The 137,642-nt window shown below is 42.8% G+C and overlaps 44 protein-coding genes across 44 annotated transcripts; 17 read left to right on the top strand and 27 right to left on the bottom strand.

Annotated features, from left to right (window-relative positions):
* Nucleotides 1-786: 786 nt before the first annotated feature.
* On the top strand, nt 787-4,131 carry EAF01_001750 (uncharacterized protein). Its single transcript, XM_038910000.1, has 4 exons — nt 787-1,996; nt 2,134-2,463; nt 2,518-2,784; nt 2,831-4,131. Exons 2-4 carry the CDS (start codon nt 2,149-2,151, stop codon nt 3,860-3,862), a joined length of 1,614 nt encoding a protein of 537 aa, XP_038774812.1. The 5' UTR covers nt 787-1,996; nt 2,134-2,148; the 3' UTR covers nt 3,863-4,131.
* A 1,678-nt stretch (nt 4,132-5,809) lies between these two features.
* Nucleotides 5,810-6,916, bottom strand: EAF01_001749 (uncharacterized protein; the record flags this gene model as incomplete). The annotated part of the gene is made up of 3 exons (XM_038909999.1): nt 5,810-5,923; nt 5,973-6,281; nt 6,332-6,916. The coding sequence occupies 3 exons, from the start codon at nt 6,914-6,916 to the stop codon at nt 5,810-5,812; spliced, it is 1,008 nt and encodes a 335-aa protein (XP_038774811.1).
* Nucleotides 6,917-7,369: 453 nt separating this feature from the next.
* Nucleotides 7,370-11,071, top strand: EAF01_001748 (uncharacterized protein; the record flags this gene model as incomplete). Its single annotated transcript, XM_038909998.1, has 4 exons — nt 7,370-7,513; nt 7,571-7,876; nt 7,931-8,372; nt 8,427-11,071. The coding sequence occupies 4 exons, from the start codon at nt 7,370-7,372 to the stop codon at nt 11,069-11,071; spliced, it is 3,537 nt and encodes a 1,178-aa protein (XP_038774810.1).
* Nucleotides 11,072-11,650: 579 nt separating this feature from the next.
* EAF01_001747 (uncharacterized protein) lies at nt 11,651-12,102 on the bottom strand (the record flags this gene model as incomplete). Its single annotated transcript, XM_038909997.1, has 2 exons — nt 11,651-11,806; nt 11,866-12,102. 2 exons carry the CDS (start codon nt 12,100-12,102, stop codon nt 11,651-11,653), a joined length of 393 nt encoding a protein of 130 aa, XP_038774809.1.
* A 2,218-nt stretch (nt 12,103-14,320) lies between these two features.
* On the top strand, nt 14,321-16,572 carry EAF01_001746 (uncharacterized protein; the record flags this gene model as incomplete). Its single annotated transcript, XM_038909996.1, has 2 exons — nt 14,321-16,034; nt 16,091-16,572. 2 exons carry the CDS (start codon nt 14,321-14,323, stop codon nt 16,570-16,572), a joined length of 2,196 nt encoding a protein of 731 aa, XP_038774808.1.
* Nucleotides 16,573-18,387: 1,815 nt separating this feature from the next.
* Nucleotides 18,388-19,916, bottom strand: EAF01_001745 (uncharacterized protein; the record flags this gene model as incomplete). Its single annotated transcript, XM_038909995.1, has 4 exons — nt 18,388-19,256; nt 19,359-19,584; nt 19,693-19,835; nt 19,914-19,916. 4 exons carry the CDS (start codon nt 19,914-19,916, stop codon nt 19,245-19,247), a joined length of 384 nt encoding a protein of 127 aa, XP_038774807.1. The 3' UTR covers nt 18,388-19,244.
* Nucleotides 19,917-23,968: 4,052 nt separating this feature from the next.
* Nucleotides 23,969-24,742, bottom strand: EAF01_001744 (uncharacterized protein; the record flags this gene model as incomplete). The annotated part of the gene is made up of 3 exons (XM_038909994.1): nt 23,969-24,416; nt 24,520-24,660; nt 24,729-24,742. The coding sequence occupies 3 exons, from the start codon at nt 24,740-24,742 to the stop codon at nt 23,969-23,971; spliced, it is 603 nt and encodes a 200-aa protein (XP_038774806.1).
* A 386-nt stretch (nt 24,743-25,128) lies between these two features.
* EAF01_001743 (uncharacterized protein) lies at nt 25,129-25,501 on the bottom strand (the record flags this gene model as incomplete). The annotated part of the gene is made up of 3 exons (XM_038909993.1): nt 25,129-25,183; nt 25,243-25,325; nt 25,391-25,501. The coding sequence occupies 3 exons, from the start codon at nt 25,499-25,501 to the stop codon at nt 25,129-25,131; spliced, it is 249 nt and encodes an 82-aa protein (XP_038774805.1).
* Nucleotides 25,502-27,396: 1,895 nt separating this feature from the next.
* On the top strand, nt 27,397-28,350 carry EAF01_001742 (uncharacterized protein; the record flags this gene model as incomplete). The annotated part of the gene is made up of 1 exon (XM_038909992.1): nt 27,397-28,350. The coding sequence occupies one exon, from the start codon at nt 27,397-27,399 to the stop codon at nt 27,994-27,996; it is 600 nt and encodes a 199-aa protein (XP_038774804.1). The 3' UTR covers nt 27,997-28,350.
* Nucleotides 28,351-29,109: 759 nt separating this feature from the next.
* Nucleotides 29,110-29,789, top strand: EAF01_001741 (uncharacterized protein; the record flags this gene model as incomplete). The annotated part of the gene is made up of 2 exons (XM_038909991.1): nt 29,110-29,177; nt 29,330-29,789. 2 exons carry the CDS (start codon nt 29,110-29,112, stop codon nt 29,787-29,789), a joined length of 528 nt encoding a protein of 175 aa, XP_038774803.1.
* A 1,202-nt stretch (nt 29,790-30,991) lies between these two features.
* On the top strand, nt 30,992-32,803 carry EAF01_001740 (uncharacterized protein; the record flags this gene model as incomplete). The annotated part of the gene is made up of 1 exon (XM_038909990.1): nt 30,992-32,803. One exon carries the CDS (start codon nt 30,992-30,994, stop codon nt 32,801-32,803), a length of 1,812 nt encoding a protein of 603 aa, XP_038774802.1.
* A 2,622-nt stretch (nt 32,804-35,425) lies between these two features.
* EAF01_001739 (uncharacterized protein) lies at nt 35,426-36,817 on the bottom strand (the record flags this gene model as incomplete). Its single annotated transcript, XM_038909989.1, has 1 exon — nt 35,426-36,817. The coding sequence occupies one exon, from the start codon at nt 36,815-36,817 to the stop codon at nt 35,426-35,428; it is 1,392 nt and encodes a 463-aa protein (XP_038774801.1).
* A 602-nt stretch (nt 36,818-37,419) lies between these two features.
* EAF01_001738 (uncharacterized protein) lies at nt 37,420-38,472 on the bottom strand (the record flags this gene model as incomplete). Its single annotated transcript, XM_038909988.1, has 2 exons — nt 37,420-38,301; nt 38,425-38,472. 2 exons carry the CDS (start codon nt 38,470-38,472, stop codon nt 37,420-37,422), a joined length of 930 nt encoding a protein of 309 aa, XP_038774800.1.
* A 296-nt stretch (nt 38,473-38,768) lies between these two features.
* Nucleotides 38,769-40,150, top strand: EAF01_001737 (uncharacterized protein). The gene is made up of 3 exons (XM_038909987.1): nt 38,769-39,153; nt 39,433-39,657; nt 39,855-40,150. Exons 1-2 carry the CDS (start codon nt 38,834-38,836, stop codon nt 39,647-39,649), a joined length of 537 nt encoding a protein of 178 aa, XP_038774799.1. The 5' UTR covers nt 38,769-38,833; the 3' UTR covers nt 39,650-39,657; nt 39,855-40,150.
* A 768-nt stretch (nt 40,151-40,918) lies between these two features.
* Nucleotides 40,919-41,901, bottom strand: EAF01_001736 (uncharacterized protein; the record flags this gene model as incomplete). The annotated part of the gene is made up of 5 exons (XM_038909986.1): nt 40,919-41,209; nt 41,264-41,455; nt 41,526-41,531; nt 41,588-41,666; nt 41,867-41,901. 5 exons carry the CDS (start codon nt 41,899-41,901, stop codon nt 40,919-40,921), a joined length of 603 nt encoding a protein of 200 aa, XP_038774798.1.
* A 3,485-nt stretch (nt 41,902-45,386) lies between these two features.
* EAF01_001735 (uncharacterized protein) lies at nt 45,387-49,955 on the top strand. Its single transcript, XM_038909985.1, has 3 exons — nt 45,387-45,643; nt 45,735-47,276; nt 47,329-49,955. Exons 2-3 carry the CDS (start codon nt 45,783-45,785, stop codon nt 49,495-49,497), a joined length of 3,663 nt encoding a protein of 1,220 aa, XP_038774797.1. The 5' UTR covers nt 45,387-45,643; nt 45,735-45,782; the 3' UTR covers nt 49,498-49,955.
* A 3,180-nt stretch (nt 49,956-53,135) lies between these two features.
* EAF01_001734 (uncharacterized protein) lies at nt 53,136-55,179 on the top strand (the record flags this gene model as incomplete). Its single annotated transcript, XM_038909984.1, has 3 exons — nt 53,136-53,800; nt 53,874-54,336; nt 54,387-55,179. Exons 1-3 carry the CDS (start codon nt 53,578-53,580, stop codon nt 55,177-55,179), a joined length of 1,479 nt encoding a protein of 492 aa, XP_038774796.1. The 5' UTR covers nt 53,136-53,577.
* Nucleotides 55,180-55,826: 647 nt separating this feature from the next.
* Nucleotides 55,827-56,926, bottom strand: EAF01_001733 (uncharacterized protein; the record flags this gene model as incomplete). Its single annotated transcript, XM_038909983.1, has 3 exons — nt 55,827-56,228; nt 56,284-56,718; nt 56,795-56,926. The coding sequence occupies 3 exons, from the start codon at nt 56,924-56,926 to the stop codon at nt 55,827-55,829; spliced, it is 969 nt and encodes a 322-aa protein (XP_038774795.1).
* A 532-nt stretch (nt 56,927-57,458) lies between these two features.
* On the bottom strand, nt 57,459-58,352 carry EAF01_001732 (uncharacterized protein; the record flags this gene model as incomplete). The annotated part of the gene is made up of 1 exon (XM_038909982.1): nt 57,459-58,352. One exon carries the CDS (start codon nt 58,350-58,352, stop codon nt 57,459-57,461), a length of 894 nt encoding a protein of 297 aa, XP_038774794.1.
* Nucleotides 58,353-58,837: 485 nt separating this feature from the next.
* EAF01_001731 (uncharacterized protein) lies at nt 58,838-61,126 on the bottom strand. Its single transcript, XM_038909981.1, has 2 exons — nt 59,966-61,126; nt 58,838-59,909 (listed from the first exon to the last, which is right to left on the bottom strand). Exons 1-2 carry the CDS (start codon nt 60,821-60,823, stop codon nt 59,298-59,300), a joined length of 1,470 nt encoding a protein of 489 aa, XP_038774793.1. The 5' UTR covers nt 60,824-61,126; the 3' UTR covers nt 58,838-59,297.
* A 165-nt stretch (nt 61,127-61,291) lies between these two features.
* On the bottom strand, nt 61,292-62,907 carry EAF01_001730 (uncharacterized protein; the record flags this gene model as incomplete). The annotated part of the gene is made up of 5 exons (XM_038909980.1): nt 61,292-61,858; nt 61,908-62,412; nt 62,469-62,595; nt 62,643-62,674; nt 62,725-62,907. The coding sequence occupies 5 exons, from the start codon at nt 62,905-62,907 to the stop codon at nt 61,353-61,355; spliced, it is 1,353 nt and encodes a 450-aa protein (XP_038774792.1). The 3' UTR covers nt 61,292-61,352.
* A 273-nt stretch (nt 62,908-63,180) lies between these two features.
* Nucleotides 63,181-64,688, bottom strand: EAF01_001729 (uncharacterized protein; the record flags this gene model as incomplete). Its single annotated transcript, XM_038909979.1, has 2 exons — nt 63,181-64,446; nt 64,494-64,688. 2 exons carry the CDS (start codon nt 64,686-64,688, stop codon nt 63,181-63,183), a joined length of 1,461 nt encoding a protein of 486 aa, XP_038774791.1.
* A 273-nt stretch (nt 64,689-64,961) lies between these two features.
* Nucleotides 64,962-66,364, top strand: EAF01_001728 (uncharacterized protein; the record flags this gene model as incomplete). The annotated part of the gene is made up of 2 exons (XM_038909978.1): nt 64,962-65,399; nt 65,453-66,364. The coding sequence occupies 2 exons, from the start codon at nt 64,962-64,964 to the stop codon at nt 66,362-66,364; spliced, it is 1,350 nt and encodes a 449-aa protein (XP_038774790.1).
* A 1,297-nt stretch (nt 66,365-67,661) lies between these two features.
* Nucleotides 67,662-68,261, top strand: EAF01_001727 (uncharacterized protein; the record flags this gene model as incomplete). The annotated part of the gene is made up of 1 exon (XM_038909977.1): nt 67,662-68,261. The coding sequence occupies one exon, from the start codon at nt 67,662-67,664 to the stop codon at nt 68,259-68,261; it is 600 nt and encodes a 199-aa protein (XP_038774789.1).
* Nucleotides 68,262-69,289: 1,028 nt separating this feature from the next.
* Nucleotides 69,290-71,713, bottom strand: EAF01_001726 (uncharacterized protein; the record flags this gene model as incomplete). Its single annotated transcript, XM_038909976.1, has 1 exon — nt 69,290-71,713. One exon carries the CDS (start codon nt 71,711-71,713, stop codon nt 69,290-69,292), a length of 2,424 nt encoding a protein of 807 aa, XP_038774788.1.
* Nucleotides 71,714-72,381: 668 nt separating this feature from the next.
* Nucleotides 72,382-74,388, bottom strand: EAF01_001725 (uncharacterized protein; the record flags this gene model as incomplete). Its single annotated transcript, XM_038909975.1, has 1 exon — nt 72,382-74,388. One exon carries the CDS (start codon nt 74,386-74,388, stop codon nt 72,382-72,384), a length of 2,007 nt encoding a protein of 668 aa, XP_038774787.1.
* A 608-nt stretch (nt 74,389-74,996) lies between these two features.
* Nucleotides 74,997-75,962, top strand: EAF01_001724 (uncharacterized protein; the record flags this gene model as incomplete). Its single annotated transcript, XM_038909974.1, has 3 exons — nt 74,997-75,190; nt 75,248-75,494; nt 75,558-75,962. 3 exons carry the CDS (start codon nt 74,997-74,999, stop codon nt 75,960-75,962), a joined length of 846 nt encoding a protein of 281 aa, XP_038774786.1.
* Nucleotides 75,963-77,122: 1,160 nt separating this feature from the next.
* On the top strand, nt 77,123-78,729 carry EAF01_001723 (uncharacterized protein; the record flags this gene model as incomplete). The annotated part of the gene is made up of 5 exons (XM_038909973.1): nt 77,123-77,230; nt 77,287-77,397; nt 77,451-77,753; nt 77,808-78,277; nt 78,335-78,729. The coding sequence occupies 5 exons, from the start codon at nt 77,123-77,125 to the stop codon at nt 78,423-78,425; spliced, it is 1,083 nt and encodes a 360-aa protein (XP_038774785.1). The 3' UTR covers nt 78,426-78,729.
* A 1,225-nt stretch (nt 78,730-79,954) lies between these two features.
* EAF01_001722 (uncharacterized protein) lies at nt 79,955-81,223 on the top strand (the record flags this gene model as incomplete). Its single annotated transcript, XM_038909972.1, has 2 exons — nt 79,955-80,346; nt 80,398-81,223. The coding sequence occupies 2 exons, from the start codon at nt 79,955-79,957 to the stop codon at nt 81,221-81,223; spliced, it is 1,218 nt and encodes a 405-aa protein (XP_038774784.1).
* Nucleotides 81,224-87,429: 6,206 nt separating this feature from the next.
* EAF01_001721 (uncharacterized protein) lies at nt 87,430-88,329 on the bottom strand (the record flags this gene model as incomplete). Its single annotated transcript, XM_038909971.1, has 4 exons — nt 87,430-87,477; nt 87,524-87,764; nt 87,849-87,923; nt 88,214-88,329. 4 exons carry the CDS (start codon nt 88,327-88,329, stop codon nt 87,430-87,432), a joined length of 480 nt encoding a protein of 159 aa, XP_038774783.1.
* A 562-nt stretch (nt 88,330-88,891) lies between these two features.
* EAF01_001719 (uncharacterized protein) lies at nt 88,892-89,865 on the top strand (the record flags this gene model as incomplete). Its single annotated transcript, XM_038909969.1, has 3 exons — nt 88,892-88,945; nt 89,035-89,418; nt 89,477-89,865. The coding sequence occupies 3 exons, from the start codon at nt 88,892-88,894 to the stop codon at nt 89,603-89,605; spliced, it is 567 nt and encodes a 188-aa protein (XP_038774781.1). The 3' UTR covers nt 89,606-89,865.
* EAF01_001720 (uncharacterized protein) lies at nt 89,635-89,817 on the bottom strand (the record flags this gene model as incomplete). The annotated part of the gene is made up of 1 exon (XM_038909970.1): nt 89,635-89,817. The coding sequence occupies one exon, from the start codon at nt 89,815-89,817 to the stop codon at nt 89,635-89,637; it is 183 nt and encodes a 60-aa protein (XP_038774782.1).
* A 627-nt stretch (nt 89,866-90,492) lies between the features above and the next one.
* EAF01_001718 (uncharacterized protein) lies at nt 90,493-93,951 on the bottom strand (the record flags this gene model as incomplete). The annotated part of the gene is made up of 5 exons (XM_038909968.1): nt 90,493-91,235; nt 91,291-92,658; nt 92,710-93,326; nt 93,383-93,648; nt 93,709-93,951. 5 exons carry the CDS (start codon nt 93,949-93,951, stop codon nt 90,493-90,495), a joined length of 3,237 nt encoding a protein of 1,078 aa, XP_038774780.1.
* Nucleotides 93,952-96,069: 2,118 nt separating this feature from the next.
* On the bottom strand, nt 96,070-99,177 carry EAF01_001717 (uncharacterized protein). The gene is made up of 5 exons (XM_038909967.1): nt 98,767-99,177; nt 98,535-98,642; nt 98,410-98,477; nt 96,668-98,359; nt 96,070-96,593 (listed from the first exon to the last, which is right to left on the bottom strand). The coding sequence occupies exons 1-5, from the start codon at nt 98,937-98,939 to the stop codon at nt 96,535-96,537; spliced, it is 2,100 nt and encodes a 699-aa protein (XP_038774779.1). The 5' UTR covers nt 98,940-99,177; the 3' UTR covers nt 96,070-96,534.
* Nucleotides 99,178-99,665: 488 nt separating this feature from the next.
* On the bottom strand, nt 99,666-101,637 carry EAF01_001716 (uncharacterized protein; the record flags this gene model as incomplete). The annotated part of the gene is made up of 4 exons (XM_038909966.1): nt 99,666-99,875; nt 99,978-101,115; nt 101,165-101,207; nt 101,571-101,637. 4 exons carry the CDS (start codon nt 101,635-101,637, stop codon nt 99,666-99,668), a joined length of 1,458 nt encoding a protein of 485 aa, XP_038774778.1.
* A 1,528-nt stretch (nt 101,638-103,165) lies between these two features.
* Nucleotides 103,166-104,734, bottom strand: EAF01_001715 (uncharacterized protein; the record flags this gene model as incomplete). The annotated part of the gene is made up of 1 exon (XM_038909965.1): nt 103,166-104,734. The coding sequence occupies one exon, from the start codon at nt 104,732-104,734 to the stop codon at nt 103,166-103,168; it is 1,569 nt and encodes a 522-aa protein (XP_038774777.1).
* A 1,706-nt stretch (nt 104,735-106,440) lies between these two features.
* Nucleotides 106,441-108,033, bottom strand: EAF01_001714 (uncharacterized protein; the record flags this gene model as incomplete). The annotated part of the gene is made up of 1 exon (XM_038909964.1): nt 106,441-108,033. One exon carries the CDS (start codon nt 108,031-108,033, stop codon nt 106,441-106,443), a length of 1,593 nt encoding a protein of 530 aa, XP_038774776.1.
* Nucleotides 108,034-109,240: 1,207 nt separating this feature from the next.
* On the top strand, nt 109,241-110,850 carry EAF01_001713 (uncharacterized protein; the record flags this gene model as incomplete). Its single annotated transcript, XM_038909963.1, has 2 exons — nt 109,241-110,080; nt 110,155-110,850. The coding sequence occupies 2 exons, from the start codon at nt 109,241-109,243 to the stop codon at nt 110,848-110,850; spliced, it is 1,536 nt and encodes a 511-aa protein (XP_038774775.1).
* Nucleotides 110,851-111,268: 418 nt separating this feature from the next.
* EAF01_001712 (uncharacterized protein) lies at nt 111,269-113,358 on the bottom strand (the record flags this gene model as incomplete). Its single annotated transcript, XM_038909962.1, has 7 exons — nt 111,269-111,318; nt 111,412-111,719; nt 111,790-112,025; nt 112,090-112,186; nt 112,284-112,319; nt 112,491-113,174; nt 113,234-113,358. 7 exons carry the CDS (start codon nt 113,356-113,358, stop codon nt 111,269-111,271), a joined length of 1,536 nt encoding a protein of 511 aa, XP_038774774.1.
* A 760-nt stretch (nt 113,359-114,118) lies between these two features.
* On the top strand, nt 114,119-115,126 carry EAF01_001711 (uncharacterized protein; the record flags this gene model as incomplete). Its single annotated transcript, XM_038909961.1, has 1 exon — nt 114,119-115,126. The coding sequence occupies one exon, from the start codon at nt 114,119-114,121 to the stop codon at nt 115,124-115,126; it is 1,008 nt and encodes a 335-aa protein (XP_038774773.1).
* Nucleotides 115,127-115,473: 347 nt separating this feature from the next.
* Nucleotides 115,474-117,015, bottom strand: EAF01_001710 (uncharacterized protein; the record flags this gene model as incomplete). Its single annotated transcript, XM_038909960.1, has 1 exon — nt 115,474-117,015. The coding sequence occupies one exon, from the start codon at nt 117,013-117,015 to the stop codon at nt 115,474-115,476; it is 1,542 nt and encodes a 513-aa protein (XP_038774772.1).
* A 2,783-nt stretch (nt 117,016-119,798) lies between these two features.
* EAF01_001709 (uncharacterized protein) lies at nt 119,799-120,078 on the bottom strand (the record flags this gene model as incomplete). The annotated part of the gene is made up of 2 exons (XM_038909959.1): nt 119,799-119,935; nt 119,964-120,078. 2 exons carry the CDS (start codon nt 120,076-120,078, stop codon nt 119,799-119,801), a joined length of 252 nt encoding a protein of 83 aa, XP_038774771.1.
* A 6,257-nt stretch (nt 120,079-126,335) lies between these two features.
* Nucleotides 126,336-127,795, bottom strand: EAF01_001708 (uncharacterized protein; the record flags this gene model as incomplete). The annotated part of the gene is made up of 2 exons (XM_038909958.1): nt 126,336-126,997; nt 127,066-127,795. The coding sequence occupies 2 exons, from the start codon at nt 127,793-127,795 to the stop codon at nt 126,336-126,338; spliced, it is 1,392 nt and encodes a 463-aa protein (XP_038774770.1).
* Nucleotides 127,796-129,794: 1,999 nt separating this feature from the next.
* Nucleotides 129,795-129,983, bottom strand: EAF01_001707 (uncharacterized protein; the record flags this gene model as incomplete). The annotated part of the gene is made up of 1 exon (XM_038909957.1): nt 129,795-129,983. The coding sequence occupies one exon, from the start codon at nt 129,981-129,983 to the stop codon at nt 129,795-129,797; it is 189 nt and encodes a 62-aa protein (XP_038774769.1).
* Nucleotides 129,984-137,642: the final 7,659 nt, after the last annotated feature.

Here is a 137,642-nt window from a genome sequence, read left to right as displayed (position 1 = left end):
TCGCAATCATAGCGGCATAGCCTCACTGGAGGTGCGCCGAATCGACTCCACATTCCTCGCTAGATGATTGATAGGAAAATTTGGTATGGGCAATTGATGAGTTCCAAGCCTGTGATCATGCAGAGCTCTGAATAGCCAAAAGAATAGTTCAAGTGAACTTTCATACTGTGCTTTTGACTGAATATGATTGATCGAGGTGCTGTGGAACATCTGAACGCTTGCTTAAGCAATGGATAGATTTCTGAAAAGCACTAGCTGGTGGCAAGAAATCCGAGTAATATAGCAATATCAAGTGATATTGAGAATAGCAAAAGAAAAGCAGAAGGTGCATTAGGGAGGATGAAGGGACGGACAGGTTGACTGCTGGAAGTTCAGTATACTGCACTATACTGCTGTACCTATCCGGAATGATTTGAAAAATAATCTGCCACAAAGTATGCCTAGTACTAATAGTTAAAGCATGAAAGCGATAGACAAGGACTTTCTCAACTGCCCGTCGCCTCAACACTCCAATTAATCAGTTTTTCCTTTCAATATACTGTGTCCTGTATCGGATTTCAACAATTGGTGCATTCCCAATGGCAAATCCATAGTTTTGCCCGTTACCCGTGGTGAAGACCAAATGAAGCGAAGGCGAACAAAATTTCACAACCGTGTTCGGAGCCACCGATATTGCTAAGCTGAATGTGGAGAAGAGGCATCAATCACGTGAAACGATGACGAAATAGCCACAGTTTATCTCGACATTTCCATAGAGTGGATCATCCATCATCCATCATCCATCACCCTCTCACGCCTCTCTTCCTTCTTTTCCTCCTTTCTCATAAGTCATCGGCCAACCAGGATTTGGATCCGAGCCAGGTTTTACACTTACAGTTACAATTACAATATGATAGATTGATTTGTTTGGAGGATTACTCCGGAAAGATATGGGGGGGGGTTTTCATATACTGTTCCCCGTCTATGCATTCTTCTAGGATCGTAACGAGGATTTCTTACAGATATCAAGTTAGTATGATGAATAAAAAAGAAAAGGCTGACAGTATTGCATGAGAGAGAGATTCTTGGAAATGTGGTGTGAGAATTGCCAATATCTCTCTCTGACTTGCGCGGGAGGTGATAGTTCCAGATATGCCTAGGAAAGTCATCGGAGCTTATCTCATTTTTTATTATTTTGGAGGCTGATGCGGGGCAATGAGCCATGGGCAATGGGCACTGATAATTGACATCGTACCGCATATCTATGGTGGACCATTGCACCGTGCGGTATATGAACTCCATTTGAATCCGAACTGCTCCTCGGCAATGAAGCTAGCTGTTGGATATGTTCGAAACTCCATCTTACCAATAGAAAGCATTGTCAAACACAACGAGACCCTGGTGTTTGAATATGATTCCAATGACTCGCAGATGTCAACAGCTACGGAGACTTAGAATTATTTCAATTTCAAGATACAGTACTAAGAAACCCATTCGTACAACATCTCCACCCCTCGCAACTCATAACAAGGAATATTTGGAAGGATTAGTATGCAAGTCAGATATTTAAATTTCACTCTTCCCTTCATCCAATCCCCCTTCGTCCCATTCCAAGGTTATGTGGACATCCTGAACTATTAAGTGTGTCTTTTCGCTGCACACTAAATTAGTGTCTTCTGGGGATGCTTGTAGTTCAATAAGTCTTTATCAAAGTAGAAAACTCCCCTCTAGCCTCGAGCTATCAGGAACCATCTTCTTAGTTTTTCGCACATTGATATGGATTCGAAAGCGTAATTCACTTATCCCTTTTCTTATTAATCATAAGATTCCCATTCATCTTTTATACATCTCACACGACCAAGAACTTCAAATACTCAACAATCCATATACAAGAGATAGCACTTCGCTGCTGTACTCATCAATCTGATCACTACAATTAAGATCAATCAATACCGCCATTAATGTGGTTTGCGCGGATTCTTACACTTCACCCAATTCACTATTCACCAATAGTTCAGTAAGTACTCATTCCTCCTCATCATCATCATGGCGTGATACTCGCGAAAGTGTACATCTATTGCGCCATCAACTCTCCTTTGTTATTAATTTTCTGTTGTAAATTTATAAGAATATGGTTCTGACTTCATCAAATAGTTTCCCATCGAGAAAATGGCGATAAATCAAGAATCCCCAGTCATGTCTTCAGGAAACAATTCAAATAACGATGTCGACGACAAATCCAGAGCAGAATATCTTAGCGAAGATCAAACTTCTACCACGGAATACAAGAAAGTCAGTTGGCGCAGTACATGGGGATTTGGTCCCGTAACCATTGGTCCAAGAATAGGTCCAGTGTTGCCACATCTTCGTCTAGATGCCGATGCATCAAGTCTCAGCGGGGACAGTGGAAAGGACCTTTTGAGCCAACAGATTGAAGCCGAAGCAGGTTCTGCTATTAAATATCGTAGTTGCACTTGGCAAAAGGTAATTCAGAATGTTCTCGATTGCAATCTTCGTATGAATGCTAACTCGTAAGAGACTGCGGCTCTTCTATTTTCAGAATATATCTGTTTGGCAATCATGTCCTTTCCATGGTCCTACTCAGTTTTAGGACTTGTACCAGGTCTTATTTTGACTGCGGTTATCGCATTCCTGGTTCTCTACACGTCCCTCGTTTTATGGGAATTTTGTATGCGTCACCCTGAACTTAGAGATGTTTGTGATGTTGGACAAATGCTTTTCGGTGGAAGATGGGCATGGCATGCTACTGCAATCATGTTTCTTCTGAATAATACCTTTATTCAGGTATGAATCATCAAACCCCCTTCCTCACAATTTCTAATATAATCAGGGTCTTCATGTTTTGACCACTGCAAAATACTTGAATACCATCACCAATCACAGTCAATGTACAGTAGTATTCGCCGTTGTTGCAGCTGTAATTTGTTGGGTTTGTTCAGTTCCAAGAACCTTCAGCGCTCTATCTTGGTTGGCCACATTATCCGCAATTTTCACCTTCATCTCCGTTATGCTCGCTACAATCTTTGCTGGAATCGAACCTCATCCTCTGGGCTACAATCCCGATCCTAACTCCATCATCGCAGCCACTGGTCTTGCTGGAGGTGCCCCTACCGTTACTGCAGTAATGCTTAAGGGTACAACGTTTGTAAATGGTTTCAATGCCTTCCTCAATATCTCCTACACATTCATTGGTCAAATTACCATTCCTTCCTTCATGGCCGAGATGAAAAATCCTGCCGATTTTCCCAAAGCTCTTTGGGCCGTTACCATTGCCGAAATTATTGTTTTCAGTTTGGTCGGTTCAATCATTTACGCTTTTACTGGAAATCAATACATGACAGCACCAGCGTTTGGATCTCTAGGAAAGAAATTATACGTCGATATCTCCTTCTCTTTCATGATTCCAACACTTATTTTCCTCGGTGTTCTCTATGCGTCCGTCTCTGGCCGCTTCATTATCAACCGCGTCTTCCATAACAACAAGAGACATCTTCGTGAGAATACCACGAAAGGCTGGGTAGTCTGGATTGCTATCTTGGCTGCAACTTGGGTTGGTGCCTTCATCATTGCCGAAGTTATTCCCTTCTTTTCGGATCTTCTATCTCTGATGTCTTCCCTGTTTGATTCCTTTTTTGGATTTATTTTCTGGGGTGTAGCATATATTAGAATGAGACGTGTAGATCACGGAGCGGGATGGATCGGCAAGACGAGTAAGGTTGGATTGAGTTTCAATATTTTGATTATATTGATTGGGTTGTTGTTTTTGACTGCAGGAACTTATACGAGTGTTCAGAGTATTGTGGATGGGTATAATGCTGGAACATTTGGGGGTGCGTTTACTTGTGCTAGTAATGGTATTTAAGTAATAGATAGAGGATACAAATTAGATTTGGGAATGAAGATGATCTGTTTTGTTCGAAAGGTGTTGGATAGATGAGGTGTGGTGTGGCGATACTGGTATGTGGGGGATAATATATGCGCATACGTGCGCTTTGGGGGAAACTGGTGGCGGAGTTTGGGAGTCTTACAAACCAATGGATACATAATGGTTTTGGTTCTGTGCTTTGGTCCATAGTACAATCGAGGACTTCCCCTTGAAGAGGAAACATAGTAATAAAAGTGTGATATATTTAATGATTAGTATTTGAATGAAGGAATATGGTGAGCTTTTGTATATTATACTCCTACTCAACAGGGGATTGATACAGTTTCCTTGATGTGGTGGAGTGGAGGTTTGGGTTGGCTTGTTCCGGGGAAGCGAGTGGAGATGAGAATTCGAAGACATGTTGGGCAGTGTGCAGGAGGATACTGAGATTTCTTTTGTTGGTGATTATTTGTTGCTGACTAAATGGGGGATCGGGGATGTATTGTTGTTTAGGAAGGAATTTCGAAGGAGTGATGGGGAATAGAAGGCCAAGGTAAGGAAAGGAGAGGAAAGGAGAGGAAGGTTTCAGATGAATTTAAAGAGGTGGGATGGAGATGATTTTGAGCAGAAGAGAGGGAGCTGTGGGAAAGAAAGGAGGAAGAAACAGACAAGGGGGACATCCTGCTCTGGATATTGCGTATAGGTATGAGTATATGTACAGGTAAGAGGTATAAGTAGTGGTGATACTTTTCGTTCTGGGGACAGAGGGTGGGAATGCATGATGTGGATGAATAACATAGGGATAACTCGAAGAATGACTCGTTAGGGAAAACACGAGGAATACTTGGGCTTGTCTAGATAGGTTTGGATGAGAGGTGAGTTGTTGATAGCATGACTAGGTACCTATGGGCACATCATCATCAACGGGGGTGTTATTAGTTTTTGACTGGGTATGAATTGGTTTGGTCTAAGGGAACAAGATGAGAATGACGATTCGTGGTGATGAGTTATAAATTCGTCGGTGTATTCTATTCAAGAGGGAATTGGGCATGGAAGCGGGAGATTATTCCTGAATTCGCATCGCAGTATGAGGACCGAGTAACTAGACCGAAAAGGAAGAGGTGGTGAAATGAACTGTAAGATGAGTTAAGGTCATACAGTATATTACAATCAAGCGCAATGGTTCGAGGACTCGGCAGTGATCAAGTGAGGAATGTTTACGAGATGCTAGCATGGCGAAAAGGATTCGGAGGAAGTAGATGGATGGCATAGTAATGGTAGTAGGAGAGGAGCCGGTAATCTTATATGAATACGATGTAGTTCTAAAGAGGTGAAGGCAAAGGTAAAAGGGTAGGGGAAGATATCGCAAAGTAAACTCAGATGCAAGGGGACTCATGCACGAGAGCTCCATTATTCGCTTAGAATGCGGGGGTGATACGATGAGATGAGTGGGATGAGGGGTTTGAGGCTGAATATGGAGGGGTAAATGGGTCTGCTGGACTCTTGGAGGGGGGGAACAAAGTGGAATATTTGAGAGTGTATGGATGTGATTTTCATTCATGTTTTATACGTGAAACATACAAAAATTTGTTACGTGGAATAACCCTAAATTGGAATGGGTATCTGATCCTCATCGTGAACTCGCCATTCTTCCATGTAACACCTTTAGAATCGTAAATTCGTCGTTCTTTTTGTCATCACTAGCGTTCAAAGCATAGGATATCTGCAGACAAGAATAATGAAAGTAGGGACAAAAATCATTCTTAAGCATGAACACTTCAACTTTCGCATTCAAATTTGGTACAAGAAAGTATCGACTCCATATTCTCGACGCAAGCTTTCTCAAATAACAGCTTCATGGCAGATGATTTAAACCATGGCTTAATTGTCAAGAACGTAAGTCAAAGCGAGAGAGAAATCCGAGGCTGAAAAGCTACAGGGTCTCTATGCTTGAGCTTGAGCCTGAGCCTTGAGAGCAACCTTGGGGTCCTCTCCGTAAACTGTTCTGTACTCTTGGACGTATCGCTCTTGATCTGCTACAGCAGCATCCTCAAAAGGCTATTGACGTGTTAGGGGGATATAAAATGAGTGGAATATTGTAGCTCACCTTGCGTTGCTCAGGCGACAAAGACTTGAATTCTTGTGTCATCCGCTTTGAGGATTCAGCAATACTGAGACTAGCAAATTCACCTGATGAATATCTCTCTTTCATGAAAATTAACATAGGTGAGATAACTCCCTTTACCAGTCGATCATCTTTAATGATTCTTGGGCTAGCAGGTCTGTTGGTCAATCTTCGAATGTGATGACGTGCATAATTCGCCGTGCGAATCTCCGCTGGCGTGTGACTCTCAACCCAATTCTTGTAGTTGCGTGAATTGACAGCCTTGTTCTCCTTCGCAATCTGTTGAAGTCGCTGTAATATGATTAGCATGACTTTACCAAGAGGTATCATAAATTATTTACCTCCAATTCTGCTGGCGATGCCGATTTGTATTTCTCTGATGCTTCCTTGGCCGCATCAACGGCAGAAGTTCCTTTCTTGACCAACTCAATAAGCAACACGCTATAGGCAGTATCAGGAACCTGTTTTGGAGCTTCTTTAAGGAACGCAATATCCTTCAATCCCTTCAACTTCAATCTTAACTTTTGTGAGTCGGTCAATTGCTTCTTAGGCTTTAGTCCTGGTTTCTTCGTAACTGTTTTTTTTGCTGGCTTCTTTGCTGGCTTTTTGACTGGCTTCGCAGTTTTTTTGGCGGTCGTCTTGGTAGACTTTTTGACGGCAGGCTTAGCATCAGTGGTAGATTTCTTCGCCGGTGCCTTTTTCGCAACTGGCTTCTTCTCTATGACAGTTTTGGTTTGGGTAGCTTTTGTCGCAGTAGCATACAGTCGGCGAGCCAAGAAAGAAGCTGAGGAAGCTTTCAAGGTAGGTTCGACATTGTGTTGACCTTCAACGCGTTGTGACTGGCGGACGGTAGCAAGAAGTCGGTTTGTTGATAAATTGGATCTGCCGATTCTTTTGAAAGCTGCGCGACCAAAGTTGGACAACATGATGACTTAAGAGAGTGACCAGATGTCTCACGAGTGAGGTGATTGGAGTGTACGGAGGAAAGGTTCTGATGATAATGGTGTAGACGAAATATCACGATTGAAGTCATCCAGCTACTTCTTTCTATTCGTCTAAACACTCTAGGGCCCGTACAGCTTCGAAAGCCCGTGCGCGTCAATGGTACGGCAGACTGAACAGACCAAAGTATCCTTAAATATCTTTTGGCAAGGGCAGATTGTTAACGAGATCAAATACGGAGTAAATTCTTGGAAACAGTAATCACGACCATTCTACAATAAATAAACGTCAAGTATTGTTAACCTCAAGTCTTCTTGATCTATTTAGTCTGAAATTATAGACTGAAACTTGGACGGAATAAATCTATTTCCTATCATTTCATCGTTGCCTAAAAGTATTTCTTCCCATCGAAATACCATCCATTACTTGGGCACAGAATGGCTCGGCACAGGGATTCTCGCTCACCATCGCCAACAGGAAGCCACCACTCATCGAGACGAAGCCGAAGGGATGATAATGGCCGACGCGATCGAGATAGAAGAGATGATGTTAGAGGACAGAGGCGTTCTCGAAGTCCTGACGTGAGAATTCTTACCTTTAGACCCGCGCCTCAATCACAAGATACTAACGAACATCAGTGTCGCGAACGTGATCGGGATATGACTCGTAGAAGAGATCGTTCAGTAGGGAGACTAAATGATGATTACCATAGATCAGGTCGTCGTGATAGATCTCGAGATCGCAGGAGCTATGCTGATAGGGAACGATCACCGGATAGGAGACGACGTAGAAGTCGAGAACGAGATTACCGTGACAGGCGAGACGATTCTTATGATGATAGGGCACGAAGACGCCGCGAGGATTCTACTGACTCATGGTCCCGTAGCAGAGGAGACGAAAACCGCGGACAAACTCCCAGATCAGATGCTGGTGCAAAAGCTAATGTGAGTAATTCTTACCTATATTACAAAATTTCAATTACTCATTTGTCGTCATAGGCTCCGAAAGCATCAACACCCGCAGCGCAAACCGAGGAACAGAAGAAGGCAGAACGTCTAGCAAAATTGGAAGCATGGAAGAAGAAGATGGCCGAAGACAAAGAGCGTAAGGAGAAAGAGTTGGCAGCAGGTGGGACTCGGAAGTTACTTGATGCTATAGATCAAAAGGCCAATGGATCTCCATCCCTAACCTCGCCAAATTCTCCCGCAACTCCTGCAACTCCTGCGACACCAGGCGATCTCGCACCTCCAACGAATTATGCTGGGAAATTTGATCCGAAGGCAATAGCTAAAAAGGCAGTGGCTAGCTCGAGTAGTGCAACTACTCTTGGGAAAGATTTACCATTAAAGGAATTGTCTCAAGCGTCCGCCACCTTAACTTCTACGGTCAAAGGATTACAAGCTGACAAAAAGCCAACAGCTTTCAGCAGCACCTCAAAAGGTAAGCAAAAATACTCCTCTTACATGATGATCTAGCTAATTGGTTCAATTATAGTATCTGCGTTACCTAAGACGAGGGGAAACCTCAGTGTTTTTGGACTTGGAGCAAAAGTTACCGACAATGAAAAGACATCTCAGAAACGTGCCTTGGATTTTGATGAAGATGAAGGGTCAAGAAAGAAATTAGAAAAGCTACCAACCCTACCAATGGCAAACTCCGAGGAAGATGATGCTGCGCTCGCTAACGGTGTTGAGGAACAAGATGATGACGATGATGCTGATTTGGAAGCTGCCGGTACGGAGGAAGAGGCGGCAGCTGCTGCTAGAGCTGCGGCGGAAAAGCGGGAAGAAAGATTACAAGAAGCCGAAGCTCAACCGCATACACATGGCGATGTCCAAATGGAAGAAGCCCCTCAACCCGATCCTACCGCTATGGATGAAGACGAAGAAATTGACCCATTGGATGCTTTTATGGAAGAAATGGGAGATCCTTTCTCATTGCCGAAAAACAATGCAACTTTTATCAAAGATAATATCAAGAGTCAACCACAAGAACCGGAACCTTTGTTCGGAGACGATGATGTGGACCTAAAAGCCTTGGATGCGGATCCTGATGAAATTCTTGCAATTGCAAATAAAGCAAGGAAGAAGAAGGACATTCCAACTATCAACTATAGTGCTTTGGATCTTCCACCATTCCGAAAAAACTTTTACACCGAACCAACAGAACTTGCAGAGATGACGGAAGCTGAAATTGCTGATTTACGACTCGAACTCGATGGCATTAAAGTAGCCAGTAAGGATGTTCCCAAGCCTGTACAAAAGTGGTCTCAATGCGGTCTTGACGTCAAGTCTCTGGACGTTATAACAAAACTAGGTTATGAAAGACCTACATCAATTCAAATGCAAGCCATTCCTGCAATTATGTCTGGCCGAGATGTCATTGGAGTGGCCAAGACGGGATCGGGTAAAACCATCGCTTTCTTGCTACCCATGTTCCGTCATATTCGAGATCAACGACCGTTGAAAGGTTCTGATGGGCCTATTGGTCTAATCATGACTCCTACGCGAGAATTGGCAACACAAATTCATAAAGAATGTAAACCTTTCTTGAAAGCAATGGGACTTCGTGCGGTTTGCGCTTACGGAGGTGCTATTATCAAAGACCAAATCGCTGATCTCAAAAGGGGCGCGGAAATAATTGTTTGTACCCCTGGAAGAATGATCGAACTATTGGCAGCAAATTCCGGTAGAGTTACGAATTTGCAACGTGTCACATATGTCGTTCTAGATGAAGCTGACCGCATGTTTGACATGGGCTTTGAACCCCAAGTTATGAAAGTTTTTAACAATATTCGCCCTAATAGACAAACCATTCTTTTTTCAGCTACCATGCCTCGAATTATGGATGCACTGGCTAAGAAGACACTTCAATCACCAGTAGAGATTGTTGTTGGTGGAAGAAGTGTCGTTGCACCTGAAATCACACAAATCGTCGAAGTGCGAGAAGAAAAAGAGAAGTTTCACAGACTTTTGGAACTTCTTGGAGAACTTTACAATACAGATGAAGATGCTCGAACACTAATCTTTGTTGATCGACAAGAGAAAGCTGATGACTTGTTGAAGGACTTGATGAGAAAAGGTTATCCTTGTATGTCTATTCATGGTGGAAAGGATCAAGTTGATCGCGATTCTACAATTGATGATTTCAAGGCTGGTGTGGTTCCTATTATGATTGCTACATCAGTAGCTGCTCGCGGTCTTGACGTCAAGCAACTTAAGCTCGTTGTCAATTTCGATGCACCCAATCATTTAGAAGACTATGTCCACAGAGCTGGCCGAACTGGTAGAGCTGGTAACACTGGAACTGCTGTCACTTTCATAACAGAAGAGCAAGAACAGTATTCGGTAGGTATCGCGAAAGCTCTTGAACAATCTGGACAGGAGGTACCCGATAGGCTTAATGAAATGAGGAAATCATACAAGGATAAAGTCAAAAGTGGTGCTAAAAAGGAGAGTTCAGGATTCGGTGGGAAAGGTCTCGAACGTTTTGATGCTGAGCGCGAAGCTACTAAAGCTCGTGAACGTAAGATACACAAAATTAATGGGGAGGATGACGAGGAAGAGAAAGAAGAGAAGGATGATGAAGTCCTTCTCAAAGCTGCATCAGTCGTTCAACCTGCTGCTTCTACTGCGCCTCCAAAGTTGCTTGGTGTGCCTAAAGGTATCGATCTCGACGGTGATATCAAAGTTCACCGCACTGAACCCGCAGCTACTACTGGCTCCAAACTCGATAAAGTTACATCAGCTATTGATGCCATTAATGCACGTCTTAATAAAACTGGACAACTTCGTTCTGGTGTTCCAATCGACAATAAAGGACCTGACGCAGGCGCTTTCCATGCAACATTGGAAATTAATGATTTCCCACAGAAAGCTAGATGGGCAGTTACGAATCGAACTAATGTGGCGAAGATTTTGGAAGCAACTGGTACTAGTATTACGACTAAAGGAAGCTTTTATCCGGCTGGGAAAGAAGTTCAGGCAGATCCCAAATTGTATATCTTGGTTGAGGGAGATACAGAGGTGGTGGTGACAAATGCTATGAGGGAGTTGATGAGGTTGTTGAAAGAGGGTACGATGGCGGCGGCGGATGCAGAGGGCAGAGCACCGGTTGGTGGAAGATACACTGTTACTTAGGCGGAGCCTGGGATGGAAAACTGGTTGGAATGGAAGTGTTTATATATGTGGATTGGGAGTGGGTAGTCACTTGGGTGTAATGCAAATATGACAACCATTCTATCAGTACATACATCTGTTTCTTTGTGCTTGATTCTAGTATTGAGAAATGGCTGAAGTGTTGAAGTATTGAATACTTATTTTCTAAATGCGCTTCACGTAATATCCTATTCCAAGACGTCGCTGTTGCTTCTCCATCCTGATCATCCCCCTTTTCCTTCTTCTTTCTACTATCAACTCCTCTATTCGTGCAAGTCGTGAAGTTCAGAATTATGTGTCCAAGAAAATTTAGCCGGTACTCCTAATCTATCCAATATGGAGCCCGCAAAGAAGCATGAAGAAAAGATGGGATATATCCAAATGGGCACCTATCCATTATCCAAACTCCTCTACCCAGTCCCTTTAAAAAAAATCAAATAACTCCACTTCTCCGAGTGAAAAAGTCCCGCATCTCAATTCTCCTGCGTCATCTATTGCCGTTCTGCTCTTTTTCTTACGCCATATGATTCAATCCCGTTTGGTGTTCAATGGCTGGGTTGTCTAATTAAAAGCTCTAGCTTCGGCGGCGGCATCTGCATCCCTCGCTTGTCTTTCTGCTGTACTTGCATTTTTACGTGTTGTTTCGAGGGTTTGGGATTGTTCTTCTTGAAGTTTCTTTCCCAGTGCGCCTTTGGGTTTTTTGGACGAGAGACGTGCCTATTTGGAAGAAGGGGATTGGGTTAGCTTGGCGCGGATTGGGGAGTGAGAGAACTAACCTCGGCGGCTTCGGCAGCTTTCCTCCTGGCATCTTCTTGTGCGCCTGATGATTCAGAGCCGAGAGTTCGGGCGGGACCACCGACGGTATAGGTACGGGGAACGGTGGAGGCGGCAGCGGAGACGGAGGGAGGGAGTGTAGATTTTGAGGGGGCGGGTTTGGGGGGTGCGGAGGAGAGAGTGCGGCCGGGTTGGTCGAAGGGGGAGGGGTCGGAAGAGGTACTGCAGCAACTGCCCATTTTTGTGGGGATGGGGTGTAGAGATGGGGAAACTGGGATGCGGTGAATGAGGGATTCAATCGTTTGATAGGTATGACCGAAGTATGAACGGAGGAGTTCTCGAATGATCTACAGGTATCGAAAAGGGTGTGAATATCCTAGACTGCGATTGCGATTGAGAGGCAATGGAGGTGGATGGGTGAGAGGGTACACTGGACAAAACACTAATTCATCGGGGTCTTCGAAAATAGTATCGCGATTGGAATGGTACAAAATAGCTCCGTAATTGTAGAACTTGGGGGATTGCTGTCGGCAGTGCGAATGTGCGAGATTATGATAGCGATAGGGATTGCGATGAAGTGGAAGTGGAAGTGAAGGTCGGTTGAAAAGAGGATGGTCCAAGTAATCTAATAATTCTGATCTTCGGTAACGATCTGAAGAATGCGAGAGATTTGGTGAGGGTTCGGATTCGTAGAAAGGTTTCTCGTAGCTGTAGTCTGATGATGACAATGATGGTGTTTGGTTTTGTGCTCTCTCCAAATCAGAATAACAATCTCTGTCGCATTCAAAGATAGTCTCGGTATCAATATCAACGTTGCAACCTCGCGATGGGAAACTCGTCGTCGAAATATGTTTGCGCGAAGTAGTTCTGGTAAGGGGAGGATGTGGGACGGGTGGAATTATGGGTTGTGATGGGATGGTGTGGAGGAGAGGTATGTGATATTGGAGAAAGTTGAATCGTGGAGTGCGGGTGAAGAGATGAAGTTCGAAGGTCATGATATAGTACCACCAGGGCCAAGAGTGAGGCTGTGTTGTCATTGGATGCAGGTGAGATGATGGGGAACCTTGGAATTGGTTGGGGGATTGACATGGTTGTGGGTATGAAAATTGATTGACAGGTGAAGGGAAGAGAGAAGTGGTTATGGAATTATTCGAGACAAAGAATATCATATTATGCCCTGTCGATGGATGAGAATGTTTGAGAAGCTTCATATGTATGTTCTACCTAAGTATCTACCTGTCTACCTAGTAAGTGTCTACCTATCTACCTATCTACCTGTCTACCTATCTACCTATCTACCTAGGTATATATCTACGTAGTATATATCTACTACGTAGATATTACAATGTATTCCATCTTACACCTCTCTCGTCCATTCATGATATTTCTCTGGACCACCAGGTGGACTTTTCCATTGCTTATGAGGTTACCAAGGTTCTAGCAGGAGGACTCGAAGCTAGAAGAGGAAGCCTTATGTAATAGATCTTATCGATAAGAAAAGAAAAGACTAGAAACGGATGGGAAGCGTAAGGCGGGGAACATTCATTGATCCAATCAAGATTTCTCATTGGTTGGAAATTATCCTTATCATAAAATGAACCCAATCAGGATTTATGATTGGCCCGAAATAATGCTGATCATAAATCGAACCCAATCCAGATTCATTATTAGTCATTGAGAAATCTGTATGGCCCGAAACAAAACGTGATGACGCTCAATAGGTTATAAAAGGTTATCGACATCAAAATACCAACCAAATACACCGAGGGACTTGAAGGGTCTCGTCTCTCTCATACCTCTCTAGTAATGATCATTCTTCTCTTCCTCTTCCATCGATCCATCACATGTTTTGTATTTGACATATAATTTGATTTGATTTGATTTGATTTGATTTGACTTGATTTGATTTCATTCATGAGCAATAAAGAATAACCCCAAATAACAAAAAAGAGAAAGATCTTTCCAAAACACCTTGTTGGATACTTTTCCACCTTTACCTTCACCTTCCATTTACCTCCCAGCGATTGCACCACACACGCACACACGTACACACGCACACACCCACACACCCACGCACATTCACACTCTCGTATACCCTTTTTGGATTTGCTTTGCTTCGAACCCAAATTCTCCCTTTTCATCGGGTCCATCATACATCATACATCATACCTCACACCTCACACCAAATACCGCATTCTACCCCACGGTAAATCTTTCCATTTACCTCATCTGCCTGATTGAATTCCGCTTTTCTTCAACATTTGGATAGCAAAGGTTCGCAGGTTGGCTCAAACGACGCTTCGAGATTCCAACCACATGCTCTATATCTCTTGATTCTTGCTATTGGGGCAATACTTCGACTCTTCTTTCCTTCTTTTCTTCGTCGTGCACACTCTACCAGCACCAGCACCAGCACACAACTCACATGCAAAGCAAGTATCCGTAAGGCTTGCAACCATGGAGCAATCTCCTCCAGATCAAGATGCTGCCCTAAAGCAATTCCAAAACATGTCGTATAACGAGTACGGCCAACAATATTTCCCCATGCAGCCACCTGGTGCGACAAGCTTTCCTCTAGATCCACATTACGCCGCATCGATGTCAACTCCTGCTCAATCATATAACAATGGCGGAATGGCTCAAGATGAGGTGTGGAAAACTCTGGATTTCGCGCAGCAGTTGAAATTACCATCGCAATCATATCAACCATACATTTACCATCAAACAATGGATCTTGCGCAACCATTTTCTTCTCTGCAGGATATACATCAAGGATATTCGAATTTGAGATCCGGCGCACACTCGCTTCCAAATTATACAGAGCAGTCACCTAGAAAGCGACAGAGAGTTAATGAAGCGCCTACTACAAATCACTTCGCGCATACAATACCAAAAGCACCTGAAGTCGATACAACGAGCGAGTGTTGTAGTTCTTGTCCAAGTGGTCCGCTGTGTGCCGAATCAAATTGTGGTGAAAATGATGTTGTTGTTGCTTGCACCTCTCAGGAGTGCGAACAACCCGTCTGCACTTCCCCAGAGTGTGAACAGCCTGTCTATACAGAGCCTTGTGCAAAAGATGGTGCCCTCAGCAGAAGATGTTCAGTTGTTGGAGATAATGTACCTTCTGGTAGAATGTATCAAAGTTGGGATAACTTTCCTGCAATCATGCCAACAGAACAGCAACGACCATCCAGACTTCAATCTTTTGCACCATCGACATCACAAAACAATCAAGCTCCGCAAGAGATCTCACCTTCTCCTGTACCAACTACACCATCTCTAGTCATGAATCCGGAAACACCTTACTCAGATATGACATCCTTACAAACACCTGGACTTCCTATGCAGCAGCTCACAGATAATATGTCTGGTTCATCGCTCAATGGTACTGGAATGCGTTTTGGTGATGGATTGGAGATGTTCAGTTGTAACTGGTTGGACTGTGGACAGCCAATGCATGATCAATTTGAATGGCATAGACATTTTCACCAGGAACATATTGATCCGCAATTTACATTCAATTGTCCAATGCCTTCTACATCTTGTCAAGCACCACTCAACTCGAATCCTTTAGATCACTTACAGATAAATCATGGCTTTACATTCGAGGAGAGTATCAACGGATTTCAATGTCCTGCTCCAGGATGTCCTGCCGAAGAGATGTATTGTGATCCTTCAATGCTTCACAATCACATTGATCAAATGCACGCCATACCTCTACAAGGACAACTACAGTGTCAAGTTGATTCTTGCAACACTTCATATCAAGATCCATTTCAATTCTTCAATCATTTGAACCATGATCACAATTTACCAATTCCAATGACTCCCGTTGAAGAGATTGATCTTTCAAGTATACCTGTGTCAGTGGCGGCAAAAGCGGAAGAAAAGACGAAAGGAGAGATTGCTTTGGTAGCCAAGAACAATGAACCAGAAGTACCTAATCATTTATCTTGCAAGTGGGCAGCCGATGGTCAGCCTTGCGGTCAAGTATTTACTTCCGAAAATGATCTTCAAACTCATGTCAAGGAAGTCCACTTATCTATCTTGAACAAGACTTCCGGTTACTTTTGTAAATGGCAAGGTTGTTCTCGAAAAGCAAAGATGGGTGATAAGGAAGGATTCTCTCAGAGAGGAAAACTTGAAAGACATATGGCAAGTCATACTGGATGTAAGTTATTTCGTGATACTTCTCTTGCCTGTAGAATACTGACCAAATTGATATAGTCAAAGAATGTACGTGCGATTTCCCTGGATGCGGAAAAACATTTGCTGCAGCACAATCACTAAAACAACACTACCGCCTCCACACGGGTGAAAAGCCATGGAAATGTCGATATTGCCCTAAATCCTTTCCTCAACAAAGCGCATGCACAGTCCACGAGCGTATACATACCCATGAAAAACCACTCGAATGTTCTATTTGCAAAAAGACTTTTAGCGAATCATCAAATTTGGCAAAACATAGAAAGACACATGGGGAGAGAGGTCATTATGAGTGTCCAGATTGTCCAAAGACTTTCCATCGGTTGGATCAGTTGAAGAGACATGCGGAGATGCATGAGAGGAAGAAGAAGAAGGCTGGAGAGGGAAGCAGTGGAGGCGGTGGGGATGGAGAGGAGGGAAAGAGTGAGGTCACAGAGAGTTTGGCAGGGGATAGTTTTGATGGACGTAGTATGAGGGGTATGGAGCAAGATGATAGGGATTAAAGATGGGTTGGGATCAGTGGGTGAGGGAAGGGAAGGGAAATATGAATCGGAGCTTTTGTGGTGATTACTGTAATGATTTTACGAAAAACAAAGATCATGACTTACGAATCATGAGTCATGGGACATGGGGCAGGGTGGGATTTGATACTAGCGAGCGAGAAGATACGATAGATTATCATGCCAGCGATGCATATAACGCGAAGTAAATATGGGTGGACATCAGAGTTTGAGAATACCTAGTACATAAATGCGAATGCGAATGGTTGGCTGGAAATTAAGGAAAATCAAGCGTTTACCTGGATAGATGGATGACGAATGGATCATATGAATGGTAGCAAAGGAACATGGAACAGTGGGTGGGAGAGAGGAACGGGGTGAGAAAATCAGGGAATGGAGAATGGGGATTAAGCATGGGAGGAGATACCAAAAAGTCTTTAGTAAATAAGGAGATACCTACCCGGCAGGCTGGTAGTTAGTGATTGATACCTTATTTGAATTTCAATAATGAATGTCATTATGAATTGAGATTGAGGCTGAGATGAATGGGTTGTGAAGTTTGAGTTGAAGAGGGAGAAAGGGAGAGGATATCTTGGGAGTGTGGAAGTAGATAGATTATTTGGTGAGATTACGTTTGATATAGCGAGTCATATGGAAGCGGGGCATGGGTCTATGTATGTTTTGAGATTCTATAAACCGCTATTGGGAATTCTAACATGCTATGGTATGCTATGGGGATATAAAATCAACATCCTGTTCTGTCCTATCCTATTTTGTTTCATCCCCTCTCTTTACATTTGATCGTTCATTCATCCGCCATCCACATGATGTTTCACTATCTCCATATCCAAGAGAATCCACAGTCTATGCCTCAATATACAACACAATTAGCTCAATCTGATGTTGTCTTACTTATGTACTTGCTTGCTTGCTTGCTTGCCCATCTACCCACCTCACTATACAGTACCAAGTGGTTTAGCCAGAGTCCTCATCTCAACCTCTCATTGATATCCAATTGATATCTCATCTATTATAATATGCAAAATCTGCAAAATCTGCAAAATCTCCAGATGTCGAAACTACCTGGCAATATCGAAACTACAATATCGGAACGAGCAGCACTGACAGCAGCAGCACGAGCAGCATCACTCACCATCAGTATCACTCCCAACAACCGTATCACTGTATTACCCGGTCTGCAGAATCACATCACAACAGAACGTGCGTCACAACATGCATCACGATATCACAACACAGAGACAATATCCACACAATATATCACAATACATCACAATATATCACAATATACATCAAGAAACACCAAATCACAATATGCATGTAATATAGAAAATCTACCTTTCATGTATGATGCTGTGAGTGCGACAGGGATTGCGACTGCAACTATGTCTATAATTGCGACTGTGAAGTTATTTCGTGATGAATAGGGATTGAGATAGAGATTTGGGATTCAAATGAGAGAGGTGAGAGACGCGGCACAGCACTTGAACTACAGAAAAGCAGGAAACTCTTCACCCACAATGTAAGGAGGGGAGATTTGAGAGTGCGTAAGTTGAGAGTGAACATGAGAATAAGTACGAGGATGAGAAAGAGTATGAGGATGAGGATAAGTTTGAAAACGAGAGAGGGTATGAGGATGAGAATGAGTACGAATATAGGAAATAGCAATGTTCGATTCATTGGCGAACATGTAGTGGACGATTAGTAACGGGGTAGGGAAGAGGATAGACATCCGGGGATTTTGAGGTGTTTTTGTTTTTCAGAAATTAGAAAGTATCAAGTAAAGGATGCGGTGGAGTGGGTATTGGTAAATAGAGATCTATGTGCATATTGTTTAATCCTTCGATATGCATGTATCTGTAAGTACAAGAAGACAATGCAGATAAGTGGTAGGGATAGTAAAGGGAACTGGAGTTGCAACTTAAAAGAGCTTTCTGGTCACTGAAAATGTTCGTGTAAGCTCAATGAGAATGCTGAGGATGGAGAATGCTGAGGATGGAGAATGCATGTATATTTGGAACTGGAGTACGAGCCGTGAATGGGAATTGGGGTATTGAAATGGATATGGGTGGTCTGGAACACTGTGATATATGATATTTAGGTAGTGCATTTGGCCTTAGGTAGAATCAATAGGCAGATGCTGGATTTGAGTGCAAGGGTAAAAATGAAATGATACCGCTTTCATTATGACAACATAATCTGGCAAAGTGTACTGGGGAAAATCAGCAGAGAATGGCATCATCGCGTCCATTGCTTCATGGGGATCTTCAGGTTGCGGTAGTATGTGCCAACCAGTACCAAAATTTCAAGCACGAGCCACAGCATATTGTGAAGTGTAACAGCTTGTTCGAAATCACTGCTGCAAACGTTCGTAGCTCTCCCCAATGTCGACGTTCGCAAGTTCCTGGGTATAATGGCCATAGAAGTCTCGAACCCTCCTTCGATTTCGGAACCATGCGTAACCGCTCGCACAAAATATCACACCAAATCCAAAGGACCCATTTGTTGTTTTGCTCAAGTCGTTTGATTTATTGGAAAAGGCTTTTTTACTAGCCATGCTATTTTCGTTGATACACCGTGACCCGTGCGAAAACAAACCAGGCAAAAGGCACCATGCCAGCCATCCTCACAATCATAAACACCTACGTCCAGAAAATCTAAGCCTCCGCCTATTATAAAGTTAGCATCGTATCCAAAAACCTTTCAATACCTCTCCATCATCTTCAAGCTCTAGGAAAAGATATTGACCCAAGGCCAGCGGAATCGCATACCTTGACAGCGAACTTTCTTTGTGGGAAGTGCATCGATCTCTTCTTGGTCTTCTCCAACTGCAACTCCTTCTCGTGCTTGCTGAGACGTCTACGGATGGCACGAGTTTGCTTGGCTCGGAGATCGAGAGGGAGGTACTTCTTTCCCTTGTAGAAGAGACGGAGTTGTGCGCGTTGGTTGGCGTTAATGACTGTGAGGACCTTGGCAATTGACTTTCGGACGTCGTGGCTATAAGGAAGATTTGATTAGTATCCATCTTAGTGATCTTGTATCTCGCAAATTCTCATCCAGATTTCGGCACGTCGAAAGAGTAACGATTGTAATTAAAGTACGCACATCTTAGTGAGCTTAGCAGCAGATCCTCCAGCAATCTTCTGAGTTCTTAATTGACCAAGCTCAGTCTTCAACTCTCCGAGTTGCTTTGCGAGGTCCGCCTTGTTCTTGGACCAAAGTTGGCCAGTCTTTACTTTTCCGGACGACTAATCGCGATGATCCGTTAGCCATCTTTCTTCCATAAATTGAAACGTCAACATCTCCCCAAAGAATTGGTCGCATACCATTTTGAGTAAGGGTCGGGTGGTTGTCGATTGTGGTTGTCGGGCGTCTCGTCGTCGTGAAAATATCGAAGTTGCTGCAGAGGCCGTGGAAACAAAAGTTAGGGTTTACCGAGCCCACAAACTGAATTTTTCAAATTTTTGGTTGACCAATCAAAGTAAAGTCACATGACTATAATATTCCTTGCCGGCGTTTAAGGTTTAAGAACATCGAATTGTGAATGTCAAAGAAATATAAAATTCACTCCCACTTCATTTATTGAAGAAAGCTTTTGAACCTTTTGATTTCAAGGTATCGCTACATCAGCGATGTCAACTTACTATGCTTTAGGAGCGAGTATGTGCATTTCTCTACGAGCTTCTCGAATGTCTTTCGGCGCAAAACCCAAGCTCTTCCCATCTGCTGTTCATTATTACAATCATAGGTAGGTGCAAGTCGTAAGTATCAATTTCAACCGGTCGAAGAAGCTTTGCGTTCTACCCTGGAGAGTAGCAGTCTGGCAAAATTGATGTACCTATCTTGTCGTCTAGGCAGATCTTCCCTGGAAAGATTTGTTCTCGTGGATTTCAGATCGAAGCTTTGGCTTATGAGAAGTATCCATCAGATACAACATGTTTGAATCATACATTGCCATCATAGAATTGGTCCGCATCTCTCTTGGAACACGGAATCAAATATCATCATCACGACCAATACAACTACCATAAAGCTATCACGTCACTTCGAAACTGGACCTACATCGAAGTCGAAATCCATGAAGTTCTAAAGGGTGATTGCCGCTACCAGTGTTGTGAAATTTTGATTTCGATTGGACATGGTGTGTTGGGATTCGTGATCGATGTTCTTGCCTCGACTTTAGGTGACAATGTCAGATAGGTTTTGTCAGTGCCAATGGGTCGTACAATCAGGAGTATCACAATGCAGCAATGGGTGTCGGTAACCTTAGAGCTGGATCAACAACTCTTTTATCCGAATCTAGAATATGAATTTGGAGGTCATTTCCGATGGTCGGAATCAGATTTGCTACGATGCTGGTTTTCATTTATGATACCTTCCATCCCTTGGAGGGATAACATCCTGAGTCTCTAAAACCAACAGGAAATTCACATAATCCCCTATCTTTTCGGGATAAGATCGATCTCTATTTTGATTTCCACAGTTCGCTCAAGTGTGGCGAAGGGACTGGGTTATGCGACAGCTCCATCACGGAGATCTGATGGATTGAGGTTCACAATCTTGTTCGTCATTTTGAATATAAAAGATTGACGTATTTTTGTGCTTTGCCAGTCAAATGGCTTGCCATTTACAATGATTCGAATTCTCATAACCGAATTTCAAGTTGGATTCCGCGATCATTAGTGGCTTGATTTGTCCAAACTCGATATAATCGATCTCAATATGTGGTTTTCCAGAACCATCTGTAAATCAACCCATTCAATTATTCTCCGCTCCTCTTTCCTTGGCAGTATTCTCATCGTTCTTCAAGTTATACTTCAAAACGGCAAGGAGTAAGGACCTATTTCTCTCCTTCCCTTATTTAGCATTCGAAGCTGGCAAATGAATCATCACTCCCAAGCTTCTAGTGCAGGTCTCGTGATAACCATTTGCATAATGTCTCTTCAATTGAAAAGTTTCAAACCTACCATAATCGAAGACGTAAATGTTTGCAACTTACTGAACTCTGGAGAGCGTATTGGAGTTACTGGGAATATAGGTTGTAAAATTAGAGGAATTGGGCTTAGAGGTGGAATTCTGGACGTGTAAGGGAGGGGCTGCGCGTTAATCACATATGGGTTTTACTCATGTTGGCCACGAGTGATCATGGACATTCTGCGCTGCTACTGGTATCATTTGAAGTAGGGGGGACACTTTCGCTGGGTAGTAATGTGCTACATCGTTATACCTGCGTGAAGGCCCTTCTACTTGGAAGCCAATGACTAACATGAGAGAGTTGCTGAAAGGGTTGCACAATCTTCTTTAGTGTGGAATAAGTAGTTTTAATGGCACGTATATGGTTTCGTATCTCTCCCCCAACTTCAGATTATCATCTCACGTTTCTAAACCGGTACAAGCCTCGCTTTTATGGCAGTATAAACATAAATCAACGGTCAGCAATAGCCCCAAACGACAGTAAAAATAGCCACAAATGCGATGACAACAAGGGAAAGTGCCGTCATCATTTTGCACTGATACTTTTTCATCAGTATAGTATACCACTTCCAACTCACAACCACAACCACAACAGACAACAAAACAACAAAGCACAAATCCTATTTGCGAATGGGTAACATAGATATTCAGCAGCTTCCAAGTAGGTTATGTCTGTTGTTTATATATCCCATCGAAAGCGTGGTGACGTTCACTAAAGCGACTCTGCGAGGAGGGTACCCAGTTAAGTGAATGCCCTCCGCAAAAAGCGGTTTCGACATCGCAGGAATTAGCTTGAGGGTTTTAGGTATAGTCAAGATTTGTATAGTGCAAGAAAATAAATTGCTTTAAAAGGATCCAGAAGAAACTGTCTAGATCTTCAAAATATTCCCTCGAGTGGAGATAACACTCACTACACATGCTTCATATTAGTCATGATCCCGTTGTCTGGAACCACCCAGGGTGTTCAAAGTCACTCCTGGATGAGAAATCTTGTGGGGGCCAAGAGTTCGCTGGATTCGAAATTCATCGATTTTCCAACTAGGCTCTACCACTGTCAAAAGGTTCGAGGCGAAAATGAAAGAGAAAATGTCGATGGTGAAAATTGCCGTTGTCATTCGCAATACTACGACTATCAAACAGAGTCCACCTCATCCGGGACTGTACGAATCAACCTTCAAGAAGGAAAATCAGAGCACAGAATCTCAAGCTACAACAATTGCCCCCGTTCCTCCCGCATTCCTTCCATCAGCGACGCGAAACAGCATACTACTAGTAAACTCGAACCAACCCAGAAATTACTCTTTAAATATGCCACTCCAAGAATTTTCGGATGACAAAGTCTACCCGCCCTCTCCCAGCTCCTTACACTTAAGTCTCTCATCGTCGATTTCTATATCCCCCGCCTAATCAATACCTATTTGATAAATTTCGCCCAGCTACGACCTATGGGAAAAAGCTTCTTGCGCAGAGATTCGAGGATTATCATGGATTCTCAAGTCACTACGATAGATTGTTTACGCAGTCTCTTCTAACTCTCTCGTTCTTATTCGAGTAGAGAGATCGGAGCTAAACTTTACCAGATCTCACACCCGATACATATCATCTGTCACTCCGCGAAACTCAACATTCAAACATCACAATGACAGCGAAAACCAGACGATATTCTAAAAGACAACAACACCACGCCACACACAAATCAAATCGACAAAAACCATTGCTTCAAGACTTGAAATTCGAGGGAATTTGGCCCAAGGCTCTGTGATAAATTGTTCTCCTCAATCGGGATTCGGCGATATCCTAACAGGATTTATGAGATCAAGAAGTGTGTGTTTCTTGTGTTTGAGTTCCGTTATGGTTTTCTAGATTTACGCATATTTTATATCTCCCCCTTGAATACTCGCCCGTGAAAATCATACAAGACGAAAGACACAGCTGCGAGAGATATTCTTCGGATCTCTTATCTGAAAAGACCTCTCAATGGTAATTCAACAACTGATTAGCTTTTAGCTGAACTACTAGATAGCTTGACGCCCCGCTTGAAACATTGATGATGTCATTGTGAGACTAGAGCATTCGTTTGAAAAATCATAGCTGTTGCGAGGGTATGAAATGAGATGAATGAATGGAAACAACATTAGTTTAAGCAAGAAAAGCCAATATTCGAACAGCAATGGATAGAAAAGATGACGAGATGAGCCTTTATCATATTGCAACTTGGCTGCGGTACCAAACATTTCCGAGTTCAATATTAACCATATAAAGAGATACTCTTATAAAGCAATGCAAAGGTATATTCTATTAGTAAAATCGCTACCCAATTCAACCTTGGTATGATGTTTCGTAGAATCCGCAACTAGATTGAAAAAGTCGTTTTATATACTGATCAATTTACTCCACCGCCACCAATTCAGTCGGTACTTAACCTCCATAATCCATCTCCCAAATAATGTGCATCTTCCACTACGGGACCCTTTCCCTTCTCCTTGACATCCTTCGTTCCCATGCTCAAAAGTCCCACCGCACAAGCCTCCTCCTTGCCTTCTGCACAAATAACTACTGGTTCACCAGTTTCCAATTCTCTTCCTCCATACCACCCTTCTCCCTCGCCAGTCTCTCCATATACACCCTCTTCTTCCTTATCTCCATTAGGTAATCTGCCGCCTGTAGATGTGAGACCTGGAGCCATTAGGGTAGCTCCCGAAAGTACAAATCGAATAGCACCGCGATCGATACGCAGACTTGGGAAGCAGGTAGGGAATCGGTGAACGAGTTTGAGATGGGGTAGGAGAGCATCGGTCATGTGCTGGAAGAATAGAGGTGTAGGGCCAATTAAGTAGAGAGTTACTCTATCTGGACTATATTCCCAATGTTAGTTTTAGTTTTCTTGTTGAACCGACATGCGATGAAGGGGTGTGCTGTAAGGAAGATAGAAGAGCAAGGAGGGTAACAAGAGCTTACATTTTCATAGCATCCAGCTGCTCTTTCTTTGGTATTATCTCATCGATATGAGGGGCTAATAACGGATATGTGTTGACGAGTTGAGTTCTGATAGCGCGTTGAACAGAGGACTTAACCTTGCTTTTTGAGCCGGGAGATATACTGTAGAAACACTATGATTAGCATTTATAGATCATTGGACTCGCATAAGTAGGATCGATATATCTTACTCTTTCTTAAACATCTTGAATATGATTCTGGTAGTTTTGTGATGGTTGTGACGAGGGGAAGATTTGTTTAAGACGTGCATGTGGAGAATATGCCCCGCGATACGGCAATCAAGTGAGACCTAAAACGCACGGACTAAAGAGGAGGGGTAAGTTGGAGGCTGAGGAGGGGTCTACGAATTACGAATTACAAGATACCTAGGATGATCAGACGATCACAACATGAGGTTATTCAGACATCAAGCACGCAAGTGAGGTAGGTACCGCATTCAAGCGTGGTTTTGTACAACATATTTACGTATTCTCATACAAGTTCATTACATTTCACCAAGTCAAATACATCCTAAAGACTCGAAACACTCGAGAGGCTCTCCCCAAATCATTAAGCTTTTCCTCCATCTTTCTATTGGTGGTTGACATGGGAAACAGTTCCATCTTCATTCAGATGGATATTGAGTCTACATGGGGAGTTAGTCATGGAGATTCTGGAAACTAAGTCCTGGTTGCCAGTGCTCACCTGTTCTCCTTGAAATCCTTGGTAACCATCGAACCAGGCTCGATGATTCTATGCTCTTGAGGAAGATCTTGCTTTGCGAATGTCTATTGATGAGTGGAATGTTAGTAGAGCATGTGGTTATTGTGTGACTATAAAACGACCAACATACAGTCTCATCACTGGAGTCGCCGATCTTCTTTCCAGCCAATTTACTCATCCACACTTGGTTCTTGTCATCGCCACCGGCAGCACTGTTGGTAACTGGATCGACGAGAGGCATCTTGGAATATGGTTTTGATGAGAAGTGTTTGATTTTTGATATTGGGAATATTACTTGAAAGTTTCTTCTTGGATGAGATTGGAAGTGTTTGATAATGATCATGAATAGAACAGCGGAAGATAAGGGTCTTTATGTTCGATGAACTTCCAACCGAGCCTTCCTTCTTCTTGTAACCCATTCCCTAAACAAGGCTGCGGCGCTTCTTCTCACCTGCTGAATTCAGATGGATACGTCATTGCCAAGTCATCATGTGATTGTATCAACACGTGATATGATACTTTCAGTTCAAGTTTTCGATTTGCAAACTTTCTTCCCTTTTCCTTTTCATTTCTTCATCCATTTTTTTCACCCAGGAGGAGAATCCATTCTTATCATAGATCCGTCCCATTTTTATTTATACCTTTTACTTTGAATTAACTCGATTCATTTTCTTCACCAAGTTTTTGGTCCCGCAAGATTATTTCTCAGGGCAATCTTGAGTACCATAGCGGTTATATCTACTGCCACAGCACTGGATGGCCCTTTAACATGGCATCAATAGTCAGTTCGGTACATTTTGGTCGTGGAGACCCAATTAACGCATCGACCCGACGGTACCAGGGACTTAGCACTGAGAGTTCAGGAGTGAGGACCAGTTTACAACAACCATTATTACTTTACCCATTACTCAAAACGCATTAGAAGTCCTTAGTTGCTCCCAATCTTCAAACGTCCGACAGGTCCGACTGGATCTATATGATGAATCTGATTTACTTCTACTGGCTGACTCGTCACCAAATGCGCAGTGAGTTGGGGGCTGCGACTGGTGGAGCGACTTTATATCCATTATATATGCTAACTTTAACTAACTTTTCACATCAATTACGCTATCCTGTACGCGTCCTCCCCAATCTTCATCCATTTTTCTTTAAAACATAAGAATCTTTACATCCCGAAATATTACCCGTGCAATATACCCGAGCAACGAGTAATAATAAGTATTAGCTCGGTTTGTTTGCTTCTGTCACAAGTGCACCGTTATGTATCCGTTACGCAGTCATCCGGTACAGTTGTACCATTGTTTTCATGTACAAGGGGGGAAAGGGAACAGCGCGTTATTGTCGGCTGCAAAATCCTTCCAATACCCCATGCCAGGCTCTTGTTATGGGTTGATTGTTGCCGCTGTAACACGTTGCGCAAATGACCCAGATACTGCTTTTGACGTTATCTTGGAGAGATGTTGAAGAACCTCAAGCATTCATCTCCCCCCATGGGTAGCTCCGAATGCTTACTTACAAGGCTGACCCTTTGATGCCCCCAATATTGACGTTTGATTTGTTTAACGTAAGTTTAATTGACAGGGGAAATGATGCTACGCCTCTCATAATATCAGTCTACCAGTGGGTGTACGGACTGACGGGACAATACAAAAGATTGACTCGTAAATATATCTTGATACATCCATTCGTATATCTCAAGAATTCCTAGGATCATTCATTAGGAATGGAACGATCAGAATGTGAACTTTGATATTAAACAATTGAAGAATGAATTTATTGAAAATTTTGTAAGTTGAGAAGTGTCCCGTCAATCCATGCACTCACTGGTGGTCCAGCCTTGAAGCTTCAAAGCTACACCTCGCCGCCTCGGGGCTTAAAATAAGTTGACGATAATCAAGGAAAATTGTTCGTTGCCCAGCTTTGAAACCCCTTGATAAGCATTTTTTTACACTTATCTAGTGCTTATATTCCCCTCCATCTTGATATTCACTCTTGTAGTTTATTCTGATCAAATTCTTATTCAGTCCTTGATTCTTCCATCTCTGCTATTACTCGATATCAATTGAGAAAACTGCAATATTTTCCCTCCCGACTACCCCGAGAAGCTCTTCTATTATCTCTTGACAAGATTCAAACATGCGTGCAATTTTACTTTCCTTATTGGCGTCTTCAACAGCCATTGTCTCCGCCTACCATTCTTTAATATCAGATGGATGTATACAAGGAAATTTCCATGATCTTGTGATCAGAAACTCCTGTGGAGATGATTTATCAATTGTCAAATGCCTTGCAGAAGATGTTGATTTAAGACACTTGGATCAAATTGAACAATGTTTCATAGCTGGTGGATGCGATGCGATTGATTCTACTGTGTCAGCAGCATGGTTTTCATACGAATGTAATGATCTTCAAGGATCGATTGAAGAGTTCAAAAAAGAGGATTTAAGAAAGAGAGCCACCGAGACAAGTTCAACTGCTGAAAGTACAACGGAATCTACTACGACAACAGCTTCATCTTCGAGTTCGCGTTCTGCCAGTACAACCGCCGCGACTACCACAATCTCCGCATCTACAACCGCTTCGACTTCAGCATCTTCTTCGAGCTCTGCGGCTTCATCCACGACTGCTACAACTGCAACTGCAAGCGCCACTACCTCTACCACCGCAAGTACAACTTCTTCCTCGACATCCGGTACAACTAACAGCGCGACAAGTAGTGGAACTGGAACCTCTTAAAGCACACTAGTCTGTTCCACAACCTCCTATTATTCCACGAGTGTATGTTCTTACGGAACAGGTGCTTCCACTGGTGTTACCATTGGATGTGCCACTACTTCTGCCGCAACGACAACTTGCGCAGCAGGAGTACTGTGTACAACTGCATCATCAGGAGAAGATGTCTGTATGGAAATTGACAATTCGCTTACGTCATCCGGCTTAGCAGTTACAATCTTTTGCGCAGTTTCAATTGGTGCTTTCGTTATTGGACTTATAGTAATTGGATGCAAAGATCTTCAAGCCGCCAATCAAATTCGAGCGGCCCGTTTGGCACAACTGGATGCAGAAAGCAAAGAGGCAATACAATCATAACCAAAAGAGATCCAGGTCGGTCCGACAACCAGATACTTTTGGACACTCTGAGGCTGATTTACCTTTGATTACGGAGCCTAGCCATAAGCAACCTTCTTCGAATGGAACTCATCACAACGCTTAGATGGGAGCTTGAGTCCGACATAAAAATGCTGAGTAATGGGATTAGATGAGGGCGCATGAGAATGGAGTTTGGGGAGTTTGATGTGAATCGGATTTAAGGATCTGTATTTAATATGCTTCTGGCGTTGATATATATACTATACCCTTATTTTGATGATTTGCCATGTCTATTTCTATACATAGTTGCGTGATAACGTGCATTTTACTTTTGATGTTTCTACCATTTCGACATGATTTCCATGACAATTATTCCATGATGTAGCCGAGCGGATTGGAGTGGTGTGATAGAAATACTTTCCTCTAGCATTTGCTAAAAGTAGCAATGTAAAAAGCCAAGGAATTCTATGATGTCAAGGCACATAAGTCATATGATATGCTCGATTCATCTCATTGATCTCGTCCCGCTACAACTATGTTTTACTCCAGTTACCAAATTATACCAAACGTATATGAATACCTTCTAATTCTATAAGTCAAACATAATACATGATTTTTATGATTCAGATTCTGAATAATAAGTGACTGCTTTTATTAATAATGTTAAGCAAAATGCCTCTATCATCAACAATGATATGGAAGTAGACCAGAGATTAGGTATCTCGGGACCTCGAGTGAGAAATCCGAATGTGAGATGGAATGGGTGAGAGTGGGAGAGTATTGTTGCTGAGACAGGCGAGGAGAGGCAGGTATGAGGCTGGAAATTTGTAAGTAGTGTTATCTGAAGCAATTAGCTTCTAGTTATTGGAGGCTCAGATTCCAAGGCTTTCTAGTATAGCATGAACCAACTAGTGGCCTGGTATGAGATTGTAGTACTTGAGGTGTTTGGATGATGATTTCTTTTATTGATTAATGAAAGACAGCTTTCAAAGCCTCCCAAACGAGCGGAAGAGAAAGATGATGTTGCGAAGAAAAGTTCTGAGCCGTCTTCTGCGGAAAAACTGCTACCTCGTCGACCAACAGAGAAACTGGGTGGTGATAACGATAAACGTGAAGGTACTGGCAAGAGTGGTCAACGTGCACCTCCTCGCAACGATGATAGAGGTAAGAGACGTGATCCTCCTAGAAGTGATGAATGTATACCTCCTAAGAATGGTGAAAATGGAAAGAAGCGTGAGAAATTTGAGCCTCCTAGAAGTAGTGAGAGCGAAAACCACGAGAAGCGTGTACCTATCGAGAGTGGTGAGCGCAAGAAGGAGTATGAGAAGTCCAAACCTTCTAGTAAGGATGTTGAATGTGGGAAGGGGCTTGAGCAACTTGAACCCCCTAGGAGTGGCGAGCATGAGAAACGTGATTCTTCTCGTAAAGATTCAAGATAGAGGGACATAAACCTCCTCGCAAAGATGATAGAAGTAGAAGACTTGATCCTCCTAGCAAAGATGATAGAAGTGAGAGGCGCGATCCTTGCAAGAACGGTGAGATTGATAGTAGATCTTCCTCGCTTGAGACCCAACCAGCAAATTGAAAGTTCAATAAACACATCTAGGCAAGATCTGACTCCGGCCGTCACTAAAAAACCCAGTCGCAAACCCCATAAGCCTCAAAGATGGACAAGCCTTGGATGAAGTAGAAGCACAGGTGTTATGGTACGAAAACAGAAAAAATAGTACACGCCGATAATGTCACTGATACGAACATTGCAGTAAAGTCAAGACTCCCAACAGCCCGGATTGCAGTTGACAAATCAATAGCTTTCGATTTTGAATGTCATTAGAATTCCCGGAAGATTTACGAAACCACTCATAATTTCCTCGTCCGGAATATTGGAAATTCCGAGTAAATATATCTCTTGAGATTCTTAATCGCGATCTTCTTGCGGGTATTCCTCAACCTGGGGAAGTGAGAGTTGGGTTTTGGGAAAATATGATTGTAATGGAATAGGGCCGACACAGTGAAAGATTATATGCCTGGTACAGACAGAAGGGACACGAAAATGAAGGTTCCGATAATTGGTCAAATCAAAATGCTAAGAAAATGGCTTCTCACGTGATCATGAGGTAGGTAGGTACTAAACGATTGAAGATTCTAGGTTGCTATTTGAACTCATGTATTTCTTTAATTATTGGATGATATTGAATCAAGAATCATAGTACATACCACTATGTTTATATATCAAGTCAATCAATTTCAACCTTGTACAGATGCATGCGATACTACCGCAATGTGAATTAAAGCTAAGTCGAACAAGATGTATCACTACATTAACTCTCATGCCTATATGACAGACAGTTCATCTGAGAATAATCAGGCGCATAAACCCGTATATTATCCCAATCACAGCCGTATAAAATGACATGTCTTTTCCACTCTATGGGGAGCCAAGAGCAAGAATGTAGTTTATAGGCTGAGAATCTGGACACGGCTCAGCCGCACTGTGGTGGCATTGTGGCTTTTTATTATTATTATTTAGCCCCTTCTCTCACAATGAGGCTCTCATAGGTTTTTATAAGCACGCATTAATTTAGTTAACTACTAGATCTCCAGTCTCTTCTCCTCAGAAAATTCCTCGCCAACAGCGATCATGGATGCACAAACTCCATTTCACAGTCATACGGCTCCGTCTTCATTCCAACCTACAGAGGAATTTCAAAATATCTCCCCTCATTCAAACCATGATAATGATGGCGAAGCGGAATACTTTCTGGCTACCGCTGAACCACCGCAACCCGAAAAGGCATCTGCAATAATCCACCAGAGGCATTCCCGTGACTCAAATGGAGCATTCGAGTTGGAGAACCATAAGAGCCATCACTGGTGGAGGCCGATTGCTTTGATGATTATGTGGTTACTTCTGGGCTCCTCAGTAGGCCTTGGACATCACTTTGCGTATCAAAGTCTTGACCAACAACCGCAAACCGTGTTCTCTCAATCTTGGGCACACAATCTCGGCTCCGCCGCAGCTTTTTTGGTAAAGACTTCCTTCACACTTACCATCTTATTAGCCCTGCAAGAAGTACTTTGGTTCAGTTTCCGCAGAAGAGATATCAAAATATCATTACTAGACAAACTATTCACTCTTTCAAGCAACCCCTTTAGCTTTGTCCCTAGTGCATTTGTAAATGCACCGCTAGCCATTACTCTAGCTGGTTTTGCTTGGACCATCCCGATATCTGCCATACTATCTCCCGGTAGTTTGGTTGTAGGACCAATGGTTACTTTCAACGATAGCATCTGTATCGTGCCGACTTTCGCTGCATCTTCGCCCAATATAAGCTTCTATCAGATGATACCCCATGGTTCCGGTATCCAAGGGCCTAATACCGGTATTCAAAAATTAGCCAGCCAGATCTTTGCTCAAGGAATTATTCTAGATCCTAAATCGCCTTGTGGAAGTAACTGTTCATTTCAACATTCCTTCTATGGCCCTGCCTTACAGTGTGTCAACACCTCCAACCCGTCATATCTGAATGAGCAAGTGGCTAGCTACCTTTACTATAACGCCACAGACTTGACAACCTTCAATGAGGATGAGGATTCGCTCATCGAGTTGTCAATTACGTACAGAAATAACACGAAAGCAGAAGTCCAAAGCGATCTTAACTATGTATCAATCCTTTGCACCGCCTACAATGCAACATATGAACTTTCTATTAATTATACAAATGGATTGCCAAAGTTTTCCCCAAGTCTCACCTATCACGAACAGCTCCAAAATCTAAATATGACAGAGTATGTTTCCCCAGGAAATTACCCATGGCATTTAAACTCTGCAACACTAGTTCGCGAAGTCTACGACAAGCATCTTAATGGTACATGGGCACAGTCACCCACAACACAGTATTCAACACCTCAGACAAACATAGGAAACACGATACTTGTTGGAAACACTGTCAATGCCAACAGCGGAGCGATCTCATCTCTCTGGTTCGTGAATCGAGACCTTGTTACTGGCATTCCAGAGCTTCTCACCAATTTAACCATCTCGACACTTGCGTTTAGTCCTGAAAGTACAAGTACAAGCTGTTCATCTTCGAAAGAAACACTAGTGTATTACTACAACCCAAATCTGCTATTGATTCCTTATTCTATCGCTTTTTGTCTTGGTCTTGTCTCATTTCTAACAGGCGTTTTTGTGCTTATGCAAACGGGTATTCGTACCGGAGATATCTTTTCTCAGATACTTGTTACGACGAGAAATCCATTTTTGGACGAAATCGCAAGAGGTCATTCGTTAAGTAGTGCGGATGCGGATGTTATGAAGGATTATAAACTTAGACTGGGTAAATTAAAACGTCCTCATGGAGAGAATGGCGATTATAGTGATGGGGATGATGGAAGAGGGGCTGAGCATGCGGCGTTCGGGCTTGCGAAACAGGTGGATAGTCTATGCTAGAATTGTTGAGACAATTTGGAAGATCCAGAAAGATTTTGTGTTTTCTTTTGCAGCAGTACAAAACTGATTATTGAATCTGCCTTGAAGATCCCATTCTTTCATATGAGCGGGTAACACAAATAACAGGACGAGTGCTTAATCGAGTAGATCAAAGTGTTTCGGCCTTATGCAAATCATTCGCGGCATGTAAAAGGGCAGATCTGTCATCATACCGGAGAAATTGAAGGATTGGCAGATCGATTTTAAATTAACATACTGTCAATTCTTGCCTGAACGTGTTTCCAAGCATTGTCGCTTAATTTTATTGTTACCCCTTAATCAAATATGCCGAAATCCCTCATTATCATCGTGTCTCACTAAAAAACTATTATGATTTGACTTCAAAACTACAAGGACATGTTTCTTCATCGAGTGCACTCTTACACCTTGATCAGCATATTATTCCACTTTTCTCTATTTCACAAACTCCGATTCTTTGGAGGTTATCGATTGCAGGCTTGCCAGTTTTGATAAGATTATATCATTCGAAATTTATCGAAATTCATAGAATGTTAGTGAGATTCTATGAATTGCCAACTTAAAAAAGATGGAAAGAAAATTCAATCCATCGACTTTTAGCATAATATGCACCAGAGACCCCTCGGCCTACTGAGCTAGTATTAGATCCCCACAGTGAGTGACAATTCAGAAAGTAGAACTTTGAAGAGAATGCCCAACAACTCTATGATTCATTCACACTACGTAGGACGCTATGAGTACGTGTCCATATACTTGGAGATAAAATGCAATTAAGCAGTGATTTTCAAACCCACAAATTAATATAGCTTGTGATTTTACTCCTAGACCGAGCCGACGGGCGCAATTTGCAAAGCATTCACCATAGGGGCCTAGAAGTTTCGTCTAGAATTATTGCAACAAGAAAGAGATATTATATAAGCTGCTCCATGATCTCAAAAACAAGACAATGAATACGAAAATCTGCAACTTATATGGCAAGGGAGCTAGATTCAGCAAGGCAAAATCGCATAGATTACGATGGGCGCAGTCTTGTAAATATATGTTTGTAGCATCGAACGAGAAAGAAATAAACACTATTGGAGAGTTACGATGTCACTATTTCGAATTTTTGTCACTGTTTATTGACTAGCGCTGTCAATGTGACTCTGATTTAAGAGCTGTCACCACTTTTGCCGAGTTTACTCTATTAAACTCCACCATCCTGCCAAATATCCTCCCTTCCCACCTTATTGAGAAAAGAACCCTTGCCGATTCACATTATCAAAATCTCAACAGGAGCGATATTGTAGATGATTTGGCCTGTAAGCGGTCATAAAAAGGGCCGAAGAAACATCAGGAGCATAGGGAAATGGCACAAAGTCTGCTAGAAATAATCTGAAAACGAGAAAAGTTTTCAGTGGGGCTCATGATTCACTCCGCATGATGCGAACGTTGGTACTTGGGGTTCTTCAACAGACTTGTATAGGGAATCGAGTGATCTTTGCATATATTTGCTAGTCTTTTGATCTGTGAATGGCTAAGACTTAAACTATCGTGATAGTGATGAGATGAGATGTAGAAAGACATACAATACGAACAGAGAGATTAGGTCACCCTGTAGAAGCTTGGAAGACAGCGAGTATCGCTTGTGTATAAAATGACCACAAGTACTTCCACTGTTCGATGAACTCACCAGCAATCTTCAAGACGCACACATAATTGTTATACTGGCGGAAGGAGGATGAGACTGAAATACTGGTGGTAAAGCCGGAAACATGAGCTCCACCTGACATGAGTTTGGTTTGCATATTTTTCTGGGGACCTTTACCACTGACAATTTAGAATTTTACTCTTCGGTGAAAATGGGGTTGGAAATGGTGATCAGTAGCTGTCATCTTGCCATGCCCGTTGCCATCTGGGGCAGAACAGCGCTACCTTCATTCCAATTTCGATGGCCGATAATTCAAGTATTCGACTTTCAAACGAGGTACTTGGATCTTTAGTTTGGAATGTAACTTTAAGAATATAGGAGATGGAAGACTTCTTCAACAAGCGACTTGAAGTTGATCCTACGATCCTTAAGGGTTAAGGATCATACCGTATTTTGAGTGCACTACACCAAAAGAAACTCCGATTAGGGCACTGTGTCTCTGTTCAAATGTGAAGAGATCATAACCTGAATAGAGGCCAATTGAAAGTAGTAAAGTTCATCGCATGAAAGCATCTAGAAAATATGCCAAAGTAATTGATTCATATAACTCGAAGGGATACAGTTTAATTGCAGTATATTCGCTCCCAAGGCTTCACATATCAATCTAAGAGCATGGGAAGGTATTCAACTAGAAACGCTTTAACTATAGGTTTCCACCGAAATAGTAAATCTTCAATAGAACACTACTGACGTATAGGTAGGCATTATCAGGTGATGTACTTCTGAACCATTTAAATGTTATCTATGTGAGCTATCTGGGAAATGCCAAACGGATATCAATTTAATACCTCATGTCAATCCCAAAGGTCAAACAGAAACCCTCCTTTCTGATTTTTGTTCTTTCAGGTTTGGATTACCAAAGTCTACCACGAAAGCTTTTTATGATAGCGGATGTCCCACCGAGAAAAGTTGTGCTAATTTTGGATAGTATTAGACTCCCTTTCGCATTCTTTTTGTGACCCAGATTCAGACTTCGACCTGATTGAATGGTCTAGAGGGCTGACGGAGGTGAGGACGTCAACAATTTCTTCAGCGATAGAGGCGTCTAGGGGTGAACTTGGCGATAAAGGACGCTCTGGATCTGGATCTCGATCCGATCCTGAATTTGGTATGGACCTTTCGGAAAAGTTTGCTACGTGCTGATTCAAGATGCTTTGGTCCGGTACATCCTGGCCATCGTTTTCATTGGAGGAGTGTCTCGGATATGATTCCACAATTCCATCCTGCTTACTTACACCAAAAATCTCCTTCATCTGCCTCATTTTATCCTCTTTTTTCTCTGTCAGTAACGAATTCGCAACTGCTTCCTTGATGGCATCCTTATCTATACACCCTGTCTCAACCAAGCTCCACGGCAGCCACGCACATGCCGCTCTAGCCAATTTCTTGCTCGGTTGACCCCCAACCACAATCGTTCCTACACCCTTCCGAGAAAGGCGTTTCACCAAATCCCCAAAATCAGTATCATCCGATATCAGTATCAACCAGTCGTACAAAGTTGCCTTCTTCTGTCGCATCTCATTTGAATATGCTACGATTGCTTTATCCGTAGCCTGCGAACTCGATTTAACGAGATTTACCACGACTCCTGCGCGCCGAAGCTCAGTATCAAGTTTATACCGATCAACAGGCCTAGTGATTCCCACGGCCGCCTCATGATACTTAGCGTTCTTCTCCTTAGATAGTTCTCTCGCCAGAAACCGAGCCTTCTTTTTACCCTTAAGCTGCGCTGCCCCATTTAATATCTTTACTCTTTTCTTTTCATGGTTTTTGAAATGATTCACCAATTCCACTTGGGTTTTCTTTTTATTGCCACAGATACCACACACGTAAGGCTCATCAGGGTTTATCTTATACTTTCTGTGCAACTTATGCTCCAGTGCGTAATACTCTTTCAGTTCTTTTCTTGATTCTATAACCGAAGGAGGGACAAATGACATTCCAATTCGATTTGCGAAGGCGGAAATATTAATGACGTTGCCGAAGCGGGAGGCAAATACACGGAGATTTTGCGCTGCTTCGTACGGGTTGATTGAATCCATCGGTCGCTTATTGTCCAGGTCCCATAGGACAATTACTTTTTGTTGGGAAGATTGAGAGAGTCCTTTTTGTTTTTGAATATCATTCAACGCTGATAAAGCCGTGCCCGGCTCCCCAGGTGTGATGGAAGATGCTGGATGAGTGGAGTGAAAGTGCCGTGCAGGTTTGATGAAATCTTGAAAGCGGGGGTATAAAAAAGTTAGGAATGGTTTATGTGGGAGACACTTCGAGGCAAGAAGATGTCTTGACTTGATCGGGAGCCTCATAGTTAATATCCCGAGTACCCGTTGTGACTTTATCAGAGTAATGTACTTCCTGTTTTTGTGAAATAGAAGAAGCTTGTGACGTACAGTCTCGGAGAACTGTATTTCCACAAAAGCTTTCACCCACTGTGGCAGTGTTAGGTCTATGAATGAGGTTCACCAGGTCTAAATCAGTGATGTGAACTCGAAAAGATGAGGATTCACTCCTGTGAGTGATCTGTGCGCACGAAACCACGTGATGTATCTCACACATCATTGGAGGTCAGCTAGCTAGTCACTCGACCATTATTAAATTGTGTTTTTATCGAAGGATTTGACAGTGTTAAGACGGGTGTATTCTATTACGTAGAATCAAGAAAGACATACACAGGAATGTAGTAAGATACCGATGTCGACCAAACTCGGAAGATATGATTTCATGATAGAAATAGAATAGGTCTAGTTTCTCTATTGGTCATGCTGGCCAGGAATCAGACATCAACCATTGGTCTCTTTGAGCCATAATTTATGTCGCAGGAAACTTTTGTTTAGAACAGCGGAATATGGTATGAACATATAATTTGGGATCCCGATGAGTGCTTGCCTCCATTGCTTCCTGACTCACATTATATATGAGGCTGCGAAGACAACCCATTCAAGTAACCCAACACTCTGTTTACCAACTCTGGTACAGCTTCGGGACTCTTGGTCAAGTTATGCGAAGCGCCAGGGATAACAGCTGAATTCTCCTCATCGACTTTTCCATCTCCTTTCTTCACAAACCCGATCCATCGTTTTACAAGTGCCTCTTTGTCGATATACTTCGGAACGTATTCATCGTTCCCAGAGAACAAGATTAACAATGGACTTCTAGCCGGCAAACTTCCAAAGGTCTTCTTCAGTTGCTCGTCTGTGAGATCAGAGCTAAAGTAGTCATCATCTCCATCATGATTTGGACTTGCTAGGGAGAGCCATCTCCTCGCAGACACAGGTGACCCAAAGAATCCTTCCGTGGCTTTAGAGGGTAAGATTTCCTCACCATCTCCAGCTTCAACCATCTTCTGTGCTAAAGAGATACCATTCTTCAAGACATCTGCATCAAGTTCCTCTCCTAAAGCTTCACGATCGCTTGCTGGGGCTTGGATGATCCCTCCATCAATAGGAGCATTTGCTTCATGTCCGGGCCCTGTTAGGTATTCCATGACATCTTGACAACCAGTAGAGTGACCCATCAAGATGATCTTGCCTGATTTGATTGATCGGAAATAGGAAACACATTTAGATAATTCCTGGGCATCTTTTTTGAGGGAGGAGACACCCCATCCGATGTATGCAGAACTTAGCAGAACTTGAGCAAGACACCAATCTCCTGGTAAGGCATTTGCGATTGATGATGGGTACGGCACGGTAAGTAAGCCATCAGATAGACCACCAATAAAGATAATGATGTTTGGTGGTGCTACTTTCGTAGCTTTGGGTGTGTGTTCGAAAGCAGTCAGTTTAGGTGTCTATATACTATTAGTAAAAGCATTGTTATGCGGAAGTCTAATCGTTTGACATAAGCTAGCGATAACCCTCAAGAAAAACTATTGATTCGTTTATATATCAGAATGAATCGTGTGGGTACATACAAATAAATGCGTAACACCTTGCCTCTGCGCTGGGACTGTGAAAGGCATACTGATGTATATATATTTTTAGATTTACTTTGCTTTTGGGGACATGGAAACAATCAAACTCCGCAAAAATAGTGATTGTAAGACTGTAAAACTTTACTGTGCCACGTTCATCAGAAATATAATTGTTAGCTAGGTAGTTGACACCGGCCAGCTCAAACTGGATAGATGGTTGATATCCATTGCGCACTATTGCTTTGTCGTCAACCCTAATATCACGTGCACTACATACAGGGGTATAACTTTACCTGGACGAAATTTATTTCTAACTTCCAAGCCTCTTTCTTTCTATTTAATCTACAACAACAAGCTTCTTTACCACAATTAATCACCCTCCCCCTTTACAATAACTACAATCTTCAAAATGCCACCTCATCTTCCAACCCCATCACCTCTCTTCCGCCTCCTCACTCCACTCCTCCAATCTTTCAGGGCTACCTTCCCCTCATCAACCTCAACAACACCCCTCAGAACCTTCACCAGCACCCCATCCATGCACAAAAAGAATCCTAATAGCAAAACCGATCCACGAGTAACCCTCATCCGCTACCATCTTCAACATCCCAAGACACCCCGCCCACTGCGGTTCTCACGCATGCGTGCGCTGAGGCATTGGACAATTCATCGTGCATGGATGATATTAAGGCGAAAGCAAAGGATTGAGGAGGAGGGCGAATTACACAGGTTTGTTTCCCCACTTCCACCTCGCTTTGATTCGTTATGAGAATCTACTGCATTTCAATTCTTGTTTTTTCAAATTCGAAAATTCGAAAACTTATTCAATATGATGAAATATTCCGGATGTTAAACACATTATACTCCGAGAGCGCAAAACCCATGTGGAGATTTCCGTTGCCTTCCTTCTGATTGTCTATTCCCCATTCAAGCCTTTTGAGGCCCGTCTTAAACTTACATATTTTTCCCTTCCTCACCTCTCCAAGAGACTAACATCCACCCCCTCAGACTTCACCAATCAATGTACAACGCAATGGAAGACCTTCGTCTTCTCGACGGCTCCGGCCAGAAAGAAGCCGGTAGATTATATCGCGTCGCTCTCGAAAAGAAAGGAATTTTCGGAAAAGACGGAGTCCCGATTGAGTACGCGAGAGCACAAACCGACACACCAGCGAAAGAACCATGGAATCATAGATGGACCACAGATAAAACTACTATACGGTGATTGCAAATGTAAGACTAGGAGCACCCTCATTTAATTTGTTTGTTTTCGTTTTGGTGGAGAGTAACATGATGATATACCTTATTCACAGACCTGTTCTGTAATCTTTTATGTGGACAAAAAAAGTACCAACTGCTGTCTGATTTCTCTCTCTTCTACTGTTGTATTTCGGAATTGGGAGCGAAGAAATTGACTAACCATTTACTAGGGTCATGTACCGCGGTACATTGAACAATTTTGAAAGATGAATACTGTGAAGTAACCGTATGTTACTTGTATCTATTATGACGGCCAACTTTAATGACATGGGATGAAATATGCTTCGGAATAAAGACCCCGAACATTTCCCAGAACCTCCGTCCCAAGGGACTGGCGTTGTGGCACTAGATTAGACGATGCAGAATTAGGCAAAATAAATGCTGCGAAAGACGGAACAAGACGCCGCCTATAAAGTCTGTACGAAGTTACGGAAAGAAGGTCAATTCAGATAGTAACCGGGTGATACCCCACAAGTCCGCATCAAACGGTACTTGATATGTAATTCTATGTACAATGTCGATGTCTTTCCATCTCCATCTCTCCATTTCTCAAATATGCATCAAGTCCCCATGCAATCAATATCCATGTTAAATCCATCCATGACCATAACCCCCTTAACTATAACCATTAAAACCCAACGCTAATCTGCAATACAAGCAAGTGCACCAACGCATCACCTTCCACATCACTGTAGGATTATCTCTTCTGCTTTTCCTTCCAATCCGAATATCGAGTCAACCTCCCTCTTGCCCCTTTCCAAGGCTCTCCCCATGGCTTCCAGGGATGTGTAAAATGAAATCCCGATTAATAAAGGGTAAATAGTGAACTCAAACAGGTACAAAGCTAACGGAAACCAGGCTGAAAATCCTCGAGCTGATTTCGACAAAGGGCTGAACTGCAAGTCAGACCATGTGTTTCCGATCAGTCATTACTAAGTAGCTTTATCCAGCCTTGCCACATCGAACATTTTATTACCAGCTAGGCTCGTCCCTACTGACAGATATACAAACGCCCGTTGGTTTTCCAGTGTCGTTGAAATATCCAGATATAGTAGGTAGAATTGCCCGTGATAGTGCTACGGAGTAGATAACTTCGGACTCGTTCGTGCATTAGTAATGGTTGTGGAGATTTTGCCATTTTCGACGCGTTCCAGATATATCCTTTCGATTCTTTTCGTCTTGGTTCAACGTACCCACCGCCCCCCCTCTTTTTCCAAACTCCATTCATCATCTTTTATAGTATAACACAGCATCCATTACTTTCTCCTTTTTCGAACGTCAAAAGTGCGGCTCTGGTGGCTGCTTCGAAGACATCATCCACTCCGTCACCGGTCAACGATGAGCACTCCAAGTATTTCCTTGCGCCAATGGCCTTTGCAATATCATCTGCTTCTTTCGTTCCCACAAATTCAAGAGACTTCTTTCGCATCTCCTCTCTGGCCACAGGATCCTCTCGTAAGTCCTTCTTGAGCCCAACAAGTATTATCGGGACCCCTGGGCACCGCTCGTTCGCCTCTTCGACCCACTAGCCAAGACATTAGTACTTTGTATCAATTATTTCTAGAGATTGGAATCCTACTTTGTGTTTGACGTTATCTAAAGAATCCGGAGTGTCGATTGAAAATCCTATTAGAATAACGTGGGCTTTCGAATATGCCAAAGGGCGCAATCTCTCGTAGTCTTCTTGTCCTGCCGTATCCCATAATGCCAATTGTACAGATTTTCCATCAACTCTGCAATCCGTCACATAATTCTCGAAAACTGTTGGTACCTAAAATTAGATAAGATGTCAGCACAATTGAAAAAGGCAAATGCGCCAAATTGCTACCAAAAAAACGTACGTAATGCTAGAAATAATGTTAGTGATCATTTAACAAAACATCGATCTCAGGGGACGACTTACTGTCGGAAAATAACCAAGTGTGAATACACTAAGTAATGACGTTTTTCCGCAAGCACCATCTCCAATTATGACCAATTTCCTGCATGAATATTAATATCAAGTCTTTCAATGGCCTGCTACTTCGTCACAACAGACGCTATCGAGACGACGCTAAAAAACACTAAGAGAGGTTCGTTGCTTTGGTGATCCCAAGAGATAACGAGGCTGAGTAGAAAAACGAGTCGCCCAATGCTCACTGCAACGGCAATTTTTCGTCAAAATATGGAAAAGTCCACGTACCTTCGCATAACATTCTGTGCCGGTTGTTGAGCCATTGTCGCTGGATCGGATGGTGTTGTAGGTATCGGATTGTTGTTGTCTATCGAGAGAAAAGGATATCGCGCAGATTAATTGAGGAGAAGACCATGCAACTTTGAGGCGAAGAAACAATCGCAAAGGGGTCGAAGGCAATTTCGTGAGGATTTTCGAGTGGATTCGAATAAATATTATCGATACGAGGGATTGTCAAAGAAATCGAAATTCTCAGAGCATTCAATTTGGAGATGCCCGAATATAAGTGGTTTCGCCGTGGGATGAGTGGACCGATTGTTTGAAATGAGCTAAGACAATGGGAATGGACCCAGGTCGTGAATGATTGAATGAAGCCTTAATAATTGTATCGTAACGGATTGAAGAAACACAATGAGTATGAGAAGAAGGGAGATGAATCGATTCCGAGGAAGAATTGAAGTTATACGAGGTCTTGAGTTGGTATCTCCTTTTTAATTGTTGCAGGTAAAGTTTAAGGAAGAACTGGGCTCTGGGGTGGAGATTTCCGAAGCGTGAGAAGGCTGAGTCGTCGAACCGTGCACCTTTTTTTAGAGCTCTGGATTAGGTTTAGGAGAATCTGTAAAGATCTACACGAGGATCGAGGGCGCGGTTTATCAAGATATCAAGATATCAAGATGTGTTTGGGATGGAAACTTTTAGATCATGGAAGGAGAAGAAGGATGAAGAGGAGAAGAAAAAGCTTCCAATCGTTGGCATGTTATCAAGCGAGATGCAGACAAACGGGTGATGGAGCTGAAGGGCAGCTGGAGTTAGTTGGGCGAAAGGCGGGTTGAAGAGAGAAAAAAGCAATTCACAAACCTTTTAAGAATCCATGCATGTGAATGATACCCGCAGGAATGGTGATGATTAACCTTAATGCAGATGATTTAGTGGATTCAAAGGTACTCTCTCTCTCTCTCTCTCTCTCTCTCTCTCTATCTCTGTATGGTATGATTGAGATGGAAATCAGAGAGGCACAGCAAGGAGTCAGATAGGGTGAATAAGAGACGCCTCAGACTCAGACTCAGACTCAGACTCAGATGAGGAAAATAAGGAAAGGGATATACTACTAAGGTACCCGATACTTTGTGACAACCAAACTAGAAGATGTCGATGTAGATGAAGATGCAGGTCAGAATGAAGGGAGACAGAGTTTCCTTGTAAGTACTCTGTACGTTTATGATATCTAGTACTTGATTTTCATAAACTGTTTTATATATCTAATAACATAGTTTATTAGTGAACAAGTTATATCAGTGAATGGGTTACTTTATTTTATATACAAAATTCATCTGTATATAACCGTGCATTTTCTTTATATAATAATATAATTTAAAGAAGTTTGAAAATATTGAAATTTAATTATATAAATATTATAAGAATCTAATTATTTATTAAAAAATTAAATTATTATAATAGTTATTATAAAAATAACTTTTTTGTAACGAAATGTTACGATGGGTAACAGAATGCCATGTGACCAGTGTCACGTAATGGAGTTCTCAGGAGCCAGGGCTCCAAGAAGGTCCTTGGGAGCCAGGATTCCAAGAAACTTCAAATCAATATTAAAGAACGAAGATCTATATAAGGAATGGGATTTCATTATAATATAGAGCTTTATACTTAAGAGAATAATTATTAGTTTTATTACTATAGTTATAAGAATTGTAATTAGTTATAATCTTATTGAATTCCTATTTGAAGTTTAGTTTAAACTATCTCGAGAGATCTCTAGCTACTTCTACATGACCCTAGAGGCAGCTCCCGTAACACGAAAATCATAACAGTTTCTACTTTTTTTAGAATATAATAAAAATATTTATAAAAAAAACTAGATTTATAAAAAGCTAATTTTTTATTGTTATTGAAAATTCTTTTCTTTTTTTCAAAATAATAATTAATTATTAAAACAAGAATATTAAAAAAGGTCTAATTTTGATGTATTTTCAAGTGATCTGTTCACTGATATAACCCGCTCATTGATAAACCACGTTATGCATTTGCTGAAAGTTCGAGGTTCCAATCAGTTCTAGAACTTTGGAGTAGAGTAAGTACTTACGCAGGTCATTGTAATGCTATGTAATCAATCCACTTAACGGATATGAAGAATCGAGATGTACGTCGGTATTACTTTAAGAGAACTAGAATACTTTTAGGTAACTTGTACTGTGCCTCCCTGCCTTCGAGCGCAGCGAGCTAATGGGGGTTTGGGGGCCTGCTCCTATAAGAATCAACACTCTAATATCTATACAATACCATGAAATTTGGGAGGGCTAATTCCTGGAATAAACAAAGGTTGGAGCGGCAGCAAACCTCTTCTGCACATATTTGAGTTTATATCTAGGTCGGTGGCTATATCTACTTCTCCCTCGAGTAAAGCGAGGCTCCCCTTTAATAGCAAAATTGTGTAGATACTGAGTACCTAGCTGGGGATACTCAGTCAATTCAGCCGTGAATCGAATAGTTAATGGTCTTTTTATTTTCGGCACGAAAGCGATAGAAACCCTATCAAGAATGACCGGTCCGCTGACATGTTCCTTCGGTGGGCTCGGGGGGCCACCGTGGAGACAGCTTAATAATTATCGGGCCATCCAAAGCAAACGTCCCGCCCTGACCGGAGTATACTTCGATAGGGATCAGATTGCTCCGTAGAATTCGACTGAAAATCAGCCTGGCTATACTCGTAAAAGAGAGCCAATTACTGCTGTGACTACAATGAGAGTAAAGGTGGCTTCAAGCAACGCAAATATTTATTGATGACCTTCCATCCAATATATTGTCGAATGGGTGCTTGCTTGGGTGAAGTGATGAGAACAAGGATCGGGATGACATTTACCTCACAGAGTACCTAGTGAGGATGCTTTCAAGAATATTCCATTGATTCTATTCCTATCCTTATCCAATCATCATTCATCATAACGAATCGCCAAATCTTCTCATCCGTATTCAAACATCCAAGATCACTGACAATATCGAGGGTTTAAGTGCCATGGGCGAAGGCGTTGACTGATGAAATGAAGACCTAGTAGGCAGCGGCGATGTAACAAGTTGAGTTCCACTTCATACTCAATACTCCATACTCCAGACTCAATACTCCATGCTCCATGCTCCATGCTCCGTACTCCATACTCCAATATAAGCACTCTCGTTACGATGGATGCAGATATGGTTCCTTCCACATGAACGAAATAGACCTCACGCCGAAAGTTCATCGACATTTTCAATAACTTACTAGGTATTTGATATCAACTCAAGCGATCAAGATTTTGAGCTTCAAATTGAACACAGTCCCCCAGACCCTTTGCAATTACCAATGTTTCTCAAGACGCATTTCACCATGCCAAAGAATATCAGCATTATTGTATGATTTCCGCACCATGCATAGACTTTGGAACAGCTCGAACAGGTCCCTCAAATCTATACTATTGTAGCTACCACATGCCTGAGGTGTGATGACTCAGCAACCTCACTTGAGATTCAATAACCTGCAAAGGTACCCGTACCACAATTTAAACTTCAAGCCTTTCCAAAACCCCCTTCTGGATTTCACGGTGCCCTCTCAATAATAACGACTTGTCCAAAATCTCCATAGCCAATAACTTCTCATACTCCCCAAAAATAATTCCACGCGCACTCTCTGAATAGACCAGCCCTCATCCCCCCCCCACACAAATCATAATTGTTCATCCCGAAGCAAACAATCACCTGTGGTGGGGCAATCGCGAGAACTAATCCTACCACTTTTGAGTAAGTCTGCAAGTGATATTTCAAAATAGATTCAACAAATACGGCCTGTCGTTGGATTTCGTTGGTTGAACCAAATCTAAATAATCACTAGCCACGGTCGTCGCTACCCGGATCCCTCTCACCTCTATACCCTATCGGAATGCCCGCAAACCAACGAAAGAATACAAGACAGTCATCATACTTGCAGACTCCTAGAAATATTGCGACCTCGTTGACAAAGGATGCTGGGAAGATCGTAACTACACCGAAGAAATCTAGTACGGGCGATTCATCTGAGACATCTCCTACCATGGCACAAACTACCACGAATTCAAATGGTCAATTGCCCACTCCTCCCACAAACAATGGCGCACCTACAGTAAATCGCAAGAAGCAGAAAAGGAGGGCGAAACAAGCTGCTAGAGCTGCCGCGGAACAAGCACAAGGCTCTCAAATGAGTGGTGGACGAACAACTGGAGATGTTAAGAGACAAATGCAAGAACTGGAAGCACGCTTTCGCGAAACAGGGCTAGATGAACAATATGACGACGATGAACAATTCGATCCTGCGGACGATAATGCGTATTATAGTGACGAAGAGGGCGATGCATACTCCGGTTCATATGGTCAGGATGGCTCCTCGACAAACGGTTATGCGATCCCTGCAACGAACTCTTCCAGTAAGAAACAGAAGAAGAAAAAGAAGTCGAAATCTTCGCAGTCGGAGCATTCAAATCACGCAAACCATGGCCCAAACGGTTCATCGCACCATCACGTATCGCTACCTCTTCCTTTACAGTCTCCTCCGAGCATGCAAAGAGGGCCGGGTATTTCGAAAGAGAAAATCTGGAATACATCGTCACAAGAAGAACGCGAGCGGATAAAGGAATTCTGGTTATCTCTTGGAGAAGATGAGCGCAAATCGTTAGTCAAGGTGGAAAAGGATGCCGTACTCAAGAAAATGAAAGAGCAACAAAAGCATTCCTGTAGTTGTACGGTATGCGGTCGCAAACGTACTGCTATCGAAGAAGAACTGGAGGTACTTTACGATGCATACTATGAAGAGCTCGAGCAATATGCAAACCATCAAGGAGGTGATGGTCCCCCACCAATGATGCCACCCCCACGTCGATTTGGCGCTATGAGCGGCCTACAACCTCCCAATCGTCTACCTCCAGTTTTTAATGGGCAGCAGCCTTCAAGGGGCAGGATAGTAGAGCAACTTGGCGATGACGACGATGAAGAAGGAGATGAGGAATACAGTGAAGACGATGGAGACGAAGATGATTTTAGTGAAGAAGAACCGGAAGAAATCCCAAGAAGTCACGCCACGGATTTTTTTAATTTTGGTAATAGTCTTACAGTACAAGGGGGAATTCTTACCGTAGCAGATGATTTACTCAAAAATGACGGGAAGAAATTCATTGAAATGATGGAGCAACTAGCCGAGCGTCGAATGGCTCGAGAGGAAGATGCGAAAGAACAGTATGCTAATGCGAATTACGGACACCCTTCAAATGGTTCCATGCATCCCCATTCTCACGGACATGTCCATAATCACCCACCGCCGCCAGAAGAAGACGAGTATGAAGACGAAGAGGATGATGAAGACGAGTATGATAGCCAGGAAGAGGATTACGATGAAGAGGAAATGGTACGTGGAGGGTATCGTTACTCAGCATCCTGTACGTACTAACATGGAACAGGATAGCATGACTGAAGAACAGCGAATGGAAGAAGGAAGACGAATGTTCCAGATATTCGCTGCTCGGATGTTTGAGCAGAGAGTTCTGACAGCTTATAAAGAAAAAGTTGCAAAAGAGCGGCAGCAGAAGCTTCTCGAGGAACTTGAGGAAGAAAGTCGAGCGGACTCACAAAAGAAAGCCAAAAGGGCTAAAGATGCACAGAAGAAAAAAGAAAAGTTGCTCGAGAAGAAGCGCGCCATGGCCGAAGAAAAGGCTCGGAAAGACGCGGAAAGAGCGGCTGAAGAAGCTTCCCTCAGAGAAATTGAGGAAAAGAAAGCAGAGGCCCAAAGACTAAAACGAGAGGAGAATCGAAAGAAGAAAGAGGCACAAAAAAAGGCCGATGAAGAAGAGCGCGTGCGTAAAGAAGCCGAAAAGCAACGTCGGCTTCAGGAACAACGAGAACGACAGGCCGAACAAGAACGAAAGCAGCGCGAGGCCAAAGAGCGAGAAAGAAAGGAGAAAGAGGAGCTAAGGCGCCAAGCGCTAGAAGCGAAGGAAATCAAGGAAAAGGAAGCTAAGGAACGAAAGGAGAAGCACGAGCGAGAAAAGCGAGAAAAGGAAGCGAAAGTCAAGGCTGACAAAGAAGCTAGAGAGTTACAGAAACGCGAAGAGCTTACTTCTCAGCAAGCTGCTGTTCAAGCTGCCCAATCTGCTGCACATGCCTCGAGACGCATAACCCAAGTACCTACACCTAACTCGAGTCATGCCTTAGCTTCACCTCACATACCAGTCGCTATCCCCGCTGTACCCAAAGCACCGACTCCTATAAAGCTTCGGACAAACTCTCAGCAAGATAATTACTCAATACCTAGAACCCCTTCTAGTAAATATCAGAGTATATCACCTAATTCTGTAACCCCTCTACCAAATAGCCCAGGCCCAATAGGTCCGCCTGGGAAAACGCCGATACAACATGCTCTCTTACAACACCCACAGGCCACTTCTCCGATACACTCTGCGCTGAAAGGTCCTCCGGGTATTCCTCAGACTCCATTCGCTGGTATGCAACCCATGCCAGGAGGATTCCAACCAGGAATGCCAATGGTACCTCCAGGTTTCGGTCGACCACATCATGATCCAATGTTCGGACTTCAGCAGGGAATGGGCAATCACTTTCGTCCTTTGCCGATTCCCAATGGTGGCATTCCCCCATTTCAGCCTGGATTTAATATGCATCATATGCCACAAGGGAGAGGATTCCCTATGCATGGACCACCGGGATTTCCACAACCTTCTCCGAACGGCATGGGTAGCATTGGCCAGCTTTTTGGTGCTCCAAAAGATACACCTCCTTCGCAGAGTCATTCCCGAAATCAGTCCGGCTCGTTTGATGGATTATCATCGGCAACACAAGCTCAGCCTATCGCGAGACCAACGCCGATTGGACGACCATCTAGTATTGTTCACGGCACTCGTCACAGTGATAAATTCAATAGTGGTGAATCTGATGAAACAAGCAAACACCTTGGTAGTAGCGCTTTACTGGATGATACTGATGAGCCTATCAGTATTGGAGTTGGCGCACGACGCTCGAGTGCAGCTCCTGGTAATCCCAGCAGACAGAACTTCTTGCCGCCACCATTTGGTATGGACCGCTCGGATCCAGCAAGTATGATGAGCTCTTTTGGCACATGGGGTGCACCCCCAACCCCATTTGGATCTTCTTCCCTACCTGGATCTAACGGTTTTGGAGGAGGATGGAATACAAGTCTCAATATGAATGGTTCATTCGCTATGCCACCTTACTTTCGCCCATCTCAACCGCGTTCGGTAGCTGTGAGATTAATGATTTGTATGGCTTGTCAGAACCTTCAGAATTCTACCCAAGATGGATGGTTAGATATTGATGCTATCAAGAATGAGGTCGCTCTTCTGAATCAAGCTAGGGAGGAGCCGGTTTCTGAACGGGAATTGCTGGATATTTGTGACACTGAAGGGAATCAAATGAATGGCGGTGGCACATTCGAGATCCGTTCTTCTGACGGCAAGTCACAAATTCACTATGTCAGCGATTCAATACCTCATGACTTCCGTTCTGCCGGCGTGCCAGGCGAGATCGGGAGCCCTATCAGTGGAGGGGCCTCTAGAAATCTAGGACCTCCTGGCCAAGCTCCAATTGGTGGATTTTAGAGGTTATAATGAATCTACCTAGCTTCTTTTCGCTATCCTATTCTCATGATTTGAGCATCACAAATTCGGTATCTTGGAGCTTATTTGTGTGTCAGTGGTGTGTTTCTTTTCATGGTGATGTAAGATTTGCTTGGACGGGCATCGATCAAACAAAAAGGCCAGATATGGCGCTGTTCATGATATCGCTCGCAGTTCTTCATTTTTTTTAATGCCGGTTAGGCTGGTCTGGTCTCCCTTGATTGGGGAGGAGGAATCAATCAATCTATACCTACTCATTGGCGTTTTTACGCTGACTTATCTTCACCTGCTTGGCAAAGCAGAGGTGAATATCGAATACCAATATTATTCTAGTGTTCTACTGTATGCATTTTTGTTCTGTCATATTTTCTGTTTTCTTGACTTGCGTGAAATCTGATAAACTCACTCGATTAATGCATGTTAGTGTCGAGTAGCTGTGTACAAATCGAGAGCCAATACTATGATGTTTCCACTTACACTTTGTTTGTTCATTACATAAATGCATCTTGCCAACTTTGAACACAGAACTTGATATTGGGATTCAGCACTGGTCTTCCACCAAAAGTTTGACGAAGAATAGGTATGCATCAACTGTTCGCTACCTAGGTGCATACACCAGCATGCATTTATGTCAAATGCTTATATTGTAAGATGGGACGATACAGTAAACGTTATGCAATGTACCAATCAACAAACAGTCGGCTCTCGTTAACGGTCAACTTCTACCAGTAACTACTTTGATAATTCGCCACCATTCACTTCAATCCCTCCCTCGCCTATCCTTCTCGGTTCGAGATCACACTCCTATATATCCCCATTTCTACGCAATTGATGTTGTATTCAAAAGTCGAACGATATATGCAACTGCACTATCTCACGAGTAACACCGTGTTCAGAAGTATTTGGAATTCAATCATTATCACACTTACTTTTCGCCATTTCTGTCACCTGCACCATCAGAATACTAAGCCCCAGGCAGTCTTTTCATCCTCTTTCACGTAATTTTTTCTCGCTCGAAAATCAATAGTTATATATACGAAAGCACATAGATGGGCGCTTAACATTGATAAGGTCACGAAAGGAACGAGGGGTAAGAAAATAGAATATTAGCGCTTGTATATATTTGACTTGGGATCCATGATATTGAGGCTCGAGCTTTGGGTTGCGATGATGGCTGCGGTTGAGATATGCAAGATTATGAGTGGGACTGGGATGTGCGGCTGCGGTGACACGAGAATCATTAATGTGCGTGGACGGAACAAATGTGCGGAATGGGAGAAGGAGATTGAGGTGGAAGGGAAGGGAAGGGAAGGGAAAGAAATATAGGCAAGCAAAATATGATTCACATTGATTCACATCACCTGCGGGAAACTTTTATGGATGATGTGGGGGGTGGGTTGAGGGTGGAGAGTCTGGACATTGCGTGCCGTATGGTGGGTCTGTCTGTCTTTGGGTTGCGCGCTTCGGATGGGAATGGACTATTGGGGATCAGTGAAATGCCTAGGATGGTTTACATACGGGACGGGAAGTTGATGATTGATGTGGTTGAAAAGTTGGGGACATCCTCGTGGTTCCGAATATGAATGTTATCCAGGAAGGGTTTGTCGATTGTTACAGCATTGAATCAGGAATTCTTCGGTACTCAATTACTTATCTCCGATCAAATTTAGTACCAGGACTTTTCTGTGACCGAAGTCTCGACTAGAAATATAAGGATTGATCATTGGGTTTCCTGTTACCAGTGCTGTTGTCCCTCGAGGGATAGACAGACGCCGAAAGGTTATCAGGATTTCCGATGCTGTCCTTGCTGTCCTTGACCATTGACCAGTATTTCGTATCTAGGAAGAAGTCCGGTGAGATCGTATTTCCTCTGAGGCTCTGACTAGTCAAATCCTTTGCTGCTTAATACTTACACGACAAAGTGATACTTCCCATCCCAAAGTCCAATCTTAACACCAATATAATTGTGGGGAGCTTCTGATTAAGTTTGCCTCCAAGACAGCAGGAATCGAATTCCACGTGCTAAATGACCTTACATCCGCTTCACATCCTTCGAAAACATGTGGCAAGTTCGTAAAAAGCTTCTAGAAAATCGTGATGATTTCATGGTCGAATCCTGATTTATGAATGATCACCCAAAACGGTTGCCTATCAACATTTTCGAACAGGGTTGTAGATCCCGAACCGAGGCCATGAGATTTGACGGATAAGCAAGAAGCGGGCAAGTGCTATTGACTCCGTGGAAGCTGCGCGAGTGATATTCCTTACCAACATAGCGGTTGCTAGAAAATGAAGAGAGAATAGATAGCTTTTCTTACAGTGGATACGATTTGGGTATTGTATCTTGATAGTTCGATGGATTGGGAAGATTGAAGAATTAGATTCAATTGAATTGCTATAATTGGAACGGAGAATAACGGTTGGTGGACGATGTAATCGTCAAAACTTCAAAATATACGGCCGTATATTTGCATGTTTATCTATTTCCCCCTTGATTGAAGATCTAGACAACGAATTTGCTATGAGAGACTTTTGGAAAAAGGAGATATTATATCGACACCGAGCACACGAATACGAGAGAGAGGTATTCACGATTGATCATTCATCTCAACGAGCAAGCATAGCTTCTCAACTATCGTATCTCTCGTTCCTGATTTCCTGATTTCCTGATTTCCCGTCCTCCATCTCGGAGTACAGACTTGAAAGGATTCGAGGTCCTGTCGGACAGGTCACCGAATCGGGTCAACTAAACCCACACACAGGCTTTTGACCAGGACTCCATGACAGTCAGCCACGCATGTAACCATACATCCACGTGTGATTCTGGGATTGTAAATGATTCCAACGGAGTAGATGGATGAATCATAGCAAATCGTAAAGCAGAGCTACAGAATGATCACTGATTAGTAGCAAGGAAAGGATCTCATCTCATTTTGGGAAATCGACAGGTTTGTGAGATTAGTGAAGAGCTCTTTGCTTATTCTTTTCGCAAAGTTTCCATCCCGTATGCAAAGAAGCAATCATTGATTCGGTTTGGTCAAAGGGGTTGGCAAATCATAGATGGTCAAAGATTTAAAGTTTCTAGCACTGACATTTGAAGGTTGATCTGGTCCCCCTATTTAATACAATTGCGCCATTCATTTTCAGCTCCCAGAAGATATTCTTCAAAACCAACTTTCTTCAACAGCATCGTCACACAACTGCATTATCGACCAGGCATTTGCACACCGTAATCAACCAATCTAAACGCTGTTTGCCCTCATTGCCCATGCAAACACAACCACAACCGTATTCCTGCAAGGCTGCGACCATGCGGCGCATATGTGACATCGCTTACAATACAGACCCGTAGGCACTACACTAGCCACTTGCCCTGGCAACACCGCTTCCAGCTTACGCTATGCGCTTGTTCAGAGCTTCCTTGTGCAGCATGAGATAGTGGAGAGTGATAGTGAGGAAAATGGGGAAGTTAGGTGCGTGCAGCCTCCGTAGTGGTGCTACGAGGATGACATGGGGGACGCGCCAGGGTTAATCGAACCAATGGCATACCCGCAAGATTATGGAGATGCAGATACCTGTTGTGCCATTTGAAATTTGGAGGATCAGACCAGTTCGATTTGTTCGGGCAAAGATAGAGTATTTTGGAGGGTCTGCTTGTCTTCTTTCGGTCCTTCCGCTTGCCAATTGCGGTCTACGTACCTGTTGGAGAAGATTCATATCTATCTCGATATTTCCTCATGGTACTCTTTTTTTGTGCTCGCTTTTTACGCTTTTGCACAGTACCTCACTGCATCCTTTTCTCAATTTTTTTTTGTTTGTTGTTGCTTAATTCAGAAATGCTTCGAATAATATTCTCAACAGTGGGCAGGTGAAATTGGACAGACAGCGCGAAATCTAGTGATCGAATCGACTGATGAACGACAAGAAGCATCCATCCGTTCCATTTTGATTATTTCCTCAGCTCCTTTCAGTCAGAGGGTATTCAGCAAACGGTTGTACATAATAAGAAACCCCTCAGGAGAATTCGGAAATATATATATATATATATATATAATAGACACGATGGACGCACAAGCCGCCGCAGCACAATTTCCACCCGGATATCTGGAAAATTATAACGGACACAAACTCGTCGTTACGTGTATCGCTTGTATTACCTTGAATATATTCTTCGTCTTTGCGAGATTTGTTTCCAGGTGGCTTCATAACACACCGCGGGGTTGGGATGATTTTCTCATGGTGCCAGCCTTAATATTTTCCGTGTTGCTTGCTGCTCAGGGTCTCGGTACGTGTATAATTTTATGTCTCAAGCATCTTCACATTTGACGAGATTTATGTCTAACAATCACATCTTATAGTCGGAATAAATTACTGCGGAGTAGGCCACCATATTGAAGCTATTGAACTGAGCGCTCCCTCCAAACTCCTCGCCCTCTACAAACTCTTAATGTTCTTCCCCGCCACCTACGCCATCGCCGTCACCTTTCCCAAACTCTCCATCCTCGCCATGTATCTCCGTATCTTCACGGTTCCATTTTACCGCATGATAACCTACTTTGTGATCTACATCCTCGTCATATCATCCACTATTTTATTCATGATGATGCTCTTCCAATGCACGCCTGTTGATTATTTCTGGGACAAAACGATTGTGGGAGGAAAATGTCATTTTGATATCGAAAAGCTATTTTTATATGCTAGTTTACCGAATATTATAACCGATATCGTTATGTTACTATTACCATTACCCTTTATTTTCAGACTCAACATGACAAGAAAGGTGAAGATCGGATTGGGCGTTACCATACTCACCGGATCAAGGTACATAGTTCTTTGTCCCCTCCTCAAACCCCCAATTAACATTTCCCAAGCGGTCTCGCGACATCTATTCTCCGTTTCGTCTCTTTCGCGCATCAATCCTTATTCCCAGATACTCCCCGCGCAGCCGTCGATCTCGCCTTATACACTATCCTCGAAACGAGCATGTACATAATTGCCGCATGTCTCCCCGCCTGTCGACCCCTCTTCAACATAATATTGCACCCCTCGCGAAACATGCCACAAGACCAAAAAGACGGTCTAAATTCCCCCAGAGAGCACGCCCGAACTCTACACGACGATATCGAGCTCCAGCAAACCAGCGAGACCAGCAGCGGTAGCGAAAACGGAAACGGAAACGGAAACGGAAACGGAAACGGAAGTACAGGAGGACGCTACCACGGCATCGGCGACGGCTTCCGAGGTATGCAGGGTCGATTCAAGCGACTAGGCTCCGACGCCGGTTTATTTCTCGGACGGAGAGATGTTTCTCCTCCGCCCCCCTCACCTCAACCATACCCGCACTCCCAATCTTCCTCGGGCCCCTCTCACTCCCCCCAAACCCAAGAGCGCGATCCGGACCGTCAATTTTCAGAGCAGGCAGAGGGACGTTTCGGGCTCGGTCTCTCAAAATTCCGGTCTCCGTCTCGGGAGCGAAGCTTCAAAGCTCCCGTTTTCAAACAACCATTTCGGGCGCCCGAGCGTGTGCACATAGCGAATATGCATGTGGGACACATGCAGATGAGTCCCGAGGAGGATAAAGAGCGTCAAGGGGGACAAACGAGAGATGGGATTCGGGTCAAACAGGAGTTTGATGTATATTATGATCGGCCGCCTGTACGATAATGTTTTCTAGGAGCTGGTAGAAAGAGGGAGGCATTTTTCAAAGGTGGGATTTCTTGGGCTGTGTATAAGTGTATTAAGTATATTGGGCGTTTTTGGGATATTATGGGCATTGGGAGGTGTTTGGATAATCATGCATTTCTGTGGGGTGGATGGTAGTCTGCTTTTGTGGAAATGAGGGTGTTGTGTGCATACTTTGATACCATGGAGACGGTGGTTATTTGATATATAAAATAAATAAAGTTAATGAAAATGATTAATGTTTACATTTACTGGCTCGTTCAAAGCTCGTAAGAGCTCATATACTTGTGTCGTATCAACGCTCAAACGATAGTGCAATTCGAGTCCTACGCAACGCTAACACCTCCCTTTTCGCTCCCCTACACTAAATAGCTTTGCGTAAAGTTGATGATTACAATATCATCCTTGAGCTAAGACCTTGAAATCATTTTTCATACTGTGGTTGAAATACCACCATTCTATGTGAAGCTACTGATTTTCTACAACTGTTCCTAATGAAGCTGCACGAATACTAGTCTTGAAAAGGGCCAACCAATTCACGAGCATTATAACTGCCGCCAGCCATCCCCCTGGGTAACGCGCCGCAGTTGGTATCAGTACACTACCCAAAAGGATGAAAGCGGCGAGCTCTATCCATTCAGAGTGCCTGTGGGGACTTTTTCGTTCTGAGCTGCACTCTCTCGAGCCATAAATAAAAGCCAACCATTGAAAGAGACCATATCTTCTACGGCACTCCCAACATTGCTGCTCTTCTTAGCTGCGAGAGTGATAAGGTGGCATGATAATATATTTCGTATTACAAGGAGAAGACACATTGCAGTCACATCTCTTGTAGAAGCGGTCAGATCCAGATCTTGAGTGGTCCTCGACAACACAATCGTACAGGCCAAATTCAACACCAAACTTGATATCGTCCAGCCCATGCTTATTCCCAAGATTTGAAATTCTGGTACTGAATCCGTACTTGTAAATTTGGGGTCAGGTGGCACAATGATGGCCAAATCTTCTGATGCAGCTTTATCATGATCATTCTGGTTCAAATTAGCCAAAAGTATAACGGATGCGCACATTGAGGCTGGGACTTACAGATCCTAACTTGTCTCCATGAGAATGCAGAGGAGCAATTGGTTTTGGCTTCACTCCAGATGGAATTTTGTCCAAGTCCTTCCCAAACGACCACTGTACTCCCAGAATTGGGCCGCGTTCATCGGTGTTCTTACCGTAACCCAGGAAAGCACAAATGACTGTGTGACGAACAACAAAGCCGCACATCACTGGAGCTGGTATCACAACGAACGCAGTCAAGATAGGAACACCCATGACCACAAAAGCTGCGTAAAATATAACTACACATGATCTCGCACTCTCTAGGTGGAAGGGCACGACGCTTTCGTTTCTGTGGTAGTCAAGAGCGATCAAAAATGCAGCGAAGACATTTATAATAGAGGATGAAACTATATTTTCGAATGCCAAAGATTTGTTATCGTGGTATTTGTAGAGAAATGCAATAATCCCAATAATCTGAACATTCTTTAGTAATTAGAAAATATAGTACGGCCCACAGCGAATACAAACAATGAAAACTGTGAAGACATACCTGCTCCAATATGGAAGCGGCAGCAAGAAGTTCAATCGTAAGTCCGGGAACGCCCCAACTCGGAGCCGCAACAACTGCATGGTTGATGAAAATCCTCCAGGAAGTCCAAGAATAGGCAAGGAGTCCGATCATAGCACATGCTTGAGTATTAGGTCTGGCCAGTCCATATTTGCAAGTAATTATGAGTCTTGGGCTGAGAAGTGGAACTCCTGGAATGATGAAACATGCAAGTTTAGGAGAGGAAATCCCATTCAATCTGCAGCCACCTGCAATGTATCATTGATAGTAAATATCGAAGAAGAAGGCGGGAAATCTAGAAAGCAAAGTGAAGGTGGGTTGTTGACACCGAAATTCAAAGGGGAAGGTACGATATCCTCAGTCAAACAGACCAACATCACCAATTGAAAATAAAGAAAAGCTTGCCAAAATGCGAGAACGATTGCATGAATAACCCAACATTTGGGAAGTTCAAGAAGGGATTGTGAAATTTGTATCTCCAACTCATAATTGAGGTCAAAATTGAAGATCTCGAAGGCTATCGAGAAATGTGGTCAAATGTATTGCAGACAAAGTCCAAAACGAATGCCGAAGACGAGCTTTACTTATCTCTAGTTCGATATCCATGTTGGAAAATGTATCAGTCCCAGTAAAATTATGAATACAATCAGATACTGAATACTCTCTTCGGATCAAAGGCCATTTCCTCAATTTCCTCATCTTTTTTTCCTTGACTTCCTGGAATTACATAACCTCTCTGGTTGCTTAAAACTCGTACACCATTTTTTTCCATGTCCGTTGTAAAATGGGTATGTCCAAAAACCCATACTTTAACATCAACCCAGTTCGTACTTGAATTTCCAAGGAGCTCAGTAGCAAATACTGAGCCCCAAGGATTATTAGAATTCTTTGGACTAGACGTGCCGACTATCGTCGGCGCATGATGTGTGATCACCAATATCTTCTTTTCAGGTTCCCCTTCGGCCCTAGATTTGTTTTGGTTCTGAATATTCGTAACTTCGTTGAAAAGCCATGTCAGATCAGATATATGTGCAGCGTTATGATCGTCAATCGACCAATTATCTATCTTTTCGAGATCCTTTAATCTTGCTTGAACCGCCTCCCTTGCGCCATCATCGATTTTTGACCAAAGTGTACAACCCAAGATCGTGGTCTGTGAATCTCCAAGTTCAATATCCCATCGTTTTTGATGACACAAAACTAGTTTATCGTTCAAAGCTGCTTCATTTTCGAGTCTTCGAGCTTGTTCCAAAGCGCTGGTGCGTGAAAAGTGGTAAAACTCGTGATTTCCAAGAACTAGGAAAACCCTTTCAAATTGCGCGGTCTGCTTTGCAAGAAATGCTAGGTAATCCTCATAATCAATAAGACGCCCAATGTCTCCCGCTAAGATGAGATAGGGTGCCACAGGTGCAATCAAAAATGTGTAATATTGTGAGCACACTTCCAGATGTAGATCAGATAGAATCTGGAAAGTTGGGGCAGACTGCTGTTTGGTAAAGAGGGAGCGGATTGTATTGACGACGAAAGGTTGTACCATCATACTTCCGTCACTCGAACAGACAAATCATCCACAAAAGCTTCTACTCAAGCATTGAAGCAGTAAGCTTGGGCGGAGAATGGGTAATAAATGGTTAGATGGACGAGGGAAGTTGTACGCATTGGCTTCCGGTAGTAATAGAGATTCCATGCTTACTAATCACGAAACGCTATTCAACAGTGATTCGAATTTCCCATCATATTTTCTTTCTTATACGAGTAGTAAAATGTGAAATATCTGGCTCTCTCTTTTCTTCCCCTTTGCTATTCGAACTGAAATGTCCATTCGACCTCATCCGCCTCCCTTCCCCTCCTCATCCTTGTCTACCCTCCCAAGTTAGTTGAGTCACTACTGGAGCATCGTATCTCATTTCTACATGCTCGAAATATGAATATCAAGTGTGTCAAGAGCATTCCCTGTGACCTGTTAGAGCGAGTGAGTTCAGCTAAAGATCATGCTAACATCTTCTACTCCATCACCAACTCATAGCAACACACCCTATCATGAAAAAAAGACACCAAAAGCATCGAAATGAATTCACAGAACACTGACTTGCATTCATTAAACATAGATCAGCCCATGAAGATTACATCACCAAGTATAATTCACCTGTCCCAGATACTGGCCTAACCCGAATCCTCAAAGTATATAAGCAACCATCGTTCGAAGTGATCTTCTTTTATTGCCCAAATACATGATGATGAATGCATATATATACATTGCTAGCAATACCCAATCGGGAATATAATGTACATGCGTTTTCGATGCGAGCAATAAATGCAGCACAGGCAGTTACTGACCAAGCCAGCTCAGTATATACTTAGGTATCTATTCATAGGAGCAGTTCCCGCGAAGACCTATGGATCCTCAAAAACCCCTACTGTTAACTTCTGTCTTCTTTGTTACGCTTTTCAGCTTCGTTCTTTATCAGTTATACACAATCCTTCTTCATATGACCCCAGAATCCCTTTCCCCAGGATCGTCATAGACGGTATGACTAAAAGCTTCATAATCATCATTATCAACCAACCACTCTATATCCTCATCATCCGGGCCTAGTTTGCTCATGAGCCCCGTTCCAGCTTTTGGATATGGTGGGCTATTTGGTGTGGACTCTCTGCTTTCCTGAGACACTTCCTGTCCATTGCCCATCCCATTTGTATTCCCACTCGACTCCATGTTTGACGAAGCCTGTGGAGGTTGTGTTGGTGGAGCGGCAGAAGCATGAGTGAAAGCTGGAGCCGGAGGAAATGACGAGGTAAACAGTGGCGAAGGAATGATATTAGAGGCTGTGGAATTGGGGGCTACTTTGCGAATAAAATTCATTGGTGCGTTGGGGTTTGATTCTGCACGAGAGAAAAGACCCGCTGTGGAGGTGGCGGAGGGAGGAAATGGTTGTGTGATGTGGTTGGTTGTGGGGCGAGATGAATTCTGTGATTGGCGGGGTTGGAGGGGCGGAGCATTGGCGGGGAATATAGGCATATCTGGGTGCAGAATAGAGGCTTTAATGAGAAGCTCTACTAGCTGGGGGTGAGGCAGTAAGGCTAGGTATGTCCTTCTCTGCAAAGATTGTTAGCTGGTACTTTTAGAATATGAAAGCAAAGTAAAACAAATACCTGGTCGAGTGTTTTGCCGGCCCAGCTAACACCGTCAGTCTTAGATGGTGCCGGTTTTATACCCCTCTTTCTTGCGCAATGATTACAATACCATGGTGCATGTTCATCCTTCACCTCTTCTTCTGAAACTATAGGGTCATGGCACATTTGATGCCACCCTAAATTACACCCATCGCAAAAGACTATCATATTGTTCTGAGGACTATTGCCTCTACCGCACCTCTTGCATAATGCTTGTTCTTGATTCTGGGTTCGTTTATTTGTCGACGCAGAGGATCGTTTCCGCGAGCTCGTCTCAGGCAAGGTAGGTACGAATTGAGTCGGCTTCACTATTTGTCTTCCGCTTTGTGTAATTTTTGGCATTTCCATCACACTGCTCGAATCGTCCGAGTCCGAATCTCCGCCTAGACCACTCAAAGCTTCAGATTCATCCGCACTTTCACTATCATCCTTGGCCCTTTTACGCTTTTGTCCTGTCTTGAGTCCCTTTCGCTTCTTTTTGATTCCTGCACTATTTGATGATACAGTCGGAGACTCAATTTTGGGTGTCCTAGAGGTGGCACTGGATTTGGGCGTCGACTTTTTGCTAGTTTGATATCTTGGTGGTGGTGTAGTTATTTCCATGTTCTGCGTAGTTTTCATCCCCGACATGACGTTCCTGCGCATTTCTTCATAGCCCGGCGGTGTCCCTGTAATGCCAATACTGGATAGCCCGCCAGATAATCCTGCTCTCATACGTTGAAGAATCATTTCGGTCGCGGCAGAGAACTGAGGAATGTATTTAGGAGGGGAAGATTCGTCCATGGTTGTATCATTTGATCCAACTGCAGAAGCTGGAGCATTATTTGGCGCGTCCATGTCTGTCGTGGTTGCTTGATATTTCAGTGGAGGCAATAAGATTTGCGCCGGCGAGAATTAACAAAGCTACCGTGCCGCAGCAAGCGTGATGGATATCTAGAATTAATGAACTAGATTGAAAGAGTATAGTATTGATTGACCGAAGTCAATTGACTAATTAGAAGCCGTGATATCATGAATGAAAGGGCCCAAAACAATTGATGTACTGGACGTGTCAGCACGCGCACTGATAGATCCCAGCAAAATAGAAATATGACGGAGCTTCTGAACATACAGCTTCAGCCTGTCGAAAAGCGTAGGAGTTGATGCTCTACGAAGTACTTGTAGATGTCGTTATGAGAGAGTACAAAAAGTGGTCTGGTGATGAATAAACTGGCAATCACATGTTTGACAATCATGTGATGAGATAAAATCACATTGGACTCCTTACAAATTAGCCTAATGCCTTGAGTGTTGAAGAGCAACAAGACCCAACGACATCTGTAGAGGGTAATAATAGCATTTGAATGTCCGAGATATCTACATAATTCTATTTTACAGCTCCTTCGGCCTTCAATGCTTCAATATCAGATTCATCCATCCCTAAGATATCTCGAAGAATCTCATCTGTATGTTGTCCTAGCATAGGAGGTACTGTTCGTATACTTGGCTTGCTCTCACTGTATTTTACCGGAGTGTTGACCATCTTAATTGGACCACAATATTCGTGATCCATCTCTTTTACCATATCCCTTGCTAACACGTGCTCATGATTCAATGTTCCTTGGATATCATTGATAGCTGCATAAGGTAGCCCGGATCCCTCAAAAATATCCAGCCATTCTTTGGTAGTTTTGTCTTGAGTGATTTTCTCTATAGAGCTGTCTAACTCTTCTCGATGGGCAACTCTTGCTGTGTTGATGACAAATTTTGGATCCTCTTTCCACTCTGGGCGTCCAAGTCCATTGCATAGAAGTCCGAATAATCTATCATTTCCTCCACCAAATAAAACATCACCGTCTTTTGTCTTATACGAACGATATGGTACGATAGATGCTAGCACAGCTATTAGGTTAAATTCTCAGCAAGAATTGGAATAACTTACGATGAGCAGTCCCCCATCTCCCTTCATCCTTCTCCCCACTTATCAAAGACGAACTCGCCAGATTCGATAATGTGGCAACTTGACAATCTGATAGAGCAACATCAATGTGCTGTCCCCGTCCTGTTCTTCCTCTTGCCAGTAAAGCGGCCATAATACTATTACTAGTATACAAGCCAGTCGTTAAATCTGTTACGGCAACCCCCACTTTCACGGGAGGTCCGTCCCTACTTCCAGTGATGTGCATCAATCCCATCTCAGCTTCAACCATAACATCGTATCCGGCTCGGTTTCGATATGGACCAGTTTGACCATAGCCGGTGATAGAAGCGTATATCAATCGTGGGTTTATCTCTCGCAGTGTTTCGTAGTCCATACCATATTTCTTCAGTGAACCTGGTAGATAGTTCTCAACGAGAATATCACTTTCTGCAGCGAGTTTATGGAGGATTTTGACTGCCGATGGATGTTTAAACGACAATCCAAGGGACTTTTTGTTCCGGTTAACCTGGTAATCGGTGAGCCGTGAAACTTGCGGTGTACTGGCATATGTGGTCAAGCTACAGCAAAAAAGTATGCACTTTCTCCAGGCCCTTTCTTCCCTGATCCACCTAAGTATTTCGCATAGGGAGGCCCCCAGTATCTAGTATCGTCACCTTTTGTCGGATGCTCGACTTTTATCACTTCTGCACTAGCTTTATGAGTTTAGATAACGACATAAGGGATAGCAAACCATACCCAAGATCTCCTAATATTTGTGTGCAGTATGGCTGTTAATGGTCAGGGAAGCCTTATGTAACTTCTAATCTTTTTGACTTACACCTGCAAGCACCCGAGTCATATCCAATACTTTGTACCCTTTCAGAGGTAGTGTCATATCATTCGTCGAAGCATTTGCCAATCCTCTGCGCCTGATATGCCTAACCGCTGGAGTGAAGCCATTGGAACGCCATAATACACAGAAAGCTCTAAAGAGCGACCGTGGATAAAGCGAAATGGTCATGATAACAATCAATGTACAACAAGGACGATGAGAGCTTAATTCTGAGTGATGTTTATTGTTATTATTGCCCCGCTAGCGCTACCCCAGATTTTTGGCGCATCTCGGCTCGGCTAACACAATCACCGAGATATCGGCCCACCGGGACTTCACACCAAGCAATATACAAGAACATTGGATAGCAAATACTTCGGAAGATAGTCAAGAAATATGAATTACACTGAATATTATATTAAGTATTGGACCTTTTGTTTCCCCAGAATCACATATATGTGTCTAGCCTTCTTCTCTATCCATTTCATCACGACCTCTTTTAGCACCGTTGGCAGGTCTTCTTCCTTTCAATACTGCCCCCTTCTTACCTCTATCCTCGTGCAAATTCTTCATCTCATTCCTAGCATGTCTTTGTGCTTCTTCTACCCTAGGTTTGAAGACCATAACTTCATCCTTCACCATCGGGTATTCGTCCTGCTTCTTTCCTAACGCTGCCTCAATACGCATCCAAATCTCCACATCATATTGAGTTACAAAACTAATTGCATGTCCGGATTTTCCTGCACGAGCAGTACGTCCAACTCTATGAATGTATGTCTTACTGTCCTGTGGCATGTCGTAGTTCAACACAACATCAACTGAGGGGATATCCAAACCACGAGCAGCGACATCCGTTGCGACAAGAATTTTTCTTGAACCTGCACGGAACTTGTTTAAGGCACCCAAGCGAGAAGATTGTGAAAGTTGTCCATGTAGTGGAATGGCTCCGAATCCAAGTGTTCGTAACAAAATTGCTATTCTCTGCGTTTCGTTGACTGTCCGTGTAAAGATGATGGCGGATTGACCTGCAAACTCGTTCAAAAGATAGATCAAGTACGTATCCTTGTGAACTAATGGTATGAAAATGTAGTTTTGAATAAGAGTCGAGACAGTTTGATATTTGTTGCTGCTGATGCTTACTCGTAATGGGTCCTTCAAACTTGCTCGTTGAAGACTTTCGACTTTAGAGCTGATAGTTGCGGAAAAGAGATATGTTCGTCGCTCTCGAGGTAAAACTTTCAGGATTTTGTCGAGAATAGGTCCGAAATCTAGGTCAAGTAGTCGATCGGCTTCGTCCATAACCAAATACTTGAGCGACCGTAATGAAAAGCCCTTTGTATTTTCTAAATGATCGAGAAGACGACCAGGAGTTGCAACTATAATGTGAGGTTTTTTACCCAGAGCGATTGATTGAGGTACCATATCCATTCCTCCAACTATGACAGCACATTTTACTCTTATAACAGACCCAAGAGCCTCGAATTGTTGGGAAATTTGATATGCAAGTTCGCGAGTTGGTGCTAATACTAATCCGAAGAGTGGTTGTGGTTTATCGAGTAGAGCTTGAAGAATTGGTAAAGCAAATGCGGCAGTTTTTCCACTACCAGTTTCGGCCAGACCGATCAAATCTCTCCCTTGAAGTGCGAGTGGTATAGACTCCCTTTGAATGGGAGTTGGGGCCTTGTATCCTAAAGTGTCGCATGCCTCGCATAGTGAGTCGACGATACCCTGGAATTGTGAGTAAGAGATATTGCGATAGACAAGTAATTACGCACCAAATCCTTGAAAGACTTTGGGGCCTCATCTTCCTGAACTTCCTCAGTCTTTTTGATAACTCTGTTATCTTCAGTATCCTCAATTGGCTCTGGGGAAGGTGTGGGGGAGCCTTTTTTCGACTCTTGAGTCTTCTTCGACTTCGAATCCTCCGAAGATGGATTTTTATCGGTCTTCCTCCGCTTCACCGAAGACATGATTGTTATCTCGTCAGAATAGATACGAATGCGTAGAAGTATCTTGAACCAAAGTCTTCAATTCAAACGACTCTCAACATTGGCGCAATAATTTTGATGATTTAAATACAAGTTGAGTGCGAAGAGCTAGGGAAGGCTAGAGAAAATAGTTTTTTATCGGGCTTATCGGATCCGCTTATCTGATTGGCCGCGCAAAAAAGTTTCTAACTTTAAGAAAATGTTAGGAGGAGAAAGTCCTAAAGAAATAACATCATACAATTCAGAACAACAAAAATGGCGAGAAGACGTACTAAGAAGCGCACCCATGTTGGTGCCAACAATCCAGCTGGAGCAAAGGGAACTCCTGCTTCTCAAGCTTCACGATCCCCGAAGAGCATGGTAATTCGAGCTGGTGCAGGAGAAGTCGGACCAAGTGTCAGTCAATTGGTAAGGGATGTTAGACGGATGATGGAACCAGATACGGCCTCAAGATTGAAGGAGAGAAGAGCAAACAAATTGAGAGATTATCTCACAATGGCAGGTCCTTTGGGTGTCAGTCATCTTATGTTGTTCTCGAGATCAGAGGCCGGAAATACAAACATGCGACTTGCTCTTACACCAAGAGGTCCAACGTTACATTTCAATGTAGAGAAATACTCTCTATGTAAAGATGTGAGGAAGGCATTGAAGCATCCTAAAGGTGGTGGAAAAGAGTATACAACACCTCCATTGGTACGTTGACGATCTTTTGTAGTGATCAAATGGGTATTAACTGACCAATTCAGCTTGTGATGAATAATTTCACATCTCCTGCGTCAGAATCGAGTTCTGAAAACAAGATACCCAAACATCTCGAATCGCTCACAACCACCATTTTCCAATCACTTTTCCCACCAATTTCTCCTAATGTCACACCTTTAACATCCATTCGCAGAGTTATGCTTCTCAACCGAGAGCCGACCAAAGGTGAAGATGATGGCACATACACCATTAACCTTCGTCATTACGCAATCACAACCAAAAGAATTGGTCTTTCGAAGCCATTGCGAAGATTGAACGCTGCCGAACAATATCTACATTCAAAAAATCCAAGAAAGGGAATACCAAACCTCGGAAAGTTGGAAGATATCGCCGATTACATGATTGGAGAAGACGGGGCTGGATATATGACAGATAATACAAGCGGAAGTGAGGTAGACACCGACGCAGAGGTTGAAGTGGTTGAGACACGCACTCGGAAAATTCTTAACAAACGTCAAAAGGAAAAGACCCGTGATGGACAAGTCAAGGGCGCCAGAAGCGGGGCTGAAAAGCGGGCTATAAAATTGGTGGAACTAGGACCAAGGATGAAGCTAAGAATGACAAAGGTCGAGGAAGGTGTGTGTGACGGAAAAATTATGTGGCACGAATATATTCATAAATCGAAGGAAGAAGTCAAAGAAATGGACAAGGCTTGGGAGAAGAGGAGACAAGAAAAGGCAGCTCGTAAGAAGATTCAGAAGGAGAATGTTGAGAGAAAAAAGAAGGCCAAGGCTGGCAACAAGAAGGGTGGCGACGATGATGAAGATGATGACGAAATGGATGTTGATGAGTGGGATAGTGAAGGTTTAGAAGGGGATGGAGAAATGGAGCTAAATGAGGAGATGGAAGAAAAAGGAGAATGGGAAGATGAAGAAGAGGAAATTGCTGCTGGTTGAGTATGAGTTGTACTCACAGATTGTCAATACCTTGATGTATAATTTTTTTTGGCGCATTTAAAGGTTCCATGGTTATTCTGTCAATATGATATCTAATTCAAATCATGTCCTCCAATACTTTGACTGCCCTTTGACCAACAGGCTGTCCAATGGGCAAATAGCGGACGTGTCCGTTTTATAACCTTGATTGTTATACACAGAAGCGTCGCCCTTTCTTCTTCTTCTTCTTCTTCTTCTTCTTCCAGACAAGTCATGTGTGTTAGGAAATTGAAGGCTCTTATGAGACTGATGCGTAATTCTGGCAGTTGCCTGGGGTCCGATATACACGGTTTGGGCTCTTATGAACAGTGTCTGTTACGTTACTATGAGTTATCCCGAGTCATATGCGGTCATAGTTGCAAGTTTTAGATGCATTCCATTTTAGCCAAGAAAATGATCTTATCCAGCTAATATAAGTTATATGGTGAAAACATGGTTACGAACAATTACCCATCTAATTCGGGCCCATCCCTATTTGCCTACTTACATACAAGCTACAACATTCTGAACGAATTAAGTCTTTCGAACTATAGGAGAAAAATACTTTGACGCAAGACATAATGACAGCACTGCGCAACTACAATCATATCTCTTTCCCTGAAGAATAGGGGCGACTCGGATAAATGACAATCTACTCGAGTAATTCCTGTATGCTATGATCTTATGTTCGAATAGAGGCCACCGAGACATTACATCAACGTCATACTCAATTATCAACTACTAACACTGCACATCTATTTCTTCGCAATTCTGAGTCACATTACCTAGTTCTAATCTCAGCCAGGATGAGGTTTATAATACAGCACGTCCAATACTAAAATAGAGGACATCCGTATGTTGTTAACCCTGAAGATTACTGTTATCTTTAATTCCAGGCTACATTATTTTTTCTAACTCATGATGATAAGTACAAACGTTCTTTGTTCTGCTATGTCAATCTTGAAGAATTGCAACAAACTTCTTGAAAGATATTGACTTTGAACCTGTTTGACAAAAAGTGCTTTGATTCCTTTGCCATCTCTACTGTCTACATTCTCTCTACTCTCCAAAATCTAAGTTTCCTTAGTCTCTATGTTCTTTTCACTTCTTGCGTTCTTTTCGTTCTCTGGATGTCTGTTTGTGTTCTTTCTGTCTTTCATGTTCCTTCAACCCTTTGTACTACCCCCATCAAAACATATAGAAACACTGTTCTCAACCCCAAACTAAATACCACAATGCCATATCTCCCGTTCCACTTCCCAATCCCAAAGCAGTAAACATGTCCCCCACCACCAACGCCGAAGCCCGCAAAAAAAGCAATGCCACCGCCCAAGACATCGCAAGCGAAGCCGAAAAAGTCGGTTTCCACCGCTGGAAATGCGTAACTGCATATCCCGGTCCCTACACCCTCTACCGATCTTCCTCTCCCAACTACGTTTCGCCACCAGGCGATCCTTCCCAGTCTATCGACGCAAAAGGTATTGCATTCTTGCACAAACAAAATATCGGTCACGTGATCTGTCTCAACAACGATGAACCGAGTTGTCTCAAGATTGAAGCCGAATTGACCAATGCCCATCCGCGCATCATCTACACACATCTTCCTGTGACAGATTACACGCCACCGTCTTTGGATCAGATGGAAACGGCGTATCAAGAGTATTTGAATGCGAAAGTACCGACACTCGTTCATTGTGGGTATGGGCATGGGAGAACTGGCACAATGATTACGGCGTTGCAGTATAAGATTGAGAAGGCGAAAGGAAAGAAGCTGGATTTTAAGGATGCCGATTATGCTAGGAATAACGTGGAGAAGACCCATTACGGGAGGTCCACGGGACAGTATGAAATGTTGAATTTGCTGCAAGGGAAGAAGTGAATTCGTTCAGATGGACAACATGCTGGTGCTCAAGAAGAAGCAACGGTGGGCTGGAATTGAGAGAAACTATCTTGCTCACAGGAGGAAACAGGAACTCTCAACTAGTAATTTAGATATCATATCATTGATATTGTTACTTCCGTGAACTGTGGCTTTAATTCCTCAGTTGTGATTAGCAATTCGGCCTCAGTGGATGCGTCTGATAGCCGCGAAAGTAAAGCCCTTCCGGACTATATCTATCCAACTGGTCATCTAAACTTCAAATGGAAATGCGCAGAAAATACTGTCAAATAAGAAACCGACGTTGAAACGATCCCGATGCCAATCTTATCAGTACAGTATAGTTTGCAAGTAAGTATTGCCAACACAAGAATACACCCAGACAGAAGTTCGCACCGACTGTACTCGCCAGTCCCGGATCTTGAATCTGGGTAAGTTGAAGTCCAGCAATGGGTTTCAATCAGTTACAGAGTTGTTTCTACCGCCTCAGACCGACGAAATACTGGAAATCATTCGAGCAACTAGTGGCTTTTAAGCTCCATATATTTGGGCGATACAAGGAACTTCTCATTGAACTGGAAGTTCTGATAGAGATTAGAGATGTCATCTTGAAGAGGTTTGATGCGTACCCTAGAACTACCTGGGCGTTTGAAATGCCATGAGTTTGATATCACTCGCCCTTCTGCCCACCTCTCATGCATCTCACTTTTTGCCTTTCACTTGTATCCACAATTTCCTAGGAAAATTGTAGCAGAGGATCTATATACATTCCATTCCATTCGGTTGATCCAAAAAGCATCCAGCTCACTAACTTGGCCGAGCTCAAACACTGCGCCATACACCATTTGACTCTATCCAACCATGAGAATTCCAAGTCAGGTATCCATCCCAACAATGCAACATGGCATGTCTAATCCTTCAATCAAACTTTTCTTGAACGCCATCACGAATCTTTCCATCTTTTTAAGCACTAAATATCCATCAACTAATCCAAGAACGCTTTGCACGCTAACTATACTGATGCATTGCTACAAAATTTCATCATTATCCCAGCTCCACCAGCTGCTTCCTCCTTTCCTTCCATCATCTTTATTCGCGTGATCTTCCACGACTTCGTCTACCACCTCATCATCTCCCAGATTCACAGCCTTAGGTATCTTCACTCCTTCCCTCTTCATCTTCTCCTTCCAAATCCTGATCTCCTCATCGTACCCCTCCCACCAATCCCACGCATCTCCTATTCCCCTACTAACTACCTTCCCCGTCCACTGATCCATTTTGGTTGGAATCGCCCATGGCCAAAATGGATCGGAAGGATGCCAAACATCTTTATTTGAGTACTTAGGATGGCAATAAGTTTCACACATAGCCCATTCAGCTACAAACCACGTCATAAAGATTGTGAATAGTAATCCAAACCAGGTAAGTTTTCTAGTTCCAGGGTAACGGAAGCGGGGAAGAGGTATCATGAGGTAGTGAACATTTGGATTCAAGGCAGGGTTTGGAGGAGCATCTAGAAAAAAGGGACGAGATGATGTTTTGGGGGTTGGGATGCCGAGTTCTTTGGGCGAGTGTGAATGTGGACCTGATGATGAGACTTGCTGTTCCAGTCTTTCGATGCCATGTCTCGCATCTCGTATACTACTCGTAGTGTGTTTCAAACTCCGACTCATACGAAGGAACGCAAGTTCTTCCAACTTTTTTTCTTTCTCTTCGTGAGAAAGTGGTTTGCCATTTTCATCGAAATCGAGATTGATTTCTACAGTTTCAGAATCTGGAGACGTAGGTTGATTCTTTAAAAACAGGGAGAAGTCCCGATCGATTGTAGTGGAATCATCGACTCGAGCTTCTTTTTCTATACGTTGGAGGTCGGCAGCGGCGGAGATGGTAGGGGCACTATTTATTGGAGTTGGACGGGATCGCGACTGTGACTGGGAAGGTTTGGAAGGCTCACTACCGCTGCGGGGCGAGGAAGGTTCCTCTTTGATCTGAAATTGTTCTTTGGGTGTTCTACCGTTGGTGCGCATTCGCGGTGGTGCAGGGGTCTCAATCCACCCGCCTGTGACTTTTGGGGTGGGCAATAGGAGAGGGTTGATAGGCGCAGATGGAGGTGGTGTTGGTGCGGAATCTGGAAACTTCTCAGAGACCTGTTCAAGCTCGTAGGGAGATCTTTCTGAAAATACCGGAGCTTCAATATTATTATCTAAGCTACCGGCACTATTTCTCCCGCTTCCACTTGTACCCGTAATTGCTTTAGAAAGATTCCTTAAGATCTGAAGGGAATCTTCTTGTTTAGAAGCTGTTCCATTTTGACGTCTCTCATTTTCCGGAAATACCGTAACGGGAGTTCCACGTATCATCTCCCCTTTTTCCTCAAGTGTTGTTTTCTCATGCATCTTATCCGTTTTGTCGTTGGCTTTAGGTCGTTCCAAAGATCGTTTCAAAGATCGTGGCTCAATGTTTTCTAGTGCTCTGTGGTTATATTCGGCCCTTGCCCGTGGTTCGGCATTTTGTAGAACTCTATGGTTAGATTCAGAATTCGCCTGTGGTTCAGTATTTTCTGGAACCCTCTGGTCGTAGTCGGTCCTTGATCTGCTTTCACGGGCCCTCTGTATTGCTTTCAAGCCATCTTCCCCTTGGAACCTTCTTTCTAGTCGGGATAATGGTCTCTCTTCCTGTGGCATAAAATTTTCTTTATCATTACGCATGCTGCGTACATGATTGTCGACATGGAATGAATTACTTTTCGAGAAGTCGCCGCTTTTTGATCTCCGTTCCCGGGGTAACCTATCCCGCAGTGCTACTTCCTGCCTTTCTTGGGGAATTTTGTTATCTTCACTCTCATACGAAGTAATTGGTCTCCGTTCCGCACGCCGTTTTTCCAATTCCCGCCGCACACGCTCTCTGCGTTCTTCCGATTTTGCGTGCACTGTCTTCTTCTTCGCAGTCTCATCCTCTACAGGCTGCGAAATTTTACGACTTTCAGGATTATCAACGGACTTTCCTCTCCTCGCCAGCCTCTCCTGAACCTTCACATAATTTGCCTCTCCATGTTCCTCTTCCTCCTCATCATCCTCAACAAAACTCCTCTCCTGCTCCATAATCTCCTCTATCCTGCTCGGTAGAGCGTTCGTTTTCAGTCGTGGGCTACGATTAATATCCACACTTCGAGCCGTAAACTCAAGCTCTGTATCCCATCCTCTACCCGTCCCATTGGCTTCCTCCTCTCTCATCTTCCCAATATCTCTCGTAACACCCTCAATATCTACACTCGCATCTTCCCCATTGTTTTCATCGTCTTCCATTATCTTCTTTATCCAAGTATCTCCGGACCCTCCCCTCGCTCTGTTGCCCCATATATCAGTACCATTATCATTATTATTGGCGCGGAAAGTTCCTCTAGTGCGCGGTGAAGGCGAGCTATCATATCGAGGTTGTTTGCCAGGAGCCATTTGCGCGCATATTCATGAGACCTGTAGTTGCAATTGCAATTGTGTAGTATCGATCGCGGTTTGGAGATTTTTGAACTTCGTGGAATGTGAACGCGAAGAGCGCGTTTTTCTAGAGCTGGGAGGGGCGAGCGCGTGAACTCGGGTGATCTTTATAACCCGTAGCTGTACTAGGTATTTATATCGTATTTGTACATGAATGCGGGACTCTAAAACAATGAATTCATGCGAAATGTATAAGCACTTGATTTTATTAAGCAAAGTAATTTATTGCTTGCTTGTTCGAGGGTAGATTTGGTAGATATGAGGGCGGTGAATCCGAAGATTTCGATGTTCCGTAACTACTCCATTTAGACGATTGATAACCACAAACTCTTTTTGGACGACTATTGTGCTATTATCCAAGGTTCTTCTCAACAACTGATACTTACCTGCATTTGGCCGGTACTTATTCAGGGCATAGTCAAGTACTTTCATCATGCAAACAATCGTATTACTCAGGATAAATAGTATAATTTTCCAGTGCTTTAAAGTATATCTTCTCGCTGGAACTAACTAATGTTCATCTATTCAGTTCAAACCTGCCTCCGGTATCAAATACATGTTCAATCAATATACAAAATGTAACCCAAACCCCATGATCTCATGCAACGCACCCCCCCAAAATGCTTTTATGGATCTTCCTCTCCCCGCTCTAGCTCGTAAAACAACATATAAACTTCCTTTTGCATACCCAAAACCTCACTAGTCTTACTTTCTTTTATCTTTTCGTCACTAATTCTCCACCATCTTTCAACCATCTTCTTTCTCCGCCTGGTACGAACTGTTTCTGTCAAAGATGTCCGGCTAATTTCTGGATTGGATGGAGATAGGTTGGGCGAGGATGAAGCGGGGGATGATCGACTGATGGTACTAGATACTTTGGACAGAGTTTTCCGAGCCGAACGTCCCAAGGAGCGGATGCTACCAGTATCAGAATCTTGAGGAGCTGATGTGGGACCCGCTATTTTGGACGACGATGCAATGGAACTGGACGATGTTGGATTGACGCCAGAGAGATGTTTATTATTAAGTGAAGAGTCTAATGAATGGCGCCCGTTTATGTTTGAAAGAGAGGTGGTAGAGGCTGTCTTTGATGACAATAATTCTGGAGTTGATGAGAGGGTAGTGTTATCGCCATCATCCCTTGGAGTAGCGCTTGTCTGAGGGGTTGAAGGTAATGAAGGAGTATGAGTTGAAGATTTGGCATACGCCACTGATGGCTGGAAAGTATTTGGGGTTGAAAATGGAGCCACGAGATTTTGTCTCCGGAAAGATTCATAGTGTCCACTATGGTGACTTCCCTTATGACAGACTAGACTAAGAAGCTTGTACTTTCGTCGGTCCAGTAAACCTCCAAGTGGGAGCTGTTCAGGGAATGCCACCTTGGCAGAATTCTTCATTGTCGTTGATCTGGAGTCGAAGATTGATCTCGACAGATGAATCGCCATGACTTTTGGGAATTTTGTAATACGGACATGTTTGGCGATTTTTCGCTTGGGAGCAAATCTTGAATCTGGTAGTTCGACATCGAGAAGCCCCTCTTCGGGGTTTGTCTCTATAGCAGCCTTAAGTTTGTCGATTGATATTTGAGTCTTCTCCTTGAATTTTTGAGAATTTGATCGAGAATATTCTTGTTCGAAGGTTTCCAAGGCATGTACTAATCTACACTTCTCGCACTTGAAGTCCTCAATATATTCTGTTTTAAACATTCCATCAAAGCATGCATTTAATGTGGTAGATGTGGCCTGAGGAACAGTCAATGTAAGAGAACAGAATGTTGTCTGTGTAGGCCTTGGTTTAAAACCACAAGTTAAGCATTCAATTTGTGACTCAGAACCACCTTCGAATGGGAACCCATCTTCCTGATCAACGTCACTATTAAGCTCTCCGCCTCGCTGGGGCGACCTTGATGAAGTTGAGCTTGCCTTTTCTGAGTTGTGAGAAGAATCTGAAGGCGCTTTTGTCGCAGGAGAGCTGGCCTCAGGTATGGCGCTATCATTCAAACTGAGCTGGCCCAGCTCCTCATTCACAATTCCTTCATTTGAAGTGTGCATTTCTGCAGTGACAGCCTCCAAACCCCTTGCATGGTTTCTCGCCCTGTGACCTGCATGATATTCATCGTTCAATCTCTCAGCCACTACTTGCAAGAACTCCTGCGCGTCCTGTTGTTGCCGGCTAATCCTCTGCTTGAAAGCAGCTTCTAGTGCACTTACAAATGGTCCAGCAGATATCGTCTTTCTGTATAAAGGTCTTTCGTTCAATGCATCCAAAATTTCCTTGAGTCCCGTGGTAACTAAGCCCTTTTGTAGACCTTCTATTTTCCATGCTGGTAAACCCTGCCGCGCCGGGTCCTCCACAATTCGACTGTATACCTCTGAGTTATCCAAGTCTCTTCTATGCGTTTCCCGAATCAGATATATGCGTAGGTCGCCTAAGCCAGCGAGGGCCTGGAGTACTGAATTTATAAAACAATCATTGGCAGTATTGGCCAAGCCTACCACTCCTTTCTTCCTCGTATTGGATGACGAGTTTTGTTCGTCCATTAGGAAGGTTGGCGCAAACACATAGACGAGTGTAATTGCAGCTAGAGAGGCGCCCGCAGCATATGTTAAAGTTGTGAATTGTTTATCTGGCATACTTTCGTCAAACTAAAGATCGTCGGGAATCTCGGGGGGAGGTCGGATAAGATGGTGGACGAGTTGAATCAAAGATGAGGTTGAGGAGAAGAGGTGGTGAGGAGAAGAGGTAATGTTGAAAGGCTGAGGAAGAAGTTCCAATAATCACTGCTCCATCACAACACACACCTTCGAATTAAACCGTTTTGGAGACTTCTGTCTGAGTCCAAGAAAATAAGGAGTTGAAGCTTATAAGTTCTTTGTAGTAAGATCAAGTCCCCGCTGCCAGAGTTGTTCCGGATCGCAGTATAAATAATGGATTAAGTGTCAACTCCTTGAAAGCCCTCCTCCGCAGACAGTGCACAATGCCCGACAGTCATGAATGATCTGAGGAAAATACTTTTTGAAACGAAGGCATTCCGAAATCTCTTATCAATATCAACCGAACCAAATATTGGCAATACAGACTTCATTTTGTCGTTACCCCAGTCTTTGTTCATGCCGATATTCCGACGCTAGTGGAGGGGTGAATGAATTAAATGGAGGTGTCAAGTAAGCAAGCCCAAATATTTTTGGCGATTGGGACTCACGACGATTATTCGGAGGTCCCCTCAACACATTGTCTTTCAATGGCTTCATTATTACAATCGCGGGTACCTTCATGCCTAGCATGCCTACGCCGGACAACAAATAGTTTCGGTGATGGACTGCTATTCTCAGGCAGTCAGCAGGTCCGAGGCAAGAAGAAGCTTGCGAAAGAAAAGGATCATAATGTTACAATTCAGTTACTGAAACCTGTCATAGGAATTGGCAGAAAGGGCAAGTTCGCATGTACCTGCAGGCCATGAAAAACTCCAGTTACTAATTTTGGTACAGGAAGAATTGTTCAAGTTCCTCCCGGATTGATGCGAAATAAACTGTATGGCAGAGGATTTGCTGTATATGTGACACCTACAGAATCTGAACAAGTTGGTTCGAGGAAAAATGTCTCTCTTCCTGATAGTACTTTTGGAAAGCGCAAACCCGCCAGAATAGAGCCAGTGCAAGATCAGAAGAAGGCGATAAAATTCCTCAGCGGAGAACGTCGCCTGAATATCAAGAAAGTGGTTGAGCTTGAATTGCTGAGCGTACGTCTACCTTCAATTTTTCCACAAATTAAAAGACAAGAAAAGCTGACTGATTGTGAATAGCCCGAGCGCTCCACGGCTATCTTATCTGACTTGATACCACCTTATATAGACTTCTTCGAAACGGCCATTACTGTTGCTCCCCTACCGGTAAAGAAGGTCTCACCATCCCTAGCGTCATCTTCTTCAATATCCGCTGCAGCTTCAAAGAATAGTATAGGGAAACCAGAAAGGGTGCCCATCTATGGATCGGTATCAACTGCGGATATAGCCGCAAAGATGAAGACCATCTTAAGTCAGGACTCGGAAGGAAAACGGGTTGTGTTTGGACCGGAAGATATCAAATTTGTTCAGGAGACGGAAGAAAAAGACCGTGTCAAACATTTGGGCATTTTTGAGGTTGATATACAACTCAAGGGAGCTCCTGAGGCTGTTCGAAGGTCGATCAAAATCAATGCTCAAGATTAGAGTTTGAAGATGAATCAAACAGACATCGATGAGGACTTGAGTAATACCTAGATGTAATAACATACATTTCTCAAACGGGAAAGAGAATGTACATGCATGATTGGATTCGATTAACTTGATGTGAAATTGTAAATATCAACTAAACGCGCCAGTTTTTGTCATTCATTCATGAATTGAGGGGGGTAAAAGCCATTGGGAAGGCAGAATTGCTTTGCGTAAGAAGTCCAGCCGCAAACATTCGATATGCAGTCGTAGAAAGAATCTCATTGGTTGTCAAGCGTTGGTTCATTCATCAATCTATTCTATACATACAGCATCTACTCGTCTTACTTACCTACTCCTTTCTCCTGTTGAATCTGTGGCCTGCTTCCGAATATGCTCACTTACTCTGTAAATCTTCGAGCATAGCTACACCTCACGCTCTTCATCTTTCTGCTATGACCGGAATAAAGTTTTCGCTTCCTCTGGCTGCATGCCCAGGAAAGCGAATAATAAGCCCGAGGGGAAGATGTTCAAACAAAGACGAAGCATGATGAATCGGAGGATCTCGCCGTAGTTTCTTCGGTAATGCTACATTGATTGATATTGCCATGGCTATGAGATCAATTTCGCCGGAACCCCACTTGTAAACACTTCATCGCTTTTCCTTCAAAAGGATGGAAGTTACTGACCTGGTGCCTCACAACCACCAGCTTGAATTGTAAATACTGGACCTACCTACTTCAGCTTATCTGTACTTAACTTTGACCCATCGAAAAAGCAAAGGTTCAGAATTCATTGGAAAGAAATAAGTGAAAAAGGTACGTCACATTAACTGAGGTTCAAACTCGGGGTTCCATATCTTTTTGATTCAAGACCAATGAATGCCAACAAATTGATATGTTGGAGGATCCCATTTGGAAACAGCCCCCCACCATTAGCGTCATTTACCAAGTGACGGTATCGGTCCTGAAAATCCAAAATACTCCACCCCTCTCTATGACCTTCTACTAAAGAAAACCTTTTCCATCTTGTTCAACGATTCTGATCATTTATTGATTCTTGTTTTTCTCCAAATCTCAGATACCCCTTTTTTGAAAACTCCAACTCCAACTCCAACTACAAATTACAAACTACAAACCTCATACTTCAAATACACAATCACAATCACAATCGAAAATATGGGTTGCACAGACGTTCTCAGCCGAAAGTCCGGAGTCATCGTTGGTGATGATGTCCTCAAGCTTTTCAACTATGCTCAAGAGCACAACTTTGCCATTCCAGCCATTGTATGTTATGATAAAGTTGAAAGAATGTGTGTGCGGGCATCAACTAACTGTGGCAGAACGTTACCTCCTCCTCAACTGTCGTAGCATCCCTCGAAGCTGCTCGCGATGCTAAGTCCCCAATTATCCTCCAAATGTCCCAAGGAGGTGCCGCTTACTTCGCTGGAAAGGTTAGAAAACAATCTTACCCAATCAGAGATTACCGTATCTAATCATCTCACAGGGTGTTTCCAACGGTAACCAAGAGGCATCCATCGCTGGTGGTATCGCCGGTGCTCACTACATCCGTGCTCTTGCACCAGCATACGGTATCCCAGTTGTCCTCCACACTGATCACTGCGCCAAGAAGCTCTTGCCTTGGTTGGATGGTCTTCTCGACGCCGATGAGAAATACTTCAAGGAGCACGGCGAGCCTTTGTTCTCCTCCCACATGATCGATTTGAGCGAGGAGGAGGTCGACTACAACATCAAGACTACTGCCGAATACTTGAAGAGAGCTGCACCAATGAAGCAATGGCTCGAGATGGTATGTCAAGAAATCTGGGAGGTTTGAGATGACATCTACTAATTGGCTTTACAGGAGATCGGTATCACCGGTGGTGAAGAGGACGGTGTCGACAACGAGGATGTTGACAACAACTCCCTTTACACTCAACCAGAGGATATCCTTGCCATCTACCAAGCTCTTTCCCCAATCTCTCCATACTTCTCGATTGCCGCTGGTTTCGGTAACGTTCACGGTGTTTACAAGCCAGGTAACGTCAAGCTCCGCCCAGAGCTTCTCGGCAAGCATCAAGCCCATGTCAAGCAAGCTATTGGAGCCAAGGAGGACAAGCCAGTCTTTTTGGTCTTCCACGGTGGATCTGGATCTTCCAAGCAAGAGTTCTTGGATGCCATCTCATACGGTGTTGTCAAGGTCAACCTTGATACCGATATGCAATTCGCTTACCTCACTGGTATCCGTGACTACGTCCTTAAGAACAAGGACTATCTCATGACCCCCGTCGGTAACCCAGATGGACCAGACAAGCCAAACAAGAAGAAGTTTGAGTAAGTATTCTCCAATCTCTAATTTCTTGACAATAATGTATACTAACACTGTAATAGTCCCCGTGTTTGGGTTCGTGAGGGAGAGAAAACCATGTCTCAACGTCTTGCCGAGGGTCTCAAGGATTTCAACACTGCAGGACAGCTATAAATTTATAATGACTAGCGAATATTCAGATTGCGTTTCAAAAATTTACACGGTTTAGGACATTGTTATGAAATACATAACGAAGTGCGGAGAAATGGTGGTTGGGGTGGAGGAGTTTTGGTCAAACCTATGAATGCAACGAATGCCATGAGAAACCTATTTTATCATGCTTGATATCATTTTGATTAGATGTATTGCTTGTGAAATGTGGTGTCATTGTGATTTTTTTTCAAGATGTCATCAATATGATTTATTATATCAAGAGAACCAGAAGAACAAATAGCCGGATCCTTCATCTTTAGTTACGCGCTCTCATCAGGTTCAATAGGTAAATCTGCTAATTGACCCGTTTAGCCGTTAAACTCTCCCATTCAAGTTGGTAAAGGATAAGCCACCTACGAAACGCGGCCTTCTTTTCCTAAATGCCTAGTAAAGTGATTAATACGAGTTAGTGGTTGTAAGTAGGTAGGTAGATAATATGATTTTCGAAGGTGGCTCGGGTGGTTATATGTGATCACCCAGAAAGTTCGAATTTATATTATGCCGAAAAAAAAGTTAAAAAGAGATTCACAGATGGTTGGCTGTTTGAACCAATTGTATAATATTTGGAGGAGGAGATGATTCGTGGCAGGAAGTAAAAGAACTGGAGACGTAAGTAGTAAGGAAGACGACAGTTTGTGTAGTAGATTTGTAGGGTAATGTTCAGAGTATTGATTGATTGGGAGATTGGGTGTGCTTGAGCTCTCCACTTTACATGTATGGGTGGTACGGATACCGGGACGCTGGGAGAGGTTGATGGTATTGATGGTATTGATGATATGGATGATATATGACATGTTTTATATATGTAGTACCTACTAAACAGACTGTTGAAGATTGTACTTGTAGATGTATTGGTACCTATCTGACTCCCTAGGTGGCAACGGTTCGGATGACCATTTCTTTTATCCTCTTCCTTCTTTTCGAATCTGCAGGTACAATCAAATCCCAATTCACAAGCTTGAGAAATAATGTCTCCAATCTATGGTATCTGACCTGGTCTCGGGATGAATGCCTTCCTCCCATCCCACCACCGAAGAAAAACGGGCAGTACTATGGTAGATGACGCTCTCCACAAGCGAATGGGACCTAATTCGAGGGGCAAATGCCAAGCTTTTTTATAATCCCCTGCCATTAAAAGTGCTTCACTCCCTCCAGACTCCTTACCAAATACCTTTAGAAAGACCCATCCCAGGTATTCGTCTCCTCATCCATCACAAACCTCGTTGGTACTAATATCACAAGGTCAATCCTTCCTTTCCCTTCTTCCTCTCAAATATTCTTGTTTCTTGTCCTTCTTCTACAATTCTTATTCGTTGAATACCTTTTGTTTTCCATACATATTAATCGTCGATTCGAAGGCGCTATTCTTCCAACAAATACTCATATTCCGCAACTGATTCAGCGCAACTCAGATTCCTCCACAAAACTCCAGATTTTCATCCCTCCAAATCAATAATCTTCTCCACAAACAACAAAAAATACCATCAAAGATGTCTTCAAACGAAACCGAAGGAGCTGGCGTATCTGCGCAAAATAAAGGGTCTTGGAGTGCTTTCTTAAAATCCATCGCTTCATTCAATGGAGATTTATCATCGTTGACTGCTCCACCATTCATTCTGTCATCGACATCATTGACTGAGTTCTCTTCATATTGGGCAGAACACCCCAGCATATTTGTCGCACCTGCTGCAGAGAAAGATCCTCAGAAACGAGCACTTTTGGTCCTGAAATGGTTCTTGAGCACATTGAAGCAACAATATGCCAGTCGAAGTGATAAATATGGAAATGAGAAGAAACCACTGAATCCTTTCTTAGGAGAGTTATTCCTTGGAAAGTGGGAAGACGCCTGTGGAACTACTGAGCTCATTTCTGAGCAAGTCAGGTAATGTGATTCCAGATACACTTCATGTGCCATCTCTAATGTTACCTCTAGCCATCATCCACCTGTTACCGCATACCAAATTTCCAACAAGAGACATGGTGTATTCCTACAAGGATATAACGCTCAAAAGGCATCATTCTCCCGAACCATTAACGTTAAACAAATTGGGCATGCAGTCTTCAGTATCCCCGCTTACAACGAAACCTACCTCATTACTCTTCCAAATCTTCACATTGAAGGTTTGATCTTTGGCTCGCCATTCGTCGAACTCGAAGCCAAATCATATATTACAAGTAGTTCAGGATTTACAGCCAAGATTGACTATAGTGGCAAAGGATGGTTATCTGGCAAGAAGAACAGTTTCACTGCTACATTATACCCCACTGGCAAAGAAAAGGACACCTTATATACCGTAACTGGGCAATGGACCAAGCAGTTTGAGATCAGAGAAGGTGGAAAGAAGAGTGGTCTGATAGACTCTTATGATGCGGATGCAACACCTACCACTCCACTCATCGTTGCACCAATCGAGGAGCAAGATCTATTAGAATCGCGGCGTGCGTGGTCCAAGGTCGCAGCTGGTATCGCAGTTGGCGACATGGATACAACCGGTAATGAGAAGACCAAAATTGAAGTTTCTCAACGAGAACTTAGATTAAAGGAAAAGAATGAGGGAAGAATTTGGGAGAGAAGATATTTCACCAAGATGGATAATTGTCCCATTCTACAAACTTTGGCTCCTTGTATCCAATTAACAGCTGATGAGGATAAAACTGGTGGAATTTGGAGATTTGATGAGGCCAAAGCGGCCCGATATGTCAAATCGGAACAAACTCTACAGCCTCAACAAGTTAATGTACAAGCTCCAATTGTTTAATCACGGAACTTGATAGAGGGAGAATAATTTTGATGGGTTAAGCTATTGCGACAGATTTCGAGATATTATGAGGGGTGAATAATGGCGTAATAGGGATTGGATTGATGGTGGAATGAATGACTCGAATTGAGAATTGGTATATGTGTTGCCGTGGTTCTTTTGGATGATGCAATGGAGGGGGTGATTGCTGTGCTTGTACTTGGTCATAGAATCAGGAAGGGAGGGGAGGCATACTTTTTATACTATCAAGACTAACGAATTGAGGGCTTTTTACTAAGTTGATCATAGATGAGATGATAGTTCATAAGGGTTAGAAATGATTGCGGAATAAATACATGAATGAATCTTATCCTGTTGAAGGTGTTCGTTTTGGTGTTGGTGTGGGTTATGGAGTGGAGGGTATGATGGGTATGGTTGTGAGAGTGAGATATGCGAGCGATAACAATGTCGATGTCAATAGATGGATGCACCAAATTTACTCATGGTAATCATGTATCAAGGCAAAGAAATGGGATTCGCCTGCAAGGAATTCACAATGTTTTTCTTGATATTGGCTAAATTTATTCTGCAGAGTATCTAACGAAATGATCTTTCGAAGTTTCGTGGATTACTAGGCAGCTTTTGGTATCACTGGGGTTTTTCTCCTCTTGATTGAAGTACTTGGTATATATACATATATAGGTATGTAAGGTAGATATTGACAAACAGAGGGTAGAGAGGAGGCTGGGGAGGAAGTCAACAAGTGAAGGATGGAAGTGGAGAAAGAAAGATAGATAGATATCTTTTTGTTTTTGGAGGGTTTGAGGAATAGTGAGTGGTATATTTGTTCTTGTTCTTGTTCAGCTCAATACTAGGTGTTTTTCTAGGGAAGATGATTAAAGTATTCTGGGTCCTGGGTGAGATGTGTGATATTGTTATAGTAGGGAGGGATGGAGGGATGGAGGGATGGAGGGATAGAGGGATGGGTGGGTGGGTGGGTGAATGGATGATCAGTTATACTCGGGTTTTTGTTTTAATTTCTACATAATACATAATACATGCATATTTATTATATACGCTTGCTTGTCTTTCATTATCGTATATATGTACATACAGATATCTTTATCTCATGCCATCTCACTATTATATTATATTGCTCGAGGAATGGATATTAAATCTTTTCTTCTTCTTCTTCTTTTTTTTTTGGCTACCGAGGATTCTGGGAAAAGAAAATCGGGAAAGGGAAGGGAAATGAGATTGGGAATGAGAATTCCTTTCTGTGGGTAGGTAGGTACTTTCGAGGGTATTCATGTATATATGGGTTCTTGGTTCGGAGGGCATGGGAGATGTGGGAGATGGGAAATGGGGAATGAGGAGAATTGGGGGATGTAGGAGATGTGGGAGATGTGGGAAATGTGGGAAATGGGAAAGCAGCATAAGGAAGTAGAAGTAGAAGTACGTGTGTAAATGTGGGTGGGAATTTGGAAGTGGTGTTGAGGATTTGATTATGATCTGGTTCGTGTTTATGGGTTTCCAGTCTGCGTTTTGGGGTTGGGTTTTCTCGCGTTGCTTTTTCATTCTGCGGAGGTTGCGCGTGCGTTGGCTCTGCAATCTCCACTTTCTCGATCTTCTCTCTCCTAATAATATCCACATCCTTCTTTCTCTCGACGGGTTTCTCTTCGTCTCCTCGGAGTCTTGATCAGGCCCAGAAATTGCAAAGAGAGAAGGGGAAGTTAGTCTCGAGTACCTAGGTAGTGTTAGTAAAGCTCTGATGTAAGTAGAGCTGTTCCTTTTGTAGTTTCTCTCCTATTGTTCTCATCTACCCTGTCTTGGATATCTTCAATTACGACCCTTTGTCTTCTCATTATGCTCTGAGAGAAGTCATGCTTGCTATAGATACATAGGCTAAATACCTAGTAGTTCTCCGGAGCACGTGCTCCAGAGACAGCAAGAATACCTAGGTCCGTGGAAGTGGATGTGGGTTTTGAGAGATAAATGATAAATGACAGAGGATTTCACATAATACATCATACATGATTTCTACAAACCTTTTCCTAATATTACTAGATATATTGCAGTAAAGTGCGGAGACGGAGTGGGAACGACATTCTGGATCCTCTTAAATGTGCCAGGGGAAACTCGGCGTCGGACTGTGCACAGCTAGGAATTGGAACATGGTATTCTCTACGGTCATTTCTGATGATGAATTCGGTTGGTTGTTTTGAGGATGTATTTTGAAAATGCTAGAAAGACTGGATCTGTAGATACATGAAGATCAAGTGAGTGGTATCTTATGGTATGCGTTAGCACATTAGGTTGGTTACTCGCTTGGAAAGTAAAAAGGCTAGTGTTGTATGCTAGGATTTGATGGACGAAGAGCCATAAAAGCTATGGAGGTGGATCATTGAAAGTTTATGGATGGGGTTTGAGGTGGAGGACAGAACGTATACAGTTATAATATGCTCAGTGCAAATTGAAGAGTGTTCGCGGGGGATAGAGACTGTCAAAATTCTATTTGCATACCAACTGTAGCGGTCTTGAGTTTTTAATCGATCGTACATGCAAAAGTAACACTTGTACATAAAATGTACCTCTAGATAATGTGTATAGTACTAGCTTATCATTATTCAAGAACTTGCAGATTGGAAAGTATATTAAAATCCAAGATATCAAATATCCATAATCGATCATATTGAAACCCAACAAACTAACCACTTCAATCCATCCCATATCCCTAAACTTACATTCGCACAAGGGTGTTCTGGAAAACTCTCAAATCCCTCTCTTACCAGATTTTTCACCCCGTCAATCCCATGATCTACCCAAAGAGCTTTCTTAGGTATCATAGCATCCGTCTCGAGGTCTTCCCTATCGATACTCCCCATCGCAAAATCTAACATTTCAGGCCATTCTTCTGGCATAGGATTAACACGATATCAAACATTCGTCCCACAACGATCATGGAAATATCGAGTGCGAGTTTTAGATGATATATAAGCTATTAGGATGAAGCATCAGCTAATTGCGCAGCTGGGAATAACTCTTCAGCAGATACCCAAAGCCCTCTGAGATTTGTCTCATCATTATCTCGATTCTTCTGCGGCCTTAGTCAAAAGGAGCTGAGATACCGCAGATCGAGGAAGAAGCGAGAAGGTGATATAATTAATCGGTGAGCACAGCCAAAGTAGCAGTACGGCGCTTGTAGCATGACGACAGTCGTTGCAATAATCGGTGGCTATCACGAATAGCTGGGTATCGTCCACTGAGTTTGTGTTGTCTGAGTAGGGTGGAGGGGTCTTTGATAAAGAGATGAAGATTGGATTTCGGAGCGAATCGCGCGGTCGTTGCAACTACCACATGCTGAGAGAGAGGTTTCTGAAGGCATTTTCAGCGGTAGAAATGGTTGATATGAATGACGGACTTGGAATTTGTTGAGGATTAAGATTGCTTTCGATTTGATTCGAGGGATGAAGATAGTTGCTCTCTGGACTTTGGAGAATGGGAGTTTGTAAGACTCATGAATTGATATCAAGGTATATTGTCATATTTCTGTTCCTTGTTGATAGTGCTATGCTATCTTATACAAATATAAATGTATACATACTTGGGCTATGTGCAATGAATCCAAGAATCCAAATCTTGCCCTTTTCAATTGACGTTTCTTGAACATACTTTCTAAATCACATTGTCATAGAGCCATGGAGTAATGTTGTCGATGTTAAGCAGTGGAATCTCCATGTTTTCTTCAACTACGCTCGCGATTTCATCGTTGGTTGAAAAGCTGATGATGTTGTTGATTCTTTTGGGAACGGGATTTGCCAGATTGATTATTCTAATTCGATCTAGCTTTCTTTTTGCAGAGATGAGAGAGTAAGAAACTGAAAGTTATTATTCACTCACAGATTGTGGAACTTGTTACAGAATTCATAGAATCATCAGATGATTGCACGTTCGGCACAATTGTTCAATAAGCTCTGTCCTCCCCCCGCCATTTTCGGATATTCGATGTAGAAAGATGTGTTTGGACGCCAGTGATGTGACGCTTGAGGGATCTGATTTTGGTGGCCACTCCTGTCTGTGGATTAGAGTGTAGCCATGCTATCTAAACCTAGCCATTTGGCACCTCGTTTCATATAGAGCTGAATAGTGTGATTAGAGTATTCCACATTCCGGACCGCGATAATTTGAGACTCTAATTTGAACTCGATTGGGCGATTGAAAGTTTTCGGAAGTTGAGAGGTTCTCAAGGATCAAGATCTTCTCGAACGGGTAGATGAAAGCTCTTAAGTCCCTTGTTCTAGGCTAAACGATTGCAGATTCTAGTAGCCGTTTCTTAACCCATTCTTTGAACAAGCTTCCATAGAGCCAGGAATTTATGGTCAGTGTGTATGAATAGTAGTGTGTCATGAATGGTCGAATCAAGTAAGTGGATGGATGTAGAGATTGCTAGGACGAAACGAGTCTGATGAGGGCTGAGGCCCAAGTATATATGGTACAGATACATTGTAAGAGAACCATGTTGAACTACACCCAGGCAATATATATCCAGCTTCACTAAATCCAGAGAGTCCGAACTCTTTAGCGTAGTATGAAACTTTTGGGAATAACATATCAAATTCCGCAAGGTTACGTGGTGCATAAACAACACGGTACGAATGGAGATAGAACGATGAAGTCGAAAGGTAGTAGTAGATGAAATGAACACCTAAATCAAAACCAACCCAGCAATGCCAATCTTCTCTGTACGTCACCAAACTATCAGGTTGCACATATATGTAAGTCGGAAAATAAATCCGGACAGCACTACCTATTCACTGGGTACCAGAGTAAATCAGCGACTATACAGATGCACAGCTAGAGTAATGAATTCCCCGGACTCTAGTCCAGAAAATGGTAAACTATTCCCCGCATCGAATGTTGGAAAGAACTATCAATCTATCATCTTCTACGTATCTGTCAACCGTAAACAACTGAACTTCCCGAAGACTACGAGGTGTACATAACATGTACAGCTGCAACCATTCCGGAGTAGTCAAAGACTGTAGGATCCACTCTCAAGCGGACCGGATCTCACTGCGGGGCTGTTAAATCATCTACTATATTCCAATTCACCGTAAATATAATGTTATAAATGAAACCTTCAAACACAAATCATCCAAGGCCGGATGGTGTAGTTGGTTATCACATTCCCTTTACAATATGCCTCTTTGAAGTGTGTCTGAAATCGGGAAAGGTCCTGGGATCGTGCCCCAGTCTGGTCATTTACTCTTTTGGCTTTTGGTGGTAGGGAAATGAAGGGGGATTTCTTTTTTGTTCGCTTATGAACAAGATTTTTGTGTATGTTCCGTGCACATTTGCCGAAAATTACTTGGAACCGGGCAACAATATATCATGAAAGTCCCCATGCCGTACACAAAATCAACAATTGGTATGATCATTCATTAATTACCTCACTGTTGTTGTTCATGATACCGGTACTCACAGCTTTTATTTCGGGTCAAGCTAGTCGGCAATCACGCAAACCCCCGCATGCATTTCCAAGCTCCGTTGCGAAATTTTCCCCTCTGAGCTCCGTAATACCAGGGCCCCAAGTCATAATCGCGCACGAAATGGGTACATACGGGGCCTTGCGGAGAACAATATGTGCGCTGACGTGCATAAGCCCACTTATCGGTTAATAGACGCTCAGTCACATTCCATATTGGTTAGGTCTCGAACTTCTTTAGAAATTCACATGTAAGATTACAATTCGACGTGTATCAGGGAAGGTTAATAAAGTGCCAGGACTCAAAGTGGTTAGACTAGCGAATAGAATGATGTGGTACAGAATTTCTTTAGAGTTCGCAGAGCTGACAGAAATATCTTTGCGAATAGGAATAGTGAATGTAGACTAGCTTTTGTGATACTACCATCTAGAATTTCCAATGTCACTTTGATTATACTTGCATATCTCGAATTGTAATAATGGGATCAATGAATGCTATTAGCCGGTAAGCTGTTCCGATAATCGTTCTTTTCTACCGTCGTAGCTAAATTATATGTTACGTTTCCGTTGTAACTTCTATCGATCAATCAGGGCCAGAAGGAGCAAGTGTGATTTCTTGAAGCTAGGTTTCGCATATCTTTCGCCTTGTCCCGATATGATGTTCATAAACAAATATGCCGGAATTTGTTTCCTGGGTATAGAAAACCTCCACATTTTCAAAGTACTCTATTAGACCCGGAGCTTATGCAAAGTATATTTCTTTGTCTAGTGGCCAGGAGTAGAAGTTTATCTAAAGACTGAAAATAATCTGGACGAGGTTGATGCAGAATACATACAAAAATGATATCAGGCCTGCATAAAGCCTTTCTTACTGGGCCAATAGTAGACACGGTGGATGTGGCGTCCGGTCCAGATGTAGGTTCGTCGAGCATGATGGCTAACGGTGCTGCGGCAAGTTTGATTCCGATACTTACACGCTTTTGCTGACCTCCTGATATTACCGGTTCGGATGGATCACCCACAAGTATATTTTGACTATGACTGAGTCCAAGACAAGAGAGGAGATCATCAAGATGACTTTAGATTTCAATTCCTGTTCATGTTCAAGATAGGCGTATCCTCGCGGAGTGGAGAATGCTCTCCAGCACTGTAAGCTCAGACAGCATAACGTCGTCTGGTGGAACATAACCAATGATCTTCTTGAGCCTAGCCTGATCAACACTAACGTTCAGAGTACTGTATACAACACATATAGTCCGATATACTCCTGACATCGCCATTCACATAAGTTGTGTCCGAGGTTTCTATAAGTCTACTCACCATCAATCGAGTAAAAGAGTCAGAGAAATATTAATGAACCCACTGGGAATATCCCAAGGAATGAAAATCGTCGTGAACTACCTTAATGACATGAAGAGTGCACATCGCCTTGGATGAGCTGAAAGATCCAAGAGAACAGTACTTACCTGGAGGAGGACATGGAGTCTGCTCTCGACCTCTATCGGGGCAGTAATAACCTGACTTACGTGTTATCGATACGTAGGGACCCTGACTTTGCTGACAAGTATTCCAAAGTTTCCAGACGTGTAAACTCGCATTCTGTCGTTGGGAGGATAGTATTGAGATGGAATCTGACCCCCATTATTTGGACCTGTAAAATCAGAGAGAGAGAGAGAGATTTTCAAAGAAGCCAAGATTGGAGGAAGTGATATTGCTCAAAGCAACAGGTGTAATAATTTCGGCAAGACAAAGGAGCCATCATGGACTATTAAAACGTATGTATTATATGGAGTTGAATTGAAACCATGGCTCGACTAGTCTCGAGTCTCAGGCCAATACCATTGCTCGTAAATTGAGGAATGAACGAACGATGATGACGAGTATACATGTATATAGAGTTGGAGCCAAAGCACGGAGTACATGAACGAACATCGCAATCCGACTCGTAGGATTCGAAATTTCGGGCTGACAAGCACGGAATACCACCCTCTTCTTACCGTATATTAATACATTTAATATAAACCCCCATGCCAATGGCGTTAAAAGTAACATTGTGACAGGGCTGGTCGCCAGCGCTTACATGTAAGAATATGAGGTTCTTAATAACGTCTTGCCCAAGTGTTGCGAGACCAAATGATAAATGTACATAATGTCTTAAAAATTACCCAAGAGATCAAAAATTCTCTCAGAAGCCGATTGAAACAATGGCCGCTCCCCAAGAAAAATATATTCATGATATTAACGGATCTTGGTTACTCGTGAGTTAGCGATCTCAACACAGGACCGGTAACCTTCAAGAATTGCGCATTTATGCTGACTAAGTAACCTTGTTCTTGGTCCTTTCTAGAACAAACGCCTCTCAGACTCACTTAAACATGTTCTCCGACTCCAGAATGTAAATTGGTTTCTCCGGCGCGCGATATCTTTTGCAGATGTAACTATCCATGCATCTCAATCAAAAGATGAAAACGGGTTGGTGACCATCATGATGGATCATGTTGCGGGCGTGGGACTTGCGCTCACGACCGAGATGAGACGATTAAATTGGGCGACGCGAAAACAAAAAGATTGCATATGGGGCAATATACGGACGCGGAGTAGATATATTCCTACTGCAAATGTAGAGGAAGGAGAGAAGTTTCTGAAATCGGGTTGGTTGGAGGAAACGGTTTTGGGTGACTGTTTACAAGATAAAACTGAATCGTCGACGGGTTCTTGGACAAGTGTTACAGTGACTATCTTTATTTTCCTGCTTGGTAAGGGGACATGACTGACTTGTCTTATCATAGGTATGGGGATTTGAACAGATCAAAGGCGAGCGGAGATTGTCACGGCATATTCTTGTTCGAAAGGGATATGAGATTGCAACGGCTAGACTGGTCTATGACTATATAGGCCCTATACACCCCGTGCAGTAATTACGAAGATGGATATAGTACCGATGAATTTACGGTATGAGAAGTGTCGCGTATTTCTTCACGGTGTTTCCGACGTATGGTTTCGGGAAGGACATGAAATAAGATGCAGCCGGAACTGTTATCAAAGTTTCGATATCCGACGTTAGTACGATGATATTGTCCGTCATCGGAGGCAGAGTGTTGGGCTTCGTGGATGATCGAAAAGATTTCATTTTATGTAAAATAGCATAGCGAATTTTAATGATCCAAATTTTACGACCATATCTAACATTGTCAGACGGCAGTACAATCTTAGATAATCTGACTCTCACAACTACCAAAGAGTGACATCTAATCTTAACAAAGGCTAAGGGCTTGCAATACCTCTTCGAACTTATACAGCTTCTACGTGTCAGCATTCCATTGCGACATACAGAATTTTACGCCGCTAAGCAGGGAATCAAAACCCTGTACTTCGCAATACGCCAAGGGAAAGCCCCTTTTTTGACGTGACCTTTCTATCCTTCACTGGGACCAATCTTCTTACTGGATGTACCTCTATACTTCGACAGACACGCCTCATTCACTCGGTCATATCTAATTACAAGTCCAAAATCAAATACGTTACTTCATCAATTGTCTTCTTTGAGATTTACATTTGTGACATTATGCAAGCAGAGAAGATATTAAATACAACCATTGCTTTCTAATAAACTTGATCATCATTTATTAAAATGATAAATTACAAGTCTACATACAGTTTGCACTCGCGTGCGTATTAATATCTAAAGCTGCAACACCAAATCTTATAAAAGCCCCATCCACATTAAAAGAAGTAGATTCTTATATCCTTCGCACACGCCTCATCTTCTAATACACCAGACCCCCTAATAAAACAAATAATTTACCTAATTACTAACATTTCCACTCTCCAAGTCCCCATCCTTCTCAGAGAAGTCAACTTGAGCCTTCGTTCCCTTTCTAGTGATATGCGAACTCTGCGCCTTCAAAATCTCCATGATCACCATTCCGGGGTCTTCAGCATCGGCGTTGCTTGTCACACCGGTTGTCTTTCTGGCCCGAGTTCTGAAATAGACCCTCTTGACCCACTTCCAAGACTCTATCCCCCAAAAGAACAAGAAAGACTCGACAAATACGATTCCCCATTCCCAGCTAATACCCTCATGTTTGAATACCTTTCGGTTGATAACAGGAATATATAGTGTGGGAAACACAGTTACGAATCCAGCCACGACAGCCCAGAACAAAAGTTTGTTTGCCCAGATATCGTGGATCCATTGAGTGAAGTACTTTTTGCTTTTAGGTTGCATGCGGAAGAAGGATCTTCGCATGTTGATCATTTCCCAAGCGAGGAAGAGAGAGAACCAGGTCAAACAGACGAATGTAGTTGCTCGAGCTCGGAAAACGGTATCACATCGATCGGAATAACGATCATTGCAGTCGAAACCGAGATCACCGTTACCCCAACCGAAGAGAACAAGAGAGAAAGCGGAGAGGCAGAGAGCTGCCATCCAGAGGCCGTAGACTACCATGTCGATCATTATTTCTAAGGTGAATACACCATTCTGAGGTGGTCGATTCATGATATCCGGTGCGGCGACCTCGAAACCAAGACCCATATCTGGCATACCTGAATTTTATTGTCTTAGTAAACGACTTTTGATACAATTTAGGCGAGATCTTACCTGATGTGATCATAATGACCCATAGAATCTCTACTGGTGCCAGTGGAAATACTGAAGTTCCCATAATATCCTTGAAAGCGAGACCAATCAGAAGTGTGCAAGCTTGAGCAATATTCTGCGCCAGCAAATGTAATATGAATTTTTGAATGTTGTCAAACATTCTTCTCCCTTCTTCGACAGCATTAAGGATCGAAGCAAAATTGTCGTCCATAAGAACGATATCCGATGCATCCTTAGCTACATCTGACCCTGCTTGACCCATTGCAATACCGACATCTGCTCTCTTCAGTGAAGGCGAATCGTTGACACCATCACCTGTCATGGCAGCAAATTTTCCTTTCCTGTGAAGAGCTTCGATCATTCTAACTTTTGTCTGTGGCGAGCAGCGTGCTATTACTAGAGGGAGCATTGGGAGAGCATCAATTTCTTCATCGCTGAGCCTGTCGAAATCGCTAGCTTTCATGACCATCACGTTCATCACATCTTGCCCTAGTGTAGAAGAGTCCTGGGGTAAGATTCCTACCTGTCCTGCGATAGCACGAGCTGTTTCTGGATGGTCGCCAGTGAGCATATGCACCTTGATACCAGCCTGGTGGCATTTTTGCACCGACTCCAAAGATTCCACGCGCGGAGGGTCATAAATTCCAATCAGTCCATGAAAAGTTAAATCTTTCTCTACGTCTGCGCGATCATGTTTAGCATTGATTCCGGTATAATGTTCCCATGGTTTACCAGCCAGAGCTAGAACGCGAAGACCATCGGCGGCAATGGCTTCCATGTTGTTGAGAATATCTTCGCACATTCCTTCGTTCATTGTTACGAGCTCTCCGTCTCGCATTCTCATCTGTGAACATGATGAAAGAATCCGCTCGACTGCGCCCTTTGTGAAAACCTGTGCGCTATCAGATTGTTCATGTTTGAAGATGACTGACATTTTCTTGACATCAGAATCGAAAGGGAATTCAGCGATTTGTTTCCATTGAGGCGCACCTCCGGAAGTCCACCGTTCCCTATTCCAGTTGAATCTGGAAGCAAAGACTTGAATTGCTATCTCAGTTGGGTCACCTCTTGCTTTCCACTCGTTATTAATTTTATGAACATGCGCAAGATTTGCCATTGAGGCAATATTAAGGAAGGCTTGGAGATCGGGGTTATTTTGTAGAAGATTTGAGGAGGAATCCGCTTTTTCTTCAACCTTTTCGTTGCGCGCTTGATACGGAGACTTTTCGCTGTGAAATAAATCTCCATCTTCGGGGTCGAATGATTGACCGGAATCACCAACCGAGTAAGTCCCCCTAGCGGGCAGCCATATCTTTTTCGCTATCATCTTGCCTTGGGTAAGAGTTCCAGTTTTATCCGAGCAAATATCTGCAAAAGTTAACCATCGAGCATTATTGCGATAAAAGAAAGGCATCTTACCAGTAACGGCGCCTAGTGCTTCCAGGGCATTCATTTTGCGAACAACCACATGTTTATCATACATTGCGTTAGCTCCTGCGGCCATAGTGATAGTCAAGACTACTATTAGCGAAGCCGGAATCATCGAAAGTCCTGTAGCTACAGCGTAAATGATGACTTCTCGGTTGTTGGAAAATCTATTCGCAGCTAACACGATAATTGCACAGATGACGGCGACGACGAATAGCCCACAAGCAAGTTGCGCCAGCTTCATTTGCAATGGAGTACCAACATTTGTGCCAAGAAAATTGCCGATATAATCAAACATGGTAAGAAGCCCAGCCTGGGCATATCTATGCGGCAAAGCTTTGCCATCCTCATTACGTTTGACCTCTCGGAATTTACGCCTCTGCTGTCGAAGACTCACGGCAATTGATCCAACTTGTGATTTCATACCCACTGCGAATATAATGCCGCGTGCTCGACCTTTAGTAACTGTAGTGGAGCTGAAAGCAACATTAAGACGATCACCGGCGCTGGCATTCTCAGGAAAAATTGCATTTGAATTCTTTTCAATGGGTAGCGATTCTCCTGTCAATATCATCTCATCGGTCTCAAAATTCATACTTTCAACCAATCTACATACGGTCTGTTAGCATATACTCGGGACTATGGGGGTATTCTGGGTAAGTACCGCATATCTCCTGGAATTGTGTCACCGGTTTTGACCTCAACCATGTCGCCAATAGTAATTGTGACGGTAGCTACCGATCGAATTCCCCCTTCTCTCACAGCATGTGCCGTAGGTGAACTCAAGGAACGTAAAGAATCCATCGACTTTTCCGCCTTGAACTCATTGTAAAAGCCAATCACAATATTGAGAAATATGACTGCCGAGATGACACCGCCTTCAATATATGAGCCAATACCAAAACTCACGGCCATGGCCAATATTAGGACCTAAAAATAAACTTGGGTAAGTAAAGGAAAAATTAATTGTGAGGATAGGAGTAAACAAACCAAGATCATTGCATTGCAAATTTGATGAATAAGAATCTGCACTGGTTGAACACCAGGACCTTCATCAAGTTCATTTCTTCCATAGAGTCTAAGACGTTCTTCTGCTTCAGCCTCTGTGAGTCCATCCTCAAGGTTTGCTTCCAATTCATGTGCAACCTGCGCGTACTCTAAGGCATGAGCTGGCTTAGACAAAGGCTTGTTTGACTGACCTGAGACTTCTTCGACGATGTTAGCTCTAGCCATGTCGTATTATATGATGGAGTAATGATAGGATGTGTCGGAATGAATATGAGATCATACAGGGCGAAATTGACCTGAATAATATAAAAATGTGGTTAGAAGGACGTGGTAATATGTCTATTGAGGAAAATCACTTTCGCATTTGGGGATATACGTTCTTCATATATAGACGAATTCATCACAATTGGCAAGGATACCAACCCGTACTTATCTATAGACTACTGTGTCCAAGAGGCTAGATCTTGGTAGCACAGGTCAACTTTAAAGGGCCTATATTAGGGTACCCCGCGACTATGCATGAAATGCCATCATTGTATTCGGTATATCCTTATCCTTATCAAATGGCATCAAACTAAGAAACAAATGGCTCCGCCACTAGAGCGTCAACGAAATGTTCTGTCTTAGAGCCAAGCAAAAGTAGAAAGGCCAAGGTGGCAAGAGAGAAGAACGAGCCGCAATCCATTGCCATTCACTTGATAGACAATAGAAATCAGCCGAGAAAAATAGACCAAGACTCTGCGTTTGAACGTAACCCTGCAGACAATCGAGATTTTGATGCGGCACTACAAGTTGCTAATGAGTTATAGTATTCGAGGTTGAAATAAAGTTCAACGATCTTGCAGGCGTCGCTTATTGCTGACTAATATTAACAAGTCAAGCCTACTAAAAACCGCCTAGAACATGTTACGATAGCGCTATATCTTGGATTTACTTGGCCTACAAGTTTAGTGGTCAATGTCTGGAAGAAGTTTCCAGTTTATGACATATTAGTACTGAACACCAATTGGGATCTTCAAAAACACCACATGCTCTGCAGAATTACCCAAAGCATGACTCTTGGCTCTCCTAATATCAACACTATAACGTGATCGGCCGCGTGACCTACTTGACCACATCGGCGTTATGGTTAATAGAGTTCCATGCCTAGAGAGGAACTAGATAACGCGAGCCAGGAACATTATCCGACAACCGGTCCTGTTATCAACAACGGCTGAGTTCCTATCGGACTCTCCTCCTTTTTTCGGAATTCCTCCCCAAGAACCTAGTACCGGTATCCCCCACACATCTTTCTCCATCTCCCCGCTCTCTTCCCCAGTAAGCTTCTACCCCATTTTCTTTTTCCTACCATGACCTCACCTAACTGCTTTAAGAGCCCGGAACCCCAAGAAAGTAGAAGCCAACAGCGTTGCCACTGCCCTTGTGTTGGCATTGTCAAACCAAACTTCGTCGAATTCCAAGATTCTGACTTCTCAAGACAGTAGCAGTAAAGTTTACTATCACCGTTAAGCTCCGTGTGCTATCTAAGTTCTGCTTAGAAGATCTTTTGGCATAATTCCAACAATTTGCGAGACTTATGGACGAAACTGCTCGAAGGCTCGACTCTAATTCTATCTACTTCCAACTTTTGTCCCCCCTATCTGCTTAGCATTGGTTGAAGCGATAAATTGAAACTGCCGACATCCTCAATCTTCATAGACTTTTCGTTCTCGCGTTCCTAGCTTTCTAAGTTATCTATCTCTTCCACATCCCCAACCCATTCCTCAAACCCTGAGACCACTAACCCGAGTCTCGATGACGAAGATGAAGATCAGTTTATCCACTCAACCCACTCCCCTTCTCCCCAAATCCCATCCCATCAGGAACCCCATCCTCTCCAATATCAACATCAATATCCCCTACCCTCCTTACATCATTCATCCTCAAGCTTTCCTTGCCTCCATCGATACCACCCGATCAACCTTCACACAATTCTCCAAATCATCAATATCACAATCAAACCTCGCCTATCCCTATCCACCGGCCCAATCGACGCAAATTTATCTCCAAGTCGTAGGGAATCTAACAATCCAGGCGCTGCCCTCTCCTTTCTCCTTTCTTCCAACATCCATGTATTGTTCTTGGAACGAGGACCTTCATGTTTTACCTACCTAGTATTACAACAATCATCTTCTCGAGCTTCATGTACAGACATTTTAAATAATTTCCTTCGACCCAAACATGGAGATGAAGCCGTGAGATCCTAATGACGTAAATTTACGCGACTACCTACTATAACAAAGCGCCAATCAGTATCACGTCACCAATCAATCATTCACATCAAGTGGCCAGATATTCAAAGTACGCAATTGAAATATTCATAACCATCAATTCATGTCTGTCCATCCTTCCCATCCACCCATTGATTCATCCATTACTATCCTTCCTATATACATACACTGGCCTTTCACTAGTTACTTCCTTCCTTTTATTTATCTCTTCATCCTCAATCCATTCCCCAGTCCCCCCTTTCCTCGCTTTCAAACATCCCCACATCCAACTCTCTGACCAATATTCCCTCCCCATATTTTCATTCTTCAAGCAATTTCCAATTAGGAATTTTGAAAGCCAGGCTAAAACCAGAACCACCCAATTCAACGAAAACGAAGAGACTTTTGAATTGTTTCGCTTTTCCGCCCATGATGCATACCAGCAGGAAAAAAAGACGCCCAAATATCAACTATGAGATGCCCTCATTCATGTAATAAGTTGTAGTAAAAAGTTATTTTTGTTAAGAAAAAAATTACACGAAGAAGAGAAACATTGTATTTATCCATGTAAACCACATGTTCTTTCTTTCATCATCTTTCTTCTTTCTTTATCTTTCACTGTTGATATTATTAGTATAGGCTCAATCTACAGTAAGGTCAATGGGGATTGGGGTAGAATGAAAAGTACAAACCTGGATCGTAGACTAAGAAGTCATGTAAAGCATTTCCTGCTGGTACCATTGGTAAGACAGGTACCTTCTTATCGGTAACAACCTCCAAGAGTGCCGGTCCATCACTGTCAATCAACCATTTCAAAGAATCCCTTACGTCATCTGGCTTGATACATCTTCTGTGTTGTACACCCATTGCATCTGCCAATTTCATGAAGTCTGGGTTGACACTGTGAGTATGAGCGTATCTGTCCTGGTAAAAGATGTTTTGCCATTGAGTAACCATTCCCTGCTCTTCGTTGTTAAGGACAATTACCTTGACGCCGATGTTGAATTGAGCTGCAGTGGAGAGTTCAGTAAGTGTCATGTTGAACGATGCATCTCCATCGATATCTATGACAAGAGCATCAGGTTTGGCAACCTTTGCACCGATAGCTGCTGGAAGACCGTAACCCATGGTACCGAGACCACCAGATGTGATCATAGTTCTTGGATATCTCCATCTAAAATGTTGTGCAGTCCACATCTGATGTTGACCGACACCAGTAGCGATGATGGTCTCATGTTTTCTATCGGCAGTCAAATTTGATAGTTCCTCGATCAAAGTCTGTGGCTTGATAAGACCACCTCGTTCAGCCTTTTCGTAGTGAGAAAGAGGGAACTTCTCCTTCCAGAATCTAATTTGGTCAAACCATTCTTTGCGTTCATCCATGGTCTTCTTGTCAACCGCTGGAAGAAGTTGAGCAAGGTTGGTAACAACATCACCTTCAACAGCCTCGGTAGCCTGAACAACCTTGTTTATGTTCTTTGGCATAATTTCAAAGTGAACAATGCCACCACGACCTTCAGCTGCTGCTGCCTTTGCTGCTGGGGCAAACTTTGGAATGCTTCCGGTTACACGATCATCGAAACGTGCTCCAAGAGCAATGATGAGATCAGCTTCTTGCATGGAGAGGTTAGCGTATGCAGAACCGTGCATACCAAGCATGTGTAAAGACTTCTCATCAAGCTCGTCGAATCCACCAAGACCTTGAAGAGTTGTCGTGACAGGGATGGATGCCTTTTCGGCAAGCTCCTTGAGCAATTTAGGACCCTCTGGAGTAGAGATAACACCTTGACCAGCGTAAATGATTGGCTTCTTGGCGATATTGATTAATTTTGCAACACGTTCAATTGAACCTGCAAGTTGCTTCTTTTGAACAGCCTGGGCCGCTCTTGAGGCTTGACTGGGTAAAGATGGCATGATGTGGTGGGTAGGGATGGCCTTTCGTAAGATACCAGCTGTAACATCCTTTGGTAAATCTACCAAAACTGGTCCAGGTCTTCCAGAAGTAGCAATCTCGAAAGCCTCCTTGATTCTTCTTGGGAGTTCAGCAATGTTCTTAACCATAACGTTCCACTTTGTACAAGCTCTCGAGATGCCAATGATATCGGCTTCTTGGAAAGCATCACTTCCAATTGCAGTTGTAACAACTTGTCCGGTGAAAACAACCATTGGCGTTCCATCAGATAAAGCGTCCTGCATTGGAGTAATAACATTGGTAGCACCAGGTCCAGATGTAACGAGAACAACACCAGGTTTACCACAAGCTCTGGCATATCCTTCCGCCATATGTCCAGCACCTTGTTCATGTTTTGGTAAGATAAATTCGAAATGTTTCGAGTTGTAAATCGCATCGAAAACTGGTAAAATCGCTCCTCCTGCATAGCCGACTATTTCTCCATTAGCTCCAATTCTTGACAAGTCAGAGTCAAAAACTCACAGATATGTTTGACATCTTGCCGTAACATCATCTCATGGAAGATCTCTCCACCGGTCATGCCAATAAATCTATTCCAAAATTAGAACCTTCTTGTGTCACCTCGCAGAATGATGGGCATAACATACGACTCATCCATCTCCGAGTATCTTTGTCCCTGTCCTGCCAATTCCTTGCCTGAATCGTTTTTCGGAGATGTGTTATTGAATGCTGGACTTGGACTTTCTCTAACTTGACTATATTTACATGTCAGTCCACTGTCTTCCATCCCGAAGTGACTCAACCCCAATTTCTGGATTGAATCTGAAATCTGAACCCGCAGAAAACATCCGTAGATTTAAACAAATGAGAGAGTCATACCTAGCAGCTTGAGGAGCAGCAGTAGCTTGCGCCCTCGTGCCCTTCTTCTCAACCATAATACCACCCGCCGCCTTCACACGATTCGACAAACCCCTTGCACCAGCGACATCCAACCATCTTGTACTGCTACCAATTGTGCGAATAGCACGCCTGGCGGGTATTGAACGAAGCATCTTGACTTTTGTTCAATTTCAAAGTGGAGTTTCTGTAGATATGTTCCGATATCGAACCTCAAGAGGCAAACGAATAAAGAGAAGGAATGAAAGTAATCACAATGGCTCAACTAAATCCGGAAGAAGAAATTGAGTAATTTCTCAATTGAATCTTGCTCAGAGGAAGGGAGGTAATTGTCGCAAAAACTTTATGAGCAAGAAGAGTTGGTAGGAAAGTTGAGAAAATATGACTTGTGACTTTAAAGATGTGATTCATACCATCCAACAATCTTTAATGGAACCCTCCGTCTGCCCTTTTTCCCAATTTTCTAGCGGTATCGGGGGCAAAATGTGGGGTAGTGAGTGAAAGGTTCTTTTTAGACTTTCTGTCAATTTGATTGGTTGGGGAAGTGAAGAGTGCATAAATCGTGCATAAAGGGTCACTCCAATCAACAATCATCTTTTACTGTTTTATGATTTATGATTTATGATTTATTTTTTATGACCACCAGCGGACTTTCAATGTTCTAGATTGGGTGGATAAATCCAAGTGATGAGGTAGGTCAATGCATCTGATATGAGAGCCTACCTAGGTACATACATATATTGCAACAATTTATTCTGTCGACTGGTTTTGCTTTGCTCTATAGGGGTGACTAGTAATGAAATGTGTGAATTAGTATTGGAAGTCTGCATTCACCTTGTCCAATTCCATCCCACAAAACCAACAAGGATACCAGACCTCAATCACAATTTGAAGTCCCCATTAACTTTCTCCCATCCTCTTACTACTCCCTCATTCTCCCCAATATCCACCATCCCAGCAACCTTCTCAGCCAACGCAACCTTCAAAGTTCTTGATCTCTCTGTGCATAATTCATAGATAGTACTTAGGTTGAATGTTAAAGCGTGGAAAGAATTGTCTTCTGCAATCAGTGATTCGAGAATAGTTCTTGCCTGTTGCTTAAATTGTGAGTATGTATGATGTAGCGGGCTTCATAATGGAAGAAACGATAACCATAACAGGAAACGGATGCTGGGGGAGGGAATGATACATACCTCATCACCACGACCCAAGTACAATAATGTGACACCAAGGTTTTGTCTCCACATAGCCTTTTCTCCTTTTCCAGCGACCGTCTCCTCGTTGGCAATGAGCTCTTCCCAAATGATAACTGCTTCCTCATAATTCCCTTCAGCAACAAAAGCAAGAGCTCTGATTGTTCCATCTATCTCACTCGCCTTAAATTCACCCCCTTTCGCCTTCTTCAGACACTCCCTTGCAGCATCAATGTCCCCCAAACACAACCACAGTAATGCCTTCTGAGCCCTTAATTCCTCATCTCCCTCTTCATTGACCTTCAAAGTCTTCAGATGCATCCCCGCTCCTACTAAATCTTCCATCTCAATCAGGGCACTCGCAACTCTGATACCCAAATCCGCCAATCTCCTTTCCCATGTTACGATCTCACCATCTAAGGCATCGCCAGCTACCTTACGTTTCTTCAATTTTGTCAACATACTTCTAGCATCTCTAGCCAAATCATAGTACCCCATAACACCTCTTCTCGCATCCCCTAATCCCATGCCCTGCAATCGAACTGCCAAAACCCTCAGCTCCCATCCTACCATATGTGTATCCGTTTCATCATCTCGATAGTAAGCAGCATTAAGATCCTCGAGAGCTTTGACTTCTTGAGCTGCAAGTTGTGTCTGATTACAGAGCGTAAGACATGCGAGACGGATATAGAAGAGGTTGAAAATCTCATCATGTGATGAGGGTCCAGGATTGGATGTTAATAGAGTAGCACTCAGAATAGCCGCGGCTCGAAAATAGCCCGCTGCCAGGAGTGACGAAAGAGTATTAACATCAGGATTAGGTGGGAGTGATGAAGCTGGGGAAGAACGAAATGGTGGTGGAATTTCAAGAACGGGTAGAGGATGATAGATTTCTGGGCGTAAGAGATAGGTGAAGTCTTTCTGAAGTGTTGAGACTGTTGATTGAAATGATGTGTTTTGTGATGGCGAGAGCGATGTGGGAGCTGTCATGAAAGTGTTGGTTGATAGATTCGAGCCGGGACTCGGTGACGGGAGCCTAGGTGTTCGGCTTCTTGGCGCTGGGCCACCTGGTGAAAGTGTTCGTGTTTGTGTGGCATTAATGTAATTTGTAGGCGACAAAGGACTATTTAGAGGTGAACTATCTAAACTTAGCACTTGGTGTTCCTGTACATAGGAGTGATACGCACTCGTTGATATCCAACGGACCTCTTGTCGGCCGTCTGGGTAAAGCTGTTGTGCGATTAGTCCAGTGCTGCTTGCTTCGATCCATGGTTCAAATGTCGTTCTGTGTATACAAACAGAATATCGAAGGTGTTTAGTTGAAGACAGAGACAACCTTTAAACAAGGCACCTTCCAGGGGAGAGCCACGTGCCAAGGAGTCCCTACCGTATTCATGAAAGTCGCGCGCTCGTGTGACTTCCAATAAAACCAAGGATATAAACACGGTTCTCCAACTATCTTTGAATTCTTCTAGGTACAACCACATCATTTCATCCGAAGTAATGACTGTAGCTCTTGGAAGGTCCTCATGATGGTGGTGGAGATTGCTTCAAACACCAGCCCGTTGCATTGCGACAAAGAAGAAAGCTTACCTCTCCCCGAAGAAGCTTGCCTAACATGTTTTTTCCCTCCCGACCCGTTTGATGAAGTACCTTCCATATTTTGATTCGCTTTGATGATATCAGATGTGAGGGACGATGAGCGAATCAATCAACGTTCTAAGTTTATGCATTTCTATCGAGGTATGTATGCAACCGTGCACATAGTTCTAAAGCCATTTTGCCCCTCTTTTTCTGTCACCGACTTTAGAAAAGGACCTCATCGTCTCCCTTATCTTATTTCAATATAATTTTTATGATTTGTTAAGTTGGCTTACAAGATTTTTTTCTTTTCTTTTTCTTCTGCTCTAGAGGCATTGTTGCTACAACATGAACTTCCAGAAAGCTAATCCTCTACTATATTACTACCGGAACCATTATACATGCTTATGAATATCGGACAAGAACTTGTACCACTTTCCAAATGATCTTGACTTTACTGCTTCGCTTGAGTACTTTTCAATAGGTACTGATACTATGTCTACACTCATTTGACATCTCATTTGGTCGCTGCGTCTTTTCGTTGTTTCATTCGGGGTGAGGACTATTTGCAGAACAGCTTCTGAAAGATAATACCTCACTTGCTATTAGAGAATACATGAAAAGAATAGCCGCAAGTGCCATACTCAAAATGCCGCAGATGAATTGCTAGGCATGCCTTGGGATGAAAGTAAGAGTTACCATGGAAAAAAATTGGCCACCACCATCTCGAAGGAATTGCAAGCAACTCGTTGGAAGGTGTATATGCCATCAAGACATTCGTCCATAGCACCTCTCTGGATACAGTCGCCTGTGAATTCTATCACTTTGTAAATCCCATGACAGGGGTGGAGGGTTAGAAATGCCGCAACAGCAGAAGCAGGAAGTTGAAGTGAGATAGCAGATATACTCATCAAACAACACATCAATTTCCGAGCTAACCTTCAGCTAGCTAACAATAAGTTTATATTGCTCAACTCAGTCCTGAGCATATCAGACGATCAAAAATTCTTGACTGGGTCAAAGAAACAATCTTTCTGTAGGTACCTAACTAGGGAGTGGCGAGAACCTGACATACACTTTGCTTCACCACATCATCGACACCACCATCCCTCTTCCCTCCCTGTCTACAAATTGATATCTGATAACAACACTATAAACCACTCAGAATATAAGTTTAAGAACTTCATCTCTCTTGACCAAAACAAATCAAGTAATTTTAAAGAGCCATCCTGTGATCTGTCCGCCTGACTGGTTTGGGAATCACTTCAGCATGTATTTCTTCGATCGTTACCTACCTGCCTAGTAGGTAGGTAGACATATAATGCGTTAGAAATAACGTCAACTTTCACCTTACTCTCCCTTTTGTATAAAATCCCTCTTCATAGATATGTTGACATACACATGCACATCTTCCAAAATATCAACGTTTGATCTCTAGTAGACAGTGGAAAAGGTTCATATTTGATTTCAGATCTGACCATCACCCAATTGTTCAGGACTATCATAATAGCCATCAAAAACAGAACCTCTAACAAAATTGGGAATACAATCTATAAAGGGTATTGGTATCGCAAGGCTTTTTATCATCTCTAATAGCAAACTATTATCTAAGCAACATTTCCATCTTCAACAACAACTACCGCACTTCCGCTACCAGGTTTGCTAACCACGATTGCCGCTTCTCTCTGCTCATTGGACAAGTCCTTCTTTGAATAATACTCCTTCTCCCAAGCTTCTCTAACCGCATCAACCTTATTCGCAGGTACTAAATGGACACTGCATCCACCCCATCCGGCACCAGTCAATCTACTTCCATAACTACCCGCTTTCTTCGCAATTTCACAAAGTTCGTCTAGCTCGGGACAACTACAGTCAAAGTCTTCTCTGCAGCTAGTTTGGGTTTCATTCATTAGGTCACCAAGCTTTCGGTTGAAAGTTTCAGTGAAATCACCACCATCGGCATTGAGATAGGATTCGGGATGCTCGAGAACTTTCATAAACTTTAGAACTCGAAGGGCTTCGGTGAAAACGTGGAGGGTTCTTTGGCGAAGCTTGAAATGTTCAGCGCGGACGGGGAAAGTGGAAGTGAAGCGCTCGTTCAACTCAGAGACTGTCATATTGATGACGGATGCAATTTCTTCTCTAGTATATCCCTCTTCTTTTGTAAATGTTTTCTTTGTGACTTCAATAAGTTCCGAAAGTTGTTCTTCGAGTGGTGCAGTGGAATCTCCAAGATATTTACTATGGAATCCGTGGAGCGAGACACCCAATGGTCCAGAGTCGGAAGGAAGGGGGTCCTTTGATTTGTTGATAGCTGCGTGAAGATAGGCGGCGGCAAGACTGCATTCTACAACTCTCAAGTTGTAGCATACTGGACCAGTGACATGCTTATCTGCTGCGACAAATGATTGTGCGATAACGAATGTGAGTTCAGGATTTGTTTTTGGGAAGTGAACGGGCTTTGCAGTCAAGGTTGGATTGAAAGATACGTATAATGCTGAGCCCCGAATGGAGAAGACCGATGCAGATTGATCCATTCCGCCCGAGTTGACACCTACTGCTCTCTCACTGACAATAGCCAATTCTGTGAGTTGCGTCTTGTCAACAGATTGCTCACCATTAGCGAACATAACTGCAAGAGCAGAAGCTGTAGTGAAAGCAGCAGAGCTACTCAATCCACCACCAGCAGGTACGGTTCCATCCATCAAAACTTCCATACTCTTGGGTTTGAAGCCGTTTCCATGTTTCTTTCTCAATAACTCTAAAGCACCCCGGAGTCCAGACTTCAAGTAATTTGTCCACTCGTGTACCTTGGAATCGATCTCTACTGCATCGAATGGTATATCGAATTCATGTGCTAGGAACTTATCTGCCTGCACATTCGAAACTCGCACCTTGAATGTTGTACTAGTCGAAGCGGATTCGTCGATTTGGGTGGAAACTGCGAGTAAGGCATCTGCAGTGATGGCCATAGGTAAGACCGAGTACAAAGAATAATCAATGTGCTCGCCGATGATGTTGACACGTCCTGGAGATCGTGAAACGAACTGCGCATCGTGTCCATAATTGCTCTTGAATTGCTTGAGAAGATTATCCCATCTCTTGGTTTGTGCCGTCAAGGCATCTTCGGTGTAGATGTCTTTGAGAGACTTTGCGACAGGTACAATGCCAGCCATTATGAATGAAAGTTATCGAGAAGTAGGGGGTGTGCGGGGAGGATAGCCGTCGGTATCAATTGCTGCGGATTCACGAGCTTGGGAGTCTGCGACTATGTAGGTAGTAAATCTGCAAAGATCAAAGATAAATGCTCAAACAGGAAAAAAATCGAGTTATAGAAAAGTACAATCACAAACCATCTGTCGGATCATAGAGGGGCACGAGATCATAACATTCACCATCACATATCTAGTACCATTTAGGGCAATACCTAGGTACAAGAGGAAATGACCCCGCCAAATTCCCCGCTGTGCCCCGAAGTCTTCTCCAGATTATTGGTGCGCCTCGTTCCGTCGTCCACTATTCATTTAGAGACGGAAAAACTTACCAGATTCCACTCGTATATGTGAATAGAAGCAAGCTTCAGAGTGGAACATCAATCTGAATGAAATTATAACCTTACTTTGAGCCGCACATTCGGCTGGAACCGAGGAGAAATGATTGATAGTTGAGTACTATTCAGATAGACATGTTGACTGTGTTGTGTTGAGCGAGTAAAGAAACCTTATATTGATGCTGGGTATCTCTACGGTAACCGATGCAGCCCAATATGGCCAATCATATCTAACTGGCCACTGGCCTGGCGACTACCTCTGTGATGAGCTGATGAAGGGGCTTATTACCCGATTGTTCAAAAGAAATGGTTACTATACAATCACTTTCAGATTCCTTCACATAACATTATTATATCAAACCATATATCACGAATCTACCCGTATCATATCTTTCATCAAACCCATCCCATCTTTCCCTCCTCAAATTCTCATTTCACCCCACTAACCCCCACCACTCCATCTCTCATTTCTCATCAGCTAGCCAAACCATCCGAATTCCCCAGACAAATCCGACCATATTCTCCGAACCCCCTTTTCCAATCTTCTCGTCCTCTTGTGATCTGGAGAAGAGAAACCTAACATGAAGCAGTCAAAGGCTATTCGAATCTTGAATGTGTATCCGTCAACAGAATTTCTCGAATTAATCAATTCTTTAAATATCGAAAACATATCTATCTGATCGTGATCGCTAAACCTGAGGATAGGCATTCAATCTCTTAATGTTCGGCCGGTTCCCAAACTATCACTCCAGCCAACGCACCACCAATATGACATTGCCCCAATGGCCCTTTCAACCAAAATGTGCGGTCCTCGTAGGAGCGGATAACTTCGGCATTCATAGATGTGCAACAAAAAACGCAAATGTCATTCTATTTGTACCTTATTAAGGTTGCTTTGCGTAGCGAAAAGTTATTTGGGGGATTGGCTGATAACCTCCCGAGTTGAAACGTATTCAAAGGGTTCGGATATTCTTTCTCGGATGGGACATTCAAATGCAGCAAGTATTCTTATTATTATATTGAGATCTGTTTCTGTTTTGATGCAAAGCTATATATGTGAATTGTGTTTTATTTTTCGATCCCACTTTTCTACGTATCCAAAAGATATCCTGAACTCCTCGACCTGTTATGTCCATGTTGGTGAAGTTATATCCACATATACATTATGAGATCCTGAATCGTCATTCTCATGATATAAATTTTCCCTTGCAGAATTCCCATCGCAGTTGACCTGTCATCCCAAACATCTATCGACGCCTATTGTATGCCCGATTGTCGAAGGTATGTCATATAGTAAAAAATGGAAGCCCTGACTCCTATCTCTCAATCACATTAATGTCTGATTTCAGTTCCTCCTGCACTGTGGCTTTTTCTCGCTTGTCTCCAATTCAAAATCAGAACTTCATCTCCATCTTCTTCGAGTCCTTTTTTCAAATACACTTGTCGGACCACATGTCCGTCGACCAAAAAGCTATCCAAAAATTTCCAGCTAGTTTTCTTTGTCTCATTCAATTCTGGCCGTGTTGGTGACAGACTATGCTCAACATCGAGATTCTTGTCATCCCAAGTCACTTCTGTTCTCCTCAGGTCGACACTTCCATCAATAATTGTTGAGTTACTTAAATCGCTCTTTGCCCCTCGCTCTAACGATCCTTTGGGATATCCCGCGATGCTAAACCCATTGGTAAGGACGATATCGTCATCAAATTGCCAACGCTGTAGAAAGCATTCGTCACATACATCTGATACTAAATGCATCTTATCCATCTCGTAAGGATATTTGGTCGCCGATCCTGCTTTCCAATGATGTAAAGATAATACCTTTCTTCCATTCTCATAGAAACCAGAATGATCTCCTATGAAATCGATTTGCGAAAGTCCAGCTATTGTTGTAAGTTGGGCTTTAGAATGTTGATATATACAGTCCATCACCAGTGTATCCCCGGAAGTAAATCGCATGTTGTTTTTACATTCCTCGTTGTTGTCATGGATGATTTTTGCCAGTGGCGTGGAGAGAAAGACGCCAGCCCCTCCAAATGCCATTAGTCCGTACATTCTCACCGCTGCCCAATTCTCGGATAATCCGCCGATGTATTGAGGCTGCGTATGATCGTGAAGAGCAAGCGCGTCTAGCAGCCCACGCATAGAAGGGAAGAATGTGTCGTCGTCCATAACCACAGTCCACTTTGTTTTCTTATTGCGAGCCTTATACATCAGATCTATCAGGGAGAAATATCGTTGATTGAAAAAGTCCTCTTTCTTGACGGGTGATATTATCGTGATGTCCATGCCTGCTTTGCGATATTCTTTCTGAAGTTGAGCCATTTCAGATTCAGATGCCAATACCTCTTCGCTTTCTTTGACTATCGCGATCAAACGAGCTCCACTATTTGGCAGCCATCGTGCTAAGTGCGTCTTTGTATCCCGAAGACGCTTTATTGTGGTCTGCAGACCAAATATCATATGCGAAGCGTCGATTTTCCGAATGGGAGGATAAGGAACTTCAAGAGTGAGCGGGGAACAATGGTCGACGGTTCTATCAACAGAAAGCTCTGCGCGCTCGAGGATTTCAGGGCTGTCGAACAAGGACGCTTTCATCACGGTGACTGACGGTCTTTCTCCATGATTGGGTTTCGCGATAATATCTCGTTGGGCAACTTTCAGAGGATACGATAAGTTGTACCTTCCCAACCACTCAAAATTTTCTGTAATATTACAATCAGATGGCGAATCAATTCCGGCCAAATCACCAGTCCAATCCTCGTCGACAAATTCGTATCCAAAACCATCTCCAAGTATTGCTGGTGATCCAAAATATGATGTCACATTAAGGGTACCATGGCGGGCAAACAATATTAATGAGGGAACGATTATCGAAGACGCAGCCAAAAGAATAGCCAAGCGGATAGTTTTCCTGGATTTCATGGCTCGATTGACTGAGGATAGGTGCAAAGAGAGCAACAAAAAACCCCAGAATGAAGGAAACCAAAATACCAAAGAAAGAGTGGGCAATAAATGAATAAGAATCAAGTATAAAGTTTAAAGTCGGTAAAAGCTAAAATCTCCACTAAGGCGATAGTAGATAAACTTGCGACCTTATCAACAATGGTGTGGTACGCCTGCCAACATCGCCTGCCAACATCCCAGAATGAGAGAAATTACAAGACAGTTTCAGATCATCAATGATTTTGTTTGGTTCTGACTTGTTTCCAAGCAATTGGCAACGGTATCATGTGCGCCGTAGCACTGGAAGAAAATGCTACCGGTGATGCCCATCAGTTACGGTAGCACATAAACACGACGGAACGTTTTCGCCATCAACCAATCATGCTGTACCGGTACATCTCACTTGAAAGATTTCGATTTAAGGTGACCCTGTGAGCCTGCCTATGTCCTCATTTCACTTTGGTGATACCGGTATTACCAAATTCATTCACTTACCGAGTGAGAGGACTTTTACTGGTTCGCATTGATTTAAGATCCGCCATGAAATTTCGAAATGCCTACCTGCAGAGTAGTACGGGCCATAACCAATAAAGACCTAAGCGATACTCTAGAGTGAGCCTCCCCCTGTTCTCTTGGATGAACCATATTATGCAGGGAAATAAGGAGGAACCTTGGAAGGCATAACAAATGCTAAATTGTTACAGTGATGGCTTTGAAACTTGATGTAAGAAGAATGAAAGAAGGTAACTTTGTAGTGGAGGAAACGTGGAGTTGAATACGAGATAGCTAGCGAGTATATTTACTCCGTGAAGAATGAGCCGGGGAGGCCGGGTGAGATCCTTCGGCTTTTCAATCCCCGAGACATCCATAGCAGAGGAAGGAAAGGGGTCTGCCCAGGTGGCTTACTAATCTCATCAAATTGGTCTGAAGTGACAAGGCTGAGAATCCACTGTGGCTGGTAAAGGTAAATTTGTGTGGCGTCATCATCAAACCGAGGATGCATCTTCATACGACGGGAAGGCTACCTACCTAATTTTACTCATTTTCACACAAGCTTTTTTCCTCAATACCGATACCTACGTTGATAGTATTCTTTAAGCATTTTCCGTTCATTTCTTGTCCCAGCAATGCGATAATACCCGTCCGTCTACTTTCCTTAATCATTGCGATCAGTAACTATTCCCGAATGTCCAAGATGGAATCAGCATATCCCAACCCTGGTCTTCAAAAAGCGCAAGATAGAAGTGACCCAGAACGTCCTGAGCAATCGAGCCAGGAATCTATGGCAGTTCCAACGACCGCTAGCAATTCTCCCGAAACTCCCATGCCTATAGTCGACAAACCAAATGAAGCTCATATTTTAAATCAACCTCAATCTAGCAACTCTACCCAGTCCTACGATGCACAAGAAGATAAAATACCTTCTCCGGAGAAGGAAATACAGACCTGTTGGATATGCCAAATGGATGATACCGACGATGGGCCTCAAGCTTCACCGTGGCGATCTCCGTGTCCTTGTTCTTTGCGAGCTCACGAATCGTGTTTGATGGAATGGATTGCAGTATCTGGAGACAAGGAAATGGCACCCAAGATTGTCTGCCCAGTCTGCAAGTATCAACTCAAAATAGATCAGCCTAAAGATTATCTCGTCTTGACGGTCGACAAAATACGACGTATGGCGGAGACAATGGTACTTCCCACGGCCGCCGGCGCATTATTCAGTTGCTTTTACTCTGGATCTCTTCTGTTTGGTGTTAACAGCCTCGCGTTGGTATTTGGCGCAGATGAAGCCCGCGAGATGATTTTGACGCATTACAACGACTTCATCGATCGTCCCGTTCTTGGTGGTAGCATACACCTACCCATGAGACAGATGCTAACTAAATATTTATTTCCATTTCTCGGTGGCGGGTTCATGGCTGTACCAAGTTGGAGGGCAACAATAGGACTACCATTGATTGCACCAACCCTCCTTTTATCACGGACAAGAATTGCGGATTCAGTTTTCAGTATAGTACCTGTTACTGTAGGTTGAGAATTCCTAGTTGCACCTAATGGGCAAAGTATGATTGAAGTCTCCGTTTGCTAACATGGCACAAGTATTTTCTCTTTAGCCCCGATAGCAAGAGCATCACCTCCTGGCCTCCATCCCCGGGTCGCGCGTTCGTACTTGTTCCCTATGTCAGATTGGCATACAATACCCTCTACCGTCACATGTTCTCCGACTTGGAAAAGAAATGGGATCTGGCTGTTCAGCGTAAACCACGAGAAGGCGAAACTGCAGAACAAATTGCTGCAGAACAACGGAGAGGAGGAGAAGGCGATGGATTCTTAGCATTGGAAATGGAAATGGAGATCATTGATGAAGTCATGGACGAAGACGGAAACTTGGTTCCCCAAGATGGTGCACATCTGGGTGATCGCAACCAGAATCAAAATGGCAACCAAGGTGGCCGACAAGGCGAAAACGGCGATCAAAACAATATGGGGGTCCGTCGAAATATTAGTACACACAGCTTGTCATTCCAGTTTATGGGTGCAGTGCTGTTTCCTGCAATATCAAGCATAATGGGCGACGCGCTCAAATACGCATTACCATCTATATGGGTAAAGGCGAGATGGGGAGGAAAGCCAGGGTTGTTACAACATAAATGGGCGAGAAGTCTAGTTGGAGGATGTCTATTCGTAGTTTTAAAAGACGTGGTCGTGTTGTATTGTAAGTGGAAGAAAGCGAGGAATTTCGGGAAGAAAAAAGTCCTAGAATTTGGAGGGAAAGGGAAGGGAAAGGCTGCGTGAAAACTAGGGGAGATTAGTGTATGGATATGGTGTTAAGTGAGCATAGTGGGGGGTGCTTTTCAATCGAGGATGGAACATTGCGGATAGGGAAAACCTTATCTCCTCGCAGAAGAACGCATTGAGGCTGTTCAAAGTGTAATTTTATGACCATTGGAAATACGTCCAACAAATGGATATGGTTGAATGCCAAATACAAACGGAGGCACTATTAAATCCATTTCATATACCCATGCCGTCTGATTCGCCAATTCCACTACTACCAGAACTGGTAGCTTTCAAGTCTATGCATTCTGGGAGGGGGCTGATTCCGAGACAATTGAATCAGCTGCTTAAGCAATAGCATTATCTTTCATAATTCGCAGAATCCTCGATTAGAGATCCTATATTCCCAACTCCCCATCTCCATCCCTAATGTATCTCAATATCCATCCATCACCTCATGCGCCTCGAGTAGCCGAAGATAAACACCTAGAACTCATCAACGCAAATTACATGATATCGACCGAATCCCAAAGCAATCATCAGAAAAGAGAAGAAGAAAAAGGAAAAGAAGAAACGTACCAGCAACATTCCATCTCACATCCGCCTCCTCAAATCCCTTCCTCACGAGAACCACAATATCGCGGGAAGATGGATCTTTAGATCTTATTTGCTCAACGCACATATGATAACCGAAAAATAACGCCCATAGAGACATGTTCTTGGGATCGCGTCCTAGGATAGAATGGGGAGTAGACATGTTTGCGATGATTTGTTGGGTTATGCGTTGGAGGAGTTGGGCTTTACGTTCTGTGCGGTGCTGACGTAGAGGGGATGGAGGATTGGATGGGTGTGGGGAGAGAGATGATGTGTGGAGGGCTAGAAGGGTGCTGCGTGAGAGTTGGTCAGGTTATTATGCTTGGGACGTTGGGGAAGGACGGATAAAAGAGATAGAAATACCTATAAATAAACGCAATGCGATCGCAATCCGGATTTTCCACATTCACGGATGCCTCAAGCATAGAGGTTACCGTCCGATCTAGTTGCATCCATAGCTCATCGTCGTGAGATGAAGCACCAGAAACATGATTGAGCACTTGACCTAATAATCTGGCGGCTTGACATAGCAGAGCGAATTTTCTCATGTGGCCTGTGGTTGGCGAGGATACGGTAGAGTAACTTGAAGAATTGATGATCTGATAGATTGGTGATAAGTAGGTTATAATAGTTGGTGATTGCATTTGAGGATAGACAACTTACACCTTGATTCCATGCTTCGTCGTCGCATGGTAATGTATCGTCTAGGTTTGGTTCTGAGGTTGCAAAGGGTCTCCCTGGCGATCCTATGCTAATGAAACTGTGATGATAGTTAGTTTCAATCACAAGTGCTTTCGGAGAGTATAACTGAGTTTGTGGATATTGAAGACGAGATCATAGGAGGGGGAATCACTGACCGATCTAGAATTACAATGGCCCACCAAACTCTTCTTCTGAAACATCGAAGTGTCAGTAATGGTCTACCAAGAACAGAAATATGGAGCAACACGAAGAGATGAATATGAATATAATAGATAGATCTGGGGTATAGATAAGATGTAATGCTTAAATAAAGTTAAACGTTGCAGAATACAAAGCATGATGAATGAGCCAATAATACTAACCTCTCCTCCACCTCCATCATTGTAAGAACCCTCTTTACATTTAGCCTCTTATTACAATTTATCCCCAGAGCATATGCATACCGCGCACATGCTCCAATAGAAAGATACGTAGCAGGATAAATACCATGACCCATCTCATACACGGCGATCAGGATTTCCGCCTGGAGAATGGGAAGAGAAGGAACATTTGAGGTTTCTACTTCAAGACAGTAATGTTTTATGGTTTGATATAGTGAAGTTTGAGGATTTCGTGGATTTGTGGGAGGTAATGTGGTAATCAGTTTTATGGAGAGGAGAAGGAGAATAGTTTCTGGGCGGTTAGGAATGCAGATCTGAGAAGGCAGATGATAGCTGTAGAAACGGGGCTTGGAAAAGAAAGCCACCCATGTCTGATCGTGGGAGAAGAACTCCGTAACGCACAGGTGGATAGAAGTGATGTCTCCTAGTAGATGGAGAATATGTGCTGGGATAGAACTACCAGACTGGGGTATGTCAATTTGTCCTTGCTGTAGGATATATGGATCTAGAAACAGCATTGCCGAGAAATTGATCGATTGAGCATAAAAATGGTCATGATTTACTGGTATCTCAATATTATGCCATGGTTGCGTAGAGGTTAAGGTAGATGTAGATACAGAATTACGGGTCTGCTCTGGCGTGGAGTATTCGCATGTTAGATCCCTCCTGATATGATACTGTTAACCGCAATAAAGAACAACTGGAAAACGAATACAGTGATTTACCTCAAACATCCCGAACATTGTGGAAGTGTTCTATCGCATTTCTTCTTTCGTATCCTGCATGAATTGCATACTTGCTCCGACGTCGGCAATTGGTCGGCGCTCGACCCATCACTGGGTGTTTGCATGGTGGGGAGAATATTCCAAGGAAAACTTTTGTTCTACAATAACTTTAGGGTATAATGAGAGTGAATGAAGAAAATAGTGTTTGGATAACCCAAGGCGACGTGAAGGGGCATGAAATGTGGAGTAGGTGCGCCGACATTGTTGATCGATAATTTTGGTGCAGGAACGTTCGGCTGGCGGCGCACAGACGCCGCTGACAAGGCGCCGCTTATGCATGCCAGCCATCCTGCGTCCTAGCGAACCCAATCAGCAAGAGCGAGACTCAGGGGCTCCATCGTGTAAATATGACTGTGAAACTCACATATAAGTTATTCGGAGGTTTCCTTATCTCTTTTGAGACTCAGACTGCGATCTATTATAATAGTCTGTATAGAGACTTAATCTAAATCTATTTCATACTCTTTAGGAATAAAAGAATACAGAATAGGTAAGGTGAAAGGTATTCGTAATCGATTTATAATCAATTAACAATCGACTTTCAATCAATTTAAGTTAAGTTAATTGTATTCAAATTATCAGATTCAATTTTAGACTTTCTTCAGGCTTAGCTCTATATTATAAGCTTTACACCGCCTTACGTATAGATGTTTATAGAAGTTTACTGTAAGAGTTGCTCCGCTCGTCGGAAAGCAACAATTAGACTAAGAATGCATATAAGTATAGAACTATCGAGCGTGTATTTTCTCCCATCTCATCATCAGTATCTTTCCTCTTTCCTCTTCTTCGACCAACCATATTTTCAGACGCTATACACTTTTCACCATGAATCGTTACGCCGCATCTCATACCGATCCCCACGGCCCTGGAGATGCTCGGCCGACTGCACTTCAGATTATCCAGGACGAATCATTGATCGGTAAACTGGCTGGAAAAGTAATCGTCCTCACCGGTTCAGCCTCTGGCATCGGTCTCGAAGCAGCGAGAGCGTTGTCTGCCACAGGTGCTACTCTAATCCTCACTGCCCGTGACATAAAGAAGGCCGAGACTTCTCTTAATGGAATCTTAGAGCCCGGTCGTGTTACGCTTGTAGAGATGGATAATGCTTCTTTTGCCAGTGTCAAAAGTGCTGCAGCAGCTATCCTCGAGAAATCGAGAAATCGGGTCAATGTACTGATCAACAACGCTGGTGTTATGGGCATTCAAGATCTCCAACTCACCGAAGACGGGCACGAAATTACCTTTGCTACCAATCATCTCAGTCATTTCCTTCTATTTCAACTTCTTAAGCCTGCCTTACTCCTTGGCTCCAGCCCAGATTTCCATTCCCGCGTGGTGAATATTTCCTCCTCCGGCCACCGAATGTGCGATCTTCCTGACAGCGACAACTATGACTTCCAGAAAGGAGGCTACAATTTCGGAGCTGCATACGCTAATTCGAAACTCGCAAATATATACATGGCCAATGAAATAGATCGTCGCTATGGTCGACAGGGATTGCATGCAACAAGTCTCCACCCTGGTGCTATCGACACGAATATTAGTAGACACGTGGGCAGTGAATGGGTGACTCAAGTTATGAGTAATGAGAAAGTTCGTAAGGCTCTGAAAAGTGTTGAGCAAGGAGCTGCAACAACTGTTGTTGCGGCAGTTGGAAAAGACTGGGAAGGAAAGGGAGGAAAGTATTTGGAGAATTGTGGTGAAGCGGAACGGGGACAGGATGACTACCAACCTTTCGGAAATGGATGGGTAAAGCAAACATATCATCCGGAAGATGAAGGACGACTGTGGAGAGATTCATTGAAGATTGTCGGGGTCGAGGACGATATGTGAGGAGTGAATATTCCGATTTTATTGTAGTCTAGCCATGTAAATTAGTCAAATGGATATCGTCGTTGAAGATATCACTTCTATGCAGCCGAACAGATCCTGATTCATATACCATCAAAACAAAATACGGAGCTTCTTTTTTTAAAAATTATATTGACTCAGATTGACTGAGTTTTGTAATATTGGAACTAATTACAGGTAGATTTCCAGAAGTCATTTCCTTGGGCTTGTGTACATTAATAATAGACATTAAGATTTATTGATATAATCCGATTTAGAACAATGCTTCTGTCGCTAAAATCGCTGTCAGAAATTGGCATTTTTTTTTCTACCCCTTTTCACGACTACTTTCATGGCAAGTCTTCGTCGTCGTCCAAGATCATCTCACACTCTAGTCCTTCACGAGTATATCCCCCTGGAGAAGCTGAAGAGAAGTCGACTGGAGGAACAGGAAGTCCCCGGGCTACTCTTGCCGCCCTTGCCACCTTTGCCGCCTCTGCTGCCTTTGCTTTTTCCCTCTTCTGAATTTGTATAGCTTTCTTGATCTTAGCCATCAACTTGAGATTCTCCCTCGATTTTGTCTCGAGCACAGTCTTGATGAACTCCACGTTCAGCTCAGTACTGTCATATCTTAAGCTGGGACTGCACTGAACAAGGGCTGAAGTAGGAAAATAAGTTCTGAAAGTGAATGTCTCAGATTTACCCACACCCATTCGCTTTTGTTCCTTTTTAGAGATGGGGGTGTGGCGGTCTTTGATGATTTGAGACATGTATTGGACAGGCAAACTATCCTCGACCTTAATCCTATTGCTCAGAGTTTTTCTCGTCTTTTTCAAAAAGGTTCCAAATGGGTCGCTAGTTCCTTCCCTATCCATCTCTGTGGCGTTGTCTCTGACACTTTTGGGTTGGCTCTGCAACCAGATGTACTGAGCATCGCCAACTGGAACCCTACGCTCCTGCTTCTTGCAACTCCATTTGCCCTCCCTCTTTTCTGCTCTAAAGAAGGTATTGGGAGCACGAGATATATAAGGCTTAGGTTCGAATTTGACACTGTAGCCACGTCGCTGAGCCGCAGTCGCGGCAGTATTTTTAATCCTAAGTCTTATGGTTTTGCTTTTCTCGGGTAAAGGCTCCGCAGCTAATTGCTCCACATTGGTTGCCTTTCTTTGACCCCCCAAGGTTACTCTTGTATTGTTTTGGCTCACAGCGGCGTCGATGGCTGCAGAGTTCGAGGATTGGGCTGTACGACTTTCGTTGACATGGTAGTTGGTTGTTCCAATCTTCTTTCCGACAGAGCGAATCTTTGCGCGGGTCATTCTCATTCCACTTGAGTCGTCGGTATCTGGAATGATGTTATTCTCATCCAAATCACCGTTGGTTATCCCGACATTCTTTCTAGGTTTCTTTGCCGAGCGCGAGGTTCCAGCTTGGTGAGATTCATCATCAACCGACTCTCGTTTCTTGGACTCGGTGTTTGAGATAGCGTTCTTTGCTGGGTGTGATGATCCGACTTGATGAGGTTCATCAAGATCCATCTTTTCCTCGAGTTCATCGGTCTTATGGATTGTTGTAGCTGTTGATTCAAAGAACCCAAGAATGCCTGGAATGTCTGAAATATTGGCTGCTTCAGATGATTCAGAAACCGGGTCCATGGGTGTCAAAGTTTGATTGGAATCAGAGCCGTTTGTAGCTGGGTTGCATAGATGGAAAGTTGGTGATTGAGTTGTTGTACGCATGCCCTGGGAGGGGGTTGAAAGGGAAGATTGTGATAATGAATCGATAGACTCAGAGTCTCCTGTGGTAGATTCTGCAGCTGAACGTGGAGAAGCGGCTGGCGACGATAGCGGTGACAATATCCTAGAACGCCGCGAGACAAAGCGAATTGATGACATAACTGGCAGGGTATGATATGTGTCTTGATTATTCGTAGTTGTTTTATTATTTGTACTAGTTATTATAGTCCAGCTTGTTGAGCTATTCGAGGTTGTTGTGCTATTTGAAGTTGTTATGCGATTCGAAGTTATGTTATTCGTAGTCGATATCTTGCTCGTGGCTATTTTGTGGTCATGGAGTTGTATCGTATCGATAAATGAAAAGGGGTAGTGGTGACGTATTTGACGAATGAACAAACCACGAAGATGCTTTTGAATAGAAACACAACTTGCAGATAGATTGTAGTTCGGATCGTTAAATGGAAAACCGCGCACTGTTTGTATAGATGGGGATGAGTGAAGTAAGATGTGAAGAATATTTCGGCGCAATGAAGTAAAAGCGGTGCTCCAAATTGAAGGCGCCGTCTAGAAGGAAGTTGAACAGATTTCTACCAGATGTGATTAAAGGTAGGTCCTCGTTGTTGTCCTGGTGTATGATCTGATATATATCTGTTTATGTAGATGGGGATGGATGAGTCAAATAGAATGTGAAGAATTTTTCAGAGTAATGGAGTAGAAGCGGTGCTTCAAATTGATGGCGCCGTCTAGAAGGAAGTTGAACAGATTTGTACCAGATGCGATTGAGACTTGGTCTTCGCTGTCGCCCTGGTGTATGATCTGATATATCTGAAAAGTCCTGCAAATTCTTAATGGATGGCAGATTTTGATGCTGAGAGAAAGATTTTTTGTGATTATTGCTGTGTGAAGGAGAAATTTTGTGGGAGTCGGGTCTTGCAAGCCGACCTGCGCTAATACCGAGCTGGTAAATGCTTTCATGCCAAATATGCCAGATTCGATAGTGCCCTTCGGACTCTGCAGAACTCCGGCAAACCTTGGAAAAACATACTCACATTTTAGACGGCATTTGGGTTTTCACTGATCATACTTGGTGAGAGGGGGAGCTTGGGTAGGTTATGGTCACGAACGAACAGATCACGAGTGGAGTTTCGAGGTGATAATATATAAAATATGTAGCATTGTACTCACCATGAGATGAAGGAACTTTTGGTAGAATTGTTACAGTACCCAGACATACGAATTGAGCAATGACAAACTGTAGAGGTGCCATATGACGAACGAGTATAGTTCATGATGGAACTCTGTGTTTTCCAAAGTGTTAAAAGTCTCCCCATCGGCAATCTCGAAAGGCGTTCATCTACATCTATATCATCACCATCATTATCATGGTGTTGATCGGCAAAAGGCCTGAGCTTCAAAGTAAAAAAAAGTGGCATGCCCAACCATGCGAAGAGGACCATACATTAAAGACGCTGAGTTTTGGTCATCATGTAACAGCATTAACGTTATTGCAAATATAATTTTCTATGCGACTTTCATCCAAGAGCTTGTAACAAATTGTGTGAAAAGAATCAGATGGGAATACCGACTTCTTGATGTTGAATATAGAAAAGAGCGTACATCTCGTGTATCCCTTTTTCTTCTTCGCCAAGAGCTGGGTTACGGGGCATGCATTAGCGAAACTGGCCTTGATGCCTCATCAATACCGTAATGAAGTTTGTTTCAAGAATGAAGCATCGGTGAATTGCATGTTTGAAATGAATAAAAGGGTACCTTGTCTCTACCGTGGTTATTTTATTCAACGCTATTTAAGTACAACAGATGGGTGAACACCTGAATCATTGCCTTGAAAAATCCAGTGATCTATTGAAAAGCCCGATCAGTGGCGATCTTTAACAAGCAAACATCGACGATAACATGAGAGGCCAACGAGGGCTAAGAACAATAGATCTAGTGTACAAAATAGATAGCACATATATAAGAGGACTGCGCTCACTTTTTTTTTTGAAGAACAATTCTTTCTTCGTCTCTTCACATAATTGATTGTTCTCATTCTCTACCAACAATCTAATACGTCATTAATAGCGCCATAAAGGGCATCTCAGTTCTGGCATTGATACGGTCTGAAATACAGACATTCTATATACACCGCAAGAGTGTCCGTAATCTCTTGAGCGTATGGCCACAGGATGCAACGCAATCAAATCATCCAGAATAGAGAAGGAAGCCATCAGTCATTGAGATAATCTTTAATCTTTATCGATATGACAGATAACCAACTCACTTTGACGACAAATTTTCGAAGAAAAAAAGACTATCATCGGCGAGGCAGGAGCTTCCTTGACCTTCGATCAAATAACCACCAAACGCTGCGCAATAAAATCTACAAAGACACGAATAGAAGCCATCAGTCAATGCGAGGATACAAATTTTCTTTGGCTGAAGAGGAAGAGTACATAGGAATCTTGAGTCGCTAATGGCAAAGGAGGAAAGGGGGTGAAAGTCATGTGTGTATATCGAGCACGCAGCCCTAGCAAGCATCTGGCACTCATGTACACTCTTAATCAAACGTGTATAGTCTTACACAGCGGCACATAGTGCTCAACGGTTATCCAACTGATTTGAGACGCAAAGCACGCGTGAATTACCACGGTCGACTCATGAAAACATAACATAACAAGAATTGCGACGCTTTCCCACTAGGGCGAAATCACATGTTCTCAAATTCATGCGAGCAATCCATACATGGCCCCATATATTTGCGACGGGATGGATCTCGAGTCGGAACGAAAAACCAGTCTTCAGTTATGCGCTGATTGCAGAAAGCACAACGACGTTGTTCCCCAAGCATCGTTTCGGGTAACAAAGCCGAACTTATGCAGTATGAGCAGAGAATGAATGGGACAATTCGTCAGCTCATCATGGATTATTACTCGTTTTGAGTGTTAATGGTTCGATGTAGTGACTGCAACAAAGTTGTTGTTGTTGTTGCAGTATGGAGTATTCATGGGTGGGTGGTACGTGACGAATGCTTTGTTTTGATTCCATTCCGCTTTGCATGGAATACCACCAATATCGATAACTTTGCGAGAGTGAATGAAATGGAATACCGGTATCTCGAGAATCCAATGCTGAGGTTGAACCATACGCCTCTAGCCTGTATGCCGGAGCACAACGCGTCGATAAAACAATCTCTATTGCAGTAGCAGCATGCGGATATTCCATGTTGTACGTGTATTGTATGGCCAGGAATCCTCGAGAATACTTCCGTTTGCATCTTCCCCACAATCCTCACGTCTTCTTGCTACCCTCACGATCCACGGATGATCGAATACGGACAGAAATGCAGAACCGACAGCCATCAATTAATTGATGGCTAGCCAGCGTTTGTTTAATTATTGATATCAACGTTTCGTGTTTCGTGTTTTGTGTTTTGTCGCGTTTTGGTCGCAGAGAGGACCGTGAGCAGTTTTCACTCGAAAAATCCCAGCACCCCTGACCATCATCCATCCACTACACATACACGATACACCACACACCACACACCGCACCTCCATCTTTTCTGCAAGAACACTTCATCTTTCTTTCATGGCTGCATGATATGCTTGCATCTATACCAGTCAACCATGGTACTCACTGTACTTACAATTCCAACCATTCGATGGTAACTTTCCACGGGAGTCCCGGTGTCCGATACTGTGGGATGCTGTACGCTTCGACAAGCATTGCCAAATAGTCAGCTGAGAGTCAATGTACCTAAGATGTAAGATGCAAGTCCAGCTTGCGGCATCTCACGTTATTCCACAACCACGCCAGTTTTCAGCCTAATGCGTGCGTCTCTATTGAATCTAGATTGTTAGTTTTGGCAAGCCGGCACAGCTCAAGTTGGAAGTCCACAAATGTGCTCGGGTATCAAAGGAACAGAATGGTGCGGATCTTATATCCTTTACCTGCTTCGTAGCAGACTAAGATACTGTGTTTATGCACGTGTACTTGCGAAATTGCGGTGAAGATAATTCCTATTTCGAATCGCAGAATTGGCGACATCAGAACCTAAGATGGACATGCCAAAAACTACCCTGCTTGCAAAATTCCGTAACAAATCGATTCTCAAATATTTCGAAGAAATGCCTGGATACAATAATTCCTTAGCTTATAATTAATATTTAGAATTTATCATCTTGATAATATAATTCTGATTGCCATCGAAATTCAAATGAAGGCATCCTTGGAAGGGTCAAAAATTTAGCAATTTTAGCAGAAGAATCAGTTCAATCTTGATGTCAGAACTGCTGGGCTTGGGAGTTTACTTTCTCCGATCTACAAGATAAATGAATATTTGATGATGAAGATGGTCATAGTTATCATGTTCGGCGTCTCCAAAACGGTGGTCACAAAGAAGTTTTTGGCACTTATGAAGATAACCAGAGGTATATTAATTTGTCATTATTTCAAACTGGGTAAAATTGCTAGATTATACTCGCTTCTAGGCATGAAGTATGCTCTCTTGCGGGTTCTTCAAGAGATAGCTGTCTTTTCAAGCCCAGTCTGCTGGCGAGTTTGAGATGAAAGAATTTTCTTTTGTGGGAGGTTTGGGATGCAGGCCCAAATGATTTAATGGAACTGATAATATTGATTTCGTGGAGTGGTGTCTTTATGAAGTGTTTTTATATACTCTGTGTATTCTAAGATTCTTAATCTCGGCTTTTTACTGTTTAAGCTATTTCTTGCCTTTTCTGGTAAAGTTTTGAATCCTGAACACATGGTGTTTTTTGATTTGTAGAGATGGATTTAGGCTTGCATTGTTTATGACCCGTTTCTTGGATAGTGTAATGGCCACGGAAACAGACGGTCATATCCCCAATGCTTTCACTGGGACCTTCAAGAACAAGGACGTAAATAAGATGCATATCCTGCATGCAACATGCTAAAGTGCTGGTACCTCCTAACACTTTCTCTATTGGACAAGATCATGCATGTCTGACTTTTTCAAAAGGCCCTTGTCGTTAATCTAGGGGCCGTCGGAAAGATATGCTTAAAGTGAGAAACAGCCCGACTGATCAGCCTCTCCACCTTGGGGTCACTATTGAGGTTAGTTGGAGAGACTGAGAGCCAATCAAGCTATTAGCAACTTCATTATCTGCTTTTGTTGCACATCTCAAATATTTCCATATGAACTGACCTGAGAGCAAGCATGATTGAATCGAAGATTCAAATACAGGCTATTTCCAGTGGCAGCGCCGACCCCCGTCCGATCTGTGATTGCTCCGGAGAAATGGACTGCTTTGACCTATATGCTACATCATTGTTAAAACTTTGAGTTCTCGAACAAGGCTCCGGTGTGTGAGCAGAGGTTTGTGCGATCGTCTTTGCACTATTAGGGTTTCGGTTTATCTAGCATTGCATGATTCAGTCTCGGTTGTGTAGGGGTTAAGATACACTGAGAGCGTGAGATCTAGGTGTATCTACACCTCTCAAACAAAATGCGCCAAGCGGACTCGAGAAGTGTGAATACTGAATCCGAGACCGCCCAGACTGTATAGAAATTTTGGACTTCTGTCCCGTTTTACTCCGGCCAGTAATGAACATAGTTTTTGCTACTGGTTGGCAGTATATGAGATATCTATCCGTTCCTCCGCAGGGCTGGATCCACTCCAAATATAAACAGAGAGAGCGGCCTGGGAAGTTGGAAGGATCTAGATGATGTGCACTGCGCTTCATGATGTTACGAACGGTGACCAAACCTGGAATGGGCGGATCGATAATGATGAAGTCGACTTCTCAGACTAGGTCTGCAGAGAAGCGCAGAGAAAGAGGCTGCAATTGTGTGGGGTACGTACTTATACTCAGCAATAATGCGTATATGTCTGCCATGATGATGCTACACCGAGTATAGGTCTACAAACAGTGTGATAATTGTACTACACTGAAGAAAGAGGATTTCAAGATAATGGAAAATTTGAATGGTAATTAATGGTGTATATTCTAGGTCATATACAAAATCCAACAGCGTTCGATCTTAAGCGATATAATAGGCGCACTGTCGAACTCAAGGAAATTCACGGTACACCACGCTCATTATATGGAGTACAGTCAATATAGCGTTCTCACTTATGAGTATGGGAGTAAAATGGCTTCGATAAACATATTATTAGGATAGTATACTACTATATCAGAGCAATCTGAAATTCAAGAATATAACTAAGCGAACTGAAATAATATTGCTGTATTAAAAATGCAGATTAGACTGTACTATCTTCTGGACTTGGGAATAGAATAATGGTGCATATAATACACATGTTTCTGAGAAAAAGAATGAAAAAAGAGGTCTGTTCGAGTTTCCAGCTGCACCACATCCCCTAAAACATGAACATTTTGTTCAGTTTGTCTAAGTTTTGGGGTGTGAATACTTATATGATCCAAAAGATCGAACTGTTCCCTCGCTAGTTTGGTGTCGAGCTCGTTCGCTCGGATCTATGAATTATATTAGTACACAGCTTCGCATCTTGCCGTAGTTGCTCAACACGTCAATTTAGAATTCCGGACTCCCTATATCAACAACCAGCTCCACAACAGGCAACTCTGGGAATTGCTTGTTGACGGAGATTAGAGATTTGACCAATTGCAGGTTGCGAAATTCGGAGTATATAGATATGTTGCACGTCTTTAAATGTCTCATATTGAATCATCTGAATTCACTTCAAGATTGGCTCGTATTGTCGCCCGTATTGTCTTCAATAGCCAATCATTAAGCTTTATAGCTAGAAGATTGCTCAAAAGTATAATGAGAAAGTTCAAAAGAAATCCAGGTTTTCGTGACTTTATGACATCAGCCAAGAAATGTGCTCGGTCAAGTTTTGTCTTGGGTAAGTCTATCTCAACGTCCATCCTTTGGGTCACCTTGTGACCATGGGAACAATGATTTCTTCGTTGAAACGATACTTTCCGGTTATGTATACCATAGCCATACTAATTAACTTGCATCGAGATGGGAGAAGAAACATCTTTCAAGATTCTGAGATGATAAACCCTCAAAGCTACTCTGTCAGTCTGTGTGTCTCCTAACTCTAACCCTATACTTGGTTCTTCCACACGCGACATGATGGTTACGCTCGCTAGACTACGGTCATAGCATTCAAAGTACTTTCTCGAAGGCCTATTTGAATTCAAGGCTATTTGACAACATCGCAGACTTATCGACCAGCCAAAGGCGTCTCAATTAGTAAATATCAACTCTCAGTCCGATGGAATACCAAATAGGCTATGGCATATCCGAAAGCGCAGATCTACATGATAGTGAGGCAAAAATTCCGATTTCCTTTAGAGCCTCAGCACCGTAGTTGGTTGGAACTTGGAATGTTCCGGTATATTCTAGACCTTTCAGACTATTTATTGCCTGAAAAGTTAAACTCATCAATGAAACCAAATATAGAAAGTTTTATATATTACCATCAATCAATTTTATTATTGACGAGTTGCGGACTAAGATTATATCACTGCCGGATGTGTGGGCGTCGCAGATATGACGGGCATGAACCCCAAGGAACTAGTAAATTCCCTCCAAATTCAAAACTTCCAGAGCTGGCTCGGTCACACGATCCAATCATATCGTTATCACTCCTCGCTTATCAATTTTCGTCACCACGAGAATATCATTGCTCAATACTGTTAGAAGCATGATCGACGGAAGAATTCAGACTCAGATTGGTGTCACACTGACAGACGGCATTTATTACCTTTTTATATTTATGTCTCTGGTAAAGCCGAGAGACATTCGTGACATTCACGGTATCCGATTTCAGATGTGCAACAAAATTGGCTCGAGTCACGTGAGCTGGTCCACTAGCTGCTTAAAGAGGCTTGGCAATCAAACATGTTTATTATTAGATCTTGCTCCTCAGGGCATGAGAGACTGTGTTCGATTTTCGAGTCTGATAAATAGGTAGCATTCATTGGCAGGCTTAACATATGAAATATATCTGGTTACCTAGTCGTAGCTCGACTACAGCAACTGATGATTAGTTAGTTAGTCAGTGCACTGACACCAGTCTCGCGTCATCGTCTACGCTGCGAATCTTTAGTTAATAATCATCTCAACTTGCTCCTTAATCCCTAACTCTAAATGTATCGTCCTATTTCCATCCTCATGTACCTGTTTTAGTTTTCCTTCCATACTCCCGGGATCATAGATCTCGATGCATCAAAAAGTCCGGTCTGATGATGAGTATACAAGACGATCAAATTAGCGGTGTTAGCAAGCGTCAGATGTGCTACAAGAACATCTAAGCACTACTTAACTTAATAATTCATCTTTCTATATAACTAGAATTACGTACTCGTAGCAGAGCACAGATGAATGCGGGGAATTTAGCGGCTTCGCTTCACAGAGAAAGGGGGCACTGACAGCACGTGCATTTCGGGGATAATCGCCAGATCAGCAAACGCCAGTGAGTGGCCAAGTGAAACTTACGTGATAGTCTTCGCCACAAACGCAATACTCGTATATCATTGGTCAGCCACCAAAGCATCATCTGACCCTCCCGGGCGCAGAAGCGTGCACCTCGAAAAAATCAAGGCGAACGGTGTCTTGGGATGAATCACCACACACTATCGTGATCCCAGTCACCGCATATCCATGCCCAGACACTTAATCTAGGCTCATGCATTTCCTCCCGTCTCTTTCGTATGCGATAGTCATTTCCATTGCGGTTCGTGAATTGGAAGGCGGGACGGGTAAATCTGGCTTTCAAGACAAGCATTTGAGAGTGTTGCATTTTCCACTTCTGATCGAAACGCCGAGTATATCGAATGTCCGTTTTTGTTTCGAGCGAGCACAGATGCAAGATGTTAGAATCACATATGCAAGCAGCAAAGAATCTGTTTGGCAAAGATTGCTGTACTATTCTAACTATTGGTATAGCGATGACTCCGTCCGATGCATTAGATGTTGATTCGATGTACATGTAGATTATACCTATTCTTCATTCCCAACACCGTCTTATTCCTAAACCCGACCGCTTATTTACAAGTGGTCTTTAACGTATTTTATTGCCATGGAAGCTTGTCTAGCCAGACAATCATGAAAATTCCATCCTTCTACCGTCCTATGCATTGGAATGTTCCGCCCAAAGGGTATAAAGCGAAAGTACCATATAGGTTAAAAGAAAATCCGGTAACTCCAAAAAATGTTTCATGATAAAAAAACGCTACAACTCCCAGTAGATCTGCATGCTGCCGCCGCCGTGTTTGTGTTGCCTGCCCTAAACGCCTGGTTGATTCCTGCACCAAAGACCCTAGGTCAAAATTCCGACGTTTCTTCGTTTTAATCATGCGCAAACCGGGTCCTGACCTCTTTGAGCAGCCAGGTCGAAAAAAAAAACTATACAATGAATTCCAAAATTAAGGTCAAAATAAAAAATAAATGAGACTTTTTTAAGAAAGAAAATTCCCAATGAACACTGGGCATTGCACGGCCGGTCCTTTCAAAACTTCCGTGGGAAAGGTGCTCCGATTTTTGAATAAGTCAGAGGTGATTGAGAAGACCCTTGAGAACCTGAAGGTGTTGGTAGTCCATCAAAATAAGCATGCCCATGGGCAAAAACATCGTGATTTTCGTGATCACGGCTGTTAGAAACTAGAAAAGAATTGTCGGTACTGCGTAATGACCGAGTCGAATCAGTGATTCCGTTGAGAGTGCTGGTACATATATCGTCGGTGTAAATAGCAGAGTCGCGAGACGAAGATGAGGATCGAAACGGACTTGCGACACACGGAGATGAGGTGGAGTACCCAGAGTCATTGGTTAAATTGCCGACGATTGGTGTTGGTGTACGACAGGATCCTTGGGGAGAAGAAGCGTAGAAACCTGGCAATTGTTGTATTCTTAATCTTAACTCTGGAACTGAGATACGGAGCTCCGGATCCCGTTGAAAAATCATTTGTAAAATGAGATTAAGTTCGTCCGATGGATTTAAAATAGTTTTCAAAAAGTCTGGGTTCTTGAGAAAAGCATTGTATGTGGCATCATCCCATGAGGCTTGTCTCCAAGGATTTCTTCCAAAGGTGAGGTTGACTAAGATCACTCCGAGAGACCAGACATCGTTTGGGGCACATCTGTATGGCTTATATGATTGCTCTAGACACTCTGACAGTGGAACCAGTTAGTGTGTGAAGGGTGTTGGGGGATTGGGAAGTAGAATGAATAGGGCCTACCTGGAGACATGTAGAATGTAGATCCACATGCGTGATCGCGAGATGTTGGTTCCTGAGTGGCCAATCCAAAGTCTGCTAGGCAAACAGTATGACCGGAATTGGCGACCAGAATGTTCTCAGGCTTGAGATCCCTGTGGTATATTCCAAGGCGGTGGCAATGTTCCGTGGCATCCAAGATTTGGAGGAAGATGCTCCGGATTAGAGCATCATGACCTACATATCTACCACCCTCGGTGATATTTGAAAAAAGATCTCCTTCTTGGTAGTAGTCCAGGATAACATAGGTGCAGTCCGGGTCATCGAGAATCTTATACATCGAAACTATGTTAGGATGCGCGGAAGCACTCCAGTGCAGGGCTATTTCTCTTGATTGATAAAGTCGTTGTCTTGCGTCCAAGGGCTGCCCGTAGGCGTTTCTTTTGTTGAGCGCCTTTACGGCATACTCTTTTCCAGTGGACAAATCCTGAGCATAATATACAGTTCCGTAGGCTCCTGAGCCTAACACTCGTGACAATAACAGAGTTTCTCCAAGTATTGTACCTATCCTATGATCCTGGGGCATCGCAAATGATAGTGGTGATGGAGGTGGGGTTGGATATGTATGGTGAGATGAGAATGGTGTTTGATAAGGGTTGACCTGAGATGGTGGATATTGGTGATGAGGGTTGCCTTGAAAAGCAACTTTGGTTGGTGGGAAACATGGTGGTAACTCCCTATTATAATCCAACATGGCAGAAAGTGAAGAAGGAAAAAGGAAACGACCTGGATATCAACGGGCTCCTACTCCAATGGACCAAAAATTGGGACAGATGAACAGTTGTAAAGGAAAAGGGATCCGGGGCGCAACTTCCGGTTCCAAATGGTTTCTTTGCGTTATGGCTAAGTTTATATGTAATTACGCATGTCGTCTTGGGAAAGGAAGGAGCTGAGCGACGACAAGTATATTGAAGAGATGAAGTGAAATCAATTATGAGTATCTTTGATGAATTCAATGAGGAGGAACCGGCTGTATGTATATATTCAAAATACTAGCTTACTTTTTGCTATCTCGATAATTAAAAATAATTTAAATGCTCTAAACTTGATCGAGTAACGATAGATTGAGGTTCGAGCCCGAGAGAACTAAAAGCAAGGCTGTTCTAACTTCTAACACTAAAAAAGAGGATCTGAGACACTTTCTCTTGCCTCAAAATCGCCTCGTGGGTGATCTTTCGAGGATTATTTATTTTTATGACTAGTTTGAATGCATGTACACCTCGATGTACACTTTCTAGGACGTTATAATTCTGCCACTATTTTGTTTTTGACCTACAATAATAATAGGCGACCCCTTCTAGTAACCACACCAGTACCGTAGTCATTCTGTATATCATCGTCCAAAAATAAAGAATCATTCTGCTCAACCCCATGGATTTCTTCTTCATGTAATATATAGAGTTAATCATTGTGCCACGTACCCAGGATTATAATTATATCTAATTGTTCGATAGGGCTTCGAACTTCCGTTGGGGTACCCTCAGTCTTTGGTCATGGAACAAAAACTTAGATACTCCCTCCCTTGCTCCCTTTTCCTTCCTATTCTTTCTGTCTGGGTTCTTTTTTGATGGTCATGCTGGTGAAGACTTCAATTATTCAATATTAGCATCGGCCGCAATCCCTGACGATCTCCAGTTAAAAATCGTCAATTCATGCAACATTACTGCGCCCTTGCCACGCATACGAGCCCAGCCCAGTAAAACATCGCCCAATGAGTGATCTGAGCGGCATAAAGTGGAAACGACGATAGTGAGGCTGCAGCTACGGAAATGACTGATGTTTGTGGTTAAGATCGTATTGGATTGATTTGCTCATGAGTAAAAGAGAAACGCTGGGGCGTTGATATTCCCAGGTTTGTATAACTTGGAAGTTGGTGGTGATGTTTGTAAACAGAATTTTTAATTTATATAAGAAAGAACAGAACTGTGAAGCTAATACACGTTAGTCTACGTACGAGTCTACCTACCGTACCCACAGTGAATTGACCCCAAATTTGATCCTTAATATTCGATAGACGGGGCCTGCTCGTTATTGACTTGACAAATGATCCACATTAATACATATTTGTTGGCAGAATCTCATCCACACGAATTCATTGGTTCACCTAATTGGCATCGATTTTGGTGACAGACTCATTATTTTCCCCACAGCCTCTTTGCACAAGCTGCACATCTTGCTCACTTACGGAATACTTCAATTATGCACAAGAATGGATAAAGCCGTCAGTAGCGACTGGGCGAAGGAGGGCGAGATGCCAAAATAGAGGCTGGACATGTCCGAATTACCTAGTCAGAGCATGGTATATCATAGCCTACCAATGAAGGTTGTCTACAGACTCATCGAAAGTTGAAATCATCGCTGCTTCGTACTTATTAAACCTTTCCGATGAAAATCCGCCTTAGTCAAACGCCCCGAGACTCCATCTCACCCAATGGTTGAGCTATTTACTCAGTCAGCTTTCTTCCAGGACCCGACATCCTTCATATGGCAGGTTGTACCTAGACTGACAGTTGCTACAAATGCTACACAGAATCACTTCCAATCAAACCCATATAATCAAGCCTCCAATCACGATTGCACAAGATTACATAGGCTACAGCTGCATCTTCAAAATAACTCCTCTCTTACCGCCAACACCGCCATTATTCGCCCGAGAAAACAAAATTGAAGGTTGTGCCTAGTGATAGTGATAATTACCAATTAGCCATCTCCTTGCAATATCGAACAGATGGTCCTGGCAAACTACTAGCTGGGCACCATTTAACCTTCGTCAACCCCTGAAACTCACCGCTACCCAGTGTCAATGTCCGCTCCGAACTTTGGAACTCCCGAACGCAGCAAATAAATGAGTAAATTTGTCTCGAAACCAAAATCTCCTTCATTATTAGTTTGAGGTACCAATATCTCATATTTTCAAGAAGTAATATTACCTGATACACCAGCGCCCGAGCTGCTCATTTCAGGCAGGAGGGATTAGGATCTGATGTGCTTAACATACTAGGTAAAATTCAATAGATTAAGCACTCATTACTCCATACAATAATATGTGGTCTGTGGTCTTTGGTTGCAAGCCGTTGTGTATCCGTAATCGCACTCTGACCACCATCTGAATCCCTTCAATAACCCATAACCCCACAGGAAACGCTGTACAACCTTAAGGTCTTTTTAATCCTGGCTCCACGTAACGGAAATGGATGACAAGGCAGGAAAACAGGCAATCTCTCTCACACCTTTGTAGGTATGGTTACAATACATAACCACCCCCCCAATCTAAGCAGCCATCATCCAACCATCCAGTGAATGCACGCCGACAATATAGCCGATTCGCAAGAGGTGAGAATGAAAGGAAGACGCACGTCAGATGGTGGTCAGATGTGGAGGAAATAGAAATATCTGAGTGGAAGAAGAAAATGGTGTATAAGGCGTAGGTAAAATTCGCCGTCTTATTGCAGCTCTCTTCAATTCTCGAGGTTACCCTGATACTGTACCCTGACTATAGAGATAGAGTACAAAGCGGAGATAATTCGCCATCGTCTTAGGTCGCAGGAATGAAAGCGATTTTCAAATGGATGCGATTGTCGTGATCATGAGATGTACAGCATTGTTGATCTTTAGTTTCCATCCTCAGCTATCTCAGCTATCGTAAGTCCTGTCCTGACATTCCTGTCTACCCCGTATCTCACAGGACCGGCCGTATAGTCCTGCTATTCCTTCTCTTCCTGGAAGAATCAAATAATGACGATGTACGAAGCGAAGACACCAACCGGACTCCCGCATTCCAGCCTCATTCCCTCCCGTCAAACTTAGACACTCGGGTCCACCAAAATTGAGATATGACAAACCTACGACTCTACGAGACGATAACAGAACGGTTGACAATGAAGAAGCAGCCGGATGTAACTGATCGAATGATATTCATTTAATGGTGTACCATTTCAGTGACACAATTCAAGCCTAGCAAGCTCATTATTAATCTCTACTGATACCTCTCAGCATCCATACCAGATATGAGATAAATTACAATTGGAGGGCATTTAGTCATGTACATTAATTCGGGAATACCGAATCAAACTTTCTGGTCGGTGTGACCGTTGGATCGTGGAGGAATCAAATCCCATCATCCTCTATTGGTTACTCCTACTTATCCATAGCCGAAATTCCCTTTTTAGCTTAATGTCGCTATTTTTCGAGGTCAAACCAACCTTCTATATTGAGCAAATTTTAATATGTTTAATGAAGCAAAAATCAATACTTAAGAAGCAAGTATCAAATCATTGCGCATCTCTCATCACCATTTGCCTATTATCAGACACGCCGGCATCTTTCCTAAGCGTTACGAAATATGCACGTGTTTGGACCCCTCTCCCACTACAATCCAACACCAACCACCCAATATGTATCATAACCGCCAAGTGTGACGTTTGAGTGCAAACTTTTAATAATTCCCATGAACTGCTAAATGCACGTCATCTCCAGATCTGTACAGTGCACTATTCTCAGCACGTACCCGCACGGGATAAAGAAGTGGTCCTTCCTGGGACTTATATCAATCGTGGGAACATATCGACCGCTATGAAGACCTCCGGGCCGCAAGGCAAAGGCGCTAAAAGAAACATGCTCTTGTGTACTTTCCATCTATAGTCAACTCAATATATCATCCTCATTTTTTATTTTTTATTCGAAATCTGTGGCCACGAGTGTGGAATCCATGTCGATTTTGTATTGAATCAAGTAAATTACCTTTTTCGGATCTGCATCTTGTGATAGGTACCTGTACCCACCATCATTGCTTTTGGGGGGGGGGTTGTTAAGCTCTTTCCTCGGGCGGGTATTAGGTACGAATATCAGACTCCACCAGATATACCGGCCGAAATGGCATAGCACCTGTAGGAGAAAAGTCTCTCCAAGATTGGTCAATTCAAAAATGCATACAAACAGCATCTACGTATTTGCAGTTCATATGATTAAGATTCGCGTGATTCAGATGACATAAATTTTGACCCCAAGACAAAGACAACATCTCGGTTGCGATGACAGCTGCAGCCAGTGCTGTGCCGCAGAGAAGGAGTCCTCTCTGTTGTGTGTGGCTGATTATATTTGATCTTATCGCGAAATATGCGATAAACCCTTCATATCATGTTGATCTATTCATAACTAGCAAAGGAGATGCTCCGAAGAAAACATGTTGGTGCGATGAGAATAGCTCTTGGTTCCAACCAGCATCAGGTATGAATGCTACGATTCTGAGACAGTCTAACGAGATAGCCCTTCAAGGCGCATGAGCTTGGTCTATACTTGACCCTACATTTAGTGTTGTTGGAATTTGATTCATGTGAACCCAGATCTACCATCAGTATGTAGTTCGTAGTCTCAACTAGATAAGATGGCAATAAATTAAGCGACTAGAAGAATCCCCACAACACAGCTAAACAATATGATGATATCCAGTCAAAGTTCCATTGGTTATGATGTATTTGTGGTGAATCTACTATTCAATTGTTGGAAGGATGAATCATATGGTTGAACTGGCCACGAAGTGGCTGCCTAGATAATCGACCCCGCAATTTTCCTATCTTCGAGGGCCAGAGAACATCAAAATACCCTCAAATCTCATTTCCAGGTCTTTTGTATCAGTATGCTGTGTCAGCATGTCTTGTCACAAGCGCGATCTACTCATCAAATACTGAAGTTTTTGCATAATGTCTAATCTAACACAAAAGGAGGCAATGTTCGTCTACTCCTTCTGCCCCCTTTAATTTTTGTTGATAATATACTTCTCATTCAATCACCTTCCTAACCATCGCAACGCCAAGGATCCCAGACCATTGGAGGGTTTATATACAGATTTTCAGTAATCAAGGCAGACTAGCAATCAGGTGATATATTCGATTGACTCTTTTCTAGGCGAGTAAATGTTTATTGCAACCTTGGACGCATGTCGTCTCAGGTTTCTTACTCATTTGTGTTAGTTTGACATTGTTTATGTAGTCATGGCTCCTCCATATGATCAACGCCTCTCAACTTTAGCTTGGTGTGATTTCTACCTTTATGGCATATGCATACACATTCTCCACTTCCGAAAACAATCATTCTAATCAAAAAATGTAGATAATTAAGATGGATGATATGATGATCTTAGTTGGGCTGTTAAACTGTAGTCAAATCCAGATCTAGCGGACCTGGACTAATGTAGAATTAGCAGCCACATATAAGTTTGATTTCGGCGAATCGTCCTTTGTCTAGGACAGATAAACTGGATATAAGCTTTCGACATTCGAAAGGAGTACAAGATTCAAGTCGAAGTCACCGCTTAAGATTACTTCAATCTCTTAGCTAGATTCAACAATTCCAAGCTTCTGGCTGTCTAAATGCGGTTCAGTCTTGCAGAAACTCTGGATTAATCAAGAACACCACTCTTTTTGAATTTGTTGCAAGAAATAGCTCATGGATTAGATGATGCACTAAATAAGTCATTGTTCAAGTAATTCAGACTCTTCACGAATACCCAGGTATATATGGCAACTGATTTTTTTATTGTGTCTTGGCTCAACTCAAATGATACCAATCTGATAATGCTCATCAAAAGCCTAAATTTCAATCTATATCATCATGCGGGCATTGATATGAATGAGATCAACAACAATGCATGCCATGACCACGCTATCCTTTCGTGCCTTGCACAAAATTACGACGAATAGTTCTGCTTTTCTCATTTAACTTTTGATGAGGCGCTAACAGACCTCAGATTTGCACGAATAGTTCCAATTTAGTAGGAGCTTCAATGCTCCGACATCGGCGTCTTGGTCATCGTGGTGGACAAGGTGCTAAATTTGGATTTATTGTACCCCTAAGGTCATGCAAGGCTAGATTTAGCCGCTCCACCCCAAGCTAAGAAGCCGTTATCGTTCAGCAGTGGCTAGTTCAAAGATATCTTGGGAACGGGGGTTTTAAGTTGTAATGGAAACTAAAATCTCGGTGAGACTTAGAACATGTAAGATCCAGGCGGTTGATGAAAATTCTTGATCGCTTCAACAATGGAGATATGATATTGAATCATTCTCTATTCTAGACTTATCACTATACACTTGCCATATCTATAAAGCCCTTTCCTCTTCCTCCTCTTTCAAATTATCCTCATCGCAATCAACCCTTCAATTCCAACACAGCTTTCTCAACTTATCTTCACAAGATGTTCAAGTACAGTTTGTAAAAAATTTCAGAGTTTCTTCCAGTGTTCTTCAATCCTTATCATACACTTTCTACTCCTCCTCTCGTCTACGCAATTGGAAAGATTTTCTCCTTAATGCCCTTTTTCTTTTTTTGAAAGGAAGAGAAAGTAAACCAAATGATTCTTGATTTTCCTTGGAAGATAATGCGGGTCTTAACACATCATGACATCAATGTAAATGTGAATCCTTCTTCTTTCCCTTCCTTCATCTTTTGATCAGCTAAAGAATTTAATACTGACGACTTGAAATCAAATTTTCCTGTCCTCTGGTAAGGATTGGAAGAGCTGATCATCCCCTTGGGCCGAAGCGAGAAGAATAGGGGAGTTTGGATGCGCTGATTTTTTCAAGGTTGCAATTCCTCCAATCTTTGTCCACATGAGTTATCCCTTGTCGAAATTCAAAAGTCCTTAAAGTTATAAGCCATGCTATATTCCTAGAGGAAGAAATGTTGGCAATGGCTCCAAAGAACATCCAACAATACCAGATATGGGTTAGCGTACCTTACCGAAACGTATGACCCGCAGTATTCCATCTATCCTAAAGATACAAAATGTAATCTAGGAGCTTGCTATTGGAATTCAAGATGTAGTAATAAGACACAATGGGTATTAGACTTTCTTATGAGACACACAGTGTGGAAATACAAGGTTATAAAAATACTACACGCCATCCGACATTGTCGTAATTGTCGCGCACCCTTCTCTGTTCCAGTTTGGTATAGCTGAGTGAAATATAATGTTCGCTTACGACTGTTTTGAATATCCCTTGCCCCCTGTGCTACCAAGCCCATTCCCTGGCGAGCCCCTTCATCCAAATCCTCAGGAATTGTGAGACCAACTGCAGAAATCCCAGAAACGAAACTTGAAACATGGAATAAAGACTAACAGAAAAAGGGTACCATGGAGGTGTATGTGAGGTTTCGACTCAAATTAACTTCAACAGTTGACCAGGTCGACGGCACCTAGTGATTATGAGTAGTACTGACATAAGCCCGAGGCAGATTGATCCCCTCTCGACTTTAGGGACAGGTATGGCAGGTATGACTCCATGAATGTATAGCTCCAGTTCATATCATAGTAAATCCACTCCTTTCATTCTACAAGAGCAATGTCATCATCGATAATTTACCCCACTCTTTGGTCTTAGCACATCTTATGTACTAACATCAGTAGTCGCTGCTAGACAGTGGTCATCTCTTGACAGATCTCATTATCTGCGAGAATGATTCGTGATTGGCCGATAAGCTTCACATTTCGAGTAAATGACGCGTTTACTTTCAATAATTCAGTTATAGATACTGACAGATTCAGTTAATACCAGATTTAGACCCAAATTCTTTAAATGACAGGTGTCAATCTTGTAACGAATGCGTTGTGATTGGTTAATTAGTGTTATGGTACGAGTAAAGTCCTACATCATGTGGTAAATGCTAGCATAAGACTACGATTGCGTGATGTGACTAACAACCAGAAAATTTGTATAAAAGGCTCGAATTTCCCTGCCTCCTTGAAATCTACTTTCTCAACATCTACATCTTCATATCTACATCAATATCTACTTCGATATCTACATCAATATCTACTTCAATATCTACATCAATATCTACATCATATCTACATCAATATCTACTTCAATATCTACTTCAATATTTAAACAAATATATATATCAATATCTATATCAGCATTTATATCAACATCTATATCTACATCTACATCTACATCTACATTACATCATCATCTTTTCATATATTTTCTCATTTACATTTATATCAATATCAACATCTACATTAATATCTACATTAATATCTATATCAAAATCTATATCAACATCTATATCAACATCTATATTAACATCTATATCAACATCTATATCAACATCTATTTCACTATCTATTTCATTATCTTTACTTCATTTCACTATCTACTTCACCATCTATTTCATATCTATCTTATATTTATTTATATTTATTTTATATTTATTTTATATTTATTTTATATTTATTTTATATTTATTTATATTTATTTTATATTTATTTTATATTTATTTTATATTTATTTTATATTTATTTACATTTGTTTTACATCTATCTCACATCTATCTCATATCTATCTCATATCTATCTCATATCTATCTCATATCTATCTCATATCTATCTCATATCTATCTCATATTTATCTCACATCTATAACAATATTAATATCGACATCTATGTTAACAAATTATCTTCAATAATATATACACTACAAATATACTATAAATATACAACATCATCTATCTCTTCATTTATTTCTTCATTTATTTCTTCATTTATTTCTTCATTTATCTCATTACCTATATCATATTTATCTTATATCTATCTCATAACTATCTCATATCTATATTACATCTATATCAACATCTACTCAACAACCCCATCGCCACCACATCGCCAAACCTCATAAGAGATCGCCCAATAGGTACGCTCCGGCAAGGCCTATTGGGTAAACCTGGGAGAAGCGTTAAGAAAGCCCAAGTATCGCCACATCGCCGTCAAAAACATCGCCATATCTCGACAACAGAAGCTTTCTCGACAAGCCAATCTAAAGACATATACAACTCAAATACGCAATATAAGTCGTATCACTGCATGTGTATCACTGTCACTCGACTCGACGTACCAATCCAGGAGTTCGGACTCCCACGCGGAAAAAGCTGAGTATACCCTATTCAAAATTTCGAAATACAATATCCTTTCCTCCGTCCTAATCTCTAGATTAGTATAGACCAACACTCTGAGAACCACGCATTACAATCAACGCTCTCTTACTAATTCGCCATTCCGTTCGCTTTGACAGATTCCATTCCAGCGAGAACAAAAATACGGCACATTCGATCCCATGGTCCAAATTTCAAGCATCATCCAACTAGGGTTTTCCGGAAATATAAGCACCACTTAATCTTCACGAGACGATTATTAATTACAGGATCCACGTGAAGTACCAGCCAAACGCCAACAACTATAAGCAAGATCAGGAAAATATTCTTCAAGTGCCAACATATAGTCAACATCTAAATGGGAAAATTGGAATAGATTGTTTTTAAGAAGAAAAGAGAAGAAAAGAGAAGAAAAGAGGATTCAGATATCACCAACAATGTAAATCTATATAGCATCAATAGTTAGATAGACCTAGATAGCATCGATTTCGCGTACCTTCCAGATCCAAATTTCAATGTTGGATTTTGGCAGGTGCCTTCCTCTCAGGAGGGAAATCGTAGATGGATGTATATAGCCAATTGAATGGATTATTTCCTCTATTTTTCTGTATATCGTA

The sequence above is a fragment of the Botrytis porri genome, assembly GCF_014898465.1.
Source record: "Botrytis porri strain MUCL 3234 chromosome Unknown BPOR_002, whole genome shotgun sequence".
NCBI lineage: Eukaryota > Fungi > Ascomycota > Leotiomycetes > Helotiales > Sclerotiniaceae > Botrytis > Botrytis porri.
The sequence above is the reverse complement of the archived record's forward strand: the minus strand, read 5'-3'. Positions and strand labels throughout refer to the sequence as shown.

Bases quoted from the DNA above. Each gene is read 5' to 3' on its own strand.
- EAF01_001750 (XM_038910000.1), top strand. From the start codon at position 2,149: ATGGCGATAAATCAAGAATCCCCAGTCATGTCTTCAGGAAACAATTCA. The intron at 2,464-2,517 runs GTAATTCAGAAT...AACTCGTAAGAG, and splicing joins GTAGTTGCACTTGGCAAAAG to ACTGCGGCTCTTCTATTTTC. The intron at 2,785-2,830 runs GTATGAATCATC...TAATATAATCAG, and splicing joins TGAATAATACCTTTATTCAG to GGTCTTCATGTTTTGACCAC.
- EAF01_001737 (XM_038909987.1), top strand. From the start codon at position 38,834: ATGCCACCTCATCTTCCAACCCCATCACCTCTCTTCCGCCTCCTCACT. The intron at 39,154-39,432 runs GTTTGTTTCCCC...CCACCCCCTCAG, and splicing joins GAGGAGGGCGAATTACACAG to ACTTCACCAATCAATGTACA.
- EAF01_001735 (XM_038909985.1), top strand. From the start codon at position 45,783: ATGCCCGCAAACCAACGAAAGAATACAAGACAGTCATCATACTTGCAG. The intron at 47,277-47,328 runs GTACGTGGAGGG...AACATGGAACAG, and splicing joins ATTACGATGAAGAGGAAATG to GATAGCATGACTGAAGAACA.
- EAF01_001731 (XM_038909981.1), bottom strand. From the start codon at position 60,823: ATGGACGCGCCAAATAATGCTCCAGCTTCTGCAGTTGGATCAAATGAT. The intron at 59,910-59,965 runs GTATTTGTTTTA...CAATCTTTGCAG, and splicing joins CCGGCAAAACACTCGACCAG to AGAAGGACATACCTAGCCTT.
- EAF01_001717 (XM_038909967.1), bottom strand. From the start codon at position 98,939: ATGCTTCGTTCAATACCCGCCAGGCGTGCTATTCGCACAATTGGTAGC. The intron at 98,643-98,766 runs GTATGACTCTCT...ATGTAAATATAG, and splicing joins GCTGCTCCTCAAGCTGCTAG to TCAAGTTAGAGAAAGTCCAA. The intron at 96,594-96,667 runs GTTTGTACTTTT...TAATATCAACAG, and splicing joins CTTCTTAGTCTACGATCCAG to TGAAAGATAAAGAAAGAAGA.